Here is a 131338-nt window from a genome sequence, read left to right on the forward strand (position 1 = left end):
ACTCGACATCAGGATGCGCATTGAAGTGACAGCAGGAAGCTTTGCAACATGCACTGTGCAGATCCCATAGATCCCCACACTAGGAATCCCCAAACAGTGAGCGTGGCCACTGTGTTTCCACCCGGTTTTGAACCAGCGACCTTTCGCGTGTGAGGCAAACGTGAGAACCACTACACAACGGAAACGATGGGAAACCATGCACAGTGACCCAGCGCTGAGCTTCGCCAATGCTATTCAGCTGCTTCCAGTGCCTTCGTTGGAGTGCGCTGATTGACCGTGCTCACCAGAGACCAGCACGCCTGTCATGGACGGAGCAGGAAAGGCTGCGCCACATTCTACAGCCCTCTCCACGCAATCGACGCAATCGGGCTACTGAAGTGGAGAAAATCTCCTCTCCAGAAAGTGCAAATATCATCTTGGAGAGTATAAATTCTATTGCCGAAGGTCAACACTATCTACCAGAGTCACCCCTCCCACCTCCTGCAGGTTTCCGAGCTGCAGTGATGATCACTTCGGCTCACAAGCGAGAGGTCCTCGGTTGGAAACACGCGCCCCTTCTTCTTGTACGTTTTGCACATGATCGAGTGGTTTTAGTGTGGCTCCTTCGTACACGGTGCTGATCTTTTGGAAAGCAGGAGGCAAAACTGACACATTTCCATACCGGGAAATGAACCTGGCACGCCTGGGTGAAAACCAGGAATCCTAACCACTAGCCCATATGGGAGCATGCAGCCTTCTTCCGTGTGTCATGCAAGCAAACTGTAATTGCTGTTTGCACTTAGAGTGTCGAAGGGTCGATGTATACTGGGGCTCAGTTGAAATGCAACATCAGGACTTTTCCGACTCCTGTCACACGAAGAGAGCACAGCCTTTTCTGCCCTGCACGTGTGTATTGGTAACTCGCCGTGATTGTATAGTGGTCAGTACTTTGCGTTGTGGCTGCTACAACCCCGGTTCGAATCCGTGTCACGGCAGAATAGGGGTGTCTGCTTTTACTACTTGCACAAATGAAGGCAAAAAAAAGCCTATCGATGTGAACAAACGGCGGAGTACTGCCTGAGTGGATCGTTGATGAACGACAGAGGCCACTCCGACCTCTTCTCGGTTTTCTTCAATGACTTACTAAGGATCTTCTTCACATTTGCCCATGCAGGGGAAGCCAGTTACACCAAAGCAAATGCAGGAAAGTGCATTTCAAGCAGAGACCAGTGCATTTCAAGGAGGGACTTGTTTACACCGAGAGTGGTCGGAGTATGGAACAATGCGCCAAATGCTGTTGCTGTATACGATTCTTGATGAGATCTTGGGCTCACTAAGCAGGTAATGACAGGTACCGCTCGCTCCCAATGCTCGCTCGAAGACAGCCTTTTCCATCGGCCAGGGCCCCTGGCACTTTACTGTCATTCCCATTCCCTCCGTGCTAGCCTATCCCGATCCGTGGTTACCGTATATCCTGGATACCGATACAAGTGACTTGGGGGTGGGCGTGGTGCTGGCACAGGAGGGGCCAGATGGGAGCGGGTAGTTGCCTACTACAGTCGGGCTTTGAATAAGGCTGAACGGAACTACTGCGTGACCCGTCGCGAGCTTCAGGCCATACCTATTCGGGACCCGATTCCTGTTGAGGACCGACCATGCGTCCCTCACCTGGCTGCTCCACTTTAAGGAGCCGGAGGCGCAGATGGTGCGATGGATAGAGGTCCTGCAGGAGTATGACTTCACTGTTGTGCACCGTGCTGGATCTCGCCATCTCAATGCCGGCATTCTCTCGCGGCGCCCCTGTGAGGTTGCGGACTGCCACTACTGCGCCCGGTGGGAGCAGTGTGAGGGAGCCGTCTGCACAGTGACGGAGGCGAGCACCTCGGCCACAGCCCTGGAGGGGCTGCTGGGGGTGGGCATGTCAGACCTGGCACAGCAACAGGCAGCTGATCCTGACGTGGGGCCGGTGCTCCGCTGGAAGGCAGCAGGAGTGCGGCCTGTGCGAGAGGAGCTCCCCCAGCACCCAAAGTCCGTCAAGGCCCTCTGCGTCCTGTAGGAGGCCTTGGAGGTAAAGGACGGGGTGCTGCGCCGGGGGTGGCAGGTACCCTCCAGTGGCGAGATATGGTGGCAGCTGGTGGTGCCACAGTCGCTCCGCGCGGCTGTGCTCAGAGTGGTGCATGGCCAGCCGGGCATGGGGGATTTCGGCTGTAAAAAAACCCTGCAGCGTCTCCGAGGCCATTTTTATTGGGGTCTTTGCCACCGGGACGTGGGGCGGTATTGCCAAACGTGTGCGGTGTGCGTGGCGCAGAAAGGTCCCCTCGAGTGCTCTCGGGCCCCCCTCCAACAACACCAGGTGGGGGCTCCTATGGAGCGGGTGGGGGTGGATGTTTTGGGCCTGTTTCCGCGCACCGAGGCCAGAAACCACTATATCCTGGTAGCAATGGACTATTTCACGAAGTGGCCGGAGGCCTATGCCCTCCTGGACCAGAGTGCCCCCACGGTGGCCGATGCACTACTGGAGGGGATGTTTGCCAGGCTGGGGGTGCCGGAGGAGTTACACAGTGACCAGGGGCGTAACTTCAAGTCCCAGGTCTTCGCCAGAGTGTGCCAGCGCCTGGGGATCTCTAAGACTCAGACCATCCCGCTGCATCCCCAGAGCGACGGGTCTGTGGAGCGGTTTAATCGGACGCTCCCCACCCAGCTGGCCTCCCTGGTGTCCTGTCACCAACGGGACTGGGACCGCCACCTCCCCCTCGAGCTCTGGGCTTATCGGACCACAGTCCAGGAATCTACCGGGTGTACCCTGGCCTCACTCATGCTGGGCCGGGAAATGCAAACCCTGGTGGACCTGGTCTTCGGCCCGCCGCCCGGAGACGAGTCGGCACCACCAGCTGGACCGGACTACGACCGGACAGCTTAACCCGGACCCATCTGACTCAGGCGGGAGTCCGGCAGAAGCGGCACTACGACCTGCTCTGCAGGGGGCCTGCCTTCCTGCCCTGGGACTTGGTTTGGGTGTACAGCCCGCACCGCCGCAAAGGCCTCAGACCTAAGCTGGCGCCTTTGTGGGAGGGGGCCGCTGAGGTCCTCAGGGTGGTAGGCAAGGACTGCTACCAGGGGAGAGTGGTGGTTCTGCACCGAGACCGCCTGGCCCCCTACTGGGACCGGGAGGAGGAGCCCCGCGGGGAGGCTCCGGAGGAGCAGCCAGGGCCGGAGCCGACCGACAATGGGGTGACCGCGGGCCGCCGGCAACCACCGCTTCGTAACAGCTGCTCACGCAGAGTTCCACAGCCTTTAGCCTAGTATGAGTATAGCCTGAGGGGGGTGTTCGATGTCGGCGGGACGCCAGACACTTCAGGTGGGGACAGTGTAACCCCCCTGGCCCGGTGGTGAGGAGGAAGTGCACCTAGGCACTCATGGTACCGTGGAGCAGGTTGGGAGATGTAGCCGGGGAGAGTGAGGGTCAGCTCGATGACCAGCAGCTGACTCTGCATATGTGAATAGTGTTATAGTAGTTTTAGTGTCCTGTGTAGCCTTATAAGTGTATAGCCTGTTGTTAAGTAATTACCACCCTAAATATGTGAACGTGTTCCATCAGTCTCCTCATGTGTGTGTATGTCCTGTGTTTGGTTTTGTGTGGTTTCGATAAAAGAATAAAGCTGTCGCTTGGTTAACTATCACGTCGCCACTTGTCCTTTTCCTGAGGGAACCTGAAAACAGTACAGTATTATAGCATGAACCCCTGAAGATTTTCTTGATACGTTTTATGTGCTCGTTTGTATTGTATGTATTTTTGTTGTTCAAATTAAAAGTAAAAGACACAACTTTCCGGATGCGGCTGCTGTAAAAATAAAATGACATCAAGGGTGCTGTACGCAGAGGTCTGAAACCTGCTCCACAGAAGATCTTTATCCAGAGGTGTTAAAGAAGTCGAGATCTCGCCATGAGAGGGGAAGCATCTCAGAAAAAGCAGGTGCAGTCGGTTCCATGGTCATAACGCCACTAAGTCGGGCGACAAGAGCAAAACCCACCCGGCTTCCTCCGGGCAAGTAATGACCAATAATATTTCAAAATTACAGTTCGGATTTATTAGAAAACTTCACAAGCATTATTAGGTTAGGACTGTAAAATTGTTTTTTAATATCTTGGTATATTTACCTTCATTTTAATATAGATATAACCATAAATGATGTTAAGCATATTGAACTTTTGTCGTACTTTTTAAAACATTTTAGCTGAGGACACACGGCGACTATTATACCTTGTGATACATGCAAGACATCTGTAAACGAAGATGTAATTACAATAAAATTGGCAATTAACAGAAAACCACAATTTGTATAATATTATTCCTCGATATCAATGATCAATTGAAGGATTTGAAGAAACTATCAAAGAAACAGCAGCAATAGCAGATGATTTTGGTTTTGAACCCATCTTTACACCTCAATAATCCATTTGTCCTCGAAAAAAGAAAAGACAGGCATATTTTGAGTCTCATAATTATCCTCTTCTCGATCCAAAAGAAACGTTGATTGCTTCTGTACTTTTTTGGATTTTCTTACGAAGATCTCACGAAGTATTGCCAGGATCTATATTTAGCGTTCGGTAGTGATAACACTGCTGATATTGATTGAGTAGAAATCTATGATGTATTGACAGCTTTATCTGAAGCGAAAAGTCCTAGAACGCCATCTATGAAGTTTTAGGATTCATACCAAGAAATGCCTTTTGTTTCCCACCCCAACTACTGCTTTTGCATTACACATAATGTGAACATTACCAGTTTTGGTAGCTTCTGGGCACGATTTTCCTAAACTGAAACTTATTACAAAATTCTTTAAGATGAACCATGTCCAAAAATTGTACCAGTTTTGGTAGCTTCTGGGCACGATTTTCCTAAACTGAAACTTATTACAAAATTCTTTAAGATGAACCATGTCCAAAAATTGTAAATCAGGACTAATTTTAATATAAAATGAAATTACTACAGAAGAAAAGGCTTAACTGAAATATGAATAAGACTATGCAAGCCTGAAAAATAGAACAATTCAATATTTATAACTTATTTTTTTATTTTTTGAGAAATGGGCTCACACACCGGAAGACACTAACGTTTCTCTTCGTTAGAGTATGTGAATAACAGTTTAACCCCAAATGTTTGTAATTGTGATTCTGTTCAAATTAAAAAAAGCATCTATCAATAGTAAGAAATTATTAAGAAAGTAAGAAATTGTGTTATTTCATAAACTGTAAGACATGAAGACATTTACAGGTTATATCCTTTGCTTTGTCTTTTAACGCAAGCGGTCAGGATCCAAGCCCATGTTCGGACGGTTGTGTTTCTCTTGTACTCATCAAATGTCATTGTTTTGTCCGTCAGTTCTTTCTCGAGTTGTACCATGGATATTTTATACCATCAATACTTTTCATGCTCTTTTGCATTTTTCTTCACATACGGAAAAGAACTCAAGGCGTTCTTGTCACTGTGCTGCACAGTACAGGACACGCAGTGAGGAATTCGCTAACATAAGAGATACTCACATAAAGTGCTTTTACTGACCATATTACAAATCACAGGAAGTAAGGTCTTAAAACATTGGGCAGTAGTGGGATTTAAACCCACACCACTGAGAGAGTGGAGCCTAAAATCCAGCATATTAGACCATTCAGCCACACTACCTCTGGCCCCCTCTCCTTTCCTCACGTTGCTGAGTATAGGTGCCTTCATGAAATTGAGCCAGGTTTGAATCCCAGCCAATGCATCTCCAAATCTTTTCAATTGAATCTGTGATCCTGTAGCACATCCTCTGAAACCAGCAATCGAAATTGGAAACATCTTCTTCAACACTGAAAAGCTCAATTAGGACGAAGCAGTTGTACACAGGACAGCAGTACCATATGTGTTCTTGATTGATTCAGACTCGTTCTCAGTGGTTCTTGCTCACCAAAAATCTTAAAAGCTAAATGAGGCCCCATCTCACTCTCCCTTTCTGTGGTGCAGCCACTGAGAAAGTATTCATGCAGGCTGATTTAAGATGTTTTCTTTTGATAAGGGACAGCTCTTAAACGGAGATGCACTTAGCTAAGCCTAACTATCATGATCAATGGTCATCCATTGGCGCCTATCTGTCTAGGGAGTGCCGAATGGACATCTGGACTGTATTCCTAAGTGTCAGGAGTAAGTGACTCATATCTCACCTTGATCAACCAATCAGGGATTGGCAGGGCGTGGTAATACCACGTGGGTCTCCAATGCCCGCCAAACTCTCAACCAATCAGCACACATCTGTGTCTTGGTCAAAAAGGGAGCGCAAGCTCAGATCGGGGCTCTCCTTGGCCATTTCCGCGCATCCTCAGAGACAATCACGTGACAACTGCTGTTGTCTGCACTGGGACTTGGACTTTGTTCTAAGCGCGAGGCCGAGGATCCCGTACGTACTCAGAATTCTACCAACGTGAATGCTCTGCTTGATCAACGGCAGCCTACAGTTGGACCCTCGTCAACAACCTGAATAGCTTATTCAGAAGCAGCGCTGGTCCGGGAACGAACCAGCTTCTTCCCGGGCAAAAGAGTGACTTGTGAGGACTTGCGGTCACACTCTGTGCATAGATACTTTCTACTAGCCAGCCGGACTGCTGGTAGATCCCCTCGGAGCAACAACTGCCCTGCGCGCCCGTCCAACTCCGAGCTGCACCTCGACTGGTTGGCCGGTAGCCAGAGGACGCCGGGACAACGCCCATTGGACAACCGCTGGAACCGAGGCTGCAACAGAGCCTGTCAGCTGGTTTGGTGTTCGTGCCGGGAAATTCCAAATCCATACACAGTGGATAAGTAAACCCCATGTTCTACATTGCGTCTCGAGAATTCAATTGTACCTCAACACAAGTTGTTATCAATTTAATTCATGAGTATTGCATTTACTTCCGAGTTTAGAGTAACAGTGGGGAATAACACTGATTAGCGATTTGGTAACCGAACGATATATATTGACATATATTCTCTGTTGTGTATCTCTTTGTGTTTGCATCTCTTCGACATTATATACCTTGTATATTGATAACCCTCACAGTAAGGTCTGCCGCTTGTATCCAGGCAGACTGGTATATGTTTGGTGCACAATTTATATTAATCACTGTATCTCGTGTATTGAACCCATGTGTGTGCGTTGTTAGTTGTTCTGACGATTGATTTTCTAAAAGCCACAACGAATCACCTCGTGATTACTGCTGCAATGAATAATTGTCTCAGTAAACCCATCAAACCTCTGCACAGCTAAGGAAGAGTAGCTCGGAAAATACCCAACTCAACAAGCGAGCGCGTTGGTTGCTCTTGCTCTTAATGCAAGGAGCTGTTTTTTTTTTCGCATTAATTATTAACCAGAAACAGCTGCACAACTGGCCGCATTTGTGATTATGTCACTTCTCTGCTTCAGCAAGGTCAATAAAAGACTCTGAAAGTAGTAGAGAAAAACCGAATTAAAATCATATTAGCAATTCTGAGCGATATCTGCATACAGGCAATCCAAAAAGAACGTTGAAATCTTTGAATATCATCTCTCTATATATTGCGCTGCTTTTTACTTGGAGTAAAACTATTGGATTGAAGGGTTAAAATGTATTGTTGTTATTTGGAGAAATCAATGAACTCGTGATTTTATATGTTTTAAAAAACGGTCATGCGCACAGAAAAAAGACAGTGCTGATTATTTTTCTGGAGACGGAGCACTGATGACCTATCCGAGCCAATTGATAAAGCCCACCCAGTGGATACTCTAGCAGAACGTGGTAGAACGATCACCATTGTAACCGAGGCAACCACAGGAACAACATCAAGAAGCACAATCAATTCCCCATTTAAATCTTTCGTGTTAGGTATGCCATGTGAAAGCATGAAGTAAATCCTCTGATCTCTTTTGAACATGGACAAGGTATTTCTGATGGAGAGCTATGAGCAAAGATTTAATAAGCTACTCCTGCCGATGATTCAGCTTAAAGAAGTAAAAGCTTCACAAACAAAAGCAGCTCGCTACCACAGCCAATATTAAATGTACTTGGTGGCACATTACCATTTGCACTGGCTCAAAAGTGGTCTTGGCAGACGTTGTTCCCTACGTAAAGCTGAAAGCGCCAAAGAGCATTTCCATTGAGAAAAAAAATCTTTCTTGATGTTAAACATAGAGAGCCTGCCTTTTAGAAGTTCTCCCTCTAAACACCTTGTGCAGCCTCCCGACAGACTAACAAAAAGCGCCTTTTCACCAACTCAATTTATAATATGCCCCTCAAAACTCACAACCGAATAACAATCCATCCGTAAATTTGATTTCCAAGATCCATTCAAGGCAACTTGGCTCTTCGCAAGCAAATCATTTCAGGGAAGAATCTCAGTTTAGTCAACTACTGGTGCAATCAGCACACCACTTGCTCTTGCTTGTCAGGGTGGCCGAGTGGTCTAAGGCGCCAGACTCAAGGACATGTGTCTTTCCAGCTGGCTTGGGTGTTCTGGTCTCCAAATGGAGGCGTGGGTTCAAATCCCACTCCTGACAGCTTCCGTTTTTACCTCTCTTGAATTGTTCCAGTGCTAGCTGACAGTGAATGACTGAAATATAAAAGCAGCAGAAGAAAGCAAGCAACTCAGTGCAATTTGTGAGTATTCTGCACTGTTAAAATGCACAGGTTTTCATACTTTTTGGAATTCGTAGCTCAAGAAGTGACTCCTGTTTCATTTTCTATTCACCAACTCGATTTGCATTCCGCCCCTCACACCTCAAAACAGAATAACAAACGGCTTCATGTGCCACAGCATTCCCCTGTAGATTTGGTTTGCACTATGAATTAGGCGACCCCGAATGAAATATTTTAGTGTTGGCTCAAATGTGAGGAATTTCATGAACCCTCAAAAAGGAACGCTTGCAGAAAATGCCAGCAATTCAAAGCGTGTAGGCAGCATGAACAGACCAATTCTGCAATTTCTTTTATCGCGGGCGGTGCTTTCCGAGTCGATGGCTCTGCATTAGAAATGAGAAGTGCTGAACTCTAAACACGTTCTTGCCATAACTGCTACTCCTGCTGCTACTCCTTCGTCCTCGAAAAAAGAAAAGACAGGCATGTTTTGAGTCTCAAAATGATCTTCTGGATCCACAAGAAACATGTAAATTTGATTGATTCCGCAGTATTTTGGATGTACTGTACTTATAACTTCCATTGAAGAGAGATTTCATCAGTTGCATGAAATTGAAACTTTCGACTTTTTGTCTGGTATTGAAAATATGTTAAAAAAAAACCATAAACAATTTTCTTACAAACAACTCATGAATTATTGCCAGGATCTATATTTAGTGTTCGGTAGTGATAACACTGCTAATATTGATTGAGTAGAAATCTATGATGTATTGACAGCTTTATCTGAAGCAAGAAGTCCTAGAACGCCATCTATGAAGTTTTAGGATTCATACCAAGAAATGCCTTTTGTTTCCCACCCCAACTGTTGCTTTGGCATTACACATTATGTGAACATTACCAGTTTTGGTAGCTTCTGGGCACGATTTTCCTAAACTGAAACTTATTACAAAATTCTTGTAAATCAGGACTAATTTTAATATCAAATGAAATTACTACAGAAGAAAAGGCTTACTGAAATATGAATAAGACTATGCAAGCCTAAAAAGTAGAACAATTCAATTTCTATAACTTATTTTTTAATGTTTTGAGAAATTGGCTCACACCCCGGAAGACACTAACGTTTCTCTTTGTTAGAGTATGTGAATAACAGTTTAACCCCAAATATTTGTAATTGTGATTCTGTTAAAATTCAATAAATCGTCTATCAACAGTAAGAAATTATAAAGAAAGTAAAAAATTGTTTTATTACATAAACTATAAGACAATGAAGAGAGTTTACTTCGCTTTTGTTCTTTTGACTTAAGCGTTCAGGATCCGAACCCATCTGCGGACGGTTGTGTTTCTTGAATCTCTTGTAATCATCAAAAGTCGCTGTTTTGTGCTTCAGTTTTTTATCGAGTTGTACCATGGATATTTTATATGATCAATACTTTACATGCTCTTTTGCATTTTCCTTCACATACAGAAAAAGTTCAAGTTGTTCATATCACTGTGCTGCACATTTACGCTGGACCACCTGTAACAGTACAGGACACACAGTGAGGAATTCGTACAGCTTTCAGCTCAGTGCGGAGTCCAGAGGGAGGACTCGCTCGCTGAATCATCTCTCAGGAAATCCCGGGTGAGATTCAAAAGGTAAAGCTGGCTCTCTATGAACACGAGCAAAGAGTTCTCACTCAACAGAAGATTTCAATGTGAGTACAGTTATATAAAACACCTGAAGATGCCAGGGATTGAACCCCGGACCTGTGGAGCAGTAAGTGACTTGTAGCACTGACATAAGAGATACTTACATAAAGTGCTTTTACTGACCATATTACAAATCACAGGAAGTAAGGTCTTGAAACATTGGGCAGTAGTGGGATTTAAACCCATGCCCCTGAGAGAGTGGAGCCTAAAATCCAGCATATTAGACCATTCAGCCACACTACCTCTGGCCCCTTCTCCTTTCCTCTCGTTGCTGAGTATAGGTGCCTTCATGCAATTGAGCCAGGTTTGAATCCCAGCCAATGCATCTCCAAATCTTTTCAAATGAATCTGTGATCTTGTAGCACATCCTCTGAAACCAGCAATCAAAATTGGAAACGTCTTCTTCAACACTGAAAAGCTCAAATAGGATGAAGCAGTAATACACAGGACAGCAGTACCATATGTGTTCTTGATTGATTCAGACTCGTTCTCAGTGGTTCTTGCTCACCAAATAACTAAAAAGCTGAGGAAGAACGCTACGAAAAATACTAATCAAAATACAAAATAATAATCAGTATTAACCAGAAACAGCAGAAAAACTGGTCACAATTGTGATTATGTCGCTTCTCTGCTTCAGCAAGGTCAATAAAGGACTCTCTGAAAGTAGTAAAGCACTAAAGCACTGCAAAACTGAATTCAAAATCATATTAGGAATTCTGAGTGGTGCCTGCTTACATGCAATCCAATACGGATGTTGTCTTTAAATAAGAATTCTCTATGTTTCCCTGCCTTGTCCCTGGAGTGAAACTATTGGATTGAAGGAATTCTTCTGACAGGTTTACAAGGTCCCGTTGATATTTGGATAAGTCTATGAACTCGTGATTTTTATATACTTTAAATAACTGCCATACACACAGAATAAAATGACAGTACTGATGATTTTTCCTGAGATGAAGCACAGCTTATCTTTCCAAGACTGCTTATAAAGGCAAGCCAGTGGATACTCTAGCAGAACATGGACAAACGTTCAGCTTCGTAACCAACAAATTCCCAATTTAGATCTGACATGTGAGGTATGCTTTGTGATTGCTTGAAGTGAAACCCACAATCTCTTTTGGACTTAGACAAGTTATTTCTGATGGAGCGCTATGCGGAAAGACATAATCAGCTCTACCCCTGAGGATGACTCGACTTGAAAATGCAGAACATTAACGTTTCACAGATAAAAGGAGCACAACCGACATTAAAATTGAGGGCGCACTGTGATTTGCACTGACTCAAAAGTGATCTTGGTAGACAAACTTCCCTGCTGAAGGTGGAAACGATAATTTGTGTTGAGAAGAAGAAACACTTTTTTCTCCCTGCTTTGATGTTAAGCTGATAAAGTAGCTTTTAACACATTGCTCCATTTGGTGGTTGTAACACAAAAACTCCTAGCAGCAGTGGGATTCAAGCCCACACCCCAAAAGAGACTGGAGCCTTAATCCAGCGCCTTAGACCACTCGGCCACGCTACCCGCTGTGTGCTGTCTCATTGTCTCATTACTTGCCCGGAGGAAGCCGGGTGGGTTTTGCTCTTGTCGCCCGAATTAGTGGCGTTATGACAGTGGAACCGACTGCACCTGCTTTTTCTGAGATGCTTCCCCTCTCATGGCGAGATCTCGACTTCTTTAACACCTCTGGATAAAGATCTTCTGTGGAGCAGGTTTCAGACCTCTGCGTACAGCACCCTTGATGTCATTTTATTTTTACAGCAGCCGCATCCGGAAAGTTGTGTCTTTTACGTTTTATTTGAACAACAAAACTACATACAATACAAACAAGAGCACATATAACGTATCAAGAAAATCGTCAGGGGCACATGCTATAATACAATTACACTTTATGAAAAACGATTACACAAGGTAAATAAAGATAAGGTCCACACAGCTCGTTCTTACATTTCGAAAGAGTCCGTAAATACCCCTTTACGTCTATTTTGAACTGTTCAAACGTAGGACTCTTCCCAGACCATTTCACTTTATACCACATTCCTAGACGAGGATGCTTCTCCTGTTTTAGAACTATTTTGGGCAGTATGGCTTATACAACACACCCACAGTATTCTAATGGTGGACTGCAGATCTGTGCTATAGTTCAGTCGAATTCAAAGGATCCAGCAATCGTACTGGATTTGACTGGGATTCTGAAATGTCTCTTGCAAAAGTATTCGGGTTTGCTTGAATCTTTGATACAAAAAGTGATCTGATCTGAAACTACCCAGCTTACAATCTCTGAGGTAGTTGTCACTAAACTCGGACGTGATGTGGCACACATGTGCCGTGTGCCTTTACTTTTGTAAAAAACTGGTATCGGGAAAAGTTTCTTAATATTTCTTTTGATTAGCATGCAAGAAAATGTGATCATTACCTATGGAATTTCCCGCCAGCGTGGAGCTTGAATTCACAACCTTGAGACTCAGTGTTCAAGAGTCACAGAAGAGGTCAGCCTGGTCTTCAGTTTGTCAACGATAAGCTCCGGCAGTGCTCCTCTGTAAAGCAGATTGTTCGGATCGGTTATGTGGGACGGCACTTCGATACTAAGATCGTTTGCAGCACACGCATGGTTTCCCCCTTCACGCAAAAAACATAGACGAAGGAAACTCTCTTGTCTTGGGCTGCTGACTCCCGGATTTAAAGCGCTCTGGGTGCCAGCTATGTCTCTAACAAGCACACTATAAAGACAGGAATTACACTTTGCTCACGTCACGCATGGAATGGCGAGGCTACTTGTTCAATATTATCTAGTCTCACCTCATATGGTGCCGATTCCTGGTTTTCATTTAAGAAAGAGCACTGCAAACACCGTAAACAGTGCAAAACGTGTGATGAAAGAAGTCTTTTCCCCCCTTTGTCTAAAGCAGAACACAGCGGAGTCATGCCGAGGGTTGTGAGATCAAGATTTCAGTGGAGCACTTTCGTCTACGTCTTTAGCTACATGAGTTGGACATCCTCTTGTACAGGGAAAGCAGATTGAGATCCTCTGACATGAAAAGTGACAGATAAAAGCCATTTCTCATCCTTTCTCTTAGTGGTGGAACTATCGCATGTAAATGAGGCAACTTGCAAGGCGAGCAGGCTCGGTGCACACCGAATGCAGATGTCTCAGAGCAGTAGAGACGTGTCCAAGTGGCTGTCAAAGGACAGCACTTTGCCGGCGCCGTGGCTTAGTTGGCTAAAGCGCCTGTCTAGTAAACAGGAGATCCTGGGTCCGATTCCCAGCGGTGCCTTTCTTCCTGTCTTACTGTACAGAATTTATCCTTATGGGCAAATCCCATGCCTTTTAATTCAGGTGCATGCAAGTGTTCGTTTCCTTTCTGGAACAACTTGTTTTGAAAGAAATCTATACAGCTTGCGAAAGATGAAACACAAATCTTGCTTATCAGTGAAGAAGAGGTACTCCCAGCAGGCCAGCTAATACCAGCAAAGTTTTTTTTTCACCCTAACCCAGAGAATGGAGAAAAGCGAGGCGCCTGTGGCACTGCAGTGTAATCAGTTCGCGAGTTCGGCGGTTAGCTGAAAGAGTGGTAAATGGAGCTCGCCCCAGCCCGTCCTTATTCTTATTCTTTTAAAGAGGATAAAAAATTAACTTCGCCGCCATTACTACCAGCTTTAAAAGACTGCCATGGGCACAGAAAAAAAACACACTAACGATGACTTTTCTGGAACCGAAGCAGAGATTCCTTTACGAACCAACTGATAATGCTCAGCCAGTGAATACTGTTAACAGAATGTGAAAGCACGATCAACTTTGTAACTGCAACCACAGGAAAAACAGCAAGAAGCAGGCTCCATTCCCCATTTAAATCTGTCGTGCGAGGCATGCTTTTTGGCACGCATGAAGTAAATCCCACGATCGCTTTTGAACTTGGACAAAGTACTTCCAAAGGAGCGCTATGCGCAAAGATTTAACAAGCTCAACCCCCGCCGATGATTTGGTGTGAAGAAGCAGAACATTCAAGTTTCACAGACAGAAGCAGCACGCCAGCACAGCCAACATTAAAACGGAGGGCACACTACGATTTGCATTGACACAAAAGTGATCTGGGCAGACGTCGTTCCCTGCATAACGCAAAAAGTGGCAAATCGCTTTTGGGTTGAGAGGACGCAAGAAGGTTTTTGTTTTGTGCCTTGATGTCAAGCTGAGAAAGTATCTTTAAACACTTTGCTTAGTTTCTCGAGAGACTGCCAAGAAGCAGTTCCCTCCCTTTCGTCTGAAGCCAGCTGAAAGGGGGTCTCGACAGAAGCACCTGGCAGCGGTGGGATTCGAACCCACGCCCCCGAAGAGACTGGAGCCTTAATCCAGCGCCATAGACCGCTCGGCCACGCTACCCGCTGTGTGTTGTTTCTTTGTCTCATTACTTGCCCGGAGGAAGCCGGGTGGGTTTTGCTCTTGTCGCCCGACTTAGTGGCGTTATGACCGTGGAACCGACTGCACCTGCTTTTTCTGAGATGCTTCCCCTCTCATGGCGAGATCTCGACTTCTTTAACACCTCTGGATAAAGATCTTCTGTGGAGCAGGTTTCAGACCTCTGCGTACAGCACCCTTGATGTCATTTTATTTTTACAGCAGCCGCATCCGGAAAGTTGTGTCTTTTACGTTTTATTTGAACAACAAAACTACATACAATACAAACAAGAGCACATATAACGTATCAAGAAAATCGTCAGGGGCACATGCTATAATACAATTACACTTTATGAAAAACGATTACACAAGGTAAATAAAGATAAGGTCCGCACAGCTTGTTCTTACATTTCGAAAGAGCCCGTAAATACCCCTTGACGTCTATTTTGAACTGTTCAAACGTAGGACTCTTCCCAGACCATTTCACTTTATACCACATTCCTAAACGAGGATGCTTCTCCTGTTTTAGAACTATTTTGGGCGGTATGGCTTATACAGCACACCCACAGTATTCTAATGGTGGACTGCAGATCTGTGCTATAGTTCAGTCGAATTCAAAGGATCCAGCAATCGTACTGGATTTGACTGGGATTCTGAAATGTCTCTTGCAAAAGTATTCGGGTTTGCTTGAACCTTTGATACAAAAAGTGATCTGATCTGAAACTACCCAGCTTACAATCTCTGAGGTAGTTGTCACTAAACTCTGACGTGATGTGGCACACATGTGCCGTGTGCCTTTACTTTTGTAAAAAACTGGTATCGGGAAAAGTTTCTTAATATTTCTTTTGATTAGCATGCAAGAAAATGTGATCATTACCTATGGAATTTCCCGCCAGCGTGGAGCTTGAATTCACAACCTTGAGACTCAGTGTTCAAGAGTCACAGAAGAGGTCAGCCTGGTCTTCAGTTTGCCAACGATAAGCTCCGGCAGTGCTCCTCTGTAAAGCAGATTGTTCGGATCGGTTATGTGGGACGGCACTTCGATACTAAGATCGTTTGCAGCACACGCATGGTTTCCCCCATCACGCAAAAAACATAGACGAAGGAAGCTCTATTGTCTTGGGCTGCTGACTCCCGGATTTAAAGCGCTCTGGGTGCCAGCTAAGTCTCTAACAAGCACACTATAAAGACAGGAATTACACTTTGCGCACGTCACGCATGGAATGGCGAGGCTACTTGATCCAATATTATCTAGTCTCACCTCATATGGTGCCGATTCCTGGTTTTCATTTAAGAAAGAGCACTGCAAACACCGTAAACAGTGCAAAACGTGTGATGAAAGAAGTCTTTCCCCCCCTTTGTCTAAAGCAGAACACAGCGGAGTCATGCCGAGGGTTGTGAGATCAAGATTTCAGTGGAGCACTGTCGTCTACGTCTTTAGCTACATGAGTTGGACATCCTCTTGTACACGGAAAGCAGATTGAGATCCTCTGACATGAAAAGTGCCAGATAAAAGCCATTTCTCATCCTTTCTCTTAGTGGTGGAGCTATCCCATGTAAATGAGGAAACTTGCAAGGCGAGCAGGCTCGGTGCACACCGAATGCAGATGTCTCAGAGCAGTTGAGACGTGTCCATGTGGCTGTCAAAGGACAGCACTTTGCCGGCGCCGTGGCTTAGTTGGCTAAAGCGCCTGTCTAGTAAACAGGAGATCCTGGGTCCGATTCCCAGCGGTGCCTTTCTTCCTGTCTTACTGTACAGAATTTATCCTTACGGGCAAATCCCATGCCTTTTAATTCAGGGGAATGCAAGTGTTCGTTTCCTTTCTGGAACAACTTGTTTTGAAAGAAATCTATACAGCTTGAGAAAGATGAAACACAAATCTTGCTTATCAGTGAAGAAGAGGTGCTCCCAGCAGGCCAGCTAATACCAGCAAGTTTTTTTTCACCCTGACCCAGAGAATGGAGAAAAGCGAGGCGCCTGTGGCTCTGCAGTGTAATCAGTTCGGGAGTTCGGCGGTTAGCTGAAAGAGTGGTAAATGGAGCTCGCCCCAGCCCGTCCTTATTCTTTTAAAGAGGATAAAAAATTAACTTCGCCGCCACTACTACCAGCTTTAAAAGACTGCCATGGGCACGGAAAAAAACACACCACAGATGACTTTTCTGGAACCGAAGCAGAGATTCCTTTACGAACCAACTGATAAAGCTCAGCCAGTGAATACTGTTAACAGAATGTGAAAGCACGATCAACTTTGTAACTGCAACCACAGGAAAAACAGCAAGAAGCAGGCTCCATTCCCCATTTAAATCTGTCGTGCGAGGCATGCTTTTTGGCACGCATGAAGTAAATCCCACGATCGCTTTTGAACTTGGACAAAGTACTTCCAAAGGAGCGCTATGCGCAAAGATTTAACAAGCTCAACCCCCGCCGATGATTTGGTGTGAAGAAGCAGAACATTCAAGTTTCATAGACAGAAGCAGCACGCCAGCACAGCCAACATTAAAACGGAGGGCACACTACGATTTGCATTGACACAAAAGTGATCTGGGCAGACGTCGTTCCCTGCATAACGCAAAAAGTGGCAAAGCGCTTTTGGGTTGAGAGGACGCAAGAAGGTTTTTGTTTTGTGCCTTGATGTCAAGCTGAGAAAGTATCTTTAAACACTTTGCTTAGTTTCTCGAGAGACTGCCAAGAAGCAGTTCCCTCCCTTTCGTCTGAAGCCAGCTGAAAGGGGGTCTCGACAGAAGCACCTGGCAGCGGTGGGATTCGAACCCACGCCCCCGAAGAGACTGGAGCCTTAATCCAGCGCCTTAGACCGCTCGGCCACGCTACCCGCTGTGTGTTGTTTCTTTGTCTCATTACTTGCCCGGAGGAAGCCGGGTGGGTTTTGCTCTTGTCGCCCGACTTAGTGGCGTTATGACCGTGGAACCGACTGCACCTGCTTTTTCTGAGATGCTTCCCCTCTCATGGCGAGATCTCGACTTCTTTAACACCTCTGGATAAAGATCTTCTGTGGAGCAGGTTTCAGACCTCTGCGTACAGCACCCTTGATGTCATTTTATTTTTACAGCAGCCGCATCCGGAAAGTTGTGTCTTTTACGTTTTATTTGAACAACAAAACTACATACAATACAAACAAGAGCACATATAACGTATCAAGAAAATCGTCAGGGGCACATGCTATAATACAATTACACTTTATGAAAAACGATTACACAAGGTAAATAAAGATAAGGTCCGCACAGCTTGTTCTTACATTTCGAAAGAGCCCGTAAATACCCCTTGACGTCTATTTTGAACTGTTCAAACGTAGGACTCTTCCCAGACCATTTCACTTTATACCACATTCCTAAACGAGGATGCTTCTCCTGTTTTAGAACTATTTTGGGCGGTATGGCTTATACAGCACACCCACAGTATTCTAATGGTGGACTGCAGATCTGTGCTATAGTTCAGTCGAATTCAAAGGATCCAGCAATCGTACTGGATTTGACTGGGATTCTGAAATGTCTCTTGCAAAAGTATTCGGGTTTGCTTGAACCTTTGATACAAAAAGTGATCTGATCTGAAACTACCCAGCTTACAATCTCTGAGGTAGTTGTCACTAAACTCTGACGTGATGTGGCACACATGTGCCGTGTGCCTTTACTTTTGTAAAAAACTGGTATCGGGAAAAGTTTCTTAATATTTCTTTTGATTAGCATGCAAGAAAATGTGATCATTACCTATGGAATTTCCCGCCAGCGTGGAGCTTGAATTCACAACCTTGAGACTCAGTGTTCAAGAGTCACAGAAGAGGTCAGCCTGGTCTTCAGTTTGCCAACGATAAGCTCCGGCAGTGCTCCTCTGTAAAGCAGATTGTTCGGATCGGTTATGTGGGACGGCACTTCGATACTAAGATCGTTTGCAGCACACGCATGGTTTCCCCCATCACGCAAAAAACATAGACGAAGGAAGCTCTATTGTCTTGGGCTGCTGACTCCCGGATTTAAAGCGCTCTGGGTGCCAGCTAAGTCTCTAACAAGCACACTATAAAGACAGGAATTACACTTTGCGCACGTCACGCATGGAATGGCGAGGCTACTTGATCCAATATTATCTAGTCTCACCTCATATGGTGCCGATTCCTGGTTTTCATTTAAGAAAGAGCACTGCAAACACCGGAAACAGTGCAAAACGTGTGATGAAAGAAGTCTTTTCCCCCCTTTGTCTAAAGCAGAACACAGCGGAGTCATGCCGAGGGTTGTGAGATCAAGATTTCAGTGGAGCACTGTCGTCTACGTCTTTAGCTACATGAGTTGGACATCCTCTTGTACACGGAAAGCAGATTGAGATCCTCTGACATGAAAAGTGCCAGATAAAAGCCATTTCTCATCCTTTCTCTTAGTGGTGGAGCTATCGCATGTAAATGAGGAAACTTGCAAGGCGAGCAGGCTCGGTGCACACCGAATGCAGATGTCTCAGAGCAGTTGAGACGTGTCCATGTGGCTGTCAAAGGACAGCACTTTGCCGGCGCCGTGGCTTAGTTGGCTAAAGCGCCTGTCTAGTAAACAGGAGATCCTGGGTCCGATTCCCAGCGGTGCCTTTCTTCCTGTCTTACTGTACAGAATTTATCCTTACGGGCAAATCCCATGCCTTTTAATTCAGGGGAATGCAAGTGTTCGTTTCCTTTCTGGAACAACTTGTTTTGAAAGAAATCTATACAGCTTGAGAAAGATGAAACACAAATCTTGCTTATCAGTGAAGAAGAGGTGCTCCCAGCAGGCCAGCTAATACCAGCAAGTTTTTTTTCACCCTGACCCAGAGAATGGAGAAAAGCGAGGCGCCTGTGGCTCTGCAGTGTAATCAGTTCGGGAGTTCGGCGGTTAGCTGAAAGAGTGGTAAATGGAGCTCGCCCCAGCCCGTCCTTATTCTTTTAAAGAGGATAAAAAATTAACTTCGCCGCCACTACTACCAGCTTTAAAAGACTGCCATGGGCACGGAAAAAAACACACCACAGATGACTTTTCTGGAACCGAAGCAGAGATTCCTTTACGAACCAACTGATAAAGCTCAGCCAGTGAATACTGTTAACAGAATGTGAAAGCACGATCAACTTTGTAACTGCAACCACAGGAAAAACAGCAAGAAGCAGGCTCCATTCCCCATTTAAATCTGTCGTGCGAGGCATGCTTTTTGGCACGCATGAAGTAAATCCCACGATCGCTTTTGAACTTGGACAAAGTACTTCCAAAGGAGCGCTATGCGCAAAGATTTAACAAGCTCAACCCCCGCCGATGATTTGGTGTGAAGAAGCAGAACATTCAAGTTTCACAGACAGAAGCAGCACGCCAGCACAGCCAACATTAAAACGGAGGGCACACTACGATTTGCATTGACACAAAAGTGATCTGGGCAGACGTCGTTCCCTGCATAACGCAAAAAGTGGCAAAGCGCTTTTGGGTTGAGAGGACGCAAGAAGGTTTTTGTTTTGTGCCTTGATGTCAAGCTGAGAAAGTATCTTTAAACACTTTGCTTAGTTTCTCGAGAGACTGCCAAGAAGCAGTTCCCTCCCTTTCGTCTGAAGCCAGCTGAAAGGGGGTCTCGACAGAAGCACCTGGCAGCGGTGGGATTCGAACCCACGCCCCCGAAGAGACTGGAGCCTTAATCCAGCGCCTTAGACCGCTCGGCCACGCTACCCGCTGTGTGTTGTTTCTTTGTCTCATTACTTGCCCGGAGGAAGCCGGGTGGGTTTTGCTCTTGTCGCCCGACTTAGTGGCGTTATGACCGTGGAACCGACTGCACCTGCTTTTTCTGAGATGCTTCCCCTCTCATGGCGAGATCTCGACTTCTTTAACACCTCTGGATAAAGATCTTCTGTGGAGCAGGTTTCAGACCTCTGCGTACAGCACCCTTGATGTCATTTTATTTTTACAGCAGCCGCATCCGGAAAGTTGTGTCTTTTACGTTTTATTTGAACAACAAAACTACATACAATACAAACAAGAGCAAATATAACGTATCAAGAAAATCGTCAGGGGCACATGCTATAATACAATTACACTTTATGAAAAACGATTACACAAGGTAAATAAAGATAAGGTCCGCACAGCTTGTTCTTACATTTCGAAAGAGCCCGTAAATACCCCTTGACGTCTATTTTGAACTGTTCAAACGTAGGACTCTTCCCAGACCATTTCACTTTATACCACATTCCTAAACGAGGATGCTTCTCCTGTTTTAGAACTATTTTGGGCGGTATGGCTTATACAGCACACCCACAGTATTCTAATGGTGGACTGCAGATCTGTGCTATAGTTCAGTCGAATTCAAAGGATCCAGCAATCGTACTGGATTTGACTGGGATTCTGAAATGTCTCTTGCAAAAGTATTCGGGTTTGCTTGAACCTTTGATACAAAAAGTGATCTGATCTGAAACTACCCAGCTTACAATCTCTGAGGTAGTTGTCACTAAACTCTGACGTGATGTGGCACACATGTGCCGTGTGCCTTTACTTTTGTAAAAAACTGGTATCGGGAAAAGTTTCTTAATATTTCTTTTGATTAGCATGCAAGAAAATGTGATCATTACCTATGGAATTTCCCGCCAGCGTGGAGCTTGAATTCACAACCTTGAGACTCAGTGTTCAAGAGTCACAGAAGAGGTCAGCCTGGTCTTCAGTTTGCCAACGATAAGCTCCGGCAGTGCTCCTCTGTAAAGCAGATTGTTCGGATCGGTTATGTGGGACGGCACTTCGATACTAAGATCGTTTGCAGCACACGCATGGTTTCCCCCATCACGCAAAAAACATAGACGAAGGAAGCTCTATTGTCTTGGGCTGCTGACTCCCGGATTTAAAGCGCTCTGGGTGCCAGCTAAGTCTCTAACAAGCACACTATAAAGACAGGAATTACACTTTGCGCATGTCACGCATGGAATGGCGAGGCTACTTGATCCAATATTATCTAGTCTCACCTCATATGGTGCCGATTCCTGGTTTTCATTTAAGAAAGAGCACTGCAAACACCGGAAACAGTGCAAAACGTGTGATGAAAGAAGTCTTTTCCCCCCTTTGTCTAAAGCAGAACACAGCGGAGTCATGCCGAGGGTTGTGAGATCAAGATTTCAGTGGAGCACTGTCGTCTACGTCTTTAGCTACATGAGTTGGACATCCTCTTGTACACGGAAAGCAGATTGAGATCCTCTGACATGAAAAGTGCCAGATAAAAGCCATTTCTCATCCTTTCTCTTAGTGGTGGAGCTATCGCATGTAAATGAGGAAACTTGCAAGGCGAGCAGGCTCGGTGCACACCGAATGCAGATGTCTCAGAGCAGTTGAGACGTGTCCATGTGGCTGTCAAAGGACAGCACTTTGCCGGCGCCGTGGCTTAGTTGGCTAAAGCGCCTGTCTAGTAAACAGGAGATCCTGGGTCCGATTCCCAGCGGTGCCTTTCTTCCTGTCTTACTGTACAGAATTTATCCTTACGGGCAAATCCCATGCCTTTTAATTCAGGGGAATGCAAGTGTTCGTTTCCTTTCTGGAACAACTTGTTTTGAAAGAAATCTATACAGCTTGAGAAAGATGAAACACAAATCTTGCTTATCAGTGAAGAAGAGGTGCTCCCAGCAGGCCAGCTAATACCAGCAAGTTTTTTTTCACCCTGACCCAGAGAATGGAGAAAAGCGAGGCGCCTGTGGCTCTGCAGTGTAATCAGTTCGGGAGTTCGGCGGTTAGCTGAAAGAGTGGTAAATGGAGCTCGCCCCAGCCCGTCCTTATTCTTTTAAAGAGGATAAAAAATTAACTTCGCCGCCACTACTACCAGCTTTAAAAGACTGCCATGGGCACGGAAAAAAACACACCACAGATGACTTTTCTGGAACCGAAGCAGAGATTCCTTTACGAACCAACTGATAAAGCTCAGCCAGTGAATACTGTTAACAGAATGTGAAAGCACGATCAACTTTGTAACTGCAACCACAGGAAAAACAGCAAGAAGCAGGCTCCATTCCCCATTTAAATCTGTCGTGCGAGGCATGCTTTTTGGCACGCATGAAGTAAATCCCACGATCGCTTTTGAACTTGGACAAAGTACTTCCAAAGGAGCGCTATGCGCAAAGATTTAACAAGCTCAACCCCCGCCGATGATTTGGTGTGAAGAAGCAGAACATTCAAGTTTCACAGACAGAAGCAGCACGCCAGCACAGCCAACATTAAAACGGAGGGCACACTACGATTTGCATTGACACAAAAGTGATCTGGGCAGACGTCGTTCCCTGCATAACGCAAAAAGTGGCAAAGCACTTTTGGGTTGAGAGGACGCAAGAAGGTTTTTGTTTTGTGCCTTGATGTCAAGCTGAGAAAGTATCTTTAAACACTTTGCTTAGTTTCTCGAGAGACTGCCAAAAAGCAGTTCCCTCCCTTTCGTCTGAAGCCAGCTGAAAGGGGGTCTTGACAGAAGCACCTGGCAGCAGTGGGATTCGAACCCACGCCCCCGTAGAGACTGGAGCCTTAATCCAGCGCCTTAGACCGCTCGGCCACGCTACCCGCTGTGTGTTGTCTCTTTGTCTCATTAGTTGCCCGGAGGAAGCCGGGTGGGTTTTGCTCTTGTCGCCCGACTTAGTGGCGTTATGACCGTGGAACCGACTGCACCTGCTTTTTCTGAGATGCTTCCCCTCTCATGGCGAGATCTCGACTTCTTTAACACCTCTGGATAAAGATCTTCTGTGGAGCAGGTTTCAGACCTCTGCGTACAGCACCCTTGATGTCATTTTATTTTTACAGCAGCCGCATCCGGAAAGTTGTGTCTTTTACGTTTTATTTGAACAACAAAACTACATACAATACAAACAAGAGCACATATAACGTATCAAGAAAATCGTCAGGGGCACATGCTATAATACAATTACACTTTATGAAAAACGATTACACAAGGTAAATAAAGATAAGGTCCGCACAGCTTGTTCTTACATTTCGAAAGAGTCTGTAAATACCCCTTGACGTCTATTTTGAACTGTTCAAACGTAGGACTCTTCCCAGACCATTTCACTTTATACCACATTCCTAAACGAGGATGCTTCTCCTGTTTTAGAACTATTTTGGGCGGTATGGCTTATACAGCACACCCACAGTATTCTAATGGTGGACTGCAGATCTGTGCTATAGTTCAGTCGAATTCAAAGGATCCAGCAATCGTACTGGATTTGACTGGGATTCTGAAATGTCTCTTGCAAAAGTATTCGGGTTTGCTTGAACCTTTGATACAAAAAGTGATCTGATCTGAAACTACCCAGCTTACAATCTCTGAGGTAGTTGTCACTAAACTCTGACGTGATGTGGCACACATGTGCCGTGTGCCTTTACTTTTGTAAAAAACTGGTATCGGGAAAAGTTTCTTAATATTTCTTTTGATTAGCATGCAAGAAAATGTGATCATTACCTATGGAAATTCCCGCCAGCGTGGAGCTTGAATTCACAACCTTGAGACTCAGTGTTCAAGAGTCACAGAAGAGGTCAGCCTGGTCTTCAGTTTGCCAACGATAAGCTCCGGCAGTGCTCCTCTGTAAAGCAGATTGTTCGGATCGGTTATGTGGGACGGCACTTCGATACTAAGATCGTTTGCAGCACACGCATGGTTTCCCCCTTCACGCAAAAAACATAGACGAAGGAAGCTCTATTGTCTTGGGCTGCTGACTCCCGGATTTAAAGCGCTCTGGGTGCCAGCTTAGTCTCTAACAAGCACACTATAAAGACAGGAATTACACTTTGCACACGTCACGCATGGAATGGCGAGGCTACTTGATCCAATATTATCTAGTCTCACCTCATATGGTGCCGATTCCTGGTTTTCATTTAAGAAAGAGCACTGCAAACACCATAAACAGTGCAAAACGTGTGATGAAAGAAGTCTTTTCCCCCCTTTGTCTAAAGCAGAACACAGCGGAGTCATGCCGAGGGTTGTGAGATCAAGATTTCAGTGGAGCACTGTCGTCTACGTCTTTAGCTACATGAGTTGGACATCCTCTTGTACACGGAAAGCAGATTGAGATCCTCTGACATGAAAAGTGCCAGATAAAAGCCATTTCTCATCCTTTCTCTTAGTGGTGGAGCTATCGCATGTAAATGAGGAAACTTGCAAGGCGAGCAGGCTCGGTGCACACCGAATGCAGATGTCTCAGAGCAGTTGAGACGTGTCCATGTGGCTGTCAAAGGACAGCACTTTGCCGGCGCCGTGGCTTAGTTGGCTAAAGCGCCTGTCTAGTAAACAGGAGATCCTGGGTCCGATTCCCAGCGGTGCCTTTCTTCCTGTCTTACTGTACAGAATTTATCCTTACGGGCAAATCCCATGCCTTTTAATTCAGGTGAATGCAAGTGTTCGTTTCCTTTCTGGAACAACTTGTTTTGAAAGAAATCTATACAGCTTGAGAAAGATGAAACACAAATCTTGCTTATCAGTGAAGAAGAGGTGCTCCCAGCAGGCCAGCTAATACCAGCAAGTTTTTTTTTCACCCTGACCCAGAGAATGGAGAAAAGCGAGGCGCCTGTGGCTCTGCAGTGTAATCAGTTCGGGAGTTCGGCGGTTAGCTGAAAGAGTGGTAAATGGAGCTCGCCCCAGCCCGTCCTTATTCTTTTAAAGAGGATAAAAAATTAACTTCGCCGCCACTACTACCAGCTTTAAAAGACTGCCATGGGCACGGAAAAAAACACACCACAGATGACTTTTCTGGAACCGAAGCAGAGATTCCTTTACGATCCAACTGATAAAGCTCAGCCAGTGAATACTGTTAACAGAATGTGAAAGCACGATCAACTTTGTAACTGCAACCACAGGAAAAACAGCAAGAAGCAGGCTCCATTCCCCATTTAAATCTGTCGTGCGAGGCATGCTTTTTGGCACGCATGAAGTAAATCCCACGATCGCTTTTGAACTTGGACAAAGTACTTCCAAAGGAGCGCTATGCGCAAAGATTTAACAAGCTCAACCCCCGCCGATGATTTGGTGTGAAGAAGCAGAACATTCAAGTTTCACAGACAGAAGCAGCACGCCAGCACAGCCAACATTAAAACGGAGGGCATACTACGATTTGCATTGACACAAAAGTGATCTGGGCAGACGTCGTTCCCTGCATAACGCAAAAAGTGGCAAAGCGCTTTTGGGTTGAGAGGACGCAAGAAGGTTTTTGTTTTGTGCCTTGATGTCAAGCTGAGAAAGTATCTTTAAACACTTTGCTTAGTTTCTCGAGAGTCTGCCAAGAAGCAGTTCCCTCCCTTTCGTCTGAAGCCAGCTGAAAGGGGGTCTCGACAGAAGCACCTGGCAGCGGTGGGATTCGAACCCACGCCCCCGAAGAGACTGGAGCCTTAATCCAGCGCCTTAGACCGCTCGGCCACGCTACCCGCTGCGTGTTGCTTCTTTGTCTCATTACTTGCCCGGAGGAAGCCGGGTGGGTTTTGCTCTTGTCGCCCGACTTAGTGGCGTTATGACCGTGGAACCGACTGCACCTGCTTTTTCTGAGATGCTTCCCTTCTCATGGCGAGATCTCGACTTCTTTAACACCTCTGGATAAAGATCTTCTGTGGAGCAGGTTTCAGACCTCTGCGTACAGCACCCTTGATGTCATTTTATTTTTACAGCAGCCGCGTCCGGAAAGTTGTGTCTTTATGTTTTATTTGAACAACAAAACTACATACAATACAAACAAGAGCACATATAACGTATCAAGAAAATCGTCAGGGGCACATGCTATAATACAATTACACTTTATGAAAAACGATTACACAAAGGTATTCGGGTTTGCTTGAACCTTTAAAAAAAAGTGTCTGAACTACCCAGCTTACAATCTCTGAGGTAGTTGTCACTAAACTCGGACGTGATGTGCCACACATGTACCGTGTGCCTTTACTTTTGTAAAAAACTGGTATCGGGAAAATTAAAGTCGAAACCCAAAACAGTAACATATTTAAGAGTAAATGCCTCCTAATAGCTAGCAAGCGCTCCTAGTTAGTAAAGTTGTTTGTGTTCCTGCCTGTCATGCGGGAAACCGGGGTTTGATTACCGACGGGGAGACAGCTAGTTTTTTTATGATCAGATTCCAGTCTTTAATGCTGTGTGTGAGAGTTTATGTAACTTTCCTTTTCTCACATTTTCTGACGACTATTCCGAAGGAGCGCCCTGTCAACTCCTAATACTTTTCAAAAATCTGCCTGCATGTTTGATTAGTTTTGTTTTACTTAGAAAAAGTTCAATATCGATCATAACTAAAGAAAATTATGATCAGAAACAAAAACAAAATGTTGAAGATGCAACTCGATCTTGAATCAGAGATGGGTGACATGGGCTTCTGTTCTGATATTGTTGTACGAGAAACAGGAGGAATCTCTTCTCTCCTATGGAGCATGAGCTGAATCAGGAATGAGACATGTCATATATCAACGCATGACCTACATCGTAAAACTAAAACTAAAATAAAAACTAACATTAAGTTATCAGAGACATCCATTTATATACAAACAAGAGACAGACAAAGCAATAATTCTACATTAACTTGTCCTGCACTGATCAGACTAATTGAAATGGTCTGATTCAGAGCCTGTGCAGCTTGTGCTAATACAACAACGCCAGTATTGAACCCTCAGCACCATACTGACTACTGAGCACAAGTTCAGCTGCTCTCCAGCTTTGTTACGCATGTTTTTTTATTGCAAATGGAGCTGATCTCCAGACAGTACAGTGTTAGTCAGCAGCCTCTACTAGTAATACATCGCCCCTGTCCAAAATCTCTAGGTAAAAAAAAACACATTTTATACATCTGTTTAAAGATATAATCTCTTTAAAAAAGACAAAGGGTTTGTGTGTCAATTGTTTCGAATTAATTTTTAACGCAAAGAAAAGTAGTTTTCTTCCAAGAAATCACACATTTGTCGCAACCTCCATACTATACTTCTCTCTTGTAGTATTAAAGCATTTTGATTTAAACTGAACAATATATTAAATGTTTCATCTATACACTTACGATTAACATAGGCAGCCTTGAACGGATTGCGGAAATCAAATATACAGATGGATTCAGAGTGTGCTTTCCAACTTTTGTGTAACATTTTCCTTTGATAGGGCGGAGTTGTTTTTAAAATCTGGATTAAATAAAAAGGAGTGACGTCAGTGTAAAACAGCTTTCCTTCATGGGGAACAACAGTTGTGTTCCATATTTCTAATTATTTTGGTTTCAAGATAGCAATTAAGTATGAAACATAAAAGCCAGCTGGATAAATCTGTTACACGTCATTTACAATGGTCTTTCAACTAATAGCCCGTGCAGGGATCAAACCCCAACTGTTGTTGTGAGTTGCATAAGGCTCTGCAACATGCAGATGAGAAACTAACCTCCGCTTCTTCATTATATACACAGTGAGCTATATTTGCGAGCCTACTGCCCCCTGCGGGCTCTGTATTTGATTGCGGTACAAGACCGGCCGTGGAGGTAAAGTGAGACGGGTGTGTACATTAAAAGGCTCATAGCGTCCCTGGGAAGGCTCAAACCACCACCCTTTTTGTTAACAACCGAGCCACAAAGACTCATGTACAGCTTAACACTCCTCGGTCTCAGTGAAAGTGATACACTGGAGTGAAAGTGAAAGTGATAAATTTCTGGAGAATCATTTGTCAGTTTCCCTACGGGACTAATAAAGTATTATCTATCTCTCTTAAAGGAAAATCGCCAACAGTGGCCAATATCTATTGGAATTTTTTTCATTCTATACTGCAATTTCTGAAGGGTACAGGCTTGGGGAATTGGACCTTATGGTGAAGGCTGCGGGCTCAGCAGCAGCAGAACCTGATCAGTATCGGTTGACTCCAATATACTTTGACAACTTAACTTCTGGATTTAGAGACATTTACCTTAGTGTCGGTATACTAAGATGTTTTGGTATCGAGGAAGGAGGGACAAAGCAAATTGGCAGAATGTGTGCTACTTTGTTGACTACAAGTCCTCACATGCCAGAGGGTCAATATTAAAAAAAAACGTAACAGTATAATCTCTTGTACTTCAAAATTTAATAGTGTCTGTTACATTGTGTCTCACACCTCAGTCTCAGAATTGTGAGACGAGTTTGTAATCAGGAGGGAGGGCAATAGCAATTCAGCAGAAATTGCATTCACCTTTTCCCAATGCATTCTCACATGCCATTTTCTCACATGCCATGCTCAGAGGGTCATATTTTTAAAATGGTATCATAAAATGTCCTGAAGTTCAGGATTTTGACAGTCTGTTATATTGTGTCTCACACCTTGATGTCAGAAATATGAGATGATTTTAAAATCAGGAGGGAGGGCCCTAGAAATATAGCAAACATTGCATTTACCATTTGACAATGTATTCTCTCGTGCCATGTTCAGAGGGTCGTATTTAAAAAAACGGTACAGTACAATGTCCTGAAGTTCAGGATTTTGATAGTCTTTTCCATTGTCTATCACACATCTGTGTCAGAATTTTTAGACATTTTTATAACCAGGAGGTAGGTTCGATCACCCTCTGCTCATCCTCAGTTAACCATATAGTCTCATATGCCATGTTCTAAATGTCCCATTTAAAACTGCTATATTAAAATTTCTTGTAAAATGCAAGAGTTTGAGACTTTTTATGATCAGAAGGCAAGGTCGTGGAAAATATGCAGGAAGTGCCAGTGAATTTACGTTTTGCCTTTGTCTTATTTACTCGTGGTATAACATGCCAGTTTGTTTTATTGTGAGTTGTGTTTCTGAAATGTGTTTCATACAAAAATGCAATTTGGACAGTCTCTACTTACATATTCCCCTTTACTGAGGAAATGTACAATAATACATCCGGATAAGTATTTTTAAAAATGACTGTAGAGAGCCATCTACAGGCGAAAGACGACATAACATCACAGCAGTAGCATTTAAGATGGAACGAAAAACACAAAGCAGCAGCTGGCGAATAAGAAGCCAACTTCAGCCTCGTTAATGCAATAGCATTAGGTGAGGTGGAAAAATATTTCTTGCTCTGAATCTTAACATTTTTATAGGAGGTGTTCTAGGACCTCTTGCCTCAGAAAAAAAACTGCCAGTACATCACTTATTTCTACTCCATCAATAGCAGCAGTGTTATCAGTACTGAGCCCTAAATGTAGGTCCTATCATCGTATAAAAAGTCGAAAGTATCGACTGCATTCAACTGATAAAATGTATCTTCTATGAGAGTTATATCTTTATCCAAAATACATCGGAAACAAATTTGCACGTTTTTTGGGGGGGATCCTGAAGACTGAGACTCAAAACTTTTTTTTCCTTCTTTCCAGGAGGAAGGATTATTCAGATGCAAACATTGTCCCAAAATCGATATACTCTTCAATGATATTCAAATCCTCCATCTGAATGTCGATATTGAAATATGATATCGTACAAATTGTGGTTTTCTTTTTAAAGCAAATTTTATGCTTTAAATTAAATAAATTGTATTTATTATGAATGTGCCGGAATTTTTTCAGTACTTTAGAGGGTTCTGCCATTTTAGATGTTATGCTGTTCCTGTCTGATTTATCAAATGTGTCATTTAAATCTCCCGTCATTTCTATATCAGCATGGAGGCCTTGAAGTAAAGATTGCAATTCATCCAAAAATGCAATTCATCCAAAAAAAGTTTCCCACTGATGATACATACAAGGAAATGAATGTACATTTTCCCCCCAAATCAACAAATTTAAAATCAAATACCTCCCTCATCTGCAGGTGGAGAGAATAATGTCAGAATAAATACAGGTTTAAAAGTCAGAAGCATTGATAGTGCTATTTTAAAATGACACTAAAATGCTCACAATATATTAAAAAGCTCTGTAAAATAATAAAAAAAATAAAACAAGGTAAAAAGAAATAATACACAGTTATAAAGCTCAGGAATTATCAATGGGAAGTTACAATGGGTTGATATGATTTAAAAAATAAAATGTTTGAAAAAATCCACTTACAATATGCTAAAAATGGCAAGAATGCTTAAAACAGGTGTGTAAAATTTTAAAAAAATAAATAAAACAAGTTAAAAATAAATACTAAATGGGTTTAAAATTCAGGAATGTGATTGGTCAGATGGTTACAATGAGTGTTGCTGGTGTTTCGTGTGATTTACCGAAATGAAAAAAAATTCAATTTAAAAACGGCAAGAGCTCATATGAAAAAAAAGATCTTAAGTATCTTTGTTGTAACAGCTGCGCCAGAACTAGTGTATTCATATACATCAGAAAAGTAGCTGAACTTGACTGGTTTATATTCAGTTATATGCATTGGGGACGAAAAGGAGACTTACATGGATTTTATTAGGTTTGAGGAATCAGAAAATTAATTTTTACATGTTTATGCCTACGAGCAGAAATAACTTCCTGCTTTCAGCACTTTTATTGTTTCTGCTTGTAACCTCGAACAGAGAAACCCAGTACTGACTCATAGAAACGCCCCGGAGTTTCTGTGTTTCTGGGATTTAAGAGGGATGTACTGTATGAAGACAGTAAAGGGAGTTTTTTTTTCCCGCTGTAGAGTATGAAGGCGGTTTGATGAGTCTGGAGGGAGGAGACACGCATTCCGCACGGGGAGCGCAGAACAACGAGTTTCACCTGCAGCTCGCCGAGTCCTGTCCTATATAACCGCTGAGCCTGGGACACACTGAGTCTCTAACCAGTGTTCGAGATGTAAAGGGTTGAACCCAGAAGTCGAGAGTGGAGTTTTTGTATAAGTGTAAGATTAAGGGAATTGGGTTTTGGTGGGTTTGGTGCACAGATGAGGTTTCGGTTTAGGTTTAGTTTGCTTTTGACACATTTGTAACGGCCATGGGGGCCTGTAGAGTCGGCATGTGCTGTTACTTTTGCGCACGTTTGGTGTATAAGGGTGGTGAGGTTTCGGCTCACTCGGGTGATATTTCATGGTTGGACTTTTCAAGGAAGGTGTTACAGAAAGTCAAATGATGTCAAATGCTTAATCACTTTGCTGAAGGGAATTGGTTTTGACATTAGTTTCAATCGGTGAAGTTACTGGAAGAATTTTGGATGAAAATAGAGGAGGAAAAAAAGATGTGGGCCTGATTAGAATGTTTGAATGGCAGAAGCTGATGGATCTTTCTAATGTGGTGTGAGCCTGGTCAGTACCTGGATGGGAGACCTCCTGGGAAAAACCAAGGTTGCTGCTGGAAGAGGTGTTAGTGGGGCCAGCAGGGGGTGCTCACCCTGTGGTCTGTGTGGGTCCTAATGCCCCAGTATAGCGACGGGGAAACTATACTGTAAACAGGCGCCGTCCTTCGGATGAGACTTAAAACCGAGGTCCTGACTCGCTGTGGTCATTAAAAATCCCAGGGCGTTTCTCGAAAAGAGTAGGGGTGTAACCCCGGCGTCCTGGCCAAATTTCCCATTAGCCCTTACCAATCATGGCCTCCTAATAATCCCCCTCTATGAATTGGCTACATTACTCTGCTCTCCTCCCCACTGAAAGCTGATGTGTGGTGAGCGTTCTGGCGCAGTATGGCTGCCATCACATCATCCAGGTGGATGCTGCACACTGGTGGTGGTGGAGGGGAGTCCCCATTACCTGTAAAGCGCTTTGAGTGGAGTGTCCAGAAAAGCGCTATATAAGTGTAAGCAATTATTATTAATTAATAGGACTGTGATTGTTCGCATGTTTAATGAGATGGTGATGAAGGAAGATGTTGTGACATGGTTGTCTAAGTATTGTTTAGTGAAAGGTGAGCTTCAGAAAGTCTTGGATGATAATGGCATCTGGAACTGTGCATGGAGAGTACCTGTTTCATTGCATGAAGACAAAAAATGGTTATGGTGGATTTAAACACATTCCTTCTTTGATTGGATTAGGTGAAAATAGAGGCCTTGTGTTCTACCAAGGGCAGCCAAAACAGTGCAGGAGATGTGGGGAGCTGGGTTACTTTGTGGATGCCTGTACAAAGGTGGTGTGTGGTATGTGCAAGGAAATTGTGAAATTGCGTGAGGAAATGTAATCTCTGTGAGTGTGAAGGTCATGTGTTTAAAGACTGTCCAAATTCCTTTGCAAATAAAACAAAACTGGGAAGACCAATGCAAAAACGGGAAGAGTTTGAAGAGGCATTTAGGGCTGGAGCAGTGGTTATGGATCAGGAACTGGATGTGGTTGATGTTGAAGAAAGTGGTGAAAAAGAGAGCGAGGGTTCAGAATGGAGTGAAGGGGATGAGGGGGAGGTAAAAGAGAATGATGATGTTGCAAAAAGTGAGGTGGAATCTGAATTGATTGGTAGCATCTCTTCCAATAGCCTGCCACCTGTGGAGACTGAAAGTGCTCAAATGAAATGTACAGAACAGAGGGTGCAGTCTAAAAGAGACATTGGATTTAGAAAATGATTTAACTCCAAGCAGTAGAGTGAGGGAAGATCATTTTCCGAGTCCTCAGGTAGGTTCTCCCATGGGTTTAGATGTCTCCAATATATGTGATCTTACTGACCAAGCTTTAGAACCAGAGACTCAAGGAGGGCAGGTGGTGAAATATCCTATGGATTGTGGGGGTGGTGGAGGAGGACACAATTAAAGCAAAAGTGGGGGGGGAGGCCTGTTGGGTAGGTGTCACCTACTGAATGATTGTAGCCAGAGCTTTTAGTCTCCCCTGGTCCTACTTTAAGTATGGCTCTTAATATTGTGTCAATAAATGTGAGAAGCATTCGCTCTAAGTTAAGGGCAAGGAATATACTATCATTTGTGAGGAAGGTAAATGCTGATATTGTGTTGTTACAGGAGTGTGGGTTACCCTTTAAAAACTGCCATAAGGATATGGAAGAACTGGGGACATTGGGCCCATCAATCTGGAGTGGGTCCAAAGAAAATAAATCTGATGGTATAGCTGTTCTAATTAAAAATAAGATGGTAGAGGTACGTCAGCACCTTGTAGTGAAACCAGGGAGAGCACTGGTGGTGTATCTGGGTTTCATGAATGTCTAATTTAAACTCTTAAATATATATTGTCTGAATTGCTCACATGACAGATATGTCCTAATTCAGGAACTGAGTATATTTATTGGGATGGGAACCAGTGGTTTTAGCTGGGGATTTTAATTCTCTTTTAGAAAGAGAAGGCAGAATGAGGGGCGAGAGACGGGTCCCATTTGATAAATCATCAATATTATTGCAAACATTATGTAAAGATTTTAAACTGAAAGATGGCTTCAAACTTCATAGTCAGGGGAGGGCAGGTTTCACATGGGACTAGTCTAATGGGACCCAAGCCTCACGCATTTTGTTTGATACGTGATTTTACTTGCACGACCGCAGGCCTAACCCCTGTTTTTTTTTCTCTGACCATTGTCTGCTGTCATGTACAATTTCTATTCCAACAGCTGTTACTGTGGGGAAGGGTGTGTGGAAGCTCGATATTTTGCTTCTGGAAGGTGAGGAAGTGACGCACAGGTTCAGGGAAAGATATAAGGAATGGCAGTCTTTGTATGACCTGTTTGGCACAAGAGCACAGTGGCTGACCCGCTCTGACCCCCAGCTTCTCTCCCTGTCTGTGTGTCTCATGGAGTTAGAAAGACTACAAGCTGTGCAAATTTCCAAATCTGTAACATCATTTCAAGGGTGTATGATAGATCGTTCACAAGATCAAATGGCTGTTTATTATTGTAAGAACTGTAGTTCACTACTGTTCTTTTGACTCTTGAGCTTGCATTATACAGCCGTTGAGTGCATTTTGAACCTAAGAGATATCCAACTGATTCAACCTGTCTGATGAATGTTAAATGGGTTGTGACTTTTGGCAAAGTTTTTTGCAACATTATTTGTTTCATGAATACCATTCATCTCCATAACAATTTTCCTGTACCCTGAACATATGTTTTAAATTGCTTGATCCCATTTGGTGCAACCTTTCCGTTGTACTCTTAATGTGTTGTTTGCATTAGGAGTGTGTTAAATAAGCATTAAAGAAGCCCGTTTCTTCTACTGCTTCTGATCTTATACAGTGGTCAGAATCTCTCATCCAAAAGCTGATGAGAGGGAGGGGGGGAAATTAGTGCAGATGCACAATCCATAAAAAAACATTAAAGAGCATAAGGGTTTTTATCACATGGACTTGTTTGACTGTTTAGGATTAATGTTTTGGTGGCAGATCAATTAAAGGACTACAACCAAAAAACACTGTTTCTCTCACTGAACGCATTCTCCTTCAAAAACTTTTTTACCAACAGGTGAGTGGAGTTGCCATGGGCACCAGAATGGGACCCAGCTATGCCAATATCTTTGTTGGCTGGGTAGAAGAACGCTTCTTCACTTCCTACACTGGCTATGTCCCTGACCTCTACAAGCGATATATTGATGACTGCGTCAGTGCCGCCACATACTCCAACGATCAGCTTAAGTGCTTCTTGCACCATTTCACCAACTTCCACCTGTCCCTCAAATATATAGTTAACATATCTTCCACTACTCTTGAGTTTCTGGACATCAACTACCACAGACTCTCCACTTCTGTTTATTACAAACATACGGATTCACACAGCTATCTCTTGTATAGCTCATTTCACCCCAAACATACTAAAAATCTCTCCCTTTTTCACAGTTCCTTCGGCTACAACAAATATGCAGCGACGACATCGAATTCCAGAACCAAACCCTCAAAATGTAATCCTTTTTCATCAACAGAGGATACCCCAGCAGTGTTATTGACAGGACCCTTGCCGAGCCAAAAACACCCCTCGGACCATCAACCCAATCAGGAACTCCCACCATAACAACCGCATTCCTTTGGTGCTTCCCTAACACACTTCCTATCCCCAGGACTGTTAACGACAACTTTTCCATCCTACAGGAAGATCCCTCTGTTGGGGCCCTCTTTTCTGACCGCCCCATCATCTCATATCGCCAATCACCTAATCTGCACAACCTTCTTGTTCACAGTTCTTGTTCCCTTGACCGCCCTCAGCAACCATCCACACCAGGTACTTTCCCTTGCAACAGAGCTCGCTGTATTGCCTGCAAGTACACATCCAACACCACACTCATTCGAGGCCCCTCAGGACAATTCTGGATCACCCAGATGGCATCTTGTACCTCCAGCAATCTTATTTACTGTATCTCTTGCGTAAATGCCCAGTTTCTCTCTATATTGGAGAAACAAGAAGGAGACTTGGAGACCGCTTCAGAGAACATGTCAGGGCTATGAAGATTAAAGATCTCTCCAAAAACCACTGTTTCTCATTTCACCTCTGATGGCCATGACCACTCTAATCTCTCCATCTGTGTTCTCAAAGATGGTTTTCTGAACTCATACATTAGAAAGAATACCAAAACCAAACATATCCTGCAGCTAGGATCACACCTTACCCCTTCTCTAAACGAAAGACTACTATTCTACTAAATTTTCTCCATTCATTGGAAGTTTCATTTCACACCTCTCAACACCTATTCTGACTTCACACCTCTTGATTGGCCTCTCTTTCTGTCCCCTGCTCCCGCCTCTCACCCCTCCTCCCTCCCAGCCTTTGTTCTCCCACTACATTACCTTTGCCTACTGCCTTCTCTCTCTCACACCTGAATGAGGCTCCACGGCCGAAACATTGTTTTCTCTCTTCTTTTTTTTCAGCATGGAATAAACCTATTACTTGTTCCTTAACAACCGGAAACAATATCTTCAGTCTTTCCGAAGCTGTAAGTAGTGATTCCAAGTTTATTAACTTGTCTCTGTGCTTGTATGTACTCTTCAATAGCCACTGATGTTCTGTACAACAGCTATTTTTAAAAATAAATTTGCATTTTTTTGGACTGCTTTTAAAGAATTGGCACATTTGGCAGAGCGGCGGCTCTGTGGCTAAGGATCTGCACCTGTGGCTGGAAGGTTGCTGGTTAACATCCCACGGTCGGCAGAGGAATCCTACTCCATTGGGCTCCTGAACAAGGCCCTTAACCCCAACTGCTGCAGGGGTGCTGTATAAATGGCTGACCCTGCGCTCTGACCCCCAGCTTCTCTCCCTGTATGTGTGTCTCAAGGAGAGCAAGCTGGGATATGCAAAATAGGAATTTCTAAAGCAAGAAATTGTATATGGTCAATACAGTGATCTTATCGTATTGGCACATGGTAATCTCCAAGGAACAAGTAATAGGTTTATTCCATGCTGAAAAGAGAAGAAGAAAACACAATGTTTTGACCATGGAGCCTTCTTCAGTTATGATTTGATTTTTTACAATCATACCCACACAAACTTTGCAATTTTTAAAAATCTTGCAAACACAACCCAGATATGTTGACTTTTAAAAAACAAAAACAATTTGGGGTATTTTTTTTAAGAAACACATACTTCTTTTCTAGTTTTTTATGTGGCTGTGACTGTCAGAAATCCTCAGTGAAAAGGTATGCAGATCCTGTGCAGATGCAGGAGCAAGTAGTTATTGAGACAGGCGAACAATCCAGAACGAGATTGTTAGGTGAAAGGTAGATCGAAATACTGGAAGTACAGAGAGAAGCAAACAATTCAAAACAGAAGGTAAGGTCCAAGGTCGAGAGGCAAAAGGGAGTTCAGTAACCAGTAAGCGAGATTCAGAGTAAACGCGAGGTAGAGCTCTCAAAGAGAAGACTCAATACCGAGTAGCGGGAAGCGGGTTTGAATGGTTAAAACAGTGCTTTGCTGGTGGATTAACAAATGTTATTATTAACCCGCTGCTGGTACTGGTTAGTTCTTTTGTGAGTTGATCTCCCCTGGCTGGTGGTCGTGACAGTGACAGAATGCTGTTTTGTGATTGATGCTATATCAAAATATAGGGTCCCTCAAAAATTAAACACAGAAATAAGAACATTTAATGGCTTGTACATCTGTTGCACTCCTACACTATTAACATCCATTGGGAGTTGAATTTCAATTACGTTTCCACTTCATTCAGATGTGTTCCCTATTTTTCAGATTGTTGGCAATACCACATGTTAAAGGAGGACAGAGGAGTAGGATGCCAGACCTGTGGTCAAGGGCTGGTGGAGTAGGGAGTGAGATCAAAGAATTTCTGAAGTTTTCTAAGACAGAAAAAAAATTAGGTGGCATGACAATATGTGGTCATCACTGTCAAACAGAGTCCCTGGAGAGGATTGCTCCAGCAACAAGAAATGGTTATTAGTGATTTGGCATGAAGATAGAAAAAAAGTAAGAATCCAAGTGCTTAGGGCGCAGAAGGAGGTGAGTATTGGTAAGGATTCAAAACCAGATGACAGTACACAATCTATAGTCCATATTTCAAGTCAAAGTGAGGGACATAGTTTGGAAGGCAACACAGAGCTCAGGAGTTCATCAGGAGATACAGAAGATGCATGGGCTGCACACGGCAGCACAGACAGTGGTGACATGTTTGAAGGAGAAAAAATCTGTGTAGAATCAGAAAAAAAGCCTGAAGAGCACAGTGAATATTCCCAGGGGGCAAGCTCGTCTGGGACATCACCTCAGGATAAAAGGGGATTAAGAAAGATTATGTCTGTGCCTAAAACTTTCCAAGTATGTCTGAAGGCTGAACAATGGAGAATAATACCACCTTTAAAAGGTACATCTAAACTAAGATGATCATGGACCCATATCTTATATAGAGAGTTCAGGAAGATAAATCCTTGCTGCCCAATAGCCTTCAAATACCAATACATCAGGAAAGAGAACAGCAGAAAAAAAAATCCTTATAATTAAAGCAGTCTGTACTTTCAGTTCCTACCTTCAGTACCTTCAGTTCAGTACTTTCAATTCCTGTAATGTAAAATACACAATGACAACAAGACAAACCAATGGGCAATGATGACATCACAATTGATGTTGTACAGGTAGGGCAAATACAACACAGTGAAAGGGAAACACAATTTCGACAGGCACGTCAGCCTTATCGTTGAAAGATTGCCCGTGCCCTCACAAAAGGAATCAGCAATTTGTACTACAGACAGCTGAGCAGAACTCCGCTTGCTGAAATTGCAGCAGCCAATTTATCTAGGGCTCACAAGCAAGTATTAAACTTGCTTGGCAAGTTCGGCATTTAATTTATTCTGCGGAAACATCGTATCGGAATGAACTGCCCGAGATAAAAGAGTAATTGCGGCTTCAGATCGTTTTTACAGAGCATTGCGTTGTTCTGTTCATGCTGACTACACGCTTTAGATTTGTCATTTACTGCAAGCGTTGCTTTTCCAGGTTTTTCTGAAATTCCTCGCATTTGAGCCAGCACTAAAATATTTCATTCCCGTCGCTGAATACATCGTGGAAACGGTATTTGCAACGGAATGCTGTCACACATGAAACCTCTTTGTTATTCGGTTCTGAAGTTTGAAAATTAAAATAAAACGGGGGTCACTTCATAGGCTTGAAAGAAGTCCAAGCAGCATAAAAACCCGCGAATTCTCACAAATTGCATTGTGCTGCACCTTTCTTCTGCTGCTGTTATAAATAAGCCTTAAACATTTGAATGCATACCTTACTGCTGCTAATCACATTCACGTGTTTACAAAGCTTTTTTCTGTCTGTTATGTTTTTGCTAAGCAGTTTCTCCGTTTCCCTCGTACTGTGATTGTCAGTGAGCACAACAAGACAACAAGACTGAAACAGTGTAAAGGCAGGTAAAAAAGACAGGGTAAAACGCCTGACTGTCGGGAGTGGGATTTGAACCCGTGCCTCTATTTGGAGAGTGAACACAAAGCTTAAAAGACACGAAGATGTGAATTTGCTGTTTTAAACCGCTCGACTATCCTGAAAAAATGGGTGCTGATTGCACCAGTCGCATCCGATTTTTCGTAACTTTAGGACGATAGATACGACTGGACTAACACAATTTGTGGCGTTTAGCATGACATGGAAAACGGTACCAGAGCATTCGGGTCCGGACTACAAGACTCAGAAACAGTTTTTATCCCCGCACTATCAAACTATTAAACTCCCAGCCTCTCTCACTCTCTCCTCACCTCTCACCTATGATCTGAACCTCACAGTGCCTTCTTTCTTACCAAAAACCATAACACACATTGAAAATCTACCTCTCCCATACATGTCAAAAGCTCACTCCCCATCATTTCTATCCCTTTATTTCATTCTTTTGATGCATGTTTTTGCACATAACCTGTTACCTTTTTGTTGTTTTGCACACTGCCTGTTGTTGTTTTTTGCACATCAGCTGTTGTCTCTGCCTTTCTTTTGTTATACAATTGTATTGTTGTTGTGTTTTTTTCTTTGTACTACTTATGTCCGAGAGCTAGCTAAATAGCATTTCGTTATACCATATACCTGCGTATGAGTATAATGACAATAAACTTGAACTTGAACTTGACTTAGTCTTGCAGGCAGTATATTATTTTATATTATTTTATTTACTTGTTTAAAAAAACACGGTCTTCTCGTTCCTAAGTCAGATTCTTAGTGCTTTAGTTACTTCCAACCTGGACTGACAGCTCACCAGATCTATTTGTGATCAGACAATGGAGTGGGGGGGCTGTACCAAGCGCACGTTCCTTCCCAATGCTGAGGCGATCATTCGGAAGATGGGTGTGAAGAGAGACAAGCTTTGTCGACTAAAAAACAAGGCAGGATATGCAAGAATACTAATTACTGGCGACAGTTATGTTCTCTTACTATTGAGACTCTTACATTGCGAGTTTTTTGAAGACTTTGAAACTAAAGGAAAGCGGAGACAAATGAAACAGCAACTTGGCCACTGCGCCTTAAAGTAAACATGGGAATAACGTTGTTCAAATTATTTTTTTCTGAATCTGGTTTACACCGCCTGGAGGCAGCAACAACAAAAAAAGGGATACTTAACAAGGAGATACGCTGTAGCAGTGCGACTCCAACAGATGCTCTTGAAGACACTGGAGGTTTAAGCCAGCTCCTTAGAGCCCTCGGCCGCGTTACTCTCAACAGCGGCACTTCAGCTCTTGTTGTTTGACCTAGTGGTTTTATAACGCGTGGAAACGACCACAACTGCGTTTTCTGAGATGCTTTCTCTCTCGTGGTGAAATCTCGACCTCTTTGGCATCTCTGGCTATAGTGCTTCTGTAGAGCAGGCTTTCACACCTCTGCTTATAGTGCCCTTGAAGTCATTTTATTTTTACAGGAAGACGCATTCCCTAACGAGCTCTCCTGTTTTAGAAATGCTTCATAAGGCGTGTTTGATTCAGGACAAACAGTATACTAATTGGACAATGCAGATTTATGCGGCATTCGTACTGGATTTGAGTGGGATTCTGAAATACTTCTTGCAAAGGTATTCAGACTTTCTTGAACCTATAATAAAAACACAGACCTGAAACACCCTAGCTTCCAATCTCTGATGTTGCTGTCCTTAAACGATGTTCTGCAGACGTGTGCATAATGTCCTGTTTTATTACAGTGTAGACATCTTGGTGTTCACGCTCCGCATTCATCTGCTTTGTGCATTGTTAGTCCGCACCTGTAACATGTAATGTCAGCCGTCCCCTGTTCTTCTATATCTCTTGCATGACTGCGTCCTGCTGCTCGGCTTTTGTTTGTAAAGTTTGAGCGAGCGCCCCGTTCAGTGTCACTTTGTCACCGTGGTCAGAAAGCATTCTTGATTCTGCTTGAGCTGCTTCATGAATTCTAGCGACTGTAAGAGCTCTTTCGAAAGTCAGCCCTTCCTCCTGCAGCAATTTATAGTCTCTTATGTGCACATTTTTCCACAAGTTGATATCTTAACATGTCAGTTTCCAATACTCCAAAGTCACACGATTTAGCCAGTCCTCTTAGTGCAGTCACAAAAGTATCAACAGATTCGTCCTGAGACTTCTCTGCCTAAATTTATGCCGTTCCAAAACCACATTTCTCCGCGGTGTAAGCGTCTAAGGCAGCTACAGTCTGTTCATATGTACCTTTTTCTCCAGGGAGGTTGGCGAAAATCCGCTGCACGGGAGCCCCGATACAGTGCAGTAATGTAGCATGTCTCACGGCATCCTCAGCTTCTGTAGATCCACTGGCTATTTTAAAAAAAAAACTGTACGGCTCCATCCATATCTTGTATTCCTTATACAAATCCGGTGCTCCGAGGTTCAGTAGAAGCGGTGGAACAAGCTGGGCATAAGCAAAGCTTCTCGGCACGGCTGCCATATCTTCCATGGCGCAAGCTAAACGAAAAGTCCGAAAATTCAAAAGTTCGTTTCTACCAGCAAGAGAACTAAAATCTGCAGTGTTCTACTAGCTTTGAATCCGTCAAGCACTCATCTCTCTTCGCCATAAATGTTGTGTATCTTAATAAAGAGACGTTTTTATATTATTTTAACTATTATATTAACTACACAGATCACACCCTTACACCATATATACCTGCCTTCTACTCTCGTTCTGTTGTCTCGCGATGTCTACTCACTATACTACATTTAGCAGGACTTCTTGTTGCAGTTGAGCTCAAAGCTGGAGATGATCTCCATATTCTACCGCAGTAACTAGTCCGAAACGTAGGACACAGTACACACTTTTTAAGTGAACTCAGGTTGTTAAAAAATTAAACAAGCGATCTGTCACAGAAACGTACCCCGGTCTCCCGCTCAACAAGCGAGAGTACTCAGCACTATACTAAAGAGGAGCGCTTGTCTGCAGCTGAGCGTCAGCTCTGTTTACTGTCAGCAGTCATTTCCTCATTTCCAAAGACTTTTTCACCTGCCCTCAGCTTTTAAAGACGGTCATAAACGCTCAAAAAGTAATTCATGTCAGTTGGAAGTCTGTTTCTGTTGTCTCAGCTCTTGATAAAGAAAAGCCGTGCGTGGGAGACTCCCTCTCTGAAGAAGTGTGCCATCACCCTGCGAGGGAGAAGAGCCATCAATCACCGAGGCAACCACTGAGACAGTTAACATTAAACACGTGAAATGCGAGATGTTGTGATTTTTTTCCCGCTTAAGGCTTCTATCGTTTCTACTCTAACGAGAAAGACCTCTTTATTAGAAGTGAGATTTTAACAAACGTCTCCAGGGTTAACTGCGACCTGAACGCAACGCCTAAGACCACCAGCCATCTTGCCTGTGGTATTTAGAGCAGCGCTCAATAAAAATGATCAGAAACCGAAAGCGCTTCTTATCCGGATCAGTATATTCCGATACCACTGGTTCTACCGAAGAAATAAGAAAAGCCGAACTCAAAGCACTGTGTTGCCATTACGGGTACTCTGTCTGCAGCTGTTTTAAGATCTACTCACACCGTGTTGCCATTAAGGCTACCTAGTTAAAAAAAAACTTATCGTCACCTTTTTGAACGTGATTATTGGACACCCGTTAAATCTCCACCGAGGTTTCTTGAGAGATCGTTCAGCGAGCGAGTAATAAAAAACTACGTCGCTTCCAACCTCTGCTGTCACTGTAAACTCGGACGTGATGTTCTGCAGATGTGCAGTGTGCCTTTCCTCTTGTCGTATTCAAGAGTACTCACTGTGTGAGCTCCTCACTGCGTGTTCTGTACTCTACTGTGATTTAATTTAGATGATTACGTGGAGTAGAGTGACAAGATCTACTTGAACATTTTCGGTTTGTGAAATGAAACACTAAATACACTACTGTAATGACGAGTAATGGACATTTAAAATAACCACAGTAAAGCTAGAAGAGTGAAAGATAAAAGACTATTTAGAATGACATTCACAATAGAATTAAAAACGGCACAGCCGCCCGAACAGGGACTTGAACCCTGGGCCCTCAGATTAAAAGTCTGATGCTCTACCGACTGAACTATCCGGGCTCTGCAAGAAAGCCAACACTGTCGGGATCCTCGGAAGTCACGTGTCTCTTGTGCCGAAGAGCAGTCATACCTGACCCGTCTGGAATGACCACTGACAGACTTTATCCAGAAGCGACGGCACCACTCCCAGTAGAATGAGTGAGAAATACAGCACGACATGGGTAGTTAAGGGGCTCCCACAATCCATCTTTCCTCACATTACTGATTTTTTTCAATAGCATTTTGACCTTTTTTCACATTCAGATTTTTTTCACATTTAACAAAATCTTTTAATCAACAACATTAAAAAGAAAACAAATGGAACATTTTTTGGAACAATAATTAAAAAAAAGCTTTCAATGCCTTGGTTGTATATGTGTGCACACGCTTTATAAAGGGAGTTGCAACAGTGCTGAAATGTAAAGAGCATTTCTGTAGAGAAAACAGCATTTTTTCTGCCTCGATGTTAAGCTTAGGGAGCCTGTCTTTTAGAAATTCTATTTCTTGACACCTTGCACAGCCTCCCGGCAGACTAACAAATATTTTTTTGGAGAAATTGGCTCACACACCGGAAGACACTAACGTTTATTTACGTTAGAGTATGTAAAACTCAGGCTTTATCAGATGTTCATGATGTTTCACACGGGGTGTTACCTGTTGTAGTGTTTCAAAAGATGTGTTAGCGGACCACAAGTTATCTTGAAAAGATTTGGGTTTGTACAGGCTGGGATTCAAACCCGACTCAATTATTTGGAAGGCGCCTGTACCACCAACGCAGTTCCGAGAAGCACCTGCAAATTATCACAATCCTCTCTCTCACCTATAAAGTTATGGAGACACAGACGTCCAATGAAATCTAATTTTATTCACTCAAGGCTCCACTCTTTTGTTGTGATGTCATTTTAATTAATATTAGCTTTGATAAGGTGTCGTTTTTGCCTCTTAAAGTTAAAGTCTGCTCCTTTCTTCCTGGTATAGAAATAACATGTTCCATCTTTGTTTAAAAACACCACTAAAAGTAAATTATTCAGCTCTAACGCCTGTGTGCATTGACAAGACATCTCAAAAGGACTTATCAAATAAGAACACGATCCTTCCTGTTACCATTCCTGTGGTTGGGGCGTTGTTTCACCCTTTTATTTTCTTCTACAATATTTGCAGACAGGGCTTTATCACTCGAGTTGTACAGAACAAGTGTGCATCGGTCCATGAAAATAATCAGTAGTGCTGTTTTTCTATGCATAGTTTAATCAAGAGCACTTAAAAGATGCAAAAAGCTTTCAAATAAAACAGAATTGAAAGACAGTCGAGTAATGAGGTAGAAAAAAGCACTCCCCCGTCTGGGAATTAACCACCGTCGCACGTGTGACTGGATACAAAAATCATAGATTAATTTGTGCCCAGTCTCTTGAAGCTTCAATGCGATTATTTTTCCTTTCTTATTTCTTCATTCCCATGCATTTACTCTGTAGTAGAGGAAACGCGAAAGTGGGAAACTGCAGGCATTCTTCGTGAGTGGTGGATTGTGATCAGTGAGCATCTGGACAAGTCTGTTCCCTTGCGTTTTTCATCGGGGATGTAGCTCAGTGGTAGAGCGCATGCTTCGCACGTATGAGGTCCCTGGTTCAATCCCTGTCATCTCCAGGTGCTTTATATTACAGTACTCACATCGCAATCTTCTGTTGAGTGAGAACTCTTTGCTTGTGTTCAGAGAGAGCCAGGTTTACACAACTAAATGCAGGCACACTCGACGTGCTGCAGAATTGCGCTGCTGTTTTAAATGTACCTCATTTAGTTCTGTTAAATCCTAAATTATTTGAACTAATCATTTAGTTCAAATTCAGGAAATCCAGAGATTACTTCACACTTGCCGTGGCTGTTGCAGAAAACACCTTTAGGATTCAGCGAGCGAATCCTCCTTCTGAACTCCGCACTAAACTGAAAGCTTCACGAACTCCTCACTGCGTGTCCTGTACTGTTACGAGTGCTCTCGTGTAGATGTGAAGCACAGCCATAAACACACTTTGAACTTTGAACTCCGTTTGTTAATGAAAATACAAAAGAGCATGACAAGTATTGATCGTATAAAATATCCATGGCACAACTCGAGAAAGTACTGAAGGACTACACATCGACTTTTGATGATTACAAGAGATTCAATAAACACAACCGTCCGCACCTGGGTTTGGATCCTGAACGCTAGAGTTAAAAGAACATAAGCGACGTTTATGACCTATAAACTCTCTAATTTGTCTTATAGTTTATGAAATAAAACAATTTCTTAATAATTACTTACTGATGATAGACGATTTATTGAATTTTAACAAAATCACAATTACAGACTTTTTTGGTTAAACTGTTATTCACATACTCTAACGTAAATAAACGTTAGTGTCTTCCGGTGTGTGAGCCAATTTCTCCCAAAAATATTCGTTAGTCTGTCGGGAGGCTGTGCAGGGTGTTAAGAAATAGAATTTCTAAAAGACAGGCTCCCTAAGCTTAACATCAAGGCTGTTTTCTCTACAGAAATGCTCTTTAAATTTCAGCACTGTTGCAACTCCCTTTATAAAGGGTGTGCACACGTATACAACCAAGGCATTGAAAGATTGTTTTAATTATTGTTCCAAAAAATGTTCCATTTGTTTTCTTTTTAATGTTGTTGATTAAAAGATTTTATTAACTGTGAAAAAAATCTGAATGTGAAAAAAGGTCCAAATGCTATTGAAAAAAATCAGTAATGTGAGGAAAGATGGATTGTGGGAGCCCCTTTACTACCCATGTCATGCTGTATTTCTCACTCATTCTACTGGGAGTGGTGCCGTCGCTTCATGATAAAGTCTGTCAGTGGTCATTCCAGACAGGTAAAGTATGACTACTCTTCGGAACAAGAGACACGTGCGAGGATCCCGACAGTGTTGACTTTCTTTCAGAGCCCAGATAGCTCAGTCGGTAGAACATCAGTCTTTTAATCTGAGGGCCTAGGATTCAAGTCCCTGTACGGGCGGTTGTGCTGTTCTTAAGTCTGTGAATGTCATTCTAAATAGTATTTTATCTTTCACTCTTCTAGGTGTACTGTGGTTATTTTAAATGTCCATTACTTGTATTTACAGTAGTGTATTTAGTGTTTCATTTCACAAACCGAAAATGTTCAAGTAGATCTTGTCACTCTACTCCACGTAATCATCTAAATTAAATCACAGTAGAGTACAGAACACGCAGTGAGGAGCTCACACAGTGAGTACTCTTGAATACGACAAGAGGAAAGGCACACTGCACATCTGCAGAACATCATGTCCGAGTTTACAGTGACAGCAGAGGTTGGAAGCGACGTAGTTTTTTAATACTCGCTCGCTGAACGATCTCTCAAGAAACCTCGGTTGAGATTTAACGGATGTCTAATAATCACGTTCAAAAAGATGACGATAAGTTTTTTTTTTAACTAGGTAGCCTTAATGGCAACACGGTGTGAGTAGATCTTAAAGCAGCTGCAGAGTACCCGTAATGGCAACACAGTGCTTTGAGTTCGGCTTTTCTTATTTCTTCTGCAGAACCAGTGGTATCGGAATATACTGATCCGCATAAGAAGCGCTTTCGGTTTTTGATCATTTTTATTGAGCACTGCTCTAAGTACCACAGGCCAGATGGCTGGTGGTCTAAGGCGTTGCGTTCAGGTCGCAGTTAACCCTGGAGACGTTTGTTAAAATCTCACTTCTAATAAAGAAGTCTTTCTCGTTAGAGTAGAAATGATAGAAGCCTTAAGCGGAAAAAAAATCACAACATCTCGCATTTCACGTGTTTAATGTTAACTGTCTCAGTAGTTGCCTCGGTGATTGATGGCTCTTCTCCCTCGCAGGGTGACGGCAAACTTCTTCAGAGAGGGAGTCTCCCACGCACGGCTTTTCTTTATCAAGAGCTGAGACAACAGAAACAGACTTCCAACTGACATTCATTACTTCTTGAGCGTTTATGACCGTCTTTTAAAGCTGAAAGCAGGTGAAAAAGTATTTGGAAATGAGGAAATGACTGCTGACAGTAAACAGAGCTGACGCTCAGCTGCAGACAAGCGCTCCTCTTTAGTATAGTGCTGAGTACCCCCGCTTGTTGCGCGGGAGACTGGGGTACGTTTCTGTGACAGGGCGCTGGTTTAATTTTTTATCAACCTGAGTTCACTTAAAAAGTGTGTACTGTGTACTACGTTTCGGACTAGTTACGGCGGTAGAATATGGAGATCATCTCCAGCTTTGAGCTCAACTGCAACAAGAAGTCATGCTAAATGTAGTATAGTGAGTAGACATCGCGAGACAACCGAACGAGAGAGTAGAAGGCGGGAATATATGGTGTAAGGGCGTGATCTGTGTAGTTAATAAAATAGTTAAAATAATATGAAAACGTCTCTTTATTAAGATACACAACATTTATGGCGACGAGAGATGAGTGGTTAACGGACTCAAAGCGAGCAGAACACTGCTGATTTTAGTTCTCTTGCTGGTAGAAACGAACTTCTGAATTTTCGGACTTTTCGTATAGCTTTCGATATGGAAGATATGGTAGCCGCGCCGAGAAGCTTTGCTTATGCTCAGCTTTTTCCACCATTTCTACTGAACCTCGAAGCTCCGTATTTGTATACGGAATACAAGATATGGATGGAGTCGTACAGATTTTTTTAAATAGCCAGTGGATCTACAGAAGCTCAGGATGCCGTGAGACGGGCTACACTACTGCACTGTATCGGGGCTCCCGTGCAGCGGATTTTCGCCAACCTCCCTTGAGCAAAAGGTACATATGAACAGACTGTAGCTGCCTTAGACGCTTACTTTACACCGCGGAGAAAAGTGGTTTTGGAACGGCATAAATTTAGGCAGAGAACTTAGTCTCAGGACGAATCTGTTGTTGCTTTTGTGACTGCACTAAGAGAACTGGCTAAATCTTGTGACTTTGGAGTATTGGAAACTGACATGTTAAGATATCAACTTGTGGAAAAATGTGCACATAAGAGACTATAAATTGCTGCAGGAGGAAGGGCTGACTTTAGAAAGAGCTCTTACAGTCGCTAGAATTCATGAAGCAGCTCAGGCAGAATCAAGAATGCTTTCTGACCACAGTGACAAAGTGACACTGAACGGGGCGCTCGCTCAAACTTTACAAACAAAAGCCGAGCAGCCGGACGAGAAGAACAGGGGACGGCTGACATTACATGTTACAGTTGCGGACTAACAATGCACAAAGCAGATGAATGCGGAGCGTGAACAGCAAAATGTCTACACTGTAAGAAAACAGGACATTATGCACACGTCTGCAGAACATCACGTCCGAGTTTAAGGACAGCAACATCAGAGATTGGAAGTTAGGGAGTTTCAGGTCTGTTTTTTTATTATAGGTTCAAGAAAGTCTGAATACCTTTGCAAGAAGTATTTCAGAATCCCACTCAAATCCAGTACGAATGCCGCATAAATCTGCATTGTACAATTAGTATACTGTTTGTCCGTTGAATCAAACACGCCTTATGAAGCATTTCTAAAACAAGAGAGATCGTTAGGGAATGCGTCTTCCTGTAAAAATAAAATGACTTCAAGGGCACTAAAAGCAGAGGTGTGAAAGCCTGCTCTACAGAAGAACTATAGCCAGAGATGCCAAAGAGGTCGAGATTTCACCACGTGAGAGAAAGCATCTCAGAAAACGAAGCTGCGGTCAATTCCACGCGTTATAAAAACACTAGGTCAAACAACAAGAGCTGAAGAGCCGCTGTTGAGAGTAACGTGGCCGAGTGCTCTAAGGAGCTGGCTTAAACCTCCAGCCTCTTCAAAAGCATCTGTTGGAGTCGCACTGCTACAGCGTATCTCCTTGTTAAGTATCCCTTTTATTGTTGTTGCTGCCTCCAGGCGATGTAAACCAGATTCAGAAAAAAAAAATTTGAACAACATTATTCCCATATTTCCTCGAAGGTGCGGTGGCCAAGTGGTAAGGCGTCGGTTTTGTAAACCGAAGATCGTGGGTTCACCCCACCCGTGCCTGTTTCATTTGTCTCCACTTTCCCTTAGTTTCAAAGTCTTCTAAAAAACTCGCAACTCAATAGTAAGAGCGCATAACTGTCGCCAGTGATTAGTATTCTTGCATATCCTGCCTTGTTTTTTAGTCGACAAAGCTTGTCTCTCTTCACAACCATCTTCCAAATGATCGCCTCAGCATTGGGAAGGAACGTGCGCTTGGTACAGCCCCCCACTCCATCGTCTGATCACAAACAGATCGGGTGAGCTGTCAGTCCAGGTTGGAAGTAACGTTCGAAAGCACTAAAAATCTGACTTAGGAACGAGAAGACCATGCTTTTTTTTTAAACAAGTAAACGATAAAATAATATACTGCCTGCAAGACTATGTCAAGTTCAAGTTCAAGTTTATTGTCATTATACTCATACACAGGTATATGGTATAACGAAATGCTATTTAGCTAGCTCTCGGACGTAAGTAGTACAAAGAAAAAAACACAACAACAATACAATTGTATAACAAAAGAAAGACAGAGACAACAGCCGATGTGCAAAAAACAACAACGGGCAGTGTGCCAAACAACAAAAAGGTAACAGGTTATGTGCAAAAACACGCATCAAAAGAATGAAATAAAGGGATAGAAATGATGGGGAGTGAGCTTTTGACATGTATGGTAGAGATAGATTTTCAATGTGTGTTTGGGTTTTTGGTAAGAAAGAAGGCACTGTGAGGTTCAGATCATAGGTGAGAGGTGAGGAGAGAGTGAGAGAGGCTGGGAGTTTAATAGTTTGATAGTGCGGGGGTAAAAACTGTTTCTGAGTCTTGTAGTCCGGACCCGAACGCTCCGGTGCCGTTTTCCATGTCATGCTAAACGCCACAAATTGTTCGTCCAGTTGTATCAATCGTCCTAAATTTACGGAAAATCGGATGTGACTGATACAATCCGCACCCATTTCTTCAGGATAGTTGAGCGGTTTAAAACAGCAAATTTACAGATGCGTGTCTTATAAGCTTTGTGTTTCGCTCTCCAAATAGAGGCACGGGTTCAAATCCCACTCCCGACAATCAGGCGTTTTACCCTGACTTTTTTACCTGCCTTTACACTGTTTCAGTCTTGTTGTGCTCGCTGACAATCACAGTACGAGGAAAACGGAGAAACTGCTTAGCAAAAACATAACGGACAGAAAAAAGCTTCGTAAACACGTGAATGTGGTTAGCAGCAGTAAGGTATGCATTCAAATGTTTAAGGCTGATTTATAAAAGCAGCAGAAGAAAGGTGCAGCCTTTGTAAGAATTTGCGGGTTTTTATGCTGCTTGGACTTCTTTCAAGCCTATTAAGTGACCCCCGTTTTATTTTCATTTTCAAACTTCAGAACCGAATAACGAAAATGTTTCATGTGTGACAGCATTCCGTTGCAAATACCGTTTCCACGATGTATTCAGCGACGGGAATGAAATGTTTTAGTGCTGGCTCAAATGCGAGGAATTTCAGAAAAACCTGGAAAAGCAACGCTTGCAGTAAATGACATATCTAAAGCGTGTAGTCAGCATGAGCAGAACAACGCAATGCTCTGTAAAAACGATCTGAAGCCGCAATTATTCTTTTATCTCAGGCAGTTCATTCCGATACGATGTTTCCGCAGACTAAATGAAATGCCGAACTCCAAACATGTTGTTGCCATTATTGTACTCCTGCTGAAAGAAGAAAGAAAGAAAGGTGTCGTAAATGAACTTTGTCGCCCGTGGGAGATGTCAAGCGCATTGGACATGAAAAGTGCCGGATAAAACCCATTTCTATACGTTTCTCTTGGTGTCGGGGCTCCTATTGAATGTAAAGGAGGCAACGTGCTCAGCCAGCCGACTCAGCGCTTACTGAACGCAGGTGTCTCAGAGCGGTGTGTCCAAGTCGCAGTAAAAGAGGAGGATTCTGCCGGCGCCGTGGCTTAGTTGGTTAAAGCGCCTGTCTAGTAAACAGGAGATCCTGGGTTCAAATCCTAGCGGTGCCTTTCTTCCTGTCTTCTCGCACCGTTTATTGTTAAAGAGAACATGCTTCTGCATTACCTCAGTCAATATCACCGGGAATGTGAATAGAAATGTAAACATCAATATTTCTGATGTCCCCTGAGAAACACAAGTATAGAGTCAAAACACAATAAATAATGCTAAAGAATTATTCAGTTAACACCCAGATGTGACAAAACACATTTAAGACTTACATCCCCTTTAAATATGTATTTCCTTAATATCAGTTCTCTTCCCTCCCCAGGACACCTGCAAATTCACTAGAGCATATTAAAAGCTGTGTGTAAGTCTTACATGTGTTCTGTCACGTCTGGGTGTTAAATTAATAGATGTGTTGTGTCATTTAATATGATTTGACTCCACGCTTATGTTTCTCGGGAGACAGCAGACATATTGGGGATTTGCGGCTACAGAAAATAATGTGAACTTTACAGGCAAAAGTAAGGTTAAGTTAAAGAAACAAAAACGTATTGTCACCTTTTTCAACGTGATTTTTTAAGACATTTGTTCGGAATAGTATATCTTCTCGTGTCTGTGGCTGTTATCCTACAATAACGGTGGTGAAATAGCAGGAATGTGCGGAAAGAATCGGAGATTGAACAGGAGACTCATCCAGTCGATCGTAAGGTTGTGTAGGACCGCACACCCTACGATGTCAGTGTTGAGTAGTGAGGTTTAAAAGCTTCTTCACGAACCAGGAAGGAGTACAAACCTAAAGTCTTCTGATCCGTAATCAGACACGTTATCCATTGCGCCATTGGCGTTTGTATTGCCTTCAGAGCCGCTACTATTCATGTGTCTTGTATGTGTGTCTAGTTACTACGTCTTTCATTATGTCTGGTTTAAAATAATGTATCTTTAAAACAGACAAAGGGTTTATGAGTCTCCCTGAAATTCAAATATCGCGTTTAAAAAGAATACAGAGATGCCGGCGATAGAAAACGGAGCGTCTTAAGTGCGCGCTATCACTGAACTAAACTCCCGATCGATAAGTTTGTCGGCGGCTTTTTAATTGTGTTAGGAAGAGCAAACAGTCCACAGTGTACATTTTAAAGGTCTAAGCAAAACAATCAGACGTGAGGATTAGGATTAGGATCCAGAACAGGAGCCTTTACTTCTTTATATACTGAGCTTTCGGGTGAACGTCAAAGTGAAAGACAAATTCACAATTTTCACTTTTTGATTAAGGAACAAGAAAACACCATCCTTCGAGCTGGATTCAAACCAGGGACATAAGAAATGCCCACTGTTTTTGTCTATAGTCTTAAGATCTAGCAATTGAGCTATCGAGAGGTCGGAAAGCAAACGCTTTGTCACACGTGTAGCCCAATGTAGTGTAGTGTTCCTCTATTTAAATCCCAGTTCGACATCAAAATACTCACTCCCATAGTCTCGTTCAGAAGAAGAAATGGACCAGGCTTCCACTGTAAAAACGTCCAGAGTTCTTATAAAACGTTTGAAGGGACATCAGTGCAGGCTGAAATTGACCCTTTTTCTAGTGGGATCAGGATCATATAAAACCTTTCTTTTGGATTGAGAAGAGGATCATGGAGACACTCAAAATATCCCTGTCTTTGCTTCTTTCAAGGATGAATGGAGTATTGAGCTGCAAGCATCGGTTTAAATCAAAACTCTCTGCTACTGCAGTTGCTTGTTTGAGAGTTTCTTCAAATCTTTCAACTGAACGTTGATATCAAGAGATATTGACGGTAATATCATAGGGACTTTGGTTTTCTTTTGATCGAAAATTGTATTAAAATACAAGCCTCTTTCCCTTGCATCCTCAGATAAAATTTCTAAATACCACAAAGATACAACATATGGAATAGCATTTATTTTAAAATGTATTTTAAAATTTGCATTTATTTAGAGCTATATTTAGAGCTTAGTAAAGATAGCATTGCTAATATTGATGGAGTAGAAATGTAAGATGAATTGGTAGCTTTTTCTGAACTAAAAAAGTCCTACGACGCCTCCTGTAACAGGTAAGGACTCATAGCAAGACATTGCTATTGCATTGCGCATTTTGCAGATACGACTAGTTTCTGCTTCTGGTGAGTGCATCTTTTCCAAACTGAAATTAACAAGAACATTTTCAAGATGCGCCATGTCCCTAAATCGTTCATCAGGACTACTATTAATATCAGGTGAAAGCAGTACAAAGCATAAATTTAACCTAAATATTAAGAGACTATATCTGTCAGCTACTGCTGTAAGCCATGTTCAGCCAACGCTAGAAATATTACTGCTCTACTACAGTAGCTAAAGAAAGCAAGTCCGACTTAGAAACGGATCACAAGTCGAAAACATAAACCGACGAGGATGGGATTCGAACCCACGCGTGCAAAGCACAATGGATTAGCAGTCCATCGCCTTAACCACTCGGCCACCTCGTCACAAGAGCCACCCCCCTTGGGCATGATTTTCCTCGGCGACCAGGCTCAGCGCACATCGACCTCAGATGTCTCAGAGCGGTGTGTCCAAGAGGCTGTATAAGAATAGGTAATAGGTTTATTCCATGCTGAAAAATAGAAGAACGAGAACACAACGTTTCGCCCGTGGAGCCTTCTTCACGTGTGAGAGAGACAGGGCAGTAGGCAAAGGTAAAATAGCGAGAGAACAAAGGTTTGAGGGTGGGTACCCACCTATATAAGAATAGTATTCTGCCAGTGCTGTGGTAAAGCTGGTTAAAAGACCTGTTTCATAAAGAGGAAATCCTGGATCCGAATTCCAGCGGTACCTTTTTTTTCCTGTCTTGTTTTACAGAACATGTAATTTGGGACACTCAAAGAGGTCTTGATTTGGTTTAATGCGTTTATTCATTTCCTTTGCAGAACAACTTGTTTTTTTAAAATCATACAGCTTGCGAAAGATGAAATGCGAGCGAATTTTTTTGTTCACCAAAAGTATGTAAATGAAAAAAAGCAAAGTGTAAGCATTTCTGTGGTGCAATCGGTTAGCGTTTTCGGCTATTAATCCCCAGGTGGGTTTTTTGATCCCACCCAGGGACGCACTTCTTCCTATAGCAAACATCATCACCGCAAAAATTTAATTGTTCTGCAAAACCTGAACTATTTTGATATTTGCAGTAGTAAACAATTGAGTACCAGAGTCAACATTACCGGGAATTTCCAATAATTACCGACATTGGCAACTTGCAAGCAGTTAGTATTCACCCATAGAATTATATGTTCCAGTGAGTGAGGGAGAATTCACTTATGCTCCCGTTGCATCTTCAGCTAAAGTAATTTAAAAAACAACGCAAAATTGTTCGAGAACTTGTCAAGCAAAAACAACAGATCGCCGGAGTTCTATTTTAATATTTTCGTATATTTACCTTAATTTGAATATAAATGTTAACATAAACGCTGTTCAATATAATGTAATGTTGTTGTACTTTTAAAATATTTTAGCTGAGGGTGAGAGGGGGGATATTACGCCTTGCCAAACATCTAAAATAACTGTAAAAGGGGATGGCATTTTAATAAAACTGGCAATCAAAAGAAAGTTACAATTTGTATGGTATTATGCTCAATATTCCTCGATATTGAAGGTCAGATGAGGAATTTGAAGAAACTATCAAAGAAACAACGGCAATAGCAGAGGGTGTTGATTTTGAACCAGTGTTTGCACCTCAATAATCCATCAGGCTTCCTCAAGATATTCGGTATTCTATACAAAAAATCGACAATTAAGCGCAAATGTGACAAGAGGCAAAGACTGCGGTAGAGGAGGAATAAACTCCACACGATGACTGTATGTATACGTCTGTCTAATATTCGGCCCCTGCAGGGGCATCATATTCGCTGAACTGCCTGCCAGCGTGTGTACGGTCTTATAATTCAAGAATATCAATGGTCAGACGCTTACAACGGGAGTTTGTGTTTGTATTATTAAGAGAATTGAAAAAACATTTTCAAAACTACAGCTAGAATGAAATTAAAAAAAAGTTTATTTGTCTCTTTGCTGTAACAACTGTGCCAAAACTATTCAGATACATCAGAATAGCATCAGAATGTAACTAGATTTTATTGGATTTTAGGAAATGTATTTTTGCGCATTTCTCTATACGATCAGAATACCTTCCTGTTTTCACCGTGTTTATTGTTTCTGCCTATGATATCTCGGAAAGAAAGACCCAGTATCTGTTCACCGAAATATTTCAGGAGTTTGATATGGTTTGAGAGGAGTGTATGAAGGTAATGAAGGAGGGAGGACACGCGCATTCCGCACGGGGAGCACAGAGCAATGAGCTGCGCCTGCAGCTCTCCGAGTCTTTTCTTATACAACCTCTGAGTCTGGACACACAGCGTCTCCAGCCAGAGATTTACAGTTCAGAAAACGGCTGTCTCGAGCAGAAACTGATCTTCCTGCTTTAGTTAAGGTTTGGTTATTGTGGGGGTTTAGCGCTTGTATCTTTCTTCTCTTACTAAACACTATCTACTGTAAAGTATATAAATAGAAGCTAAAATGCAGCTAAAATACTTCAGTAAGGCCGAGCAGATAGGAAAGTTTAATAAAAATGTTCTATGATCTATGTTCTAGTTGCCCATATTTTTTTAACTCTCTGTTCGAGCTCTGATTTAATCCTCTCGGCTCCTGCCGCTGTCACCGGGAGAGTGGCTGCATTCCGTAGGGCTACAGGCTGATTTCACAATGCCACATTTAATGAAATACAGGGGAAACCGCAAGGAAAACAATATGTTTTAATACATCTTCTTCTGGATTTATATTTCGGTCTTTCACCTTTGAATGCATACCTTGACCGTAAATCTTTACTCGATTACAGGCACCCCAAACAGTTCTTAAGGGAGAAATCGAAGCCTATTTGACTTTCTGCTAATCACATTGAAGTGTTCACGAAGCATTTCCCTGCCCCTCATGTGCCCGCAAGCCGATTTCTCCGTTTTCTTCTTTCTGTCGTTGTCAGCGAGCACAAGAAGACAGGAAAAATGCAAGAGAGGGAAAAGCTGTGAGGAGTGGGATTTGAACCCACGCCTCTATTCAGAGACCAGAACACCCAAGCAATAGAAAGACAGGAGTCCTTGAGTCTGGCGCCTTAGACCACTCGGCCATCCTGACGAGGTGCGTAAGTTGGTGTGTTAAAAGCACCAGTAGTTCACAAAACTGAGACATACTTTGCTGGAGAAGCGCCACGTTGCCTAATGTTGCCTAAACGGATCGCGGAAATCAAATATTCGGATCGATTTAGAGTGTGCTTTACAGCCTTTGTGTAATATTTTAAATTGTTTTTAAAAAGTGTGTACTGTGTACTACGTTTAGGACTAGTTAGTGTGGTAGAATATGGAGATCATCTCCAGCTCTGAGCTCAACTGCAACAACAAGTCGTGCTGAACAAAGTCAGAGTTCAGCTGAACCTTTGCTCAGTGTGGTGCTCAGGACTCCGGAGTATTGTTGTGGTTCTAATTAGCACGAACTGCAGGGGCTCTGAATCAGAACATTTCAATTTATCTGTTCAGTAAGTTAAAATGCAGGACATGTTAAAATCAGATTATCACTGTGTCTCTGTCCCGTTTGTATATAACCGAATGTTTAAAAGATACCAGTAAGGACACACAACTACTAAGGCGGTACTTATTGGAAATAGTCCCAAAACAAGTACGTCCGGCAGCTGGTAGACCCCTGTAATAATTTTGCAGTGACACTTTGAAGATTTACGCTCTATTTAAATATTAATTTACTAAATTTCAGTTCTCTTTTCTCACACTCCCTGGCATAACTGAACTCTCACTCTCGCATACTAAAGGCTTTACATTCATTAGCTGTAATACAGATTCTAATAAAGACAGAATGAAACTGTTTGTTTTGTGTCTCATGGTGATCCTCTTCTCGATCCAAATGAAATGTTTAATATGATCCCTCGAGAAAGAAAAGGAGTCAATTTCCGCCTGGAAAGATTGATGCTCCATCAAACATTTTGTAATATCTCCGGAAGTTTATACAGTAGAATCCTGGTATGTGGCTTAAATTCAAGGTAAACAAGACTAAGGAAACGAGTTGGAAACGATGTCGATCTGGGATTTAAATCATCCGGAACATTTCACTACATCGGACAGTATGTGCCAGAGAGCATCTCCTGACATCAGTTGGTAGAGCGGAGGACTGTAGTGGAAACAAGAGGGAATCCTTAGGTTGCTGGTTTGACACTGGTTCGAAGGAAGGTGCCCTTTGTGTATTTCATTCAAACAGTTAAAATAGCCAATCTTTTTCCACTCAGACTTTGATCACAAGCTCAATAAACGACGAAGCAGAGGCTCTTGTTCTGAATTCAGCTCACGTCTGATTGTCTTGTTTTGGCCAAGATCTGATCTTTGAATTCAGGGAATACTCTGTCTGCTTTGTACAGTAATTCAAAAGTAGATACAAATGTCACTTTTTTATTGTAGATATAAAGGTGTTCTCTGTTTTCAAAGGATAGGTACTTAATTGGCTTTATGATTTGGTTTTGATTTTGTATCGTTGTATTATTAAGTTTGTGCTTTTTGTGTTTTTAACATATTGTGAACTTATTTTTGAAACAAATGCTTACAAAAGCAGACATGGCACACATCTGTTTATACCAGCGGTGAATTGTATATTTTTATTAAGTAGAAGCTACTGCGCACTTCTGGGAGTATAACAGGTTCGATATAAAGTGGCAAAAATATAAAAGGGGAAAATACCCCAGACTGGGTGTAAAGGCCTCGTTGTGACTGTTGTTTTATTGTTGAATACGGCATACTGTGCACGAAATGTTGCAGAAACACAATCTGATAGTTAAATAATTAGTATGAGGCCACGGATCCAAATATTAATTGCTGATTTTTTTAAGTGATATCTTCCTATCCTCTGGTAGAAGTAACACGATGTGAGCAATTGTTTTTTGTTCTTTTTTTCACGTTGCGATCCAAAAAGCCTCAGATGAACAGTCTGACGGCAACCAAACCAGAATGGATTCTGCTGGGAGCCGGACTGAGCTCATTCTTGCTCCCTGTGCTGAAAACAGAATTAGCTCTTCCTCGAACATCGTCTACAGCTGCTGGATGGTGCTCTACGTCCTGCTGCTCCAGCAATTATTTGGACGAAAGACAGATCACTTGTGCGCTTTTAACCTTCTCGCAGCTACAGGCGAGACTGAAGCTGGCGATATAAAGGCACGCGCTGGTACACCTTCTCGAACTTTCACAATCGCGATAAACATTTTTTTAAGACCTTTGAAAAACTAGATATAGATATAGATATAGATAAAACTAGATAAAAAACATGAGCTTTATCGGTTTTTACATTAATCGATTTTGAATCAAATTTGATCTTTTTACATTGCATTTTACGTTGAAATGTAGCATGCATACCTAATCCACCAACGGACAGAGCAATATTTTACGTTGCCTTCCAGAGCTTCCAACGTTTGATGGATTTGTATGGGTGTCTGTATGATACCACTACAGCACTGGCGTAGGTGCAAAATCCACTTTCACAAGACTTTTTCAGTGTCTTCTCTCTCAAATGGACCGAAGCACAGGAGCCAATATAAGAGAAAACGACAGATGTTTAAACAGAGTATGTCCCAATGTCTGCGACAACGCATTGTGATTTTGTATAAACGCAAATGGTTTATCATTTAAAAGCCAACATCATTCTTTTTATCCCTGGCGCTAATACGCTACCATACATGCGAGCTGTTGTGTGAAAGAAAATTCATATGTGCGTAGGAAGGCAGAATAAAATCCAGAACTGTGTTGGTGACATCGATAAACAGGGCTCATGTTCACAACAAAACTTTACTGTATAAAAGGTTAATATTCGTAAATATATATTTTTTTTAATTATGCAAGGTGTCTGTTAAACCATTCATGAAGGATTTTTAGACAAAAAAACACACCATTATATGAGAACATATATTTACTATATCTGCATTTAACTCACTTTTTAACAATATCAATTTCAAGGCCGATATAAATTGCTGCCCTGCTTTTTTGTCATAAATACACAAGCTTGTTATGTCTTGTGTCAGAAATAAACTGCATGAAATTTGCTAAAGCAACAAAAACTAAGCGCCACAAAGAAGACAGACATTTGCGTTTATAGTGCAATGTTATCTCGAGCCTTTAAAATTACTTTAAATGCAATTTGTTTTTCTCTGTGGCTCTAAGGCTTTGTCATTTACTGTAGTTATTCAGGAGAACATTATGTTAATCATATAGATGAAACATTTAATATATTCAGGTGGGTAGCTACGTCAGCATGCGTATCTGCAAAGGAACAAGTAATATTGTAGGTTTATTCCATGCTGAAAAGAGAAGAGAGAAAACAAACCTGAAGAAGGTTTCACAGCTGAAACGTTGTGTTTTCTCTCTTCTCTTTTCAGCATGGAATAAACCTATTACTTGTTCCTTTAATATATTGTTCGGTTTGACTCAAAATGCTTTACTACTACAAGAGAGAATTATAGTATGGAGGATGAGACAAATTTATGATTTCTTGGAAGAAAATGTTTTTTCTTTGCATTCGAAATGAATCGAAACTTTAGCGCGACACACAAACCCTTTGTCATTTTTAAAGATATAATATTTTTAAACAGACAGTATAGAAAATGTTTTTTTTTACTAAGCAATTTTGGCCGGGGGCGATGCATTACTAGTAGTGGCGCTGAGGTCACTATGGTGCAGTTGAGCACCGTAAGATTAGGGCCAGTGACGTAATGTATAACGCATCTGACTGTCTGAAGATCAGCTCCTGCTCTGAGCTCAATAGCAATGCAAAACTGTGCGAAACAAAGCTGGCGAGCAGCTGATCTTGTGCTCAGTAGTCAGTACGGTGCTGAGGGTTCAGTTCTGGCGTTGTTCTAATTAGCACGAACTGCAATGGCTCTGAATCTGACCATTTCTATGGAAGCCCGTTTCCGCCAGGGAGTAAAAATAAAAACGCGCTATGGTATCTCAGAATTCCGACTTAGTAACTTAGAATTGCGACTTAAAAACTCAGAATTCCGACTTTATATCTCGTAATTGCGACTTTATATCTCACATTTGGGACTTCGAAATAACCCATATTTCATTGTCTGTCCTTTTGTTATTGTAACGGATTCGGGTTCCAGGGCTTGTGCCCTCGCCGCTCCCACCCTAGTTCGTGCCTCACTGCATTGGCTCGAACCCAGGCCTTGCCAGCTGAGCTAAAGAAGAGTTTCTTTTTTAAGTAAAAAATGACATACAATGGAAATATTTAAAAAGTATAAGTTTCAGCTTTTATAATTGTGAATTCTTCTGGATGTGAAGTGTCTATTTCTGTATCTTATTTCATATTCTGTCTTCGTTTTTGTATTTCTGGTGTTTAAATAAAAAAAGAATTTAAAAGCCCACCATCCACTATTCCATCCGTGTACTATGGAAGCCTCACTACCGGAAATGGGATTCCATAAAAATTAGTGTAATTAATTTGATTTTTATCAGGGCACTGTACAAGACAAGTCTTCAGGCTTATAGATCCTATGATCTTGTACGATTCATCAATATAGTGTAACGGAACGGCCAACATACAATTTGTAGTTCAGGTGGATAGCTGCGTCAGCATGCGTAGGCTGCAAAGGAACAAGTAATAGGTTTATTCCATGCTGAAAAAAAGAAGAAAGAAAATATGTTTTGGCCGAAACGTACCAGTAAACTTTACATTAACAATACCAGCCAACGATACATTATCATTTCACACCGGTTCTACAGGAATCTACAGCAGAGCCCTGAGTTGACTCCCGGAGTCCCACTGAGCCCATAGAATTCCACATCAACCATCACTCCTGCGCACAGTCCGCTGAGAGCGCCTGTCCATAAACCACTGGATTGAGAATGGGATCAAATAATTCCCCATTTTCTTAATTCTACATCGAAGGACTGTTAAAGGTCTATTTGAAGGCATCAATTCGTATTCTTAAACCAGATGAACGCTACAGTACTCCAGTTGAAGGCACGCTTCTAGCTTTGCGGTACTCTGGTGCGTCAAATTTATGTTTGAATTTCTGTGGATGAACCACTATAGGTGTACCCTCGCTCACTTTCTTTAGCGACAGTCGTTGCTTCTCAACTAAGTGATGTATATGCCTTGTTTACAGTTCACTTCCCTGCAAGGAATATTCACCTCAGAGCTCTCTTTCACAGACTGCAGGCGCTATGTTTGTTAACAGGTGTTATAGTGGTGACATCTTTCTGTATGATCAGGACAGGAGCTGCAAGTCCACTGTGTTGTGGCTGCAGTACAATTTTAGCTTATTATTATAATACTTTTTAACAGCGACAGATTCTTAAGATCACGAGGTGTTTACGATATTATTTCAGTATTAAGTTGTTACTACATTCGGAACTGTCCCATAGGATTCAGTGTTCCATTAGTTCAGCACTAAACTGCTTAGTCTATTGCAGGAATTGTACTTAGTCCTGTCCTGTAGTGTCCTCTAGAGAGCAGCAGCTGTTTCCTTGGGCTCATTGCAATTGGGAACATTGTGATTACTGAGCAGGGGACTAAAGTCAGCAGACGAGCGAGTTGCAAATTGGTATTAATCTGGCGTACAGAGCTGCATGCTAATCTCTGGATCATCTCCAGTTAATGTGATGCTGTTCTTACCTTGCAATTGACCCAATCTGACTACTGGCACCGACAACCCTGTTATTACAAATAAACTTCTTGTGTACCTACCGTGATACATAAGTTTGGTGGAGAGGTTTGGCAGCCTATATTCAGTCAAAAGTGTGTGTGCAGATCACTGTGATATACAGGCATCAACAAACTGACATACAATATTAAATGTTTAACTGATAAAACCCAAATGAACCAAACCTGAAAAAATTAGTGGTGGAAAGGAGTCTTTTTATATAGCAAAAGGTCTCTGAGCCTTTGGTAATAACGATGGGTATATAACCCATTGTCCTCAATATTAGAAATGAATCCTTGAGCACTGCTGTTGTACCAACAGTCAAAAGTGCTGCCATTACCCCCATCCCATAAAAGCCTAACATTACCCTTTCTTGCATAAACTATAGAGCGTGCCTTCACATTTCAGTTGCAGTTTAATCTATTATCACCCTACTCCCCACTTCATAACCTTCACTCTTCTAATTCTAGTCTCCTAACTGTCCCCCAAGCCCGTCTACACTGTATGGGTGACAGGGCCTTCTCCTGTTATGCCCCCAGGCTCTGGAACTCTCTGCCCAAGGATAGCAGAGTCAGCTTCCCTAAACTCCTTCAAATTCAGACTCAACACCTTGTTCTGTAGAAGAGCCTTTACTGAACTGGTTCCATTCTTTACCCCTCTGCTTCTACTTTCCTTAGTACCACCATCCATGGTCTCCTCTGTCTATTGGAATTGTTTTATTCTGTGTATTCTAATTGTAATTCTGTCAAGTGCTTTGAGAAGCCACCTTCAGAACCATTATATAAAATAGTTTAGCCTAAATCCTTGAAGCTTTAATAGGGCACTGCAGTAGGGCTAAAGATTAACTGTTAGTGGGCCAGCAGGATTTGTGCAAATTATAGGTAGGCACAAAGGAAGACTAGGATTCACTTGAAATTCATGACATGGGACACTGAAACAGGGGAGAGGCTTTGTGTAGTAAGTGTTCAGTCTCAATCTACACAGTCTGTGCTGCTGGTAGAGGTGGTTGTGAACACCCGCCTTCCCAGTCAAGTACTGGGATCTCCAGTCTCAATCCTAATACTTCCCAATGACTGTCCAATACCACTACTGTGAAACCAACACCCATAAGACAGGACCTCAGAGATTCTAACTGCACAATTATTCACTGATGTTTGTGCACCAGTATTGTTCCTCTGCCAAGGATGGGAAGGCCTACTTTACACCAAGCCCCTGTTGACAATTCCTTCCTTGCGTTTCTTTTAGTCAGTTTGTGCAGCCTAGAATAGGACACTCACACTCCATAAGCACTACCCATCTCGGAAACAGGAGGATTTCCAGTATATTGAACACCATCTCTCACAGTAAAAAAAAAAAAAAAGTCACAATGCCCTGCCCAAGGAATAGTGCGGCCATCTTCCCCCACTACAACGCTTTATTACTCCAGCCATTTTCAGTCCTCATTGGCAGCAATACGGGAAGCATTCTTGAAAGGGGAACCCCCACAAATACTTCCATTGATTAATGGGTCTCACTTCCCTTGAATTCCTCCACCCCATTCAAACCTATAAACCATAAAGAAACAAGGGCAGGCAGAAGGGTCTTTCACAGCTTTATTGAAATGTTGCCATTACAAGGCAAGTGGAAGCAGGAGAGTCACAAGGGCCAGGCTGGAGCCTTCATTCAGGCACCTGTGGAGGAAGAAGGAGAACAATCCAGCTACACTACAGGACACCACCCCTACAGGAGCTCCTCCTGCCAGACCCTACCTGTCCACTGGCCAACATCTCCAAAGTCCTCTGCTCCCTCCACATCCTCACTGGTGCTCTCTGCATCTTCACTGGAGCTCTGAGGGTCTCCCTCCTCATCCTCAGTTCAGTCAGCTCCCACATCCAGAGGAGCTTCTACTGGTGCCACAGCCACAGACTGCTGGTCACCAGGCTCCTGGTACCTGTGGACAAGCAACACCCAGGAGTGAGGGATCTGCTATACCCAGAGTCCCACAGTGATGCTACTCATCTAAACAGTCCCTTTGTCCAGCATGGGATCATTCCTCAGTTGTCCAAGCATGGTTGTCTCTTGAGCAGAGATGCATCCACAAGGGATAGAGAACCAGACCCACCTTCATTCCAACTGCCAGCACACCTGGACTCACAGCAGGCACAGACCTCATGGTCACCATACAGCTCCTCCCACCTGGAGGAGAGGAGGACAGGTGAGGCCTCCACCTGGCATGTCCCAGAGCACCCTCCTTGCAGAAGTACCCCTTAGCCTCCCTGTTGTAGGTGCAGGACTTGGTCCCTGGTGTTGCTTTAGCAGGAGCCACAGCCATGACACAATGCATGTACAGCTCAGTCACTTCATGCTGCAAGAGGGAAAGTCACAGCATTAAGGGATCAAGGCCAATAGAGGGACAGAGAAGGACCTTCTGCCATCAGTGAAGGCAAGCTGGCAGCTCTAGGCACTACAGCTGCCACAGTCTGGTTCACATCTAGATCATGGATGAAAAAGCAGACCATGGATCAGTAGAGCAAGAAGGCTGAGCAGCTTTTGAGAGCAGTACCTTCCTGGACAGCTTCTTCTTCCTTGAGGAAGGCATCAATTGTGAAGCGGAGCACATCCTTCTGCTTGGAGGGGACAAACCTGGACAGGCACCCATCTGCCTTGCTGTCCACCATGCACCTGGGGACAAGGACAAGGATGAACCCCTGCAGGCTCTCGGGGCTCCTGCCCACCTCCCCTCCCAGAAGGGGCCGTACCCCAAGTTGTCAACCCAGTGGGTTGGAGAAAGAGAGAGGCAGCATTACACCTGCACACAGCACCCCCTGCAGGCAGGAGGAGCCACTCACTCAAGGAGCTTACAGTTGGTGGTGAGCAGGACAAAGCTGTGCTTGTTCTTCAGGTCCTTGAAGAAGGTCCTTCTCCTGGCCCACGTGGGGACATAGCCAACCTTGTAGGAGTAGTGGAACCTGCAGGACAGAGGGGATGAGGGGCTTCTGGACACTTTCCCAGCAGCAGCAGAGCCCTGCCTACCTGTTGTAGGAGCACTTGACAGGCACAGAGAAGGGAATGAAGCGATGCACAGGTGCACTGGAGGAGGGCGGGGCATAGCGGAGAGTGTTGGAGTACACCAGGCGGCCCTGGACAACCTGCAGGGTCACAGAGGAAGGGATATTCCCAGGAAAGGCAACCCCGACACTAACCCTACAGCTCACATCGATACACTGCCTATAGATGAAGACCTGCTTACCGATCGCTCGGTGCCGCACTCGTGAAGCCCGTAGATGAAGTAGAAGTAACTGCGTGTGGTTCGGCTGACGCTGCAGTTGCCCAAGGTCACCTCCGATGGCCGACAGCTGAAGCCGAACAGGAGCCGACTGACCCTCACATACATCCTGCTGGAGTCACACCACACAGCCACTCCTCGGGTGCCCCCGATGGCCGGGCGAGCCGGCTGCCGCCCTCGCTGGGGAGGAAACAGGACGCTCTTGATGTAGGCGGGTAAGGGGCGTCTGCCGGCTTCGGGCTTCATCTTCTCCTTGTCGAAGTAGGGCGAGTACGCGTCTCTGGACACGGGAAGGCGGCGAAAGTCGGGAGCCAAGGACTGCGAGTCGTTCTCGCTTGCAGACAGGTCTTCGGAGGGCGCATCTGCCAGGTTCAAGTCCTCCAACTGGGCTGCGTCTTCAGGAGCCGGGAGGTCGGCCTGGAGCGCCAATTCCCGAGAGTCCCAGCCAGCCGGCCCGGCGGAAACCAGTGCGGGGAGCCCGGCCCATGTGCACAGGCACAGCATAAAGAGAAACGAGCGCATCGCCAAATTAACGTCCCGCTCAATTGCTACAGGAGTAAAATAAGTAAACCACAAAACTGTGTTGAAGCAAGAAAGCATAAAGTGTGAACGCGGTGACTAGGTTTTTATACTGGCAGGACCTGTTACCGCACACCTGGTCACACAATCAACACAATCAATTACATACAGAGATCCGGATTGTTCTCAGCGTCTAATTAGAACCTGATTTCAGTCTGAGGCGGGACTCCGTGAAGCCGCCTGAACATTTTCCCGTGTGTATCTGACCTCAGCGGAGGAGTTCCACGCAATTTCGACAGAATTAAATCACCCACACGTGTAAAATTTGCTCAGATTAATTTATTGTTCAATTAGTTTCTAATTTCCGTGGAAAGTGTGTTAAACTCGCTGTCAGACAGAGTACGGAACATGCGACACGTCCGTCCACACTTTCTTTTATCGAGGGGGCTGTTCTATCAACACGTACCGCAATGAAAACAATTTTACTATTTTTCACGTGTAATTCCATGTCATATTAAAATGTGTAATACAAGCATCTCTTTGCTTCCCAGTAAAGAAATACTGATCAGCTTTTGACATGATCTGATAATTTGTCTGATTTTCCAGAGATTGCTTTTGCTTCGCAGCACCGAGAACCTATGGAAGCCCGTTTCCGCCAGGGAGTAAAAAAAACGCACTCAGAATTGTGACTTAGAATCATAGAATTGCGACCTAAAAACTCAGAATTTTGACTTTATCTCTCACATTTGCGACTTCGAAAAGCCCATATTTCATTGTCTGACCTTTTGTTATTGTAACGAATTCGGGTTCTAGGGCTTGTGCCCTCGCCGCTCCCACCCTACTTCGTGCCTCCCTCTATTGGCTCAAACCCAGGTCTTGCTAGCTAGAACCCGAATCCGTTACAATAACAAAAGGACAGACAATGAAATATGGGCTATTTCGAAGTTGCAAATGTGAAATATAAAGTCGGAGTTGTGAGTTACTAAGTCGCAATTCTGAGTTACTTAATCGGAATTCTGCGATACCATAGCGCGTTGTTTTGTAACTCCCTGGCGGAAACGGGCTTTCATACATTTCAATTAGTCTGATCAGTGCAGGACAAGTTAATGTAGAATCATTACTATGTCTGTCTCTTGTTTGTATATAAATGAATGTCTTTGACAACTTAATGTTAGTTTTTAATTTAGTTTTACGATGTAGGTCATGTGTTAACATATGCACGAGCATACGAAATGTCTCACTCCTGATTCAGCTCATGCTCCATAGGAGAGAAGAGATTCCTCCTGCTTCTCGTACAATCATATCAGAACAGAAGCCCGTGTCGCCCAGCTCTGATTCAAGAGCGACTCGCATCTTCAGCCCTTTTTTTATTCGTGATCCTAATTTTCTTTAGTTATGATCAATATTGAACTTTTTCTAAATAAAACGACAATAATCAAACATGCAGGCAGACTTTTAAAAAGTTTAGGAGCTGACAGGGTGCCCCTTTGGAATAGTTGTCAGAAAATGTGAGAAAAGGAAAGGTACGTAAGCTCTCACACACAGCATTAGAGATTGGCATCTGATGGAAAAAAAAAACTACCTGTCTCCCCAGCATTTAACGGTGCTGTTGTTTTGATTTTACATATTGTTAGCATTTTAATGAATTGTTAAAAGATTGATACACAAATCGCTAAATAAGAAAACGTAAAAACCCTAGCTTTAAGCAATTGGCCATTCATATTCCTGAATTTTAAATCCCTGTGTTTTTCTGTATCCGAATGCCTGGTGCAGCTAATTTGAAAGCAGAGTCTACCATTTACAGAAGCGTATTGTTGCACCAAGGAAAAAAAATCCTGAGTTTACAGGAGTAAAGAGGAAACAAATGCAAACACCGTTTAGAAAAAACACACACGTCTCAGGCCTTAACCATGACAAGGATAGGATTTGAACCTAGACGAGCAGAGCACAATGAATTAGCAATCCAAAAAGTGACTCCTGTTTAATTTTCTTTTCGCTTGCTCGATTTGTAGTACGCTCCTAAATCCTTACAACCGATAGACAAAACGGCTTCATGTGCCACAGCATTCTGCTGCAGGTACGGTTTGCACCGTGTATTAGGCGAACCCGAATTAAATATTTCAAATATGTGAAGAATTTCATGAAACCTGAAAAAAGATCACAGCCAATGTCAGCAATTCAGAGCCTGTAGGCAGCTTCAACAGAACAAAACGATCTGAAGCCGCAATAATTTCATAGAGTGTATTGTGACACTCTAACCACGTTGTTGCTATTACTGCTACTTCTGCTGCCGTTGCTTTAAACTCTACTCAGCGGGCAAGTAAAGTTGTACAAAGAATAGACTACTTTGAGCCGTCCAAATTCCATTATGTGAATTTAAGCTTTTTTTTTTTTATTAATAACAGCATTAGTAATACAATGCGTGGTCAGAAACCTTACTTATTAGCTTATGAAGCAATAGTGTTTTGACAATTTGCGGTCTTCAAAAAGTAAACGCTGAAGTTTTTATACTTCCTTGTGAGCAGATCACCTTTGATTTAGAAAAGGAAAACTTACTCCCCTGTTGCTTTAATTGCAATATCTGAATCGAGACCCAAGCGCTAAGAAAGCTGAAAAACTCAGAAGTCATAAACCCGATTTTAATTTAGACACACATTTTCTAATGCAGCCTTCATTACAAGACAGTCTATTTCTCGAAAGCGTGTTATGTAAAAAAGAGAAAAACGAAAATATATGGCTGACTATTTAAAAGCTTAAGATTTTACTTTTGAGAAACTGTCATTTTATGTATCTAGACGCTTTTCAACCACTGCTTTTTGAACTTTGCTGTGCTTCCTGAATCATTTTCAGCGTTATAAACTGGGTGTGGAAGTAGCGCTCACTTTGTAGAGCAGTTGATAGACTGGAGCTGTTCAGACTACTCTTGTTATTTCTCAAATGCTTCCATCATTTTTCTTTCAGGCTAGGACGCGAGTGTGTACATGTGTTTGGTTTTCGTTTCACTGATTCCCATTGAAGATTTGTGAATTAACAAGGAAAGAATCAGTTGCCTCGGAAAGCAGAAGGTTTGGTTCTCAACGATCTTGAAGACACGCCCATGTAGAGCAGCGTGTGATGATTCGTACTATAAAAGACCAAGTGCTCAAAGTGACGTCTGTGTTTGCCGTTGAAACTTTTCATCTCGGGCGCACTTTTAGAAAACAAAGATAGAGCAGTTGTGTTGAATCACACTACGACAGCTGTCAGCAGAGTGGCGCAGCAGAAGCGTGCTGGGCCCATAACCCAGAGGTCGATGTATCAGAACCATCCATTGCTATACACACCGTCAGTCTAATGAAGTGAATTTAAACTGATCTTTTTCTCTCGTGTATGTGCAAGCTTCACACTTACTGTATTCGTTAATCTTTACCAATAGCAGATGCTCAAATGTATCTTTGGTTGTTCTGCGATCCTTCATAGTTTCCTCAATTCCTTCAAATGAACATCCACATCAAAGCAATTATATATATATATTACAATTAAGGTACATATTAAAAATATCAACGCACATTTCTATAATGCTCATTTAATAATGATTGTCAAGGATTGTCAAGTTCTCCAACAAATCTGTGTTCTAATTTTAAAATATTTTTGCTAAGGATACAACGGGTGTATAAATGAATTCTCCCAACAGCCAGTTAAAGAAAAATTCCACACGTGAGGATGGTTTTCTTGGACATTGACTTAGGTACTGAATTGTTTACTTGTTTTAGTTGCACACGAGTAAAACACGAAGATTTCCTGCAACATTCAAGAGGGTTTGCGAAGAAACCCCTTCAATTTTTAGCGGAGATTATGTTTACATCATCACAATCTGAAGCACGTCCCTGAGTGCGTTTGACCCACCAGCCCTTTGTTTAACAGCTGCAGAGGGACACATTCCCGTTGCTTTTCACAAATCACTGGCATTTTTTTGCAGCATTTCTTCTGTCCTGAGAAGCAAGATTTGTATTTTATCTTTCAGAAGTTGTATGAATTTCTTGAAGTTCAAAAACAACTTGTTCCTGAAAAGAAATGAACACTTGCTTCAAAGTAAATCAAGACGTATGTGTCTCTTGCTGTGTGTGCTCTTATCTGTCCATCTCTCTCTCCTCTTCTCTCTGGCAGTCTGTGTAGAGTATCTGAAGGGGATGTAACACCACTTGGAAAAGAAGAAAAATTATCAGGAAAAATTCTCAGGAAAATTCTCAGGCAGAATAAAAAATCATTATTCTTTTCTCAGTCAGATTCATTGCTCAGACTCACACTCAGACAGGATCTCAACTCCGTACTGCTCTCTATCCTCACAATCCAGAACCAGAAGATATTCAGACAATCAGTGCTGCTACATGAACAATATCAGACAGAACAGCCTGGACTCATGTCACATTTCCCCCTTTTATCCTTCCTCCCAGCCCTCTTAGAGACATAGAAAAGCCCCTGGTTCTCCTCTCTGTGAACTGGGCTCAGGGGTCACTGATCTGGCAGTTGTGGGCTCTGTTCCAGGTCGAAAGCAAGAAGGTTCTATTAACGCTTTCCAGGACTTCCAGCCCTTCAGTATTACTTTCTTTACTGTATGTCAGCCTCCCAAAATGTTTATAAATGTTTTATAACACACATGAGTGTGGAATTATCTTATTATTTATATATAGTATTTATGTAATAAACACCAGTAGTGACAATATGATCAGTATATTGATTATTTGTAGCCGATTGTCCGATGGTCGTGTCTACAATAGTGACCATTTGACCAGTCTGTAGCTCTGGGCAGTGGGATTCAGATCACACAGAAGACCTGTCTGTGTGTGATTCCACACCAGCCCTGGGATTCAGCTACTCTCACAAATGTCTCACAGACTGTCTTATAAATTTACAATTAGATGAAGTCATGTAACAGTTTTACAGATAATTTAAATAATCAGACAGCAGTTTTGGCAGTGGATACATCTCCACATGGGGGAAAGGGACAGTAAAATAGTAAGGAAAATACAAAAGAAGAAACTGAAATATATGCGCTCACTGTAAAGTACGAAGAGGTGGTCAGACAAGCAAAACAGCTTTGCGGATAATGTGAAGTGACATTGTTTTGTGTCAATCAGCTCATGGATTCAGCTTCATGTGCCTTAAGCTGTGCATGCCTTCATGAAGACTCTCTTTAAGATGATTGCACCTTTCATTGTCAAATCGCCTTCTTTGGATACAAAAGTTGCACCAATACTAAGAGAAAGGATGAGGAATGGCTTTTATCAAGCGATTGCAGTGTTTGTTTGACTGAGGATCCTTGTGTGCTGAACTGGCCTCTGGAGAAGTGTAGTGCAGTAAAACAGAAGGTTTGTGTCACTCAAGATTGTTACAGAACAGAACAATACAATTACAATACTTTTGTGAGAGTAAATATTACTGGTGCATCACAGTTCTTATAATGGTGAAAACAGGAGCACCTTCTCTACATTTTTGACTGAAGTATTTAAACGGAAAGAAATACTATCACTATGCAATTCATAAATGCAATTGAGCTCCTATAAAAGTTCTAGTCTGAAGAAACAATGTATAGAATTAGGTGACAATATCGGAATTCATTCAAATGCACAAGATTAATTTTCAGCAACAAAAAAAGTGCTCGGAAATATTTTACAAGAATGAAACCTTACATTCACCTAAATAAGCATTCACCCTCTACATTAGCAGAGAACAGTAGGACAGAAGGTTAGTGTCACTGGACACTGCATCAGAGAGGCCGATCTCTTCTCCCTCATTATGCAGGCTTACCCACTCATGATGAACTGTCCTCCAGCGATACTCAGCTGCCATCATCGACTCAGACATGACGTTCATGTACATATTATACCTTAATATGGCACTGCGTTACAATAATTTGATCAAAACAACTGGTGAATAAATAATAATCAAATATTTTTTCCTTTCTTTTAGTAGCTAAAGACCAAAAAAGAAGCATTTATTCTTTTCCTCTCCTACCAGCCCTTACAAGTCACCCAGTTTTTAGTTTAGAGCTGGATTAAAGCTCCAGTCTCTTTGAGGGTTGAGTTGGAATCCCACAGCTGCCAAATATCTCCAACTATCTCAGTGTTAAGAAGCAAAAAAACTCACATTTGCTGCAGAAGGAACAGGAGAATTCGTGCCATTCAGCCTTATAGCGTGATGTCATTTTCTCATTCTCGTTTTTAGATGCTTGTGATCGAATCTATGATACTTATGAGTGTGGTCACCCTCCATAAAGGTAGCACAGATACAACGTGCCACGTTTTCAGAGAATCACATTAATTACAGGTCAGAAGAAGGCGACAAAGTGTCCGCTAGGCAGTCCAGCGATTTCAATGGTGTTCTCTGTTGTTTAGGTCCAGAATGACACCCGTTACAACCAGGAAACACACAGTGTCAGGCATCAAAAAGACTTCCCAAAACCCTGATCCTCTCCTTGATCCGGTGATGGCATCCAGACATTTCCTGCAACACACACAGGATACAGTCTTCAACAACACGAGTGAAAAGCTAATTCCCAACCTTTGCAATCCTTTGCAAAGAAGGACCACATGTGCTCAGTGTTAAATGCACTGTTCATTATTAATAATAATAATAATCTTTACATTATATAGCGCTTTTAAAGGTGGCTTTTCAAAGCACTTTACAGAATGACAACAATAAAGTTAAAAAAATACACAAGATAAGCAGGATGAGAATACACAGTTAGAGGAGACAATAGATGGTGGTATAAAATACAGTAGGAACAGAGGGGTAAAGAATAGTGCATTAAAAGCTCTTCTAAAGAAGAGGGTTTTGAGTCTGGATTTGAAGGAGTTTAGAGAAGGTGACTGATATCCTTGGGGATAAAGATCCAGAGCTTTGGGGCAAAACAGGAGAAGGCCCTGTCACCCATAGAGTGTAGTCCAGATGGACTGGGGGACAGATAGGAAAACACAATTAGAAGAGCGAAGGTTGTGAGGTGGGGAGTAGGGCGATAACCCAGACAGGTACTGAGGTGCCAAGCCATGGAGAGCTTTATAGCTGAGCTTGAGGATTTTGAAGTTGACAGGAAGCTAGTGCAAGGACTCCAGGACAGGAGTGATGTGATCACAGTCCAGTGCTAATTTCTTTCTTGTGGCTGCTGGTTCATTTTCAACTGTGGACTCTTAAGAAGTCCTGTATTTGACTTGATCAACACCAATCCCTAGAGGATTTAGAAAGGTTCAATAAAAATGATACATGACTCTGGTAGGACTCGAACCCACAACCTTTGAATGACTTCATTCTATCAAGGCTTAGAAGTCCAACGCGCTCTCCATTGCACCACAGAGCCAGCTGTATGAAAAAGTGTTTGCCCCCTTCCTGATTTCTTATTTTTTTGCATGTTTGTCACACTGAAAGTTTTAGATCATCAAACAAATTGAAATATTAGACAAAGATAACACAAGTAAACACAAAATGCAGTTTTTAAATGAAGGTTTTTATTATTAAGGGAAAAATTAAACCTACATGGGCCTGTCTGAAAAAGTGATTGAGATTTATCAGTCTGGAAAAGTTTATAAAGCCATTTCTAAAGACCAAAATTATCCCAAGAGCACAGCGAAGACTCATCCAAGAGGTCACAAAAAACCCCACAACAACATCCAAAGAACTGCAGGCTTCACTTGCCTCAGTTAAGGTCAGTGTTCATGACTCCACCATAAGAAAGAGACTGGGCAAAAATGGCCTGCATGGCAGAATTCCAAGACGAAAACCACTGATGAGCCAGAAAACATCTTGATGACCCCCAAGACTTTTGGGAAAATACTCTGTGGACTGACGAGACAAAAGTTGAACTTTTTGGAAGGTGTGTGTCCCATCTGGCGTAAAAGTAACACAGCATTTCAGAAAAGGAACATCATACCAACAGTAAAATATGGTGGTGGTAGTGTGATGGTCTGGGGCTGTTTTGCTGCTTCAGGACCTGGAAGACAAGCTGTGGTAAATGGAACCATGAATTCTGCCGTCTACCAAAAAATCCTGAAGGAGAATGTCCGGCCATCTGTTCGTGACCTCAAGCTGAAGCGCACTTGGGTTCTGCAACAGGACAATGATCCAAAGCGGGCAAACTTCTATGCCCACTTTGATGCTCTGAACAAGGGCAATGCTGAGAAGACCCCAAGTGTGCAGGGCGAGTTTGATCTGAAACTCTCAGAGCAGGACGTGCAGAAGACTCTGAGCAGGGTGAAAATCCGTAAGGCTGCAGGGCCTGATGGGATACCACCTCACGTCCTGAGGACATGTGCAGCCCAGCTGACCACAGTGTTTACGGACATCTTTAACTCCTCCCTGTCACAGTCCATGGTCCCCACCTGCTTTAAAAAAAACACTATTGTTCCAACCCCCAAAAAGACAAAAGTGACATGCCTGAATGATTACTGCCCAGTAGCATTAACATCTGTGGTGATGAAATGCCTGGAGAAGCTGGTGTTGTCACACATCAACTCCTCCATCACAGAATCCCTGGACCCCTTGCAGTTCGCCTACCAGAACAACAGAGCAGTGGATGATGCTGTCTCCCTGGCTCTGCATACAACCTTGGAACACCTGGACACTAAGAACTCGTATGTGAGAATGCTGTTTGTGGACTACGGTTCAGCATTCAATTCCATCATACCCAGTCAACTGGTGACAAAGCTCAGGGGATTAGGTCTGTGCAACTCTGTCTGCAACTGGCTGCTGGACTTTCTTATTGAGAGACCACAGGTGGTGCGGATAGGCAATAAAACATCAACACCACTCACCCTGAGCACTGGAACCCCACAAGGCTGCTGTCTGAGTCCAAGGTTGTACTCCCTATTTACTCACGACTGCACAGCAAGACACAGCAACAACCGCATCATTAAGTTTGCCGATGACACCACTATAATAGGACTGATCAGTGATGATGACAAGTCCACTTACAGGGATGAAGTTGTACAGCTGCTTAGGTGGTGTCATAGCAATAACCTGGACTTGAACATAAAGAAAACGAAAGAGCTAAAAGTGGACTTTCGGAGACACAGGCCATACACTCACAGCCCACTCAGTATTGATGGAACGGAAGTGGAAACAGTCACCAGCTTTAGGTTTTTGGGAATTCACATCTCTAAAGATCTAACCTGGACTGTGAACACTGACTCTATCATGAAGAAGGCTCAGCAGCGCCTTTATTTCTTGAGGTGCCTCAAGTGATGGGGGATGCCAATACATGTGTTGGTGAACTTCTACTGCTGCACCATCGAGAGCATCCTCACCAACGGGATCACTGTGTGGTATGGTAACACCTCTTCGCGAGAAAGAAAGGCACTACAGAGAATGGTCAATATGGCCCAGAAGATCATCGGCTGCAGTCTCAACGAGATTAAACAGCTCTATGAGGACCGCTGCCGTGGTAGAATTCTGGCCATCACAGAGGACAGTCACCACCCCGGGCATGAGCTCTTCACCCCACTGCCCTCAGGCAAGAGAAATAAGAGCATACGGACACTTAACACTAGATTCTTCAATGGCTTCTATCCACAAGCAGTGAGACTGGCGAACAAATTTAGCCATCCCCCTCGGACCACACCTACACCATCACCATCTACCTCTTTATGATTTCTTATCTATTGCACATCTCCAGTCATTGTTTACACGTCTGTATTGTTTACATTCAAACTGTCTACATGTTTACTTGCACATTGTCTATTGTTTGTTTGTACATTGTCTTGATGCACTGTTTGCACTTTGTCTTGTTTTTTACACTTGTTTTACAATCGAGAGACTTTCTGTAAGTAAGAATTCCATTGTACCAATACCGGTTACATATGGCAATAAAGTTCAAGTTCAAGTTCAAAACACACCAGCAAGTCCACCTCTGAATGGCTTAAGAAAAACAAAATGAAGACTTTGGAGTGGCCTAGTCAAAGTCCTGACCTGAATCCGATTGAGATGTTGTGGCATGACCTTAAAAAAGCGGTTAAGGCTCGAAAACCCTCCATAGTGGCTGAATTACAACAATTCTGCAAAGATGAGTGGGCCAAATTTCCTCCACAGCATTGTAAAAGACTCATTGCCAGTTATCGCAAACGCTTGATTGCAGTTGTTGCTTCTAAGGGTGGCCCAACCAGTTATTAGGTTTAACTAAATGTTATCCACAACTTCAAACACCTGTGAGAAACGGGCAACTGCAGTGTTTCGCCTGCTGGCTCCACAGATAATCCTTTTTTGAAGTTTAAGGAGAGGATTTCTTTGTCAATTCAATTAAACGTTTCAGAAATGCTGAACTATTGATGTGTTTCACACGCAGCACGGGCTCTCCTTTGCTTACAAATATTTTTTTTACACCAATTTACTCAACTACGATTTTGCTGAGCATTTTGTTTGCTTGCTTCCTATTGTATACTGCTCTGATTTCTGTATTGTTCAATTTCCCTGTTGATTTTAATTTCTTGTTTTCTAAGACAATCAGACCAGCTGTTCTGACCTTACCCTGCACTGGAGCCACTCTTTTCTTTCCAAAGGCGTGGAGAGAGATACTACTGCAGGTAACACCCCATGAGAAACATCATGAGTTTCTGGAAAAGCTCTCTACCTGCCCGCTCCCCACACCGACGTGTGTGAGCAGGGATTTAAAGGGACATTCTGAAGTGTAGAAACATTTTATCGTTACATACTTTTTCTGTGCAGTTAGTTCTCCTTCAACTCCGCCCGACAACAGAGGTCGTTTTTAATACAGGAGTAAAGGCACACTGCACATCTGCAAAACATCACGTTAAGGTTTAGGGAGAGCGACATCAGTGATTGGAAGGTACAGATGCAGCCATTCAAAGTGCGCAGTACAGACACATACCGGAGGTAATTGGCTACGGCGTCGCGCATTGTGACGCGCGATGACGCAAAATACCGCGGTACGTGATTGGTTGACCGACAGGGGCACTCGTAGTCCGTTGGTCGGTCGTAGAAAGATTTACAGTAAATGTCTTTACTGTGCACATTTTAGCATTGAATATTCATATGGAATTTTACCACTGAAGGGAAATCTTAGTACCTGAGCATAAAAAGAATAGGAGCATACTGTAACGCGTGTGAAGGCCATAAACGATATTAATTTTGGAACATAAACATACAGTATATGGCTGGTCTCTGTACTTTAAATAAAAAATACACACCAGTATTCCATTTCTCCCTTAACATTTTAAGCTTCGAAGTCTTTAACTAATGTGATACTGGTGTCAACAAGCATACTTTTAGAATTTGATTAAAAGGGAATATAATATGGAATTGCGTATCTAAAGAAATTAATAACGATATAATTATATTCATGTACCGCAACACAAGAATAGTACACGCTGTACATTGTCTGTTGATAATGTTTCTGTAGTGCTTTTTCAGCACTCTGCATGTGACCTTGCTGGTGGCACTGTGGGTTAGGCTCCTGACTCCTACCTCACATGCTGTGTGTTTGAATCCTGCTGGAGTCATGACTTTTTTTTCAACAAACATTTCTTTGAAAAAATAAAACATTTCCCTGGGTCAGAGATTAAATAAAACCTCACTCGCACCAAACAAATTTATATTTCTAAATATCACAACATGATCGAATTTAAGTCATTTTAATAACGATGAATAGTCACCTATGTGTTACAATATAAACATTTATATTGATTTAAATCGCGTTTTGATTTAAATCACAAACGCAGGTTTAAATATATGTGTTTTTTGATTCACAATCAGACAAATGCAACATAAATTGATATCTTTGTCTTCTAAGTATCTTAATAAACTTTCAGCATAGCATTCTCCCCGTTTAGATTTATTTTTCTTGGGATCCTGGGATCAAACATGGAAAGATTAGATTGTAATCGTTTTTTTTTTTTAAATACATTTTAGAAAAGTGTAATCTATACTAAAAAGTTGTACACCACCTGCTATAAAGATACATATTGTAATACTTTCGGGTTCGGATAGGACAGACACGAGAACTCAGACTTGCGGAGTTAAAGCAAGTTAAAGCCTTGATTTTATATATCACCTTTAAAAGTGGCATCTCAAAGCAAAGTAAATACCCAACACTGATTGTACCAATCTGTCATGCTAATAAAGCACCTTGAATTGAGAGAGAGAGAGAAGGGGAGGGCGAGCAAGCGAGAGAGCATAGCCAGGACAGACAGGCAAATAAGATACACTCCACAGACATTCACAACAGCGACATATCATAAAACATTTGCACATATAGTTAAATTATTATTTGTTTTTCAGGAAGTTAAAAAAAAAACACTTGAATTACTTATCCAGTCTCTCGAAATAAAATTATTTTTCAAGCAATGCAACTAACGTCGGGCAATGTGTCTTTTTTAATCCAACATTGACAGCCACATCTTAAATCTTGTCAGTCAGCTCTTTTTTCTCTATTTGAATTGTGGCAATTCAAACAACCTGGGATAACAAGTGGTCTCAAAGTCACAGAGCTCACAGAGCTTTCACAACAGATGACAATTCCCTTAGTCCTTCCTTAGTCTTCCTGAAATTGTCAGATTATGAGTGAACAAAAACATTTTATTAAAAATTTAATAAAAATTATTTTTTAATCGCATATCTAAGGAAATAGCAGTATAACCTTGTTCATGCAGTGGCATGTTACATTATTAATTTGGGTGTCTCCTCTTGCCAGAAAGCTCTAAATTGCATTTTGAGTTCGGTTTTTGACTTTTTTTAAATTGCAACCCATAAATAAAGCTGATACTGTTTAGACTTTTAATTATTTTAAACTGTATTACAGCAGCACAATGCAACGTAAATTGCAAAAATGCACTTGGAATCTGTCCAAGCCCTGCTTTGTCAGGCATTTTCTTTTACTGTAATGGACATAAAAACTCCCTTGCTTTTAACAGAGTGTTTTATAATATCTAACTACGAAAATTATTTAAACTGCTACACTTATCATTCAACCAGAGCTCAAAATATCACAAGGATCCTCAAGAGCACAGCAAAGACTGTATTAAAAGTATACTAGTGACAAATTAGTATACTTTAGATCTTTTTTTCTGATACGGGGAAAATCTGATCATGTTTCTCTATAACAATAAAAAAAACATTATTTTACATATCACCTTTATGTGATATCACCTTAAGGACAGCACATACAAGTGTAAATTGCACAATGGACCGCGCATATAAATTTAAAATAGTCTTCTTTAGGTGTGAGGGCAGGAGTGGATCGCAGAAGGCATAATCAGCAAATTAGGAAAACAAAGAACAGGACAGGTGAGACGTGTATCCAGAGAGCGGGTGATCAGAAAAAGGAACAGCTGTTATGCCCAGGTTTTACGCTCTCTCTGCTGAATGAATAAAAGCATTTTATTAAAAATTATTAAAGCGTTTGTCTGGGTATTTACTTTGTAATCTGTGGTTTCCATCTACTGTATTGCTTTGAGATGCCACTTTTAAAGGTGATATGTAAAATAAAGTTTTTTATTATTGTTATAGAGAAACATGATCAGATTTTCCCTGGTTCAGAATAAAGACGATTAAAATCTGTAATCTTTCCACTTGTATGTCATCGGAAAATACAAGAAGTTTCTGCTTTGTGTAAGGATTGTATCAAAAAGTAATCTAACTGGTGAGAAAGCTGTGCTGCTCAAAGCGCTTTACAGGATAAAAACAATAACAACAATAGTGTTAGGCTGGGCAAACGATTTTTTTATTGAAATACAAAATGAGATATAATGATGTGTTCCGGCTAAGACATTAACAAGTACAACCCCCCTCTCTGCGGGAGTGCTGGCTGTGACGAATTAAACCGGTTTCACAGGTATTTTCAAAGTAGAAGGGGGCAAGATTTCCAGCGAAAGACACCTCCCCCCTCCAAAAGTACATTACTTACTAGTTAAGAAAGCTAGGCTCCTCAATGAAATCGCTTTAACATGCTAATGCGTTGGTGTAACAGTCCGGGCGTGGCAAGCTTCTAATGTCAACCCGACTACGGCAAAAGGAACCCTTCTTTCATTGGAAGACAATGAACATATTCTAGCCCTAACTGAATTAATAGCAAACATGGTTTACATAAAATACATTTTTCCAAGAAAGTTTAGTCTTTGTCACTAATGAAACCACTAAATAAAGACATAAATATATTTTCATTCCTTCCAGAGGAGCGCATGAAAACGAGTTTCCATCTGCGCCATTCTCACTCCTTCTCTGCTATTGTCACAGCTCCTCCTTGTGCACGACCAACACAAGGAGGCGCTGGCACACTCTGGCGAAGACCTGGGATTCGAAGTTACGCCCCTGGTCACTGTGTAACTCCTCCGGCACCCCTAGCCTGGCAAACATCCCCTCCAGCAGTGCATCGGCCACGGTGGGGGCACTCTGGTCCGGGAGGGCATAGGCCTCCGGCCACTTTGTAAAATAGTCCACCACCACCAGGACATAGCAGTTTCCAGCCTCAGTGCGCGGAAACTGGCCCAAAACGTCAACCCCCACCTGCTCCATAGGAGTCCCCACCTGGTGTTGTTGGAGGGGGGCTCCTTCTGGGCCACGGGCACCGCACACGTTCAGCAATACCGCTCCATGTCCCAGTGGCAAAGACCCCAATAAGAAGTTTTTTTTACAGCCGAAATGCCCCACGCCCGGCTGGCCGTGCACCACTCGTGCAGGACCTCCATCTATCACACCATCTGCCCCTCTGGCTCCTTAAAGTGGAGCAGCCAGGTGAGGGACACATGGTCGGTCCTCAACTGGAATTGGGTCCTGAACAGGCACGGCCTGAAGTGGCGGACCGCCACCATCACCGCCAGCAGCTCACGACGGGTCACGCAGTAGTTCCGTTCAGCCTTATTCAAAACCCGACTGTAGTAGGCAACTACCTGCTCCCCATCTGGCCCCTCCTGCGCCAACACCGCGTCCAACTCCGAGACACTCGCGTCGGTATCCAGGATATACGGTAACCACGGATCGGGGTAGGCCAGCACGGGGACCCCCACCAGAGCTTCACGTAACCGGCTGAAAGCCATCTCGCAGCCCGAGTTCAAGTCGAAACGGCGGCCCTTATCGGTGAGGCGGTGCAGCGGGGGAGCGATGCTGGCAAAGTCCCGGACAAACCTCCGGTAATACGAAGCCAACCCCAGAAAGCTGCGCAGCTCCGCGACAGTGCGGGGGGTCGGCCAACCCCTCATTTAGGCGACCTTACCTGGGTCTGTAGCCACCCCTCACAGTCCAACAACATGTCCCAGGAAGGTCACCTCCTGCCTCAGGAGCTCACACTTGCGGGGATTGAGCCTCAGGCCAGCACGGCGGATGCAGGCCAGCACCGCCTGGAGGTTCGTCAAGGCCTGGTCGAAACCCTGGGCATGAACCAGCAGATCGTCCAGATACAGCACACACTGGTTCCACGGGACCGATGCCAGCACCCTCTCCATCAGCCTCTTGAAAGTAAACTGCCAGAGGCTTCGAGCGAGTGGTACCTGCCAGTAGCCACAGCGGAGGTCAAGGGAGCTGAACCAGGTCGACCCGGTGATGTAGTCCTTGGCATCGTCTATCCTCGTCAGGGGGTAGGAATCCTTCCAGGTGACCTCGTTCAGCTTGCGGTAGTTTACGCAGAACCTCCACGAGCCTTCTTTTTTTTGGACCAGTACAGCTGGCGCCGAGGGCTCGCAGAGGGCTTAATCACTCCCGCTGCGGCCATCTCCCGGATCTTTTTCTCGGCGGCGGTCCGCTTGGCGTGAGCCATGCGTCCAGTTGGGATGCGGATGGCAGAGGGTCTCCAGTCTCGATGTCGTGTTGGTAGAGGTCCTCAACGCCGCGCCTCGCTTCCACGCAACCGCCGCCGCCGACTCAGGGGCAGGATCCGGCACGCTCGCTCCCCGGCTCACAGGCCCGGTCTGCCACCGCCGCCACTGACTCTTTTTCCCCCGGCTCCGGCAAGCCCGTGTCCCTCAGCCTTCGCCGGGTCTGCCCTCCACCTGGTGAAGTTGCTCCCCCTGCCACACCAACTCCTGCCGGCCCAAGTCCAAACTGGCCCCCACTCGCTGCAGTAGGTCCAGCCCCAGAATGCAGTCCTCCTGGATGGGTGCGAGGTAGCAGGGGTGGCGCACCATCGCTGCACCTAGATGAAAGGCAAGCACCTGTTTCCCCCGCACTACGGCGAGCTGTCCCATCACAGTCCTTAGCCGCAGGCTGGAGGCCTCTCATCCTGGGGGGTTGGTGCCCTCGGTGTCGGGGAGGATGCCCGGCCGGAGTAGGGTTACCGATGAACCCGTGTCGAGCAGGGCCAGGCAGGGTTGGTCCTCGATTCGTTTCGGCACTGGAGGTACAGGCTATAGCCGACTCGCCCCACAGTGGTGTGAGGGGTGCCGGTCTTCACAGCGCTCTCCGGAGAGGGGGTTGAGGTGTTCAAGGGCGGCCGTCCCCGCGCTGAGCCGACCCGTTCCCGTTTCCCGACACTGATCGCAGAGTGCGAGGTTTGGGTGCCCAGCAGAACCGGGCTCAGTGTCGTCTCTTCCCGCTGCGGTCGCAAAACAGCGTGCGGGGCTGTTCCGCGGGGGTTGCTGCACGGGCTGGCTTCTCTTCCCCCTTGCTGGACTCCTCCGTCTGTGTGGGAATCGCTGGTCAGCTCTGGCAGGGAGGGTATCTTCTCTTTGGGGCATCCACTGGGCGGGAGTAGCAGGCAGTCGCCCCAATTCTACCGGCATGTCCACTACTGGATAGCCCTGGTAAGGGCTGTGGCCACCTGTCGCACCCAGGAGTTGCTCAGGCTCCCTATGTGCGCTGCCGATGGGTTCTGTCTCTTTTAGAGTCAGACAGCACTTGACAGAATCGGCTAATGTCTGCCAAGATTTGTCCATCCTGCCCGCTTCTGACACCAATGTAGCATTTACAGGTTTTTCTCAGAACAAAGGACCAGTGGAGATGCATTTAACAAACCAAGCAATAGCTTTATTCTTTAACAACCACAAAACCAAACACAGCATATACATGCACATGAGGAGACTGACAGAACACGTACACATCTTTAGGGTGGTAATTACTTAACAACACGCTATATACTTATAAGACTACACAGGGCACTAGAACTACTAGGACATTATTTACACAGGTAGGGTCAGCCGCTGGTCACCGTGCTGACCATCAGACTCTCCCCGGCTACAACTCCCAGCATGCCCAGCGGTACTATGCACGCCTAGGGGCGCTTCCTCCTCACCACCAGGCGAGGGCGTTACAATATATATTTATATTTTTTCTCTGGTTCTCAGCAGTATCATTGGGCTGAACTCCAGTTAAATGCTTGTCTTAGAAAGATCAAAAGTGAGCGAGGGAAGATGGGTGGAGATTAATGGAAGTTATAAAGGCAATGGGTTGGCTCTGCTTAAGCTTCATTCAGACCTTATTAGGGCAAACTCTATGGGTCAATTGCATCGAACTGAAAGTAGCATACTAACAGGAGTTCAACCCGTGCTTAGAACGCAGATGCCGTCTAAACTTGTGCTCCACCTTAAGTCCAATTGCAACAAACTTTGCTGCTGTGCTTAGTCCGCAGTGCCGAACTTAACCTGTTCTCAATTGCAATGAACACAAAGTAACAACTGCAGCACTCCAGAGTAACTAATGTAGCGGACTAATTTAAACTGTCTTCATATGGCTTAGCACCGTACTCAGTGTAATGCAGGATTGCATTAGAAGGCTCACAAATATAGTGGAAATAATCCGTTGCTTGGAAATGTATTGGAATATTAATTAAAATTGCTTTACACTCATACCATATTTATTAATAATGAAGTTTATTAATGTGTGTATTTACAGAAGTGTCATTTACTATTTATGTTTAATGTCAATCATTACTAGTAGCTGTGAGCTTTAAGATATGCTAGGAAGTGAAGAGAACAGAACAGAGCAAATGGTTATATAAATAGAGTGGGAGCTTTTAATATGTTCTATAAAATTTGGGAGTCAACTGAATAGATTTGCTAAGTATTTTATTGTGATGGGTCTCTGTATTTGTGGTTATCAGTGGAAAGCAGGGATAATAAGGAAATGGGTGGCACCCAAGCACATGTTAAAGAAAAAAACTTGGCTTCTTAAAAGTGATTATGATAGCCACAGGACAGAAGAGACAGTGCACTGTGGTCCAATAATGACTGTGTTGAAACAGCCAGAGTGTGCTGCATGCCATGGAGATGGAAAAGGTAGCTCATCCCAGTCAATCGCAAGGTTGTGTAGGACTGCACATGACCTGATGATGATGGTGCTGGCTCTTGATGGACTGGTATACAAACCAAATGACAGCCAAGCAAAGCGTTAGTTGTTTTACAATTCCGAAAGATTGTTCAAAGTGGCTTCTTGCATTTTTATGACTCCTGTTATAGTGCTTCTCTTGTAATGTTGTAGGATTGTGCACAGGTGTCAGAAGATATAGTCATAAAGAATAACCACAGGCAAAACAACATGCCAGCTTGCTCTTCCCTACTTTGAAAGGAAGATATTGGAACTGATTAAAGAACTTAACTTGAAATGTAAGCTCCTACTGACACAGGAGAGAGAGTTCTGAAAAGTAAGCACAAGGCACACTGTGGATAAATAAATGTATTAATTTAAAAAAAGAAATACTGAGAAGGTCAGAGGAACAATAATTGTTGTATTTATTTGCTCAGGTAGTTTTATAAGTTTAACTTTCAGTAAAGTTCTGTTAAAAATAAAACTGGTCATTAGTTGGCGTCTTTTGTAATGATTTAGCAATAGTGACATGTCGGCTTGTTCGACTGGAATGTTAAACAAAATTAATACAGTAGCGTCCTGTCTCAAGTGTACAGCTGCAGTTCTCGTTTGTTTCGTGACTAATTGCAATTGCATTAGTCTGTGTAAAAAAAGACTTCTGCAGCTCCAGTGGTGCGATCGAACTCATGCTGAGATTGAGTTCAAGCCTCACCTGGAGCAGTGTGGCCTATATTTTCAACTATTTAAACTAACTGACCAGTTTAGGTCCTGTTAAGTATTTGCTGGAGATCAGGTCTAAATTAACATGAAAGGAACAAGTAAAGGTTTGTTCCTTGTCAGACCTGAAGAAGGCTCCAAAGCTCAAACATTGTTTGCTTCTCTTTTCAGCATGGAATAAAATTTTACTTGTTCCTATGCAGTCCACACATGCTGACACAGCTCCCTACTTAAATTACCATCAGCAATGGACCTCCAGCAGACCTATACACAAATATATGAGAGAGGTCTACTGAAACGAGAGGAGCACGATGGAGTACCGAAGACTTGAAAAAGCACTCACTTTTCTGTGTTTTTGTTGTTACCCAGATTTGTTTTTAATGTTCTTTTTCTCTTTGTTTTGAAGTTGTTCTGTTTTTTTTTTCTTTTTTGTAGGTGTTAGACTACTACAGGGATTTACCTAGGTTCTATTAAGACTTCTTTTATCAAAACATATTTTATTAATAAAAGCGTGATTTCTTAATAATCAACTTTAATGTTATCTTTATTAGTAGCTGTATTACAGGTAATGCATGCACAGCCTTTATTATGCTATAGTGAATTTTCAGGTATCCCATGGAGGGAAGAGAACTGAAATTAAGGAAATACTTATTTAAAGGGGTCTTAAAGTCTTAAAAGTGTTCTGTCACATCTGGGTGTTAATTGAATAGATTTGTTGTATTATTTCATATGATTTGACTCTACACTTGTGTTTCTCAGGAGACAGCAGTAATATTGGGGATTTGCGGGTACAGATAATAAATTATACTATACAAGTGTAGAGGTTTGATGGGTTTACTGAGACAATTATTAATTGTAGCAGTAATCACGAGGTTGTTCGTTGTGGTTTTTAGAAAATCAATCGTCAGAACAACTAACAACGCACACACGGGTTCAATACACGAGATACATTTATTCATATAAATTGTGCACCAAACATATACTAGTCTGCCTGGATACGAGCAGCAGACCTTACTGTGAGGGTTATCAATATACAAAGTATATAATCTCGAAGAGATGCAAACACAAAGAGATACACAACAGAGAATATATGTCAATATATATCGTTCGGTTACCAAATCGCTAATCAGTGTTATTACCCACTGTTACTCTAAACTCGGAAGTAAATACATTACTCATGAATTAAATTGATAACAACTTGTGTTGAGGTACAATTGAATTCTCAAGACGCAATGTAGAACATGGGGTTTACTTATCCACTGTGTATGGATTTGGAATTTCCCAACACAAACACCAAACCAGCTGACAGGCTCTGTTGCAGCCTCAGTCCCAGCGGTTGTCCAATGGGCGTTGTCCCGGCGTCCTCTGGCTACTGGCCAACCAGTCGAGGTGCAGCTCGGAGTAGGACGGGCGGAGGAATCTGACTGCGGCGCGCAGGGCAGTCGTTGCTCCGAGGGGATCTACCAGCAGTCCGGCTGGCTGGTAGAAAGTCTCTATGCACTATGCACTCTATGCAGTGTGACGGCTAGTCCTCACAAGTCACTCTTTTGCCCAGGAAGAAGCTGGTTCGTTCCCGGTCCAGCGCTGCTTCTGAATAAGCTATTCAGGTTGTCGACGAGGGTCCAACTGTGGGCTGCCGTTGATCAAGCGGAGCGTTCACGTTGGTAGAATTCTGAGTACGTACAGGATCCTCGGCCCCGCGCTTAGAACAAAGTCCAAGTCCCTTTGCAGACAACAGCCTTTGTCACGTGATTGTCTCTGAGGATGCGCGAAAATGGCCAAGGAGAGCCCTGATCTGAGCTTGCGCTCCCTTTTTGACCAAGACACAGATGTGTTCTGATTGGTTGAGAGTTTGGCGGGCATTGGAGACCCACATGGTGTTACCACACCCTGCCAGTCTCTAATTGGTTGATCAAGGTGAGATACGAGTCACATACTCCTGACACTTAGGAATGCAGTCCAGATGTCCATTTGGCACTCCCTAGACAGATAGGCGCCAATGGATGACCATTGATCATGATAGCCAGGCTTATCTAAGTGCATCCCCGTTTGGGAGCTGTCCCTTATCAAAAGAAAACATCTTAAATCAGCCTGCATGAATACTTTCTCTGTGGCTGAACCACAGAGATGGAGAGTGAGATGGGGCCTCATTAAGGAAAGTACAGCAACGCTTAATTCTGTCTTATTACCAAGCATTGCTGCTACAACTGCTTAAATTCAAACTAAACAGGACTATGGGAATGAGATTTGATTTCGAACTGGGTTTTAAATAAATAGGACCGCTGCACTACATTGTGCTTTATGTAAGACAAAAGGTGGGCTTCCTGTGTTTTCGATAACTCAGTTGTAAGAGCGGAGGAATATAGTGGAAACAGCTGGGAACTCTTTGTTCTCTGGTTTGAATTTGGCTGGAAGAAAGCTGTTTTTTATGTTCTTTAATCAAAAAGTGAAAATTTGTCGTTCACTTAGTTGTCTTATTTTCTAGGCTTGTAGACTCCTCACTCTTCCTAAAAGAAAGTGCTGCAGATAAAGATACAGTAGTTGTCGGAAGTTTGTTCAGTGGTAGAGCACATACAGGCTGTATGTGGTTGTTTTCAATCGCCGGCGTCTCCACTCTGGATTTCTTCCTAAGCGCGATATCTTTCCTTACTTGTGTGTGAATTTCAGCGCGACACATAAACCCCTTTGTCTGTTTTATAAAGATTATATTTTAAATCAGTTAAAACAAAAAAGTACCTATTACATACACGTAGAAAACACATGTATCTAATTTGAAAATTTGGGCAATGTATTACTAGTAGTGGAGCTGAGCTCACAGAAGAGCAGTTGATATTGTTAAACCACGTATTATTTTTAAATGACGCTACTAAGCACTGGCACGGTGTTAGTGCAGTCCTACCCAAGCTTTCTATCGACTGGATGAGTCTCCTGTTCCATCTCCAATTCTTTCCGCACATTTCGCCTGTTTCACCACCATTATGATTAGACTATAGCCACTAATACGAGAATACTGTTCTGAAAGACTGTCTTAAATAATAATGTTGAAAAGGGTAATGATAAGAGTTTTTTTTCATTAAGGTAACCATACATTTGCCTGTATAGTACAACTTATTATCTGTATCCGCAAATCCCCAATATTAATGCTGTCTCCTGAGAAACACAAGTGTAGAGTCAAATAATATTACAACAAATCTATTCAATTAACACCCCTATGTGACAGAACACATTTAAGACTTACACCCCTTTTAAATATGTATTTCCTTCATTTCAGTTCTCTCCCCGGGATATCTGAAAATTCATTATAGTATAATAAAGTCTGTGCATGCATTACCTGTAATACAGCTACTAATAAAGATAACATTAAAGTTGATTATTAAGATATTACACTTTTATTAATAAAATAAGTATTGATAAAATTCCTTGTGAATAATTGTAGTGTCTGGAAAGCAATTGTTCATTACTTAATGACGATATTATTTCCACTACATTCAGGACAGTTCCAATGTAATCTATTGTTCCACTTCATCTGCTTAGTCTCCTACTTTAGTAACATCTAATGGGGAGCAGCTGTTATTTTAGGTTTGTTGCAATTGAGAACAGGTTTGCTACAGAGCTGCTGACAAATTTCAGCAGCCAGTTTGTTGCAACTGACCCGTTGTAGCTACCAATCAGAAAAAAAACCAAACGCAACAACTTCAAAAGAAAAAGAACATTAAAAACAAATCTGGGGAACAACATAAACACAGAATCTAATGCGAGAGCTTTATCAAGTCTTCAGTGCTCCTCTTGTCTCAGTAGACCTCTCTCATATATTTATGTACAGGTCAACTGGAGGTACACAGCTGATAGAAATTTAAGTAGGGAGCTGCATCACAGCATGCGTGGGCTGCAAATGGAAAAGTATAGGTTTATTCCATGCTGAAAATAGAAGTAAACACAACGTTTCAGCTGTGGAGCCTTCTTCGATTGTGACTCGAAATAAATCTTTACTTGTTCGTTTGATGTTAATTTATCTCCATCAAATACCTAACACTATCTAAACTCGAAAGTTGCTCTCAGTAGCTAAGGACACTGCTCCAGGTGAGGCTTGAACTCACAACCTCGGCATGACTCCGCTGTGCACTGCTGTATAAGTACCGCGCGCTGACCGATTGCGCCACTGGAGCTGTGCAAGTCGTGCTCCTCATACAGACTGACGCTGCAGAAACACAGGGTGAAAACGGTTTCGGTTCTGGATCCATCTATACATGGGGAACACTAAAATAGCAAGGAAAATACAAGAAAAGAAACTGAAAGAATTGTGCTAACAGCAAAGGGGAACCGAGGGAGGTGGTCAGACAAGTAAATCAGCCTGGCAGATTATTTGTATCGACATTTTTTGAGTCAATCAGCAAACAGATTTCTCTTCATGTGCCTTAAACTGTGCAGTTTGTATCTTCGCTGTAGATAGGTTTCTTCAGAAGTCCAGTAAACTGACAATAATGGAGAACTAGCTGACGCACCCCGTCGTGAAGACCCTCTGTAAGGTGATTACACGTTTCAATTTCAAGTCGCCTCCTTTACACTCAATTGCAGCCCCGAAACTGAGAGAAAGCATGAGAAATGGCTTCAGTTTCAATGTGAAAGTGCAGTACAGGCTCGATGGCTTCACATCTCCCATCAATCACATAAAATTGCAGTAAAGCGATCTAAATATGACTCTTAAGTACTTGGAAAGATGATTATTTTGAGCGTGCCTCCAAGGGTCTGCTACGAGGCTGAAGTTACAGTAGCTTCTTATTCACCAGCTTCTTATGCGTGTTTTTCGTTCCACCTTAAATGGTGCTGCTGTGATGTTATGTCGCCTTTCGCCTGTAGATGGCTCTCTTCGATCAGTACTAATCCGGCTGGAATACTGTAGACATCTTCACTGAAAAGGAATTTCCAAATAAATAGCGACTGTCCAAATTATATTTTTGTATGGAATATATTTCAGAAAATCGCAAACCAATTTTAAAAACTCACCACAACACGGACTTACACTGGGAAAAGGTAACTGCACTTTCTGCTTATTGCTACGGCCTTCCCCCCGATTATGAAAATGTCTCACAGTTCTGACACCGCCGTGTGAAAGACAATGTAACAGACTATCAAAATCCTGAAGTACAAGAAATTTTAATGCACCAGTTTTTTAAATATGACCCTCTGATCCTGGCATGTCAGTATACATTTCGAAAAAGTATGGCACCAATCGCACGAATTGCAATGGCACAAATTGTTGAGAATATCACTGACCTTGCCGATATTTGCAGGGGATACGAATGTTTTGCACATGTTGAACTACAACACGTAAAAATTGAGCTTCTTAGTCAATATCATTGGGAATGTCCAATAATGACGAACATCAGTAACTTCAAGGAAACTTTGACTCGCACATGGAGTTTTATCTTCAAATGGAGGGTGGGAGAATTTATTTGTACTCTCGTTGCTCATTAGCTAAACTATTTTAAAAATATGACACAGATTTGTTCGAGAAACTTGTAACCGCCTTAAAGAGAGTCTTCTTGAAGATGTGCACCAGCTAGCTCTCCACTGTCAATTGACAGGACTTTAGGAGAAACTGTTCTCATACAACCAACATACAAATTACACATCTTAAGGAACATGAAGAGAAATCCGTGTACTAAATAACATAAAATTGTCATTGCAAATTATCACCAAGCTGTTTCATGTGTCTGACCACCTCTTTCCTACTTTGCAGCGAGCACAAATCTTTATGTTTCTTCATCGCAATTTTACTGTCTCTTTCCCCCATGTGGAGATAGATCCACAGCTGAAACTTTAGGTCAGTTCCTGTTACTCTGTCCGATTGAAAGAGCTGTATTAAAGGCACTCCCATCTCTGCAGGAAAGTTATTGCTGCTCTCAACACAATATACTGCAGCCAAATATAGCGATACTGTCACTGCCTGTGGGCCACGTGTTCCTGCTGGCAGTCTATTATGTCATGTTCATCCACACCCAGAAACATTACTTCATCGCTATTTTACTGTCCCCCATGTGGAGATGGATCCACAGCCGAAACTTTAGGTCAGTTCCTGTTACTCTGTCCGATTGAAAGAGCTGTATTAAAGGCACTCCCATCTCTGCAGGAAAGTTAATGCTGCTCTCAACACAATATACTGCAGCCAAATATAGCGAAACTGTCACTGCCTGTGGGCCACGTGTTCCTGCTGTCAGTCTATAATGTCATGTTCATCCACACCCAGAAACATTACTGCTGGAGCACAAGAGTTATATAGGCGCAGTCCATAGAGCAAGAATCTCTTAATCTCAGAACTGTGGGTTCAGCCCCCACATTGGGTCCCTCTGTGTCAATTTCATCCCCCCAATCCTCCTAGCATGACCTGATGGCGTAACAGTGATACCCAGTACCCAGCGTAATTCAGCTTTCTTTCCACTTGATTCAGATTTTGATCTGAAATCATCAGCCGAACAAGAGTTTGTCTAAATCGAGGGAGATCTGCTCACAAGCAAGTATTAAACACTTCAGCATTTTCTGTTCGAATACCACACTTTGTCAAAACACTGCCGTTTCTTAAGCTAATAAGTAAGGGTTTTTGAGCACGCATTGTATTGTTAATGCTTATATTAAAAAAGCATAAATTCACATAGTGGAATTTGGACTGAACAAAGTAGTCCAGCCCTTTTACAACATTACATACCCACTGATTAAAGCTTTAAACTACAGTAGCAGGAGTAACAATAATGGCAACAACATGTTTGGAGCTCGGCATTTTATTTATTCTGCGGAAACGTATCGGAATGAACTGCCCGAGATAAAAGAGTAATTGCGGCTTCAGATCCTTTTTACAGAGCTTTGCGTTGTTCTGTTCATGCTGACTACACGCATTACATTTGTCATTTACTGCAAGCGTTGCTTTTCCAGGTTTTTCTGAAATTCCTCGCATTTGAGCCAGCACTAAAATATTTCATTCCCGTCGCTGAATACATCGTGGAAACGGTATTTGGAACGGAATGCTGTCACTCATGAAACCTCTTTGTTATTCGGCTCTGAAGTTTGAAAATGAAAATAAAACGGGGGTCACTTCATAGGCTTGAAAGAAGTCCAAGCAGCATAAAAACCCGCGAATTCTCACAAAGGCTGCACCTTTCTTCTGCTGCTGTTATAAATCAGCCTTAAACATTTGAATACATACCTTACTGCTGCTAATCACATTCACGTGTTTACGAAGCTTTTTTCTGTCCGTTATGTTTTTGCTAAGCAGTTTCTCCGTTTTCCTCGTACTGTGATTGTCAGCGAGCACAACGAGACTGAAACAGTGTAAAGGCAGGTAAAAAAAAGACAGGGTAAAACGCCTGATTGTCGGGAGTGGGATTTGAACCCGTGCCTCTATTTGGAGATCGAAACACAAAGCTTAAAAGACACTAAGCTGTGAATTTGCTGTTTTAAACCGCTTGACTATCCTGAAAAAAATGGTACTGATTGCACCAGTCGCATCCGATTTTCCGTAACTTTAGAACGATTGATACGACTGGACGAACACAATTTATGGCGTTTAGCATGACATGGAAAACGGTACCGGAGCATTCGGGTCCGGACTACCAGACTCAGAAACAGTTTTTACCCCCGCACTATCAAACTATTAAACTCCCAGCCTCTCTCACTCTCTCCTCACCTCTCACCTGTGATCTGAACCTCACAGTGCCTTCTTTCTTACCAAAAACCCAAACACACATTGAAAATCTACCTCTACCATACATGTCAAAAGCTCACTCCCCATCATTTCTATCCTTTTATTTCATTCTTTTGATGCATGTTTTTGCACATAACCTGTTACCTTTTTGTTGTTTTTTACACTGCCTGTTGTTGTTTTTTGCACATCGGCTGTTGTCTTTCTTTTGTTATACAATTGTATTGATGTTGTGTTTTTTTCTTTGTACTACTTATGTCCGAGAGCTAGCTAAATAGCATTTCGTTATACCATATACCTGTGTATGAGTATAATGACAATAAACTTGGACTTGAACTTGAACTTGACATAGTCTTGCAGGCAGTATATTATTTTATCGTTTACTCGTATAAAAAAACACGGTCTTCTCGTTCCTAAGTCAGATTTTTAGTGCTTTCAAACGTTACTTCCAACCTGGACTGACGGCTCACCAGATCTGTTTGTGATCAGACCATGAAGTCGGGGGCTGTACCAAGCACACGTTCCTGCCCAATGCTGAGGCGACCATTCGGAAGATGGGTGTAAAGAGAGATAAGCTTTGTCGACTAAAAAACAAGGCAGGATATGGAAGAATACTTATCACTGGCGAAAGTTATGTTCTCTTACTATTGAGATCCCTACATTGCGAGTTTTTTTAAGACTTTGAAACTAAAGGAAAGCGGTGACAAATGAAACAGGCACGGGTGGGGCTTGAACCCACGCTCTTTGGTTTACGAGACCGACGCCTTACCACTTGGCCACCGCGCCTTCGAGTAAGCATGGGAATAAGGTTGTTCAAATTATTTTTTTCTGAATCTGGTTTACATCGCCAAATGTAAACCGGAGGCAGCAACAACAATAAAAGGGATACTTGTCCTTAAACTCGGACGTGATGTTCTGCAGACATGTGCACAATGTCCTGTTTTCTTGCAGTGTAGACATTTTGCTGTTCACGCTCCGCATTCATCTGCTTTGTGCGTTATTAGTCCGCACCTGTAACATGTAATGTCAGCCGTCCCCTGTTCTTCTATATCTCTAGCATGACTGCGTCCGGCTGCTCGGCTTTTGTTTGTAAAGTTTGAGCGAGCGCCCCGTTCAGTGTCACTTTGTCACTGTGGTCAGAAAGCATTCTTGATTCTGCTTGAGCTGCTTCATGAATTCTAGCGACTGTAAGAGCTCTTTTTAAAGTCAGCCCTTCTTCCTGCAGCAATGTATAGTCTCTTATGTGCACATTTTTCCACAAGTTGATCTCTTAACATGTCAGTTTCCAATACTCCAAAGTCACAAGATTTAGCCAGTTCTCTTAGTGCAGTCACAAAAGCATCAACAGATTCGTCCTGAGACTAAGTTCTCTGCCTAAATTTATGCCGTTCCAAAACCACATTTCTCCGCGGTGTAAAGGAAGCGTCTAAGGCAGCTACAGTCTTTTTCTCCAGGGAGGTTGGCGAAAATCCGCTGCACGGAAGCCCCGATACAGTGCAGTAATGTAGCACGTCTCAAGGCATCCTGAGCTTCTGTAGATCCACCGGCTATTTAAAAAAACTCTGTACGACTCCATCCATATCTTGTATTCCGTATACAAATCCGGAGCTCCGAGGTTCAGTAGAAGCGGTGGAAAAAGCCGGGCATAAGCAAAGCTTCTCGGCGCGGCTGCCATATCTTCCATGGCGCAAGTTAAACGAAAAGTCCGAAAATTCAAAAGTTCGTTTCTACCAGCAAGAGAACTAAAATCTGCAGTGTTCTGCTCGCTTTGAGTCCGTCAAGCACTCATCTCTGGTCACCATAATGTTGTGTATCTAAATTTAGAGAAGTTTTTATATTATTTTAACTATTTTGTTAACTACACAGATCACGCCCTTACACTATATCCCTGCCTTCTACTCTCGTTCTGTTGTCTCGCGATGTCTACTCACTATACTACATTTAGCAGGACTTCTTGTTGCAGTTGAGCTCAAAGCTGGAGATGATCTCCATATTCTACCGCAGTAACTAGTCCGAAACGTAGTACACAGTACACACTTTTTAAGTGAAGTCAGGTTGTTAAAAAATTAAACCAGCGCCCTGTCACAGAAACGTACCCCAGTCTCCCGCGCAACAAGCGTGGGTACTCAGCACTATACTAACGAGGAGCACTTGTCCGCAGCTGAGCGTCAGCTCTGTTTACTGTCAGCAGTCATTTCCTCATTTCCAAAGACTTTTTCACCTGCTCTCAGCTTTTAAAGACGGTCATAAACGCTCAAGAAGTAATTCATGTCAGTTTGAAGTCTGTTTCTGTTGTCTCAGCTCTTGATAAAGAAAAGCCGTGCGTGGGAGACTCCCTCTCTGAAGAAGTTTGCCGTCAACCTGCGAGAGAGAAGAGCCATCAATCACCGAGGCAACCACTGAGACAGTTAACATTAAACACGTGAAATGCGAGATGTTGTGATTTTTTTCCCGCTTAAGGCTTCTATCGTTTCTTCTCTAAGGAGAAAGAACTCTTTATTAGCAGTTAGATTTTAACAAACGTCTCCAGGGTTAACTGCGACCTGAACACAACGCCTTAGACCAACAGCCATCTTACCTGTGGTACTTAGAGCAGCGCTCAATAAAAATGATCAGAACCTGAAAGCGCTTCTTATGCGGATCAGTATATTCCGATTCCACTGGTTCTGCAGAAGAAATAAGAAAAGCCGAACTCAAACCACTGTTTTGCCATTACGGGTACTCTGTCTGCAGCTGCTTTAAGATCTACTCACACCGTGTTGCCATTAAGGCTACCTAGTTAAAAAAAAAACTTATCGTCATCTTTTTGAACGTGATTATTAGACATCCGTTAAATCTCAACCGAGGTTTCTTGAGAGATCGTTCAGCGAGCGAGTATTAAAAAACTACGTCGCTTCCAACCTCTGCTCTCACTGTAAACTCAGACGTGATGTTCTGCAGATGTACAGTGTGCCTTTCCTCTTGTCGTATTCAAGAGTACTCACTGTGTGAGCTCCTCACTGCGTGTTCTGTACTCTACTGTGATTTAATTTAGATGATTACGTGGAGTAGAGTGACAAGATCTACTTGAACATTTTCAGTTTGTGAAATGAAACACTAAATACAGTACTGTAAATACAAGTAATGGACATTTAAAATAACCACAGTACAGCTAGAACAGTGAAAGATAAAAGACTATTTAGAATGACATTCACAATAGATTTAAGAACAGCACATCCGCCCGAACAGGGACTTGAACCCTGGGACCTCAGATTAAAAGGCTGATGCTTTACCGAATGAGCTATCCGGGCTCCGAAAGAAGGTCGACACTGTCGGGATCCTCGCAAGTCACGTGTCTCTTGTGCCGAGGAGCAGTCATACCTGACCCGTCTGGAATGACCACTGACAGACTTTAACCAGAATCGACGGCACCACTCCCAGTAGAATGAGTAAGAAATACAGCATGACATGGGTAGTTAAGGGGCTCCCACAATCCATCTTTCCTCACATTACTGATTTTTTTCAATAGCATTTTGACCTTTTTTCACATTCAGATTTTTTTCTCATTTAATAAAATCTTTTAATCAACAACATTAAAAAGAAAACAAATGGAACATTTTTTGGAACAATAATTAAAAAAAAATCTTTCAATGCCTTGGTTGTATATGTGTGCACACCCTTTATAAAGGGAGTTGCAACAGTGCTGAAATGTAAAGAGCATTTCTGTAGAGAAAACAGCATTTTTTCTGCCTTGATGTTAAGCTTAGGGAGCCTGTCTTTTAGAAATTCTATTTCTTCACACCCTGCACAGCCTCCCGACAGACTAACGAATATTTTTGGGAGAAATTGGCTCACACACCGGAAGACACTAACGTTTATTTACGTTAGAGTATGTGAATAACAGTTTAACCGAAAAAGTTTGTAATTGTGATTTTGTTAAAATTTAATAAATCGTCTATCATCAGTAAGTAATTATTAAGAAATTGTTTTATTTCATAAACTATAAGACAATTTAGAGAGTTTATAGGTCATAAACGTCGCTTATGTTCTTTTAACTCTAGCGTTCAGGATCCAAACCCAGGTGCGGACGGTTGTGTTTCTTGAATCTCTTGTAATCATCAAAAGTCGATGTGTAGTCCTTGAGTACTTTCTCGAGTTGTGCCATGGATATTTTATACGATCAATACTTGTCATGCTCTTTTGCATTTTCCTTAACTAAATTAGTTCAAATAATTTAGGATTTAACAGAACTAAATGAGGTACATTTAAAACAGCAGCGCAACTCTGCAGCACGTCGAGTGAGCCTGCATTTAATTGTGTAAACCTGGCTCTCTCTGAACACGAGCAAAGAGTTCTCACTCAACAGAAGATTGCAATGTGAGTACTGTAATATAAAGCACCTGGAGATGCCAGGGATTGAACCCGGGACCTCATACATGCGAAGCATGCGCTCTACCACTGAGCTACATCCCCGATGAAAAAATTAATGGAACAGACTTAGAGATGTGCAAATGCTCACTGATCACACCACTCACGAAGAATGCCTGCAGTTTCCCACTTTCGCGTTTCTTCTACTACAGAGTAAATTCAAAGGAATGAAAAAATAAGGAAGGAAAAATAATCGCATCGAAGCTTCAAGAGGCTGGGCACAAATTAATCTGTTATTTTTGCATCCAAAACGGTGGTTGATTCCCATACGGGGGAGTGCTTTTTTTCTACCTCCTTACTCGACTGTCCTTCAATTCTATTTTATTTGAAACCTATTTGCATCTTTTAAGTGCTCTTGATAAAACTATGCATAGAAAAAACAGCAGTACTGATGATTTAACGTAAAAGGGTGAAACAACGCCCCAACCACAGGAATGGTAACAGGAAGGATCGTGTTCTTATTTAATATGTCCTTTTGAGATGTCTTGTCAATGCACACAGGCGGTAGAGCTGAATAATTTACTTTTAGTTCTTTCTATACCAGGAAGAAAGGAGCAGACTTTAACTTTAAGAGGAAAAAATGACACCTTGTCAAAGCTAATATTTATTAAAATGACATCACAACAAAAGAGTGGAGCCTTGAGTGAATAAAGCCTTGAGTGGAGCCTTGAGCTTTCATTGGATGTCTGTGTCTCCATAACTTTGTAGGTGAGAGAGAGGATTGTGATAATTTGCAGGTGCTTCTCGGGAGTGCGTTGGTGGTACAGGCGCCTTCCAAATAATTGAGTCAGTTTTTTAATCCCAGCCAGTGCAAACCCAAATCTTTTCAAGATAATCTGTGGTCCGCTAACACATCTTTTGAAACACTACAACAGGTAACACCCCGTGTGAAACATCATGAGCATCTATTAAACCTCTCTACCTACCCGTTCCTCACAGAGACATGACGAGGGTCTAAAGGGACATTTTGAGCCATAGAAACATTTTAGCATTCCGTACTTTCCTGTGCAGTCAGGCCAGTTCCACTTTAACTGCGCCCGACAACGGAGGTCGTTTTGAAAACTACGAGAGTAAAGGAAGAGTAAAGGATTGGAAGCTAGGGAGTTTCAGGTCTGTGTTTTTATTATAGGTTCTCAAATCTGAATACCTTTTCAAGAAGTATTTCAGAATCCCAGTCAAATCCAGTACGAATGCTGCATAGATCTGCATTGTACAATTAGTATACTGTTTGTCCGTTGAATCAAACACGCCTTATGAAGCATTTCTAAAACAGGAGAGATTGTTAGGGAATGCGTCTTCCTGTAAAAATAAAATGACTTCAAGGGCACTATAAGCAGAGGTGCTCTACAGAAGAACTATAGCCAGAGATGCCAAAGAGGTCGAGATTTCACCACGTGAGAGAAAGCATCTCAGAAAACGAAGTTGCGGTCATTTCCACGCCTCATAAAACCACTAGGTCAAACAACAAGAGCCGAAGAGCCGCTGTTGAGAGTAACACGGCCGAGCGCTCTAAGGAGCTGGCTTAAACCTCCAGCCTCTTCAGGAGCAATCTGTTGGAGTCACACTGCTACAGTGTATCTCCTTGTTAAGTATCCCTTTTATTGTTGTTGCTACCTCCAGGCGATGTAAACCAGATTCAGAAAAAAAATAATTTGAACAACATTATTCCCACTTTTTTTCGAAGGTGCGGTGGCCAAGTGGTAAGGCGTCAGTCTCGTAAATCGACGATCGTTTTATCAAACCCCACCCGTGCCTATTTCGAAGTCTTCAAAAAAACTTGCAATGTAGGATTCTCAATAGTAAGAGAACATTACTATCGCCAGTGATTAGTATCCGTGCATATCCTGCCTTGTTTTTTAGTCGACAAAGCTTGTCTCTCTTCACACCCATCTTCTGAATGATCGCCTCAGCATTGGGAAGGAACGTGCGCTTGTTATAGCCCCTGACTCCATGGTCTGATCACAAACAGATCTGGTGAGCTGTCAGTCCAGGTTGGAAGTAACGTTCGAAAGCACTAAAAATCTGACTTAGGAACGAGAAGACCGTGTTTTTTTAAACGAGTAAACGATAAAATAATATACTGCCTGCAAGACTATGTCAAGTTCAAGTTCAAGTTTATTGTCATTATACTCATACACAGGTATAAGGTATAACGAAATGCTATTTAGCTAGCTCTCGGACATAAGTAGTACAAAGAAAAAAACACAACAACAATACAATTGTATATCACAAGAAAGACAGAGACAACAGCCGATGTGCAAAAAACAACAACAGGCAGTGTGCAAAACAACAAAAAGGTAACAGGTTATGTGCAAAAACACGCATCAAAAGAATGAAATAAAGGGATAGAAATGATGGGGAGTGAGCTTTTGACATGTATGGTAGAGGTCGATTTTCAATGTGTGTTTGGGTTTTTGGTAAGAAAGAAGCAATCAGCACACATTTTTTTTCAGGATAGTCGAGCAGTTTAAAACAGCAAATTCACAGCTTCGTGTCTTTTACGCTTTGTGTTTCACTCTCCAAATAGACGCACGGGTTCAAATCCCACTCCCGACAATCAGGCGTTTTACCCTGTCTTTTTTACTTGCCTTTACACTGTTTCAGTCTTGTTGTGCTCGCTGACAATCACAGTACGAGGAAAACGGAGAAACTGCTTAGCAAAAACATAACGGACAGAAAAAAGCTTCGTAAACACGTGAATGTGAGTAGCAGCAGTAAGGTATGCATTCAAATGTTTAAGGCAGATTTATAAAAGCAGCAGAAGAAAGGTGCAGCCTTTGTGAGAATTCGCGGGTTTTTATGCTGCTTGGACTTCTTACAAGCCTATGAAGTGACCCCCGTTTTATTTTCATTTTCAAACTTCAGAACCGAATAACAAAAATGTTTCATGTGTGACAGCATTCCGTTGCAAATACCGTTTCCACGATGTATTCAGCGACGGGAATGAAATGTTTTAGTGCTGGCTCAAATGCGAGGAATTTCAGAAAAACCTGGAAAAGCAACGCCTGCAGTAAATGACAAATCTAAAGCGTGTAGTCAGCATGAACAGAACAACGCAATGCTCTGTAAAAACGATCTGAAGCCGCAATTACTCTTTTATCTCGGGCAGTTCATTCCGATACGATGTTTCCGCAGAATAAATGAAATGCCGAACTCCAAACATGTTGTTGTCATTATTGTTACTCCTGCTGCTGTAGTTTTAAGCTTTAATCAGTGGGTATGTAATGTTGTAAAGGGGCTGGACTACTGTGTTCAGTCCAAATTCCACTATGTGAATTTATGCTTTTTTAATATAAGCATTAACAATACAATGCGTGCTCAAAAACCGTTACTTATTAGTTTAAGAAGCGGCAGTGTTTTGACAAACTGTGGTATTCGAACAGTAAATGCTGAAGTGTTTAATACTCGCTTGTGAGCAGATCTCCCTCGATTTAGACAAACTCTTGTTCGGCCGATGATTTCAGATCAAAATTTAAATCAAGTGGAAAGAAAGCTGAATTACGCTGGGTACTGGGTATCACTGTTACGCCATCAGGTCATGCTAGGAGGATTGGGGGGATGAAATTGACACAGAGGGACCCAATGTGGGGGCTGAACCCACAGTTCTGAGATTAAGAGATTCTTGCTCTATGGACTGCGCCTATATAACTCTTGTGCTCCAGCAGTAATGTTTCTGGGTGTGGATGAACATGACATAATAGACTGACAGCAGGAACACGTGGCCCACAGGCAGTGACAGTATCGCTATATTTGGTTGCAGTATATTGTGTTGAGAGCAGCAATAACTTTCCTGCAGAGAGTTTGGAGTGCCTTTAATAAAGCTCTTTCAATCAGACAGAATAACAGGAACTGACCTAAAGTTTCGGCTGTGGATCCATCTCCACATGGGGGAAAGAGACAGTAAAATAGCGATGAAGAAACAGAAAGATTTGTGCTCGCTGCAAAGTAGGAAAGAGGTGGTCAGACACATAAAACAGCTTGGTGATAATTTGCAGCGACAGTTTTATGTTATTTAGTACATGGATTTCTCTTCATGTTCCTTAAGATGTGTAATTTGTATGTTGGTTGTATGAGAACAGTTTCTTCTCAAGTCTTGTCAATTGACAGTGGAGAGCTAGCTGGTGCACATCTTCAAGAAGACTCTCTTTAAGGCAATTACAATTTTCTCGAACAAATCTGTGTCATATATTTTTTAAATAGTTTAGCTAATGAGCAATTCATGCAATTCGTGCCATACTTTTTCGAAATGTATTCTGACATGCCAGGATCAGAGGGTCATATTTAAAGAAACTGGTGCATTAAAATTTATTGTACTTCAGGATTTTGATAGTCTGTTACATTGTCTTTCACACGGCGGTGTCAGAACTGTGAGACATTTTCATAATCGGGGGGAAGGCCGTAGCAATAAGCAGAAAGTGCAGTCACCTTTTCCCAGTGTAAGTCCGTGTTGTGGTGAGTTTTTAAAATTGGTTTGCGATTTTCTGAAATATATTCCATACAAAAATATAATTTGGACAGTCGCTATTTGGATATTCCCTTTCAGTGAAGATGTCTACAGTATTCCAGCCGGATTAGTACTGATTGAAGAGAGCCATCTACAGGCGATAGGTGACATAACATCACAGCAGCACCATTTAAGGTGGAACGAAAAACACGCATAAGAAGCTGGTGAATAAGAAGCTACTGTAACTTCAGCCTCGTAGCAGACCCTGGGAGGCACGCTCAAAATAATCATCTTTCCCAGTACTTCAGAGTCATATTTAGATCGCTTTACTGCAATTTTATTTGATTGATGGGAGATGTGAAGCCATCGAGCCTGTACTGCGCTTTCACATTGAAATTGAAGCCATTTCTCCTGCTTTCTCTCAGTGTCCGGGCTGCAATTGCGTGTAAAGGAGGCGACTTGAAAATGAAACGTGTAATCACCTTACAGAGGGTCTTCACGACGGGGTGCGTCAGCTAGTTCTCCATTATTGTCAGTTTACTGGACTTCTGAAGAAACCTATCTACAACGAAGATACAAACTGCACAGTTTAAGGCACATGAAGAGAAATCTGTTTGCTGATTGACTCAAAAAATGTCGATACAAATAATCTGCCAGGCTGATTTACTTGTTCGACCACCTCCCTCAGTTCCCCTTTGCTGTTAGCACAATTCTTTCAGTTTCTTTTCTTGTATTTTCCTTGCTATTTTAGTGTTCCCCATGTATAGATGGATCCAGAACCGAAACCGTTTTCACCCTGTGTTTTTGCAGCGTCAGTCTGTATGAGGAGCACGACTTGCACAGCTTCAGTGGCGCAATCGGTCAGCGCGCGGTACTTATACAGCAGTGCACAGCGGAGTCATGCCGCGGTTGTGAGTTCAAGCCTCACCTAGTGTCTTTAGCTACTGAAAGCAACTGTTAAGTTTAGATACTATCAGGAATCTGATGGAGATAAATTAACATCAAACGAAGAAGTAAAGGTTTACTTCGAGTCACAATCAAAGAAGGCTCCACAGCTGAAACGTTGTGTTTACTTCTATTTTCAGCATGGAATAAACCTATACTTTTCCATTTGCAGCCCACGCATGCTGTGATGCAGCTCCCTACTTAAATTACTATCAGCTGTGTACCTCCAGTTGACCTGTACACAAATATATGAGAGAGGTCTACTGAGACAAGAGGAGCACTTAAGATTTGATAAAGCTCTCGCATTAGATTCTGTGTTTATGTTGTTCCCCAGATTTGTTTTTAATGTTCTTTCTCTTTTGAAGTTGTTGCGTTTGTTTTTTTTTCTGATTGGTAGCTACAACGGGTCAGTTGCAACAAACTGGCTGCTGAAATTTGTCAGCAGCTCTGTAGCAAACCTGTTCTCAATTGCAACAAACCTAAAATAACAGCTGCTCCCCATTAGATGTTACTAAAGTAGGAGACTAAGCAGACGAAGTGGAAGAATAGATTACATTGGAACTGTCCTGAATGTAGTGGAAATAATATCGTCATTAAGTAATGAACAATTGCTTTCCAGACACTACAATTATTCACAAGGAATTTTATCAATACATATTTTATAAATAAAAGTGTAATATCTTAATAATGAAGTTTAATGTTATCTATATCAGTAGCTGTATTACAGGTAATGCATGCACAGACTTTATTATACTATAATGAATTTTCAGGTATCCCGGGGAGAGAACTGAAATGAAGGAAATACATATTTAAAAGGGGTGTAAGTCTTAAATGTGTTCTGTCACATAGGGGTGTTAATTGAATAGATTTGTTGTAATATTATTTGACTCTACACTTGTGTTTCTCAGGAGACAGCATTAATATTGGGGATTTGCGGATACAGATAATAAGTTGTACTATACAGGCAAATGTATGGTTACCTTAATGAAAAAAAACTCTTATCATTACCCTTTTCAACATTATTATTTAAGACAGTCTTTCAGAACAGTATTCTCGTATTAGTGGCTATAGTCTAATGATAATGGTGGTGAAACAGGCGAAATGTGCGGAAAGAATTGGAGATGGAACAGGAGACTCATCCAGTTGATAGAAAGCTTGGGTAGGACTGCACAAACACTGTGCCAGTGCTTAGTAGCATCATTTAAAAATAATACGTGGTTTAACAATATCAACTGCTCTTCTGTGAGCTCAGCTCCACTACTAGTAATACATTGCCCACATTTTCAAATTAGATACATGTGTTTTCTACGTGTATGTAATTGGTACTTTTTTGTTTTAACTGATTTAAAATATAATCTTTATAAAACAGACAAAGGGTTTATGTGTCGGGCTGAAATTCACACACAAGTAAGGAAAGATATCGCGCCCAGGAAGAAATCCAGAGTGGAGACGCCGGCGATTGAAAACAACCACATACAGCTTGTATGTGCTCTACAACTGAACGAAACTTCCGACAACTACTGTATCTTTATCTGCAGCACTTTCTTTTAGGAAGAGTGAGGAGTTTACAAGCCTAGAAAATAAGACAACTAAGTGAACGACAAATTTTCACTTTTTGATTAAAGAACATAAAAAACAGCTTTCTTCCAGCCAAATTCAAACCAGAGAACAAAGAGTTCCCAGCTGTTTCCACTATATTCCTCCGCTCTTATAACTGAGTTATCGAAAACACAGGAAGCCCACCTTTTGTCTTACATAAAGCACAATGTAGTGCAGCGGTCCTATTTATTTAAAACCCAGTTCGAAATCAAATCTCATTCCCATAGTCCTGTTTAGTTTGAATTTAAGCAGTTGTAGCAGCAATGCTTGGTAATAAGACAGAATTAAGCGTTGCTGTGCTTTCCTTAATGAGGCCCCATCTCACTCTCCATCTCTGTGGTGCAGCCACAGAGAAAGTATTCATGCAGGCTGATTTAAGATGTTTTCTTTTGATAAGGGACAGCTCCCAAATGGGGATGCACTTAGATAAGCCTGGCTATCATGATCAATGGTCATCCATTGGCGCCTATCTGTCTAGGGAGTGCCAAATGGACATCTGGACTGCATTCCTAAGTGTCAGGAGTAAGTGACTCGTATCTCACCTTGATCAACCAATCAGAGACTGGCAGGGTGTGGTAACACCATGTGGGTCTCCAATGCCCGCCAAACTCTCAACCAATCAGAACACATCTGTGTCTTGCTCAAAAAGGGAGCGCAAGCTCAGATCAGGGCTCTCCTTGGCCATTTTCGCGCATCCTCAGAGACAATCACGTGACAAAGGCTGTTGTCTGCAAAGGGACTTGGACTTTGTTCTAAGCGCGGGGCCGAGGATCCCGTACGTACTCAGAATTCTACCAATGTGAATGCTCCGCTTGATCAACGGCAACCCACAGTTGGACCCTCGTCGACAACCTGAATAGCTTATTCAGAAGCAGCGCTGGACCGGGAACAAATCAGCTTCTTCCTGGGCAAAAGAGTGACTTGTGAGGACTAGCCGTCACACTGCATAGAGTGCATAGTGCATAGAGACTTTCTACTAGCCAGCCGGACTGCTGGTAGATCCCCTCGGAGCAACGACTGCCCTGCGCGCCGCAGTCAGATTCCTCCGCCCGTCCTACTCCAAGCTGCACCTCGACTGGTTGGCCGGTAGCCAGAGGACGCCGGGACAACGCCCATTGGACAACCGCTGGGACCGAGGCTGCAACAGAGCCTGTCAGCTGGTTTGGTGTTCGTGCCGGGAAATTCCAAATCAATACACAGTGGATAAGTAAACCCCATGTTCTACATTGCGTCTCGAGAATTCAATTGTACCTCAACACAAGTTGTTATCAATTTAATTCATGAGTAATGTATTTACTTCCGAGTTTAGAGTAACAGTGGGTAATAACACTGATTAGCGATTTGGTAACCGAACGATATATATTGACATATATTCTCTGTTGTGTATCTCATTGTGTTGGCATCTCTTCGAGATTATATACTTTGTATATTGATAACCCTCACAGTAAGGTCTGCTGCTCATATCCAGGCAGACTAGTATATGTTTGGTGCACAATTTATATGAATAAATGTATCTCGTGTATTGAACCCGTGTGTGTGCGTTGTTAGTTGTTCTGACGATTGATTTTCTAAAAACCACAACGAACAACCTCGTGATTACTGCTACAATTAATAATTGTCTCAGTAAACCCATCAAACCTCTACACTTGTATAGTATAATTTATTATCTGTACCCGCAAATCCCCAATATTACTGCTGTCTCCTGAGAAACACAAGTGTAGAGTCAAATCATATGAAATAATACAACAAATCTATTCAATTAACACCCAGATGTGACAGAACACTTTTAAGACTTTAAGACCCCTTTAAATAAGTATTTCCTTAATTTCAGTTCTCTTCCCTCCATGGGATACCTGAAAATTCACTATAGCATAATAAAAGCTGTGCATGCATTACCTGTAATACAGCTACTAATAAAGATAACATTAAAGTTGATTATTAAGAAATCACGCTTTTATTAATAAAATATGTTTTGATAAAAGAAGTCTTAATAGAACCTAGGTAAATCCCTGTAGTAGTCTAACACCTACAAAAAAGAAAAAAAAAACAGAACAACTTCAAAACAAAGAGAAAAAGAACATTAAAAACAAATCTGGGTAACAACAAAAACACAGAAAAGTGAGTGCTTTTTCAAGTCTTCGGTACTCCATCGTGCTCCTCTCGTTTCAGTAGACCTCTCTCTTATATTTGTGTATTGGTCAGCTGGAGGTCCATTGCTGATGGTAATTTAAGTAGGGAGCTGTGTCAGCATGTGTGGACTGCATAGGAACAAGTAAAATTTTATTCCATGCTGAAAAGAGAAGCAAACAACGTTTGAGCTTTGGAGCCTTCTTCAGGTCTGACAAGGAACAAACCTTTACTTGTTCCTTTCATGTTAATTTAGACCTGATCTCCAGCAGATACTTAACAGGACCTAAACTGGTCAGTTAGTTTAAATATTTGAAGATATAGGCCACACTGCTCCAGGTGAGGCTTGAACTCAATCTCAGCATGAGTTCGATCGCACCACTGGAGCTGCAGAAGTCTTTTTTTACACAGACTAATGCAATTGCAAGTAGTCACGAAACAAATGAGAACTGTAGCTGTACACTTGAGACAGGATGCTACTGTATTAATTTTGTTTAACACTCCAGTCGAACAAGCCGACATGTCACTATTGCTAAATCGTTACAAAAGACGCCAACTAATGACCAGTTTTATTTTTAACAGAACTTTACTGAAAGTTAAACTTATAAAACTACCTGAGCAAATAAATACAACAATTATTGTTCCTCTGACCTTCTCAGTATTTCTTTTTTTAAATTAATACATTTATTTATCCACAGTGTGCCTTGTGCTTACTTTTCTGAACTCTCTCTCCTGTGTCAGTAGGAGCTTACATTTCAAGTTAAGTTCTTTAATCAGTTCCAATATCTTCCTTTCAAAGTAGGGAAGAGCAAGCTGGCATGTTGTTTTGCCTGTGGTTATTCTTTATGACTATATCTTCTGACACCTGTGCACAATCCTACAACATTACAAGAGAAGCACTATAACAGGAGTCATAAAAAGACAAGAAGCCACTTTGAACAATCTCTCGGAATTGTAAAAAAACTAACGCTTTGCTTGGCTGTCATTTGGTTTGTATACCAGTCCATCAAGAGCCAGCACCATCATCATCAGGTCATGTGCAGTCCTACACAACCTTGCGATTGACTGGGATGAGCTACCTTTTCCATCTCCATGGCATGCAGCACACTCTGGCTGTTTCAACACAGTCATTATTGGACCACAGTGCACTGTCTCTTCTGTCCTGTGGCTATCATAATCACTTTTAAGAAGCCAAGTTTTTTTCTTTAACATGTGCTTGGGTGCCACCCATTTCCTTATTATCCCTGCTTTCCACTGATAACCACAAATACAGAGACCCATCACAATAAAATACTTAGCAAATCTATTCAGTTGACTCCCAAATTTTATAGAACATATTAAAAGCTCCCACTCCATTTATATAACCATTTGCTCTGTTCTGTTCTCTTCACTTCCTAGCATATCTTAAAGCTCACAGCTACTAGTAATGATTGACATTAAACATAAATAGCAAATGACACTTCTGTAAATACACACATTAATAAACTTCATTATTAATAAATATGGTATGAGTGTAAAGCAATTTTAATTAATATTCCAATACATTTCCAAGCAACGGATTATTTCCACTATATTTGTGAGCCTTCTAATGCAATCCTGCATTACACTGAGTACGGTGCTAAGCCATATGAAGACAGTTTAAATTAGTCCGCTACATTAGTTACTCTGGAGTGCTGCAGTTGTTACTTTGTGTTCATTGCAATTGAGAACAGGTTAAGTTCGGCACTGCGGACTAAGCACAGCAGCAAAGTTTGTTGCAATTGGACTTAAGGTGGAGCACAAGTTTAGACGGCATCTGCGTTCTAAGCACGGGTTGAACTCCTGTTAGTATGCTACTTTCAGTTCGATGCAATTGACCCATAGAGTTTGCCCTAATAAGGTCTGAATGAAGCTTAAGCAGAGCCAACCCATTGCCTTTATAACTTCCATTAATCTCCACCCATCTTCCCTCGCTCACTTTTGATCTTTCTAAGACAAGCATTTAACTGGAGTTCAGCCCAATGATACTGCTGAGAACCAGAGAAAAAATATAAATATATATTGTAACGCCCTCGCCTGGTGGTGAGGAGGAAGCGCCCCTAGGCGTGCATAGTACCGCTGGGCATGCTGGGAGTTGTAGCCGGGGAGAGTCTGAGGGTCAGCACGGTGACCAGCGGCTGACCCTACCTGTGTAAATAATGTTCTAGTAGTTCTAGTGCCCTGTGTAGTCTTATAAGTGTATAGCGTGTTGTTAAGTAATTACCACCCTAAAGATGTGTACGTGTTCTGTCAGTCTCCTCATGTGCATGTATATGCTGTGTTTGGTTTTGTGGTTGTTAAAGAATAAAGCTATTGCTTGGTTTGTTAAATGCATCTCCACTGGTCCTTTGTTCTGAGAAAAACCTGTAAATGCTACATTGGTGTCAGAAGCGGGCAGGATGGAAAAATCTTGGCAGACATTAGCCGATTCTGTCAAGTGCTGTCTGACTCTAAAAGAGACAGAACCCATCGGCAGCGCACATACAGTGCCTTGCGAAAGTATTTGGCCCCCTTGAACTTTTCAACCTTTTGCCACATTTCAGGCTTCAAACATAAAGATATAAATTTTTTATTTTATGTGAAGAATCACCAACAAGTGGGCACAATTGTGAAGTGTAACGAAATCTATTGGATTTTTGAAACTTTTTTAACTAATAAAAAAATGAAAAGTGGGGCGTTATTATTATTCGGCCCCTTTACTTTCAGTGCAGCAAACTCACTCCAGAAGTTCAGCGAGGATCTCTGAATGATCCAATGTTGTCCTAAATGACTGATGGTGATAAATAGAATCCACCTGTGTGTAATCAAGTCTCTATATAAATGCACCTGCTCTGTGATAGTCTCAAGGTTCTGTTGAAAGCGCAGAGAGCATCATGAAGACCAAGGAACACACCAGGCAGGTCCGTAATACTGTTGTGAAGAAGTTTAAAGCCGGATTTGGATACAAAAAGATTTCCCAAGCTTCAAACATCCCAAGGAGCACTGTGCAAGCGATCATCTTGAAATGGAAGGAGTATCAGACCACTGCAAATCTACCAAGACCTGGCCGTCCCTCTAAACTTTCAGCTCAGACAAGGAGAAGACTGATCAGAGATGCAGCCAAGAGGCCCATGATCACTCTGGATGAACTGCAGAGAACTACAGCTGAGGTGGGAGAGTCTGTCCATAGGACAACAATCAGTCTTACACTGCACAAATCTGGCCTTTATGGAAGAGTGGCAAGAAGAAAGCCATTTCTCAAAGATATCCATAAAAAGTCTCGTCTAAAGTTTGCCACAAGCCACCTGGGAGACACCCCAAACATGTGGAAGAAGGTGCTCTGGTCAGATGAAACCAAAATCGAACTTTTTGGCCACAATGCAAAACGATATGTTTGGCGTAAAAGCAACACAGCTCATCACCCTCAACACACCATCCCCACTGTCAAACATGGTGGTGGCAGCATCATGGTTTGGGCCTGCTTTTCTTCAGCAGGGACAGGGAAGATGGTTAAAATTGAGGGGAAGATGGATGCAGCCAAATACAGGACCATTCTGGATGAAAACCTGTTGGAGTCTGCAAAAGACCTGAAACTGGGACGGAGATTTATCTTCCAACAAGACAATGATCCCAAACATACAGCAAAATCTACAAAGGAATGGTTCACAAATAAACGTATCCAGGTGTTTGAATGGCCAAGTCAAAGTCCAGACCTGAATCCAATCGAGAATCTGTGGAAAGAGCTGAAAACTGCTGTTCACAAACGCTCTCCATCCAACCTCACTGAGCTCGAGCTGTTTTGCAAGGAAGAATGGGCAAGAATTTCAGTCTCTCGATGTGCAAAACTGATAAAGACATACCCCAAGCGACTTGCAGCTGTAATCGCAGCAAAAGGTGGCTCTACAAAGTATTAACGCAAGGGGGCCAAATAATTTTGCACGCCCCACTTTTCATTTTTTTATTAGTTAAAAAAGTTTCAAAAATCCAATAGATTTTGTTCCACTTCACAATTGTGTCCCACTTGTTGGTGATTCTTCACATAAAATAAAAAATTTATATCTTTATGTTTGAAGCCTGAAATGTGGCAAAAGGTTGAAAAGTTCAAGTGGGGCCAAATAATTTCGCAAGGCACTGTAGGGAGCCTGAGCAACTCCTGGGTGCGACAGGTGGCCACAGCCCTTACCAGGGCTATCCAGTAGTGGTCCTGCCGGTAGAATTGGGGCGACTGCCTGCTACTCCCGCCCAGTGGATGCCCCAAAGAGAAGATACCCTCCCTGCCGGAGCTGACCAGCGATTCCCACACCGACGGAGGAGTCCAGCAAGGGGGAAGAGAAGCCAGCCCGTGCAGCAACCCCCGCGGAACAGCCCCGCACGCTGTTTTGCGACCGCAGCGGGAAGAGGCGACACTGAGCCCGGTTCTGCTGGGCACCCAAACCTCTCACTCCGCGATCAGTGTCGGGAAACGGGAACGGGTCGGCTCAGCGCGGGGACGGCCGCCCTTGAACACCTCAACCCCCTCTCCGGAGAGCGCTGTGAAGACCGGCACCCCTCACACCACTGTGGGGCGAGTCGGCTATAGCCTGTACCTCCAGTGCCGAATCGAATCGAGGAACAACCCTGCCTGGCCCTGCTCGACACGGGTTCATCGGTAACCCTACTCCGGCCGGGCATCCTCCCCGACACCGAGGGCACCAACCCCCCAGGATGAGAGGCCTCCAGCCTGCGGCTAAGGACTGTGATGAGACAGCTCGCCGCAGTGCGGGGGAAACAGGTGCTTGCCTTTCGTCTAGGTGCAGCGATGGTGCGCCACCCCTGCTACCTCGCACCCATCCAGGAAGACTGCATTCTGGGGCTGGACCTACTGCAGCGAGTGGGGGCCAGTTTGGACTTGGGCAGGCAGGAGTTGGTGTGGCAGGGGGAGCAACTTCACCTGGTGGAGGGCAGGCCCGGCGAAGGCTGAGGGACGCGGGCTTGCCGGAGCCGGGGGAAAAAGAGTCAGTGGCGGCGGTGGCAGACCGGGCCTGTGAGCCGGGGAGCGAGCGTGCCGGATCCTGCCCCCGAGTCGGCCGGGGGGCCAGACAAGGCGGCGGCGGTTGCGTGGAAGCGAGGCGCGGCGTTGAGGACCTCTACCAAAACGACATCGAGACTGGTGATTAAGTGATTAAGCCCTCCGCGAGCCCTCGGCGCCAGCTGTACTGGTCCAAAAAAAAGAAGGCTCGTGGAGGTTCTGTGTAAACTACCGCAAGCTGAACGAGGTCACCTGGAAGGATTCCTACCCCCTGACGAGGATAGACGATGCCAAGGACTACATCACCTGGTCGACCTGGTTCAGCTCCCTTGACCTCCGCTGTGGCTACTGGCAGGTACCACTCGCTCGAAGCCTCTGTGGCAGTTTACTGCCTTTGGCCTGTGCAATGCCCCGGCGACTTTCAAGAGGCTGATGGAGAGGGTGCTGGCATCGGTCCCGTGGAACCAGTGTGTGCTGTATCTGGACGATCTGCTGGTTCATGCCCAGGGTTTCGACCAGGCCTTGACGAACCTCCAGGCGGTGCTGGCCTGCATACGCCGTGCTGGCCTGAGGCTCAATCCCCGCGAGTGTGAGCTCCTGAGGCAGGAGGTAACCTTCCTGGGACATGTTGTTGGACTGTGAGGGGTGGCTACAGACCCAGGTAAGGTCGCCTAAATGAGGGGTTGGCCGACCCCCCGCACTGTCGCGGAGCTGCGCAGCTTTCTGGGGTTGGCTTTGTATTACCGGAGGTTTGTCCGGGACTTTGCCAGCATCGCTCCCCCGTTGCACCGCCTCACCGATAAGGGCCGCCGTTTCGACTTGAACTCGGGCTGCGAGATGGCTTTCAGCCGGTTACGTGAAGCTCTGGTGGGGGTCCCCGTGCTGGCCTACCCCGATCCGTGGTTACCGTATATCCTGGATACCGATGCGAGTGTCTCGGAGTTGGACGCGGTGTTGGCGCAGGAGGGGCCAGATGGGGAGCGGGTAGTTGCCTACTACAGTCGGGTTTTGAATAAGGCTGAACGGAACTACTGCGTGACCCGTCGTGAGCTGCTGGCGGTGATGGTGGCGGTCCGCCACTTCAGGCCGTGCCTGTTCAGGACCCGATTCCGGCTGAGGACCAACCATGTGTCCCTCACCTGGCTGCTCCACTTTAAGGAGCCAGAGGGGCAGATGGTGTGATAGATGGAGGTCCTGCACGAGTGGTGCACGGCCAGCCGGGCGTGGGGCATTTCGGCTGTAAAAAAAACTTCTTATTGGGGTCTTTGCCACCGGGACATGGAGCGGTATTGCCGAACGTGTGCGGTGCGCGTGGCCCAGAAGGAGCCCCCCTCTAACAACACCAGGTGGGGATTTCTATGGAGCAGGTGGGGGTTGACGTTTTGGGCCAGTTTCCGCGCACTGAGGCTGGAAACTGCTATGTCCTGGTGGTGGTGGACTATTTTACAAAGTGGTCGGGGGCCTATGCCCTCCCGGACCAGAGTGCCCCCACCGTGGGCGATGCACTACTGGAGGGGATGTTTGCCAGGCTAGGGGTGCCGGAGGAATTACACAGTGACCAGGGGCGTAACTTCGAATCCCAGGTCTTCACCAGAGTGTGCCAGCGCCTGGGGACCTCTAAGACGCGGACCACCCCGCTGGATCCCCAGAACGACAGGTTGGTGGACCGGTTCAATTGGACTTCAATTGGTTTGAAGAGTTCTGCTGTGTTTTTGTGGTTAAGGCGATGGACTTGAAGTCCATTGGGGTCTCCCCGCGCAGGTTCAAGTCCTGCCGACTACGACAATCTCCTTATGTCATCGTGTGCCTGCATAAAAATGGAAATGCACTGCTCTACTTTTAAAGCGCAAAATTGCTTGAAACCGCTGCCTTGGAAACAAATTCTTCAGCGTCCACGAATGACATTTCGCAGCTGAAAGCAGATAAGGATGCTTTTAGTGTTCGTGTGTCTTGTGCCCTACTTCCAGCCCTTGAAAACCTAATTAGTAAAGCTGAAAGAACCGACTCCATGGGTGTTGGTCGTGCACAAGGAGGAGCTGTGACAATAGCAGAGCAGGAGTGAGGATGGCGCAGATGGAAACTCGTTTTCATGCGCTCCTCTGGAAGGAATGAAAATAAAAGTCGAAACCCAAAACAGTAGTAGCCATAAGAGTAAATGCCTCCTAACAGCTAGCAAGCGCTCCTAGTTAGTGTCATGGTGTGTATCCCTGCCTGAAATGCGGGAAACTGGGGTTTGATTACCGACGGGGAGACAGGTAGCTTTTTTACAATCAGATTCCAATCTCTAATGCTGTGTGTGAGAGTTTACGTAACTTTCCTTTTCTCACATTTTCTGATGACTATTCCAAATGGGCGCCATGTCAACTCCTAATACTTTTCAAAAACATGCCTGCATGTTTGATTATTTTAATTTTTAAAAAGTTCAATATTGATCATAACTAAAGAAATTAATGATCACGAACCAAAAAAAGGGCTGAAGATGCGAGTCACTCTTGAATTAGAGCTGGGTGACACGGGGTTCTGTTCTGATATGGTTGTACGAGAAGCAAGAGGAATCTCTTCTCTCCTATGGAGCATGAGCTGAATCAGGAGTGAGACATTTCGCGTGTTCGTGCATATGTCAACGCATGACCTACATCGTAAAACTAAAACTAAATTAAAAACTAACATTAAGTTATCAGAGACATTAAATTATATACAAACAAGAGACAGGCAAAGTAATAATTCTACATTAAGTGTCCTAACTAATTGAAATGACCAAACTAATTGAAATGGTCTGATTCAGAGCCTGTGCAGTTTGTGTAGAACGACACCAGTACTGAACCCTCAGCACCATACTGAGCACAAGTTGAGCTGCTCTCCATCTTTGCTACCCACGGGATTTCATTCCAATGGAGCTCAGAGAAGGAGCTGATCTCCAGACAGTAGTGTTAAGTTGTCTGCAGCCTCATGCGAATTTCGACAATTTACCCAAAGTGTTTTCTATAGCTTTAAGGTGCAGTTAATTTATATAAAGGAAGGTAAATCGTTTTAACGCAACAAAAGCCAGGCAGGAGTCAAACATACAATTTCCTGATCTTAAGTCAGACGCGTTATCCATTATGCCATTGGTCTTACATCGCTCAATTGCACCATAGTGACCTCAGTGCCACTAATAGTAATACATACTGTATTTCTGATTGAGCACTGAGTGCAAAGGTTGAATAAGCTTTGCTCCTGCCATCGATTCGGCGTGAAAAAACACAGCATTAAAGTTTCACAGACAAATGCAGCATGCCGACAAAACCAATTTTAAAAACAACTACGGCACACTACGATTCGCACTGACTCTGAAAGTGATCACGGCAGATGTTGTTCCCTGCATAACGCTGAAGGGACCAAAGAGCATTGCTGTTGGGAAGACAAAATGAGGCTTTTTTTTGCCTTGATGTTAAGCTAACAAAGACTATCTTGAAACACCTAATTCAGTCTCTCAACAGACTGTCAAGCAAAGTTTTTACCCATTGAACTCGCAATAGAAGGATGGTCTTAACCCACAAACACTTAGCAGCAGCGAAATTCAAACCTACCCCTGCGAAGAAATTGGAGCACAAACCCAGCACCTTAGACCACCCAGCCACACTCCCAACACCTTACTTTTTTCAGAGGACGCCGGGTTCAGCTCTTGGTGTCCGACGCTTGAAAACGACAGCACCTTCGTTTTCCGAGATGTTTCCTATCACTTCTTTGTCAGCTCTGAATATAGTTCTTCTTTGGAGCAGGCTTCAGACCTTTTATTTAATGTATAAAGGAGGGCGCATTCCTAAACGTGTAATTCCTGTTTTAGAAATGTTTTGGGCGGTGTGTTTTATATAGTATTCTGATTGTATTCAAAATAACAGTATTCTGATTGTATTCTGTAGACCTGTGTAGCAATCGTACTGGATGTGACATGGATTCTGAAATGTTTCTTGAAAAGGTATTTAGGGTTGCTTGAATCTATAACAAAAAAAGTGACCCGAAACTTCCTACAGATGCAGCCATTCAAAATGGGTGGGGTATTTCGCGTTATAAATTTTGAGCTTTTAAATTTAAACTGTGTATTACAGCATGTTAATCATCAGTCATTAAAAATTTGGTATATTTTATGAAAGCAAGATTGCTCAGTTGGACAAAAGTACACAACCTACCTTTATCAGAAATATTTATGCATCAAAGCCTTTACCGAAGATATTACTAATAGTATTAATAATGAATGACTTTGGACAAGCTGTAAACTCAAAGTATAATTTCTTTAGCACATTTGTACAAGCACTTGGAATCTGTCCAAGCCCTACTTTGTCAGGCATTCTCTTTTACTGCAACGGACATAAAAACTCCCTTGCTTTTTAACAGGGCGTTTCATAATTTCTAACTACGAAAATTATTTAAACTGCGACACTTATCATTCAACCAGAGCTCAAAATATCACAAGTATCCTCAAGAGCACAGCAAAGACTGTATTAAAAGATACTTGTATCAGATACATGATAATCCAGGCTTTTTTATCAACGCTTTCTTTTCCGTATACCAGATATTATGGAACCACTTCAGAAGGATGTCAGCCAGCCAGATTCCAGGAATCGGTACTTTAAAGAAAAAATACTCCATAATATTCCATTTCTCCCTTAACATTTTAAGCATCGAAGTCTTTAGCTAACATGTGAAATAGCATGTTAAAAAGTGGTAGTTTTAAAGCTTTTCTGCTAATATAATATGGAATCGCGTATCTAAAGAAATTAATAACGATATGATTATATTCGTGTACTGCGACATTTCTTTGAAAAAATAGAATAGCAATATTATGGACAATTAATTGACTTTTATATTTCTAAATATCACAACATGATCGAATTTAAGTCATTTTAATAACAATGAACAGTCACCTATGCGTTACAATATAAACATTTATATTGATTTAAATCGCGTTTTGATTTAAACCGCAAACGCGTGTCTAAATATATGTGTTTTTTGATTCACAATCAGACAAATGCAACATAAATTGATATATTTATCTTCTAAGTATCTTAATAAACTTTCAGCATAGCTTTCTCCCCGTTTAGATTTATTTTTCTTGGGATCTTGGGATCAAACGTGGAAAGATTAGATTGTAATCGTTTTAATTTTTTAAATACATTTTAGAAAAGTGTAATCTATACTAAAAAGCTGTACACCACCTGCTATAAAGATACATATTGTAATACTTTCGGGCTCAGATAGGACGGACACAAGAACTCAGACTTGCGGAGTTAAATCTCAACAAAACCACAACAAATCTCAATATCTAGTATGAATTATTTGTAATACAAACCAAATATAGCCCGCAAACTCACTCAAATTCCTCCAATTATCATAATCTCGCTCCTTATGCAAAACCAAACCCTCCTCCCATCCCAGTTTATCCTCTTTATCATAAACTAAATCCAGCTCAATTTTCAACATAAAGCATTACACAAAATCAATACGTCAACACTCTATACTCAACAACGATAATTCACAAACAACCAAAACATGTAACTCCACATTCCCAAATAGACCTAATTTCCATAGCCCCATCCCCTAATGCAAAACCAACATCCCTCCCCTGTTCTCTCTCTCCGCTGGCGTTTGTAATCGTTTTTATTTTTAAATAAATTTTAGCAAAGTCATGTATTTTTAAAATCTTAAGATTTCTATATTTATGTCTTTATTTAGTGGTTTCATTAGTGACAAAGGCTAAACTTTCTTGGAAAAATGTATTTTATGTAAACCATGTTTGCTATTAATTCATTTAGGGCTAGAATATGTTCATTGTCTTCCAATGAAAGAAGGGTTCCTTTTGCCGTAGTCGGGTTGACATTAGAAGCTTGCCACGCCCGGACTGTTACACCAACGCATTAGCATGTTAAAGCGATCTCATTGAGGAGCCTAGCTTTCTTAACTAGTAAGTAATGTACTTTTGGAGGGGGGAGGTGTCTTTCGCTGGAAATCTTGCCCCCTTCTACTTTGAAAATACCTGTGAAACCGGTTTAATTCGTCACAGTCAGCACTCCCGCAGAAAGGGGGGTTGTACTTGTTAATGTCTTAGCCGGAACACATCATTATATCTCATTTTGTATTTCTATAAAAAAATCGTTTGCCCAGCCTAACACTATTGTTGTTATTGTTTTTATCCTGTAAAGCGCTTTGAGCAGCACAGCTTTCTCACCAGTTAGATTACTTTTTGATACCATCCTTAATTAAACAAAGCAGAAACTTCTTATATTTTCTGATGACATACAAGTGGAAAGATTACAGATTTTAATCGTCTTTTTTCTGAACCAGGGAAAATCTGATCCTGTTTCTCTATAACAATAATAAAAAACTTTATTTTACATATCACCTTTAAAAGTGGCATCTCAAAGCAATACAGTAGATGTAAACCACAGATTACAAAGTAAATACCCAGACAAGTTTTTAATAAAATGCTTTTATTCATTCAGCAGAGAGAGCGTAAAACCTGGGCATAACAGCTGTTCCTTTTTCTGATCACCCGCTCTCTGGATACACGTCTCACCTGTCCTGTTCTTTGTTTTCCTAATTTGCTGATTATGCTTTCTGCGATCCACTCCTGCCCTCACACCTAAAGAAGACTATTTTAAATTTATTTGCGCGGTCCATTGTGCAATTAACACTTGTATGTGCTGTCCTTAAGGTGATATCACATAAAGGTGATATGTAAAATAATGTTTTTTTTATTGTTATAGAGAAACATGATCAGATTTCCACGTATCAGAAAAAAAGATCTAAAGTATACTAGTTTGTCACTAGTATACTTTTAATACAGTCTTTGCTGTTGTAGCGGTGAGGCTTATTAATAAGGCAGAATTAAGTGTTTCTGAGCTTTCCCAAATTAGGCCTAATTTCTCTGTTCATCTCTGTGGTGCAGCCACAGAGAAAGAATTCATGCAAGCTGATTTAAGATGTTTTCTTGTGATAAGAAACCAGCTCCCAAAGGGGGATGCACTTAGCTAAGCCTGGCTATCATGATCAATGGTCATCCATTGGCGCCTATCTGTCTAGGGAGTGCGAGTTGGACATCTGGATTGCATTCCTAAGTGTCAGGAGTAAGTGACTCATATCTCACCTTGATCAACCAATCAGGGACTGGTAGGGCCGAGTAACCCACGTGGGACTCTGATGCCCATGGAACTTTCAGCCAATCAATGAGCTGAAGTTCCTCCAGGTAAAAACAGGCAACACAGAGATTCAACAAGATTCAGAAGGGATTCTGGAGAGGATTCTGTGGACTGTTCTAAAGGGAACTCAAAGGAGAATTCCAGGGCAGGACGGCCCAGGAGCAGAAGGCTCCCAAGGGCAGGACATCCTCGCAGCGCGCCTCCTGACCATCCTGAGACTCAGCCCGGACAACCACGGAACGGCCAGTGTGTCCGAGTGCCAGAACTTTCCTTTGTTCTAAGAGTCTAGAGTGGAGGTTGCCAGAGAGTATCCAGCAGCAGGCCTCGTGAACAGGTCGGAACTGTGGACAGCTGAATCACTATTCAGAACTAGCTCTTCATCAGGAACGAACCGGTCCTCTTCCTGACTTGCTGGGACCCACAGTCATCTTTTCTCCTGTGCACAAACTGTGCTAGTTAAACAACACCAACTAGCCGGTCAGTGAGCATCAGCAGCGCACCGTCGCAAGCCGCACAGCACAGCCTGGCACGGAGCCAGAGAGCGTGGATTGGACAGCAACAGCCTGCAACTGTTTATTTGTGCCCGCAGGAGATCTGAATCCCCAGAGATTGGATGAGTATTCAACTTCAATGCATTACAGCTCGAGAATTCAATTGTTATCCAAACCAGTTGATATCAATTTAATTCCTAAGAGTTATGTACTTGTTTGAGTATCTAATGTAGAAGTTGTAACCAAGTTCACTTTACGAAACGGTCTTAATGAATGATATACTGAACGTATGTCCTCTTGATATGTGTAACTCTTTGTAACTGACCGAATATATCTTTTGTATTCTGATAACCCTCTCGATAAGATCTGTTAGGTTTATATGCATATTCTATGTATTAATAATTGTATCCTCGTGTATTAGTACCTGTGTGTGCGCGTTGTTTGAGTTATGTCGCATGGTTGGATTCTAAAGCCATCAAAAGAATCAACTTTGTGATTTACTGTTACAATTAATAATTGTCTCAGTAAATGCCCAAACCCTACAAAACTGGTGCCTTCAGAGAGCCACTAACATTACATATTTGGCGTCCCTGAAACGGCTATGAATCACTACACTGTGCTCTTGAGGATCCTTGTGATATTTCGAGCTCTGGTTGAATGATAAGTGTAGCAGTTTAAATAATTTTCTTAGTTAGAAATTATGAAACGCTCTGTTAAAAGCAAGGGAGTTTTTATGTCCGTTACAGTAAAAGAAAATGCCTTACAAAGCAGGGCTTGGACAGATTCCAAGTGCATTTTTGCAATTTACGTTGCATTGTGCTGCTGTAATACAGTTTAAAATAATTAAAAGTCTAAACAGTATCAGCTTTATTTATGGGTTGCAATTAAAAAAAAGTCAAAAACCGCACTCAAAATGCAATTTAGAGCTTTCTGGCAAGAGGAGACACCCAAATTAATAATGTAACATGCCACTGCATGAACAAGGTTATACTGCTATTTCCTTAGATACGCGATTAAAAACATATTTTTTATTAAATTTTTAATAAAATGCTTTTGTTCACTCATAATCTGACAATTTCAGGAAGACTAAGGAAGGACTAAGGGAATTGTCATCTGTTGTGAAAGCTCTGTGAGCTCTGTCACTTTGAGACCACTTGTTATCCCAGGTTGTTTGAATTGCCACAATTCAAAGAGAGAAAAAAGAGCTGACTGACAAGATTTAAGATGTGGCTGTCAATGTTGGATTTAAAAAAACACATTGCCCAAAGTTAGTTGCATTGCTTGAAAAATAATTTTATTTCGAGAGACTGGATAAGTAATTCAAGTGTTTTTTTTAACTTCCTGAAAAACAAATAATAATTTAACTATATGTGCAAATGTTTTATGATATGTCGCTGTTGTGAATGTCTGTGGAGTGTATCTTATTTGCCTGTCTGTCCTGACTGTGCTCTCTCGCTTGCTCGCCCTCCTCTTCTCTCTTTCTCTCAATTCAATTCAAGGTGCTTTATTAGCATGACAGATCGGTACAATCGGTGTTGGGTATTTACTTTGCTTTGAGATGCCACTTTTAAAGGTGATATATAAAATCAAGGCTTTAACTTGCTTTAACTCCGCAAGTCTGAGTTCTTGTGTCTGTCCTATCCGAACCCGAAAGTATTACAATATGTATCTTTATAGCAGGTGGTGTACAACTTTTTAGTATAGATTACACTTTTCTAAAATGTATTTAAAAAATAAAATCGATTACAATCTAATCTTTCCACGTTTGATCCCAGGATCCCAAGAAAAATAAATCTATACGGGGAGAATGCTATGCTGAAAGTCTATTAAGATACTTAGAAGACAAAGATATCAATTTATGTTGCATTTGTCTGATTGTGAATCAAAAAACACATATATTTAAACCTGCGTTTGTGATTTAAATCAAAACGCGATTTAAATCAATATAAATGTTTATATTGTAACACATAGGTGACTATTCATTGTTATTAAAATGACTTAAATTCGATCATGTTGTGATATTTAGAAATATAAATTTGTTTGGTGCGAGTGAGGTTTTATTTAATCTCTGACCCAGGGAAATGTTTTATTTTTTCAAAGAAATGTTTGTTGAAAAAAAAGTCATGACTCCAGCAGGATTCAAACACACAGCATGTGAGGTAGGAGTCAGGAGCCTAACCCACAGTGCCACCGGCAAGGTCACATGCAGAGTGCTGAAAAAGCACTACAGAAACATTATCAATAGACAATGTACAGCGTGTACTATTCTTGTGTTGCGGTACATGAATATAATTATATCGTTATTAATTTCTTTAGATACGCGATTCCATATTATATTCCCTTTTAATCAAATTCTAAAAGTATGCTTGTTGACTCCAGTATCACATTAGTTAAAGACTTCGAAGCTTAAAATGTTTAGGGAGAAATGGAATACTGGTGTGTATTTTTTATTTAAAGTACAGAGACCAGCCATATACTGTATGTTTATGTTCCAAAATTAATATCGTTTATGGCCTTCACACGCTTTACAGTATGCTCCTATTCTTTTTATGCTCAGGTACTAAGATTTCCCTTCAGTGGTAAAATTCCATATGAATATTCAATGCTAAAATGGGCACAGTAAAGACATTTACTGTAAATCTTTCTACGACCGACCAACGGACTACGAGTGCCCCTGTCGGTCAACCAATCACGTACCGCGGTATTTTGCGTCATCGCACGTCACAATGCGCGACGCCGTATCCAATTACCTCCGGTATGTGTCTGTACTGCGCACTTTGAATGACTGCATCTGTACCTTCTAATCACTGATGTCGCTCTCCCTAAACCTTAACGTGATGTTTTGCAGATGTGCAGTGTGCCTTTACTCCTGTATTAAAAACGACCTCTGTTGTCGGGCGGAGTTGAAGAAGAACTAACTGCACAGAAAAAGTATGTAACGATAAAATGTTTCTACACTTCAGTCCCTTTAAATCCCTGCTCACACACGTCGGTGTGGGGAGCGGGCAGGTAGAGAGCTTTTCCAGAAACTCATGATGTTTCTCATGGGGTGTTACCTGCAGTAGTATCTCTCTCCACACCTTTGGAAAGAAAAGAGTGGCTCCAGTGCAGGGTAAGGTCAGAACAGCTGGTCTGATTGTCTTAGAAAACAAGAAATTAAAATCAACAGGGAAATTGAACGATACAGAAATCAGCTCAGTATACAATAGGAAGCAAACAAACAAAATGCTCAGCAAAAATCGTAGTTGAGTAAATTGGTTTAAAAAAAAATAGTTGTAAGCAAAGGAGAGCCCGTGCTGCGTGTGAAACACATCAATAGTTCAGCATTTCTGAAACATTTAATTGAATTGACAAAGAAATCCTCTCCTTAAACTTCAAAAAAGGATTATCTGTGGGGCCAGCAGGCGTAACACTGCAGTTGCCCGTTTCTCACAGGTGTTTGAAGTTGTGGATAACATTTAGTTAAACCTAATAACTGGTTGGGCCACCCTTAGAAGCAAAAACTGCAATCAAGCGTTTGCGATAACTGGCAATGAGTCTTTTACAATGCTGTGGAGGAATTTTGGCCCACTCATCTTTGCAGAATTGTTGTAAATCAGCAACATTGGAGGGTTTTCGAGCCTTAACCGCTTTTTTAAGGTCATGCCACAACATCTCAATCGGATTCAGGTCAGGACTTTGACTAGGCCACTCCAAAGTCTTCATTTTGTTTTTCTTAAGCCATTCAGAGGTGGACTTGCTGGTGTGTTTTGAACTTAAACTTGAACTTTATTGCCATATGTAACCGGTACTGGTACAATGGAATTCTTACTTACAGAAAGTCTCTTGATTGTAAAACAAGTGTAAAAAACAAGACAAAGTGCAAACAGTGCATCAAGGCAATGTACAAACAAACAATAGACAATGTGCAAGTAAACATGTAGATAGTTTGAATGTAAACAATACAGACGTGTAAACAATGACTGGAGATGTGCAATAGATAAGAAATCATAAAGAGGTAGATGGTGATGGTGTAGGTGTGGTCCGAGGGGGATGGCTAAATGTGTTCGCCAGTCTCACTGCTTGTGGATAGAAGGTATTGAAGAATCTAGTGGTAAGTGTCCGTATGCTCTTATATCTCTTGCCTGAGGGCAGTGGGGTGAAGAGCTCATGCCCGGGGTGGTGACTGTCCTCTGTGATGGCCAGAATTCTACCATGGCAGCGGTCCTCATAGAGCTGTTTAATCTCGGTGAGACCGCAGCCGATGATCTTCTGGGCCATATTGACCATTCTCTGTAGTGCCTTTCTTTCTCGCGAAGAGGTGTTACCATACCACACAGTGATCCCGTTGGTGAGGACGCTCTCGATGGTGCAGCGGTAGAAGTTCACGAAATAAAGGTGCTGCTGAGCCTTCTTCATGATAGAGTCAGTGTTCACAGTCCAGGTTAGATCTTTAATATGAATTCCCAAACACCTAAAGCTGGTGACTGTTTCCACTTCCGTTCCATCAATACTGAGTGGGCTGTGAGTGTATGGCCTGTGTCTCCGAAAATCCACTATTAGCTCTTTCATTTTCTTTATGTTCAAGTCCAGGTTATTGCTATGACACCACCTAAGCAGCTGTACAACTTCATCCCTGTAAGTAGACTTGTCATCATCACTGATCAGTCCTATTATAGTGGTGTCATCGGCAAACTTAATGATGCGGTTGTTGCTGTGTCCTGCTGTGCAGTCGTGAGTAAATAGGGAGTACAACCTTGGACTCAGACAGCAGCCTTTTGGGGTTCCAGTGCTCAGGGTGAGTGGTGTTGATGTTTTATTGCCTATCCGCACCACCTGTGGTCTCTCGATAACAAAGTCCAGCAGCCAGTTGCAGACAGAGTTGCACAGACCTAATCCCCTGAGCTTTGTCACCAGTTGACTGGGTATGATGGAACTGAATGCTAAACTGTAGTCCACAAACAGCATTCTCAAATACGAGTTCTTAGTGTCCAGTTGTTCCAAGGTTGTATGCAGAGCCAGGGAAACAGCATCATCCACTGATCTGTTGTTCTGGTAGGCGAACTGCAAGGGGTCCAGGGACTCTGTGATGGAGGAGTTGATGTGTGACAACACCAGCTTCTCCAGGCATTTCATCACCACAGATGTTAATGCTACTGGGCAGTAATCATTCAGGCATGTCACTTTTGTCTTTTTGGGGGTTGGAACAATAGTGTTTTTTTTAAAGCAGATGGGGACCATGGACTGTGACAGGGAGGAGTTAAAGATGTCCGTAAACACTGTGGTCAGCTGGGCTGCACATGTCCTCAGGACGTGAGGTGGTATCCCATCAGGCCCTGCAGCCTTACGGATTTTCACCCTGCTCAGAGTCTTCTGCACGTCCTGCTCTGAGAGTTTCAGAACAAACTCGCCCTGCACACTTGCTGTCTTCTCAGCATTGCCCGTGTTCAGAGCATCAAAGCGGGCATAGAATTTGCCCACTTTGGATCATTGTCTTGCTGCAGAACCCAAGTGCACTTCAGCTTGAGGTCACGAACAGATGGCCGGACATTCTCCTTCAGGATTTTTTGGTAGACAGCAGAATTCATGGTTCCATTTACCACAGCAAGTCTTCCAGGTCCTGAAGCAGCAAAACAGCCCCAGACCATCACACTACCACCACCATATTTTACTGTTGGTATGATGTTCCTTTTCTGAAATGCTGTGTTACTTTTACGCCAGATGTAATGGGACACACCTTCCAAAAAGTTCAACTTTTGTCTCGTCAGTCCACAGAGTATTTTCCCAAAAGTCTTGGGGGTCATCAAGATGTTTTCTGGCTCATCAGTGGTTTTCGTCTTGGAATTCTGCCATGCAGGCCATTTTTGCCCAGTCTCTTTCTTATAGTGGAGTCATGAACACTGATCTTAACTGAGGCAAGTGAAGCCTGCAGTTCTTTGGATGTTGTTGTGGGGTTTTTTGTGACCTCTTGGCTGAGTCGTCGCTGTGCTCTTGGGGTAATTTTGGTCTTTAGAAATGGCTTTATAAACTTTTCCAGACTGATAAATCTCAATCACTTTTTCACACAGGGCCATGTAGGTTTGGATTTTTTTTTCCCCTTAATAATAAAAACCTTCATTTAAAAACTGCATTTTGTGTTTACTTGTGTTATCTTTGTCTAATATTTCAATTTGTTTGATGATCTGAAACTTTCAGTGTGACAAACATGCAAAAAAATAAGAAATCAGGAAGGGGGCAAACACTTTTTCACACAGCTGGCTCTGTGGCGCAATGGAGAGCGCGTTGGACTTCTAGGCCTTGATAGAATGAAGTCATTCAAAGGTTGTGGGTTCGAGTCCCACCAGAGTCATGTGTCATTTTTATTGAACCTTTCGAAATCCTCTAGGGATTGGTGTTGATCAAGTCAAATACAGGACTTCTTAAGAGTCCACAGTTGAAAATGAACCAGCAGCCACAAGAAAGAAATTAGCACTGGACTGTGATCACATCACTCCTGTCCTGGAGTCCTTGCACTGGCTTCCTGTCAACTTCAAAATCCTCAAGCTCACCTATAAGGCTCTCCATGGCTTAGCACCTCAGTACCTGTCTGGGTTATCGCCCTACTCCCCACCTCACAACCTCCGCTCTTCTAATTGTGTTTTCCTATCTGTCCCCCAGTCCATCTACATTCTATGGGTGACAGGGCCTTCTCGTGTTTTGCCCCAAAGCTCTGGATCTTTATCCCCAAGGATATCAGAGAGTCACCTTCTCTAAACTCCTTCAAATCCAGACTCAAAACCCTCTTCTTTAGAAGAGCCTTTAATGAACTATTCTTTACCTCTCTGTTCCTACTGTATTTAATACCACCATCTATTGTCTCCTCTAACTGTGTATTCTCATCCTGCTTATCTTGTGTATTTTTTTAACTTTATTGTTGTCATTCTGTAAAGTGCTTTGAAAAGCCACCTTTAAAGGCGCTATATAATGTAAAGATTATTATTATTATTATTAATAATGAACAGTGCATTTAACACTGAGCACATGCGGTCCTTCTTTGCAAAGGATTGCAAAGGTTGGGAATTAGCTTTTCACTCGTGTTGTTGAAGACCGTATCCTGGCTGTGTTGCAGGAAATGTCTGGATGCCATTACCGGATCAAGGAGAGGATCAGGGTTTTGGGAAGTCTTTTTGATGCCTGACACTGTGTGTTTCCTGGTTGTAACGGGTGTCATTCTGGACCTAAACAACAGAGAACACCATTGAAATCGCTGAACTGCCTAGCGGACACTTTGTTGCCTTCTTCTGACCTGTAATTCATGCGATTCTCTGAAAACATGGCACGTTGTATCTGTGCTACCTTTATGGAGGGTGACCACACTCATAAGGATCATAGATTCGATCACAAGCATCTAAAAACGAGAATGAGAAAATGACATCACGCTATAAGGCTGAATGGCATGAATTCTCCTGTTCCTTCTGCAGCAAATGTGAGTTTTTTTGCTTCTTAACACTGAGATAGTTGGAGATATTTGGCAGCTGTGGGATTCCAACTCAACCCTCAAAGAGACTGGAGCTTTAATCCAGCTCTAAACTAAAAACTGGGTGACTTGTAAGGGCTGGTAGGAGAGGAAAAGAATAACTGCTTCTTTTTTGGTCTTTAGCTACTAAAAGAAAGGAAAAAAATATTTGATTATTATTTTTTCACCAGTTGTTTTGATCAAATCATTGTAACGCAGTGCCATATTAAGGTATAATATGTACATGAACGTCATGTCTGAGTCGAAGATGGCAGCTGAGTATCGCTGGAGGACAGTTCATCATGAGTGGGTAAGCCTGCATAATGAGGGAGAAGAGATCAGCCTCTCTGACGCAGTGTCCAGTGACACTAACCTTCTGTCCTACTGTTCTCTGCTAATGTAGGGGGTGAATGTTTATTTAGGTGAATGTAAGGTTTCATTCTTGTAAAATATTTCCGAGCACTTTTTTTGTTGCTGAAAATTAATCTTGTGCATTTGAATGAATTCAGATATTGTCACCTAATTCTATACATTGTTTCATCAGACTAGAACATTTAGAGGAGCTCAATTGCATTTATGAATTGCATAGTGATAGTATTTCTTTCCGTTTAAATACTTCAGTCAAAAATGTAGAGAAGGTGCTCCTGTTTTCACCATTATAAGAACTGTGATGCACCAGTAATATTTACTCTCACAAAAGTATTGTAATTGTATTGTTCTGTTCTGTAACAATCTTGAGTGACACAAACCTTCTGTTTTACTGCACTACACTTCTCCAGAGGCCAGTTCAGCACACAAGGATCCTCAGTCAAACAAACACTGCAATCGCTTGATAAAAGCCATTCCTCATCCTTTCTCTTAGTATTGGTGCAACTTTTGTATGCAAAGAAGGCGATTTGACAATGAAAGGTGCAATCATCTTAAAGAGAGTCTTCATGAAGGCATGCACAGCTTAAGGCACATGAAGCTGAATCCGTGAGCTGATTGACACAAAACAATGTCGCTTCGCATTATCTGCAAAGCTGTTTTGCTTGTCTGACCACCTCTTCGTACTTTACAGTGAGCGCATATATTTCAGTTTCTTCTTTTGTATTTTCCTTTCTATTTTACTGTCCCTTTCCCCCATGTGGAGATGTATCCACTGCCAAAACTGCTGTCTGATTATTTAAATTATCTGTAAAACTGTTACATGACTTCATCTAATTGTAAATTTATAAGACAGTCTGTGAGACATTTGTGAGAGTAGCTGAATCCCAGGGCTGGTGTGGAATCACACACAGACAGGTCTTCTGTCAGAGCTGTGTAGCTCTGTCCCACTGCTCAGGGCTACAGACTGGTCAAATGGTCACTATTGTAGACACGACCATCGGACCATCGGCTACAAATAATCAATATACTGATCATAGTGTCACTACTGGTGTTTATTACATAAATACTATATATAAATAATAAGATAATTCCACACAAATGTGTGTTATAAAACATTTATAAATTTTGGGAGGCTGACATACAGTAAAGAAAGTAATACTGAAGGGCTGGAAGTCCTGGAAAGGGTTAATAGAAACTTCTTGCTTCTGACCTGGAACAGAGCCCACAACTGCCAGATCAGTGACCCCTGAGCCCAGTTCACAGAGAGGAGAACCAGGAGCTCTTCTCTGTCTCTAAGAGGCTGTGAGGAAGGAGAAAAGGGGGAGATGTGACTTGAGTCTAGGCTGTTCTGATATAATTCATGAAGCAGCACTGATTGTCTGAATATTTTCTGGTCCTGGATTGTGAAGATAGCGAGCAGTATGGAGTTGAGCTTCAGTCTGAGTGTTAGTCTACACTGTGAATCTGAATGAGAAGAGAATATTGATTTTTTATTTTGCCTAAGAGAATTTTTCTTCTTTGCCAGGTGGTGTTACATCCCCTTTAGATACTCTACACAGACTGCCAGAGAGAAGAGGAGAGAGAGAGAGATGGACAGATAAGAGCACACGCAGTGAGAGAGACATACGTCTTGATTTACTTTGAAGCAAATGTTCATTTCCTTTCTGGAACAAGTTGTTTCTGAACTTCAAGACATTCATACAACTTCTGAAAGATAAAATACAAATCTTGCTTATCAGGACAGAAGAAATACTGCAAAAAAATGTCAGTGATTTTTTCTCATTTTAACGAAATGTGCAGAAAAACAACAGCAGTGCATCTCCATCGTCTTGATTTAGCTTAATACAAGTATTCACTCCCTTTAATGAAAATAAAAACCTGTGAAAGATGAAATAAAGTTCTTGATTATTCTTCGTCAGTGCAGAAGAAGTACTGCCAGCTGGCAGGAAAATGCCAGTATTTTATTTTCTTAAACTGCAAACGTATGAATGGTGAAAATGTGTCTCTGTGCAGCTATTAAACAAAGAGCTGGTGGTTCAAGCACACTCAGGGACATGCTTCAGATTGTTATGATGTAACATAACCTTCGCTAAAAATTGATGGGCTTTCTTCCCAAACCCTCTTGAACTTCGCAGGAAATGTGCGTTTTACTTGTGTGGAACTACAAGTAAAGAATTAAGTACCTAAGTCAATGTCCAAGAAAACCATCTTCACATGGGGAATTTTTCTTCAACTGGCTGTTGGGAGAATTCATTTATACACCCGTTGTATCCTTAGCAAAAATATTTTAAAATTAGAACACAGATTTGTTGGAGAACTTGACAGTCCTTGACAATTATTATTAAATAAGTTTTATACAAATGTGCGTTGCTATTTTAAATATGTACCTTAATTGTAATATATATAAACATAATTGCTTTGATATGGATGTTCATTTGAAGAATTTGAGGAAACTATCAAGGATCGCAGAACAACCAAAGATACATTTGGGCATCTGCTATTGGTAAAGATTAAAGAGTACCATAAGTGTGAAGCTTGCATACACACGAGAGAAAAAAATAGTTTAATGCACTTCATTAAACGGATGGTGTGCTTATCAATCGTGCATAAAATGTACATAGCAGAGGATGGTTTCGATCCATCGACCTCTGGGTTATGGGCCCAGCACACTTCCACTGCACCACTCTGCTGACAGTTATCTTAGTGTGATGCAACACAACTTTTCTATCTTTGCTTTCGAAAAGTGCGCCCAAGATGAAAAGTCTAAACGGTTAACGCAGACGTCACTTTGAGCACTTGGTCTTTTATAGTACGAATCATCACAAGCTGCTCTACATTGGCGTGTCTTCAAGATCGTTGTGAACCAAAGCTTCTACTTTCCTAGGCAACTGATTCTTTCGTCATTAATTCCCAAATCTTCACTGAGAATCAGTGAAACGAAAACCAAACACACTCACTTCCTAGCGCGAAAGAAAAATGAGTGAAGCATTTGAGAAATAGCAAGAGTAGTCTGAACAGCTCCAGCCTATCAACTGCTCTACAAAGAGATCGCTCCCTCTATACCCATTTTATAACACTGAAAATGATTCAGGAAGCACAGCAAAGTTCTAAAAGCAGAGGTTGAAAAGCATCTGAAAAAAAATAAAATAAAAAAGAAATAAATAAAAATAATAATAAAAAAAGCGTCTGGATACGTAAAATGTCAATTTATCTAAGTAACATCTTCAGCTTTGAAAGATTGTAATCCATATATTTTTGTTTCACTCTTTTTTACATAACAGGCTTTCAATAAATAAACTGTATTGTAATGAAGGCTGCATTAGAAAATGTATATCTACTGTAGCATTGTTAAATAAAATCGGGACATGTGCCAGTCTCGAATTAATCACTCTTTGCAGGCACACTACGGAAACCTGCAGATGTTCGTTGGGAGAAGTGACTCCTGCAAAGAGTGTTAATCGTCGAGAAAAGCACTCCTCTCGGGAATATATTTCCAATTTCTGAAGAGCCGATTTTCACGATTTTTTCCCCGATATTTATTTTCCGGTGCGGTTATTGATCGCGTTCGAAAGATGATTTTCATAATGGACGTGTTACCTGCAAAGTCACAGTTAAACTGTTAATGGCGAAAAGATTCAGAATATTTTTTTTTAGAATACCCATTTAATTTTTTATCATTCTTACAAGCAAATTGTTTATGGAAACGCTAGTGTAAATTACAGTGTAAATAGACAGGAGCTATTACTATTTTAAACACTAGTTGTGATAGCTGTAGCTCTTATCTGCATCTGAGTTCCCGGTATGAATACTATAGGTTATAATTTATCTGCTCGGGCTAGGATACGTTCCTGTTTCTCAGTTTGATCAAATATGTATATTGTTAAACCCTGCGAATTGAAAAAAACGGTGTCGGTGGCTCTGCACTTTAATCATTTAGCGCTATCTATACAGCTTGCGAAAGATGAAACACAAATCTTGCTTATCAGTGAAGAAGAGTTACTCCCAGCAGGCCAGCTAATACAGCAAAGTTTTTTTTCACCCTGACCCAGAGAATGGAGAAAAGAGAGGCGCCTGTGGCTCTGCAGTTTAATCAATTTGTGAGTTCGGCGGTTAACTGAAAGAATGGTAAACGGAGCTCGCCCCAGCCAATCCTTATTCTTTTAAAGAGGAGAAAAATTAACTTTGCCGGCATTTTTACAAGCTATAAAAGATAGCACAGAAAAAAAACACTCTACAGATTATTTTTTGGAGCCGAAGCAGCGATGTCCTTTCCGATTCAATTGATAAAGCTCACCCAGTGAATACTGTTAACAGAATGTGAAAGCATGGTCAACTTTGTAACTGCAACCACAGGAAAAACAGCAAGAAGCAGACTCCATTCTCCATTTAAATCTGTCGTGAGAGGTATGTTTTTTGAATGCATGAAGTCAATCCCACGATCGCTTTTGAACTTGGACAAAGTACTTCCAAAGGAGCGCTGTATGCAAAGATTTAACAAGCTCAACCCCCGCCAATGATTCGGTGTGAAGAAGCAGAACATTCAAGTTTCACAGACAGAAGCAGCACGCCACCATAACCAACATTAAAACGAAGGGCACACTACGATTTGCATTGACACAAAAGTGATCTCGGCTGATGTCGTTCCCTGCATAACGCAAAAAGTGGCAAAGCGCATTTGGGTTGAGAGGACGCAAGTAGGTTTTTGTTTTCTGCCTTGATGTCAAGCTGACAAAGTATCTTTAAACACTTTGCTTAGTTTCTCGAGAGACTGCTGAACAGCGTAGGATCTACACACACATGAGGAGACTGATGGAACACGTACACATCTTTAGGGTGGTAATTACTTAACAACAGGCTATACACTTATAAGGCTACACAGGACACTAAAACTACTACGACACTATTTATATATGG

General features: G+C 42.5%; 1 protein-coding gene, 1 long non-coding RNA gene and 22 other non-coding genes across 24 annotated transcripts in view; 9 read left to right on the forward strand and 15 right to left on the reverse strand.

Annotated features, from left to right (window-relative positions):
• The first annotated feature begins 8412 nt into the window (after positions 1–8412).
• trnal-caa (transfer RNA leucine (anticodon CAA)) lies at positions 8413–8525 on the forward strand. Its single transcript has 2 exons — positions 8413–8450; positions 8480–8525. It is a non-coding gene; the product is annotated as a tRNA-Leu (tRNA).
• A 4958-nt stretch (positions 8526–13483) lies between these two features.
• Positions 13484–13557, forward strand: trnat-agu (transfer RNA threonine (anticodon AGU)). Its single transcript has one exon. It is a non-coding gene; the product is annotated as a tRNA-Thr (tRNA).
• Positions 13558–14578: 1021 nt separating this feature from the next.
• Positions 14579–14660, reverse strand: trnal-aag (transfer RNA leucine (anticodon AAG)). Its single transcript has one exon. It is a non-coding gene; the product is annotated as a tRNA-Leu (tRNA).
• Positions 14661–16338: 1678 nt separating this feature from the next.
• Positions 16339–16412, forward strand: trnat-agu (transfer RNA threonine (anticodon AGU)). Its single transcript has one exon. It is a non-coding gene; the product is annotated as a tRNA-Thr (tRNA).
• Positions 16413–17424: 1012 nt separating this feature from the next.
• trnal-aag (transfer RNA leucine (anticodon AAG)) lies at positions 17425–17506 on the reverse strand. Its single transcript has one exon. It is a non-coding gene; the product is annotated as a tRNA-Leu (tRNA).
• Positions 17507–19184: 1678 nt separating this feature from the next.
• Positions 19185–19258, forward strand: trnat-agu (transfer RNA threonine (anticodon AGU)). Its single transcript has one exon. It is a non-coding gene; the product is annotated as a tRNA-Thr (tRNA).
• A 1012-nt stretch (positions 19259–20270) lies between these two features.
• Positions 20271–20352, reverse strand: trnal-aag (transfer RNA leucine (anticodon AAG)). The gene has a single exon. It is a non-coding gene; the product is annotated as a tRNA-Leu (tRNA).
• Positions 20353–22030: 1678 nt separating this feature from the next.
• On the forward strand, positions 22031–22104 carry trnat-agu (transfer RNA threonine (anticodon AGU)). The gene has a single exon. It is a non-coding gene; the product is annotated as a tRNA-Thr (tRNA).
• A 1012-nt stretch (positions 22105–23116) lies between these two features.
• On the reverse strand, positions 23117–23198 carry trnal-aag (transfer RNA leucine (anticodon AAG)). Its single transcript has one exon. It is a non-coding gene; the product is annotated as a tRNA-Leu (tRNA).
• A 1678-nt stretch (positions 23199–24876) lies between these two features.
• On the forward strand, positions 24877–24950 carry trnat-agu (transfer RNA threonine (anticodon AGU)). Its single transcript has one exon. It is a non-coding gene; the product is annotated as a tRNA-Thr (tRNA).
• Positions 24951–25963: 1013 nt separating this feature from the next.
• trnal-aag (transfer RNA leucine (anticodon AAG)) lies at positions 25964–26045 on the reverse strand. Its single transcript has one exon. It is a non-coding gene; the product is annotated as a tRNA-Leu (tRNA).
• Positions 26046–43287: 17242 nt separating this feature from the next.
• On the reverse strand, positions 43288–43360 carry trnak-uuu (transfer RNA lysine (anticodon UUU)). Its single transcript has one exon. It is a non-coding gene; the product is annotated as a tRNA-Lys (tRNA).
• Positions 43361–44911: 1551 nt separating this feature from the next.
• Positions 44912–44983, forward strand: trnaa-cgc (transfer RNA alanine (anticodon CGC)). Its single transcript has one exon. It is a non-coding gene; the product is annotated as a tRNA-Ala (tRNA).
• A 6272-nt stretch (positions 44984–51255) lies between these two features.
• On the forward strand, positions 51256–51329 carry trnat-agu (transfer RNA threonine (anticodon AGU)). The gene has a single exon. It is a non-coding gene; the product is annotated as a tRNA-Thr (tRNA).
• Positions 51330–53659: 2330 nt separating this feature from the next.
• trnas-gcu (transfer RNA serine (anticodon GCU)) lies at positions 53660–53741 on the reverse strand. The gene has a single exon. It is a non-coding gene; the product is annotated as a tRNA-Ser (tRNA).
• Positions 53742–56316: 2575 nt separating this feature from the next.
• trnal-caa (transfer RNA leucine (anticodon CAA)) lies at positions 56317–56427 on the reverse strand. The gene is made up of 2 exons: positions 56390–56427; positions 56317–56362 (listed from the first exon to the last, which is right to left on the reverse strand). It is a non-coding gene; the product is annotated as a tRNA-Leu (tRNA).
• Positions 56428–63402: 6975 nt separating this feature from the next.
• Positions 63403–64656, reverse strand: LOC138243000 (uncharacterized). The gene is made up of 3 exons (XR_011191868.1): positions 64527–64656; positions 64228–64328; positions 63403–64159 (listed from the first exon to the last, which is right to left on the reverse strand). It is a non-coding gene; the product is annotated as an uncharacterized lncRNA (long non-coding RNA).
• An 8352-nt stretch (positions 64657–73008) lies between these two features.
• trnar-ucu (transfer RNA arginine (anticodon UCU)) lies at positions 73009–73101 on the reverse strand. The gene is made up of 2 exons: positions 73065–73101; positions 73009–73044 (listed from the first exon to the last, which is right to left on the reverse strand). It is a non-coding gene; the product is annotated as a tRNA-Arg (tRNA).
• A 15666-nt stretch (positions 73102–88767) lies between these two features.
• trnai-uau (transfer RNA isoleucine (anticodon UAU)) lies at positions 88768–88861 on the reverse strand. The gene is made up of 2 exons: positions 88824–88861; positions 88768–88803 (listed from the first exon to the last, which is right to left on the reverse strand). It is a non-coding gene; the product is annotated as a tRNA-Ile (tRNA).
• A 4241-nt stretch (positions 88862–93102) lies between these two features.
• trnat-cgu (transfer RNA threonine (anticodon CGU)) lies at positions 93103–93174 on the reverse strand. Its single transcript has one exon. It is a non-coding gene; the product is annotated as a tRNA-Thr (tRNA).
• Positions 93175–95605: 2431 nt separating this feature from the next.
• Positions 95606–95678, reverse strand: trnak-uuu (transfer RNA lysine (anticodon UUU)). Its single transcript has one exon. It is a non-coding gene; the product is annotated as a tRNA-Lys (tRNA).
• A 1090-nt stretch (positions 95679–96768) lies between these two features.
• Positions 96769–96840, reverse strand: trnaa-cgc (transfer RNA alanine (anticodon CGC)). Its single transcript has one exon. It is a non-coding gene; the product is annotated as a tRNA-Ala (tRNA).
• Positions 96841–124816: 27976 nt separating this feature from the next.
• trnar-ucu (transfer RNA arginine (anticodon UCU)) lies at positions 124817–124909 on the forward strand. The gene is made up of 2 exons: positions 124817–124853; positions 124874–124909. It is a non-coding gene; the product is annotated as a tRNA-Arg (tRNA).
• A 6235-nt stretch (positions 124910–131144) lies between these two features.
• LOC138242646 (interferon-induced very large GTPase 1-like) overlaps positions 131145–131338 on the reverse strand; it is a 5463-nt gene continuing 5269 nt past the window's right edge. The window contains exon 2 of the mRNA XM_069198197.1: positions 131145–131211. Within this exon, the coding sequence (XP_069054298.1) occupies positions 131145–131211 (67 nt within the window). The remainder of the gene's footprint in view (positions 131212–131338) is intronic.

This window comes from Lepisosteus oculatus, chromosome 14 (assembly GCF_040954835.1).
Source record: "Lepisosteus oculatus isolate fLepOcu1 chromosome 14, fLepOcu1.hap2, whole genome shotgun sequence".
NCBI lineage: Eukaryota > Metazoa > Chordata > Actinopteri > Semionotiformes > Lepisosteidae > Lepisosteus > Lepisosteus oculatus.